This window comes from Andrographis paniculata, unplaced genomic scaffold (assembly GCF_009805555.1).
Source record: "Andrographis paniculata isolate CXL003 unplaced genomic scaffold, ASM980555v1 Contig69END, whole genome shotgun sequence".
NCBI classification, from domain to species: Eukaryota; Viridiplantae; Streptophyta; class Magnoliopsida; order Lamiales; family Acanthaceae; genus Andrographis; species Andrographis paniculata.
Window position 1 is genome coordinate 8169004 of NW_026137605.1, and position 141832 is coordinate 8310835.

General features: G+C 31.0%; 19 protein-coding genes and 1 long non-coding RNA gene across 37 annotated transcripts; 10 read left to right on the forward strand and 10 right to left on the reverse strand.

Moving 5' to 3' along the window:
* Positions 1-3359: 3359 nt before the first annotated feature.
* On the reverse strand, positions 3360-10397 carry LOC127263707 (uncharacterized). 2 transcript variants are annotated; one of them, XM_051292878.1, is made up of 14 exons: positions 10319-10397; positions 10021-10080; positions 8384-8488; positions 8202-8300; positions 7969-8053; positions 7519-7588; positions 6663-6723; positions 6277-6330; positions 5498-5654; positions 5322-5412; positions 5043-5152; positions 4629-4735; positions 3877-3987; positions 3360-3797 (listed from the first exon to the last, which is right to left on the reverse strand). In XM_051292878.1, exons 3-14 carry the CDS (start codon positions 8468-8470, stop codon positions 3678-3680), a joined length of 1152 nt encoding a protein of 383 aa, XP_051148835.1. In that variant the 5' UTR covers positions 8471-8488; positions 10021-10080; positions 10319-10397; the 3' UTR covers positions 3360-3677. The 2 variants fall into 2 exon arrangements, with proteins under 2 accessions (XP_051148835.1, XP_051148836.1); XM_051292879.1 differs by having other exon boundaries at positions 10009-10080; positions 10319-10393.
* A 25-nt stretch (positions 10398-10422) lies between these two features.
* On the reverse strand, positions 10423-15375 carry LOC127263706 (uncharacterized). Of its 3 annotated transcripts, none has more exons than XM_051292877.1 (12): positions 14965-15375; positions 14804-14881; positions 13823-14485; positions 13606-13708; positions 13226-13326; positions 12978-13152; positions 12714-12884; positions 12514-12614; positions 12342-12422; positions 11813-11969; positions 11581-11655; positions 10423-11014 (listed from the first exon to the last, which is right to left on the reverse strand). In XM_051292877.1, the coding sequence occupies exons 1-9, from the start codon at positions 15211-15213 to the stop codon at positions 12360-12362; spliced, it is 1704 nt and encodes a 567-aa protein (XP_051148834.1). In that variant the 5' UTR covers positions 15214-15375; the 3' UTR covers positions 10423-11014; positions 11581-11655; positions 11813-11969; positions 12342-12359. The 3 variants fall into 3 exon arrangements, with proteins under 3 accessions (XP_051148834.1, XP_051148833.1, XP_051148832.1); XM_051292876.1 differs by having other exon boundaries at positions 10423-10690; positions 10796-11014; positions 11813-12422; XM_051292875.1 differs by having other exon boundaries at positions 11813-12422.
* LOC127263708 (E3 ubiquitin-protein ligase MBR1-like) lies at positions 10507-11876 on the forward strand. Its single transcript, XM_051292880.1, has 5 exons — positions 10507-10917; positions 11108-11200; positions 11300-11398; positions 11483-11644; positions 11728-11876. Exons 1-5 carry the CDS (start codon positions 10507-10509, stop codon positions 11857-11859), a joined length of 897 nt encoding a protein of 298 aa, XP_051148837.1. The 3' UTR covers positions 11860-11876.
* Positions 15376-19937: 4562 nt separating the features above from the next.
* Positions 19938-22671, reverse strand: LOC127264219 (uncharacterized). Its single transcript, XM_051293678.1, has 2 exons — positions 21445-22671; positions 19938-21343 (listed from the first exon to the last, which is right to left on the reverse strand). Exons 1-2 carry the CDS (start codon positions 22608-22610, stop codon positions 20545-20547), a joined length of 1965 nt encoding a protein of 654 aa, XP_051149635.1. The 5' UTR covers positions 22611-22671; the 3' UTR covers positions 19938-20544.
* Positions 22672-25947: 3276 nt separating this feature from the next.
* Positions 25948-29555, forward strand: LOC127263890 (putative lipid phosphate phosphatase 3, chloroplastic). 3 transcript variants are annotated; one of them, XM_051293178.1, is made up of 9 exons: positions 25948-26184; positions 26414-26480; positions 27598-27822; positions 28003-28090; positions 28223-28332; positions 28547-28637; positions 28736-28924; positions 29011-29070; positions 29150-29555. In XM_051293178.1, the coding sequence occupies exons 2-9, from the start codon at positions 26472-26474 to the stop codon at positions 29284-29286; spliced, it is 909 nt and encodes a 302-aa protein (XP_051149135.1). In that variant the 5' UTR covers positions 25948-26184; positions 26414-26471; the 3' UTR covers positions 29287-29555. The 3 variants fall into 3 exon arrangements, with proteins under 3 accessions (XP_051149135.1, XP_051149133.1, XP_051149134.1); XM_051293176.1 differs by lacking the exon at positions 25948-26184 and adding an exon at positions 26211-26230; XM_051293177.1 differs by lacking the exons at positions 25948-26184; positions 26414-26480 and adding an exon at positions 26519-26788.
* On the reverse strand, positions 28514-30562 carry LOC127263892 (E3 ubiquitin-protein ligase RHA2A-like). The gene is made up of 2 exons (XM_051293179.1): positions 30082-30562; positions 28514-29272 (listed from the first exon to the last, which is right to left on the reverse strand). Coding segments are annotated over exons 1-2 (426 nt in total). The 5' UTR covers positions 30507-30562; the 3' UTR covers positions 28514-29271.
* A 2463-nt stretch (positions 30563-33025) lies between these two features.
* On the forward strand, positions 33026-34967 carry LOC127263415 (uncharacterized). The gene is made up of 3 exons (XR_007841476.1): positions 33026-33271; positions 34367-34439; positions 34524-34967. It is a non-coding gene; the product is annotated as an uncharacterized LOC127263415 (long non-coding RNA).
* Positions 34968-40802: 5835 nt separating this feature from the next.
* On the forward strand, positions 40803-45139 carry LOC127264121 (CDP-diacylglycerol--serine O-phosphatidyltransferase 1-like). Of its 5 annotated transcripts, XM_051293514.1 has the most exons (14): positions 40809-40955; positions 41314-41636; positions 42266-42441; positions 42790-42855; positions 42949-43011; positions 43125-43215; positions 43307-43361; positions 43453-43532; positions 43647-43763; positions 43842-43926; positions 44005-44096; positions 44188-44441; positions 44548-44636; positions 44719-45139. In XM_051293514.1, exons 3-14 carry the CDS (start codon positions 42278-42280, stop codon positions 44844-44846), a joined length of 1284 nt encoding a protein of 427 aa, XP_051149471.1. In that variant the 5' UTR covers positions 40809-40955; positions 41314-41636; positions 42266-42277; the 3' UTR covers positions 44847-45139. The 5 variants fall into 5 exon arrangements, with proteins under 5 accessions (XP_051149472.1, XP_051149471.1, XP_051149474.1 ...); XM_051293515.1 differs by lacking the exon at positions 41314-41636 and having other exon boundaries at positions 40803-40955; XM_051293517.1 differs by lacking the exon at positions 40809-40955 and having other exon boundaries at positions 41049-41636; positions 43310-43361.
* A 278-nt stretch (positions 45140-45417) lies between these two features.
* Positions 45418-50684, reverse strand: LOC127263789 (pentatricopeptide repeat-containing protein At1g22960, mitochondrial). Of its 3 annotated transcripts, none has more exons than XM_051293015.1 (4): positions 48203-50684; positions 47412-47566; positions 47165-47333; positions 45418-45882 (listed from the first exon to the last, which is right to left on the reverse strand). In XM_051293015.1, the coding sequence occupies exon 1, from the start codon at positions 50527-50529 to the stop codon at positions 48283-48285; it is 2247 nt and encodes a 748-aa protein (XP_051148972.1). In that variant the 5' UTR covers positions 50530-50684; the 3' UTR covers positions 45418-45882; positions 47165-47333; positions 47412-47566; positions 48203-48282. The 3 variants fall into 3 exon arrangements, with proteins under 3 accessions (XP_051148972.1, XP_051148970.1, XP_051148971.1); XM_051293013.1 differs by having other exon boundaries at positions 48197-50684; XM_051293014.1 differs by having other exon boundaries at positions 48194-50684.
* A 9712-nt stretch (positions 50685-60396) lies between these two features.
* Positions 60397-62885, forward strand: LOC127263687 (protein DETOXIFICATION 12-like). Of its 3 annotated transcripts, none has more exons than XM_051292843.1 (8): positions 60397-60624; positions 60836-61086; positions 61163-61707; positions 61795-61881; positions 61973-62029; positions 62105-62343; positions 62443-62648; positions 62772-62885. In XM_051292843.1, exons 2-8 carry the CDS (start codon positions 60856-60858, stop codon positions 62841-62843), a joined length of 1437 nt encoding a protein of 478 aa, XP_051148800.1. In that variant the 5' UTR covers positions 60397-60624; positions 60836-60855; the 3' UTR covers positions 62844-62885. The 3 variants fall into 3 exon arrangements, with proteins under 3 accessions (XP_051148800.1, XP_051148798.1, XP_051148799.1); XM_051292841.1 differs by having other exon boundaries at positions 60398-60624; positions 60749-61086; XM_051292842.1 differs by lacking the exon at positions 60397-60624 and having other exon boundaries at positions 60639-61086.
* Positions 62886-62937: 52 nt separating this feature from the next.
* LOC127263686 (protein DETOXIFICATION 12-like) lies at positions 62938-71346 on the forward strand. 4 transcript variants are annotated; one of them, XM_051292838.1, is made up of 8 exons: positions 62938-63054; positions 68446-68810; positions 69225-69769; positions 69857-69943; positions 70149-70205; positions 70299-70537; positions 70611-70816; positions 70962-71337. In XM_051292838.1, exons 2-8 carry the CDS (start codon positions 68568-68570, stop codon positions 71022-71024), a joined length of 1440 nt encoding a protein of 479 aa, XP_051148795.1. In that variant the 5' UTR covers positions 62938-63054; positions 68446-68567; the 3' UTR covers positions 71025-71337. The 4 variants fall into 4 exon arrangements, with proteins under 4 accessions (XP_051148795.1, XP_051148794.1, XP_051148797.1 ...); XM_051292837.1 differs by having other exon boundaries at positions 62960-63054; positions 68430-68810; XM_051292840.1 differs by lacking the exon at positions 62938-63054 and having other exon boundaries at positions 68687-68810; positions 69229-69769; positions 70962-71346.
* Positions 71347-76091: 4745 nt separating this feature from the next.
* On the forward strand, positions 76092-79529 carry LOC127263428 (ATP synthase subunit beta, mitochondrial-like). The gene is made up of 9 exons (XM_051292440.1): positions 76092-76612; positions 77393-77468; positions 77561-77649; positions 77754-77871; positions 77957-78060; positions 78146-78304; positions 78404-78628; positions 78715-79026; positions 79103-79529. Exons 1-9 carry the CDS (start codon positions 76154-76156, stop codon positions 79214-79216), a joined length of 1656 nt encoding a protein of 551 aa, XP_051148397.1. The 5' UTR covers positions 76092-76153; the 3' UTR covers positions 79217-79529.
* A 171-nt stretch (positions 79530-79700) lies between these two features.
* On the forward strand, positions 79701-83627 carry LOC127263431 (fruit protein pKIWI502-like). Its single transcript, XM_051292442.1, has 5 exons — positions 79701-80357; positions 82726-82825; positions 82929-83024; positions 83103-83183; positions 83452-83627. The coding sequence occupies exons 1-5, from the start codon at positions 79780-79782 to the stop codon at positions 83512-83514; spliced, it is 918 nt and encodes a 305-aa protein (XP_051148399.1). The 5' UTR covers positions 79701-79779; the 3' UTR covers positions 83515-83627.
* Positions 83628-83727: 100 nt separating this feature from the next.
* LOC127263430 (loganic acid O-methyltransferase-like) lies at positions 83728-85543 on the reverse strand. The gene is made up of 3 exons (XM_051292441.1): positions 85394-85543; positions 84537-85202; positions 83728-84187 (listed from the first exon to the last, which is right to left on the reverse strand). Exons 1-3 carry the CDS (start codon positions 85541-85543, stop codon positions 83846-83848), a joined length of 1158 nt encoding a protein of 385 aa, XP_051148398.1. The 3' UTR covers positions 83728-83845.
* A 2142-nt stretch (positions 85544-87685) lies between these two features.
* LOC127263432 (loganic acid O-methyltransferase-like) lies at positions 87686-90081 on the reverse strand. The gene is made up of 3 exons (XM_051292443.1): positions 89984-90081; positions 88686-89348; positions 87686-88027 (listed from the first exon to the last, which is right to left on the reverse strand). Exons 1-3 carry the CDS (start codon positions 90032-90034, stop codon positions 87686-87688), a joined length of 1056 nt encoding a protein of 351 aa, XP_051148400.1. The 5' UTR covers positions 90035-90081.
* Positions 90082-108900: 18819 nt separating this feature from the next.
* On the forward strand, positions 108901-112433 carry LOC127264060 (auxin efflux carrier component 7-like). Of its 2 annotated transcripts, XM_051293410.1 has the most exons (6): positions 108901-110396; positions 110478-110739; positions 110832-110917; positions 110990-111147; positions 111357-111433; positions 111538-112427. In XM_051293410.1, exons 1-6 carry the CDS (start codon positions 109133-109135, stop codon positions 111602-111604), a joined length of 1914 nt encoding a protein of 637 aa, XP_051149367.1. In that variant the 5' UTR covers positions 108901-109132; the 3' UTR covers positions 111605-112427. The 2 variants fall into 2 exon arrangements, with proteins under 2 accessions (XP_051149367.1, XP_051149365.1); XM_051293408.1 differs by having other exon boundaries at positions 108901-110739; positions 111538-112433.
* A 9784-nt stretch (positions 112434-122217) lies between these two features.
* On the forward strand, positions 122218-125597 carry LOC127263321 (protein WVD2-like 7). Its single transcript, XM_051292292.1, has 10 exons — positions 122218-122481; positions 122619-122667; positions 123017-123721; positions 123812-124021; positions 124118-124155; positions 124255-124347; positions 124420-124516; positions 124602-124673; positions 124793-124903; positions 125100-125597. The coding sequence occupies exons 2-10, from the start codon at positions 122626-122628 to the stop codon at positions 125397-125399; spliced, it is 1668 nt and encodes a 555-aa protein (XP_051148249.1). The 5' UTR covers positions 122218-122481; positions 122619-122625; the 3' UTR covers positions 125400-125597.
* Positions 125598-127981: 2384 nt separating this feature from the next.
* Positions 127982-128422, reverse strand: LOC127263996 (classical arabinogalactan protein 9-like). The gene has a single exon (XM_051293322.1). The coding sequence runs from the start codon at positions 128420-128422 to the stop codon at positions 127982-127984; it is 441 nt and encodes a 146-aa protein (XP_051149279.1).
* A 6043-nt stretch (positions 128423-134465) lies between these two features.
* Positions 134466-134915, reverse strand: LOC127263997 (formin-like protein 14). Its single transcript, XM_051293323.1, has one exon. It carries the CDS (start codon positions 134913-134915, stop codon positions 134466-134468), a length of 450 nt encoding a protein of 149 aa, XP_051149280.1.
* A 1805-nt stretch (positions 134916-136720) lies between these two features.
* LOC127263878 (uncharacterized) lies at positions 136721-139190 on the reverse strand. The gene is made up of 2 exons (XM_051293159.1): positions 138920-139190; positions 136721-137719 (listed from the first exon to the last, which is right to left on the reverse strand). Exons 1-2 carry the CDS (start codon positions 139073-139075, stop codon positions 137384-137386), a joined length of 492 nt encoding a protein of 163 aa, XP_051149116.1. The 5' UTR covers positions 139076-139190; the 3' UTR covers positions 136721-137383.
* Between the last annotated feature and the right edge of the window lie 2642 nt (positions 139191-141832).

Sequence of the window (141832 nt, forward strand, 5' to 3'; positions counted from 1 at the left end):
ATTTGATTGGTTGATACTACGGCAAGGAGTTATAAATTTATATAATACAATTTATATAATACAATTAACTATTCGCATAATATAAATTAATTATTTTTATTAAAATTAAATTTCTAAAATTTTAAATATTTTTTATTTTTTAAGTTTTAATAAAGTTACTCCTTTCGTCATATTTAAATTTTAACTTAGACACATAGTTCTAAGTACTTAGTAAATAATTAAAAAAAATATTACTAAAAATAATTATATATTAAAATTAAGATGATTAAATAATTTAATTAAAAAAATATATATATATATAAATTTTAAATTTTAAATGTGATTAAAATGTATAATATATTTTCAAAAAAAGAAATGACAAATTAAGTGGAACGGACGGAGTATGTCATAATGATTATTATTTATAAAGAAATATATATTAAGGGTGTCTTTAGTACATAGAAATGAGACTAGATAAATAGAAATGGTCTTATTTCTCTTGTTTGTTTGAGTTAGATAAATAAATTATTTTTATTTATCTATTTTCATTTCCCTTTTATATGCAGAGAAATGGAAAAAAATAACTTTGGCAGTATATTTTTTATTTTTTCTACTATTTAATTTTTATATTTTTTTAAAAAATTATATTATATAAATTTTACAAACCAAATTTAATTTATTGTGAAAGTATTTAATTTTTATGATTTTGTAAGAAATTGTACTAAAATATAATTTTAAAAAACATCATATATAATTTATAATTTTTGTAACAAAAAGTCACCAAAAATATTTTCATGAGTTTTCATTCATAAAAAAACTCTTATTTTTTTTAATCCAGTTAATCATTTATTCTTATTATGCATTTGTTTTTACATTTCTCAACTGAATTATTTTGTTTTACCAAACAAGAGAATTAATTGTCATTTTCTACTAAATTTCATTTATCTCTGATTTCATTCTCTATTAAATTCTATTTTTCTCTAATTCTATTCTCTACTCCCATTTATTTTATCTGCGATTCATTCTCTGTGGCAAACGCTAAGTATAATTTTTGGGATTGTCTCATAATAAAATTTTTTAAAAATAACTTTTGATAAGTTTTAATTTTTATGGAAAGCATATTAATTTATGATTTTCTTATTTAGAAAAAGTAAATTATTTTACAGAAAGTATATTAATTTATGAATATTTTGTTTAAGGAAAAAGTAACTTATTTATGGAAAGTATATTAATTTATGAAGTTTTTCTTAAGGAAAAAATTAATTTTCTTTTATGGAAAGTAACATTAATTTATGATTTTTTTTTGTCTAAAAACAATTAACTATTCTTTTTTTTTTATGAAAAATTATATTTTAGATTGTTTTAAAAAATTATGGAAACTACCATAGTATTTTTATATTGAAAAGATTTAATTTTTTCTCAGTTCTAACTCTTTTCGTTTGTCCTGCTCTAAAGTATTATTTTTATATTTTAATAAAAGTGATTATACAATAATATAAAAAACTCTTTATTTTTACCAAAACTACAAACATGCCATTACAAATATAATTATTTTATACATAAAGTCAAAGAAAAAAAATATCAAAACATCTTACACACTTTCACTGACCAATAAAATACTATTATTTTTTAATTTACTACGTAACCCAAAAGGATCCTTTTGGAGTGGGACAGTGTGAGTAATATTGTATGTTTCTCTCTCCCTCCTATTTCAAATTACACTTTTACTATTTTCGTACATTTCACTCAAAAGTATTTTTTTTATATTTTAGTATAAATATACACAATAGTAAAATACTTTTAATTTTTACTTAAATTATAAATATCCATTGCATACATATAATTACTTCATACATAAAGTCAAATAACAAAAACGTCAAAAGTTCTTCTACACTTTAATAACCAATAAACTATTATTATTATTAATTTCCTGCAAAACTCCAAAGATGTGCATTCAAGTGGGACGAATGGAGTATTTTATGTTATATACTCCATCCGTCTCATATTTATATATTCGTTTACTTTTAGTACAAAGTTTTAAAAATACTAGTATTATATTGAAAGGTAGTAAAAATAAAAGTAAAATAATTAAACTAATCTTATAAGTATTGTATAATATAAAGATAATGACATTTGTATAATATATTATAAATTTAAAAGGTATTTGTAATATTATATAAATAATATAATTATAAAAAAATAAATAAATACTTTATTATAAAACATACCAATTTATTTATTTTTTTTTTAAAGGATAGTTAATCGATGAAGGGTATATACTTTAACCCGTATGAATTATATATATATATATATGAAAACTATCAATAATAATTAAAAATATATATTGTTTGATAAACTATAAAATTAAACTCAATACAATTACAATTATAAAATCTATAATAAATATATAATAAAATATTATAATATATTGACAAAAAATCACTAATTTATCACTTTCCCTTTTTTTTTTCTCTCCTTTTTCTTATTTATTCTTATTCTTATTTTTATTTTTTATTTTTTATTTTATTTTATTTTTTTTTTCTCTTGCTTTCTCGTTCTCTTCTTCTACTATTGTATATATTTATATTTTTATTATCCTTTCTCAACAAATTATTTATTTTTTCATTTTAATTGATTCCATGACAAAATATTCATTTAATTTTTTTAGTAATTGTATTGTACACATAGAATTACAAATACTCTTACAATTTTCAATATATTACACAAATATTATTATTTTAATATTATATAATACTAATAAGATTATTTTAGTCATTTTTATTTTATTCCTACGTACCAATATAATACGAAACCGGTAATTTTTATCTACTTATTTTGTCCTCACAAGTCACATCATTGGCAACGGTTAGTGGACGATTGCATTTGCATGGAAACAGATTTGGAGAGTGTGAATTTTTGCCCGTTGGAGCTTCTCAAAGTTCTATAGTCCTCTTTACTAATGTGTGTATATACGACAAAAGCTAAGGTAGTACCTCCATCCGACCCAAGAATTATATTTATTATTTTTACATATTAATATTTGAATATTAATTATTATATCAAAATATAAAACAAATAAAAAAAAATAATAAAAAAATATTTCAATTAGTGTCTTATAATACTCCATTTGTCCGCTTCTAAAGGTCACATTTACTTTTTACGTCGTTGTACTTAACATTAAAAAGATCCTTATGTTTGTATAATTTTTTTTACAAATGTTCTTCTATTAGTATTATAAGATACTAATCCAAGTATTTTTACAAATTTTTGCTAATTTGTACTATGTTTTGATATAATAATTAATATTAAAAAATTAATACGAAAAAAATAAATGAAACCATTAGAGCCGGACATAAGTAATATTAAATAATGACATTTGTACAAAAAAAATTATACAAATATAAAGGTAGTTTTAATTAAATACAATGATACAAAATGTAAATGTAATCGTTTGAGACGGACGGAGAGAGTATTATATAATGTGTCGTGCCTATTATATATTATGCTGTATAATTTGCTTATTGTGCTAAAATCACAATATATATATATATATATATACTAACACTTAAATGAAAAAATAAAAACAAAAAATTCAAATCTAAGATCGACAGCTCTAAAATTCAACATGTCAAATTATGTAGTGTACCTGATTGTTCTTCAATGCAATGCAAGAATATTATTAATCAGGTCAGCTGAATTCAGACCAAGCCTTGAGTTCTCCTTATTTCAGTTGATGAAATGTCCACCCGAAACTTCTCACCTGGGATCGATATGAACATCGATTTCAGCTCCTCCGGGATGTCGAAGTCACCGAGGACCTAAACATTTCCACAACAGTTTTAAGCTTCAGTCAACTGTGAACTAAAATTCGAAAACAAGCAATAGCCAGGACATAACCTTGAAACTGCCTTCTACATTTCGCCCTCCAACGAGGAAACTGCATCCCGTGTTCTTACAGGCGGAGAGGATTTCTATCATTCTTTCGTAACTGCCGCCGTAGTACTTTGGCTGCAAAATGACACCGAGAATATAAAGCTAGTTTCAACCTTTTCATAAGCACAACCAGTGACGGAACCAGCCCTGAGTTTAGGGCGGGCAAAATGTCGATTCACCTTTCTTTTTAATTTAATATTGTCTTTTTCGATTTCTTTCAATGCAACCGAATAAACAAGAAAGAAGGAAAAAAATAGCTAAAAATTAAATTTTAGAGAAATATTTAAGAAAATTTAATAAAATTCAATAATTTCTACTAAAAAAATTAAAATCTAAAAGTATAAATCGACAAAACTACAAAAATTTTATTATTTTTTACACTATAACATATAAAAAAAAAAAAAAAAAAAAAATTGAAAAATAGAAGGGCAAAATAATAAATAAATTACATAACTTTATTATTTTTTACACTAAAAAAAATCCTATATTTTAGGGGTTGGGGATCAAGTGCCCTAACCCTAGCCCTAGCCCTAGCCCCCACGTATCTGAGAACAACAATCGTGAATATGGCAAACAACAAGTTAATTCCATTTCAACTCGTTTAGTTTTCTAGTGTATCTTGTTAGCTTCATGGATTATAAACATTGGTTTTCAATCGAGATTGGGAAATTTTGAAATGAACCATAATGCAGTTCAATAGAAAATTGGTTCCTTACATTTATAAGCCGGACTGCAGTATCTGCACCTATCACGAATGCGCTTCCTGGGAAAAGTTCGGCTTTTTTGTAAAAGTATGGCTGGTTGGAGATTATGACAGTCTTCCCTGCACATGGAAGGTGGAGAACCGAATTAAAGAAGCGTATCATGTGGTGTGTTATTGACGGCGCTACCTCATGTCTAACTTCCGAAAATCTAAATAATATGCACATGATGATCAGCCATCTTAGATATAAGTTAGCTTTCAAAAGATATTCACAGTTTTCTTTGGAAAAAGGATAGTTAGGGCCATAAAAATGTCCTGGTTTATAAGGAGATATTTCATAAAAAAAGAAAACCAGTACTCAACATCCCTTGAAATGTAACATATGTTAGTGTTAAGCTTTAAAAAAGAATTATATGGTAAATCTCACCAACTTTTTCGAACTGCTGGACACGTTGCTTTATTTGAGAAACGGACAATGGAGGTTTGTCTGCATTCACTGCAGACAACTCAAAGCATGGATATCCTTCACCAAGAATGCTGCAAAGAATAAACGTAGAGGGCTCAAATTGTGTGTAAGAGCATATAAACATCGAATTAAGAAGACTTTGGAAATTTGTATGAAAATGAGGGAAGGAGGGGAAGAGTAAGTATGGTGGAATGTTCGATTTAAGGCTGATTATAAGAACCACTACCACCCAGAGGATACCTTACGGCAACTTCCAAGAGCTTGAGGTGACCATCGTGCAAAGGATTAAAAGAGCCAGAGAGGATAACCTTCCTAGTTTCGTTCGACATATCTGCACAACATTCCCTTCACAATGAAAAAACAAAGAAATAAAAAAAATTACATGATTTTCAAGCTGAATGTAGCTTAAAACATACCACCTAGAAAGGGGTAAACCTTAAAGCATATTTGACCATTAATTAGTTGTTCCAACTCCTGATCTTCATCAAATTGTATTTCAAAATCATCAGGAATTTCTGTATCAGTTAATTCAGAAACATATGTTCCGGGAACCTTGCAAGCATATGCTATTGCCTACAAACAGATAAAGAGAATCCACATTTTACTCAAAAGTGCAGTCAATGAAAGTTCCAACATTGGAAAGAGCAACTAGAGAAATAGAATGCATAATCAAAGTTCTCAAGATTAATAAATAAGTACTTAAGCGACAAAAGATTACCCACAAATCCCCGTACTACTCTATACATTCAGAATCAAAATCATAACTAGTTGCCAGGACTATGACTTATAGCAAGACAATGGTGTCTGGTATGCTTAAAGATTCATTGGTGATCATTCTATGAGTTTGGAAAAATCATACTTTAAATAGAACAGAAGCATTATACACAACCAAAAAGAGCATGGAAATAAACCGGCACCAGCCATATGAATAGAACAGTAGCTTCCAGCAAAGTAGCCCGATACTACCATTCTTCTTAACATCGAACATAGGTAGCAAACTCTCACTTACAAACCAGTTGCTAAAATAGTACTCTAATTATTAGAATCACACCCAGAAATCAGAATTCTAAAAAGCTAACCTATCTCAAACACAAAGATAATCAGCCACATGCATTCATCTACATGTACACACTTAGCTGCAATCTTTATATTGAACATATGCGTTTGTAAACAGTGTAATAATGCAATGCAATACCTTTAATAGGAATTGGCTGGAAACTCGGTCTTCTTGTTCACGAGTTCGTAAACCCTGAAATGATGGATTCATTAGTAAAAAATTTGAATAGTAAAAAATTTGAAATGATTGTTTGGGGGTTTGGATTTTGAGTTGAGATTTGAATAGTAAAAAATTTGAATTTGAATAGTTATATGATGTGATATCAATAGGTGTTGATGTGATGTTTTGAATGTAAAATTGATTTTTAGTATAATATAAAAAATGAAAAATAGGTGTTTGATTTGATGTTTTTTTGGGGGAAAAAATGGGATAAATAGTGGATTGGAAATCCAATCCCCCAAACAAACACACCCTAAATAATTCAAAAAGAACTAACTGCCATGTGTATGGGAATTATGTCATACCTTGCTCAAAGTAACAGTAGAGGCCCAAAGCTGGGAAGATGTCCTAGTTGATACATGAAACCTACATTCAAGTTACAACATATGAATTAGTTTTTCAGTTTGAAACACATTTTCTCCTCTTGCTAAGATGTATAGGATGGCACCTGGAAAAAATTGATAATGAAGATCATAAGGAACTTAATCTAATAAACTACTGCAGTTCATGAAGCGACACCCACAAATCGAGACACATTATTTAGGTCCCACATTTTGGATGTGAAAAGAATACTCCCTCTAATAACATTAAGGTATCTCACAAATGGGATGACAGAAGTTTGTCATAATGCCAACAAGGGTGAAGCTCTATTTCTATACAATTCAGTATTTTCAAGAAACAAACATAAGCTTAAGAAAATACTGACTTCCCTCCTGGGTGTAATCTATTTCTATACAAAATAAAGATTGGTGTGCACTGTGCAGATGAACGACAAATGGACAGTATATAGCAAATCGCTTGATGAGTTTCTTGCTTGTCAACGCATACCTTGGCTTGCAGATTTACTTAATAAAGCGAGTCAAGAATGTGACAAAAAGTTTCAAGGTTCTTAACCTATCATCAATTTTGGTTTTTCTATCAGTGTCATGAAAAAAAGTGTCAAGACCATGATTTGACAACAACTGCATCAACTAAGATCCCATCACGTAGAGTTTGATCCACTGGATAATTTTGTGTCAAGCTTGTAAACAAATTTTATAAGCATTAACATCAAAATTTGGAAGCTAAGGCCATTTTGATCGCCAAAGATATCAAAAAACATTTATCAAAAGATCTAAAGAATGATCTGAAAGGAGTCAAACAATCAATTTTGTGCAATACCTATGATCCCCTCGCTTTGGTTGTGAGCTTGCCAAAGAGCCACTGAAGCCCACTCCAAGAACAGGAACGCCTGAATTCAAGCATTGATAAAAACACAAGTTCCTTAACGTATAAACATTAAACAGCAGATCAAAACCATGAGTTACAGAACAAATTTGAAACCAGAAATCCTTGAACCAACAGAAGATGAGGAACTAAAAGCAAGTACAAAAGGCTAGAACGCCAAAGAATCTGTCAAAGAACAAAAAGATCTAAGGAATAATGTTTGGTAGAAAATTAATTTCCTTCATAATTGTACACAAATCAATCGCAATTAACTTACATCATTTTTCACGAAAGTTGATTATTGATCATCGAAAAGAAACACATAGCATACAGTTCAGGATATTTAAGAAATTTAAATAAAATCACTGTCATAAACCTAGCAATCGAAGAAAAGAAAGATCAAACCTGGATGAGATAGCTTCAGAGCTCTATTGTATGCCATCAACGCCATGTCCTCTGCAGTCTGTCGACTAGAAAATTGAGCTGGAACCTTAAAAAAAAAAAAAAAAAACCAAATAAACAATAAATTCACCTATAGAACCTCCATAACTGAGTCAATTGCATCAAACAATCGGAGGAGGCCATTGCCTCATAGCAATACCAAAATTCAACCACCAATAAAAAAAAAAGCTACCTACCTTTCCCAGTAAATGAATCAAGGACATTCGCGAATACGGCACCGCGGCTTCTAAAACAGTATTTGAAGCTCCGGGCAAAGCCAGCAACCATCCAATCGCCTATAAATTTCAAATTTGATTCTTCACTCGGGACATTACCTCACCAAATATCCCCAACCTTACATGAATTTCACCATAGTTACCTGAGAAGCTCCGCCGGTGAGGTACAGCACGGCCTGAGTGGGAGTGGCGTGGATGGCCTCGACCAGAGCTCGCGCAGAAGCGTCCATTTTCGTCCGCCGGCCGGGCTGCAAATATTTTTATTTTTATAATAATTAATTATTCAAAACCCAAGAAAGCCTACTCGCGATTGAAATTTGCAATCAACATTGGTTCAGCCCAATTTATGCAGATTTGGGTAGGCCCAATGCACATAATTCTAGGTTGGGCTCATGAAGATATAGAAATAAATATTGGGCTTGGGCTTTCTATATGATATTTTATGCAGTTTTTTACAATGATAATTTTTATCCACGGCCCAGGGCCTAATTTCACAATTGCATTAGGCAGAGTGTGTTTGTTTTTTTACATTCAAAATTCTAGTTTATAGGAAATTATATTTAAGGAATGTTTTTTCTTTATATAGAAAATTATAAATATATCATATAAAATAATATTTTATGTGCTTTTATTGTTTTTTTTATTGTCCAAAAAAACATATACTTTTTTATTTATAACAAATAATTTTTTTTAATTTATACATTTCAATATTATTATTATTAAAATTATATATTATAACTAGCTACATATTCAATTTATAAAATACTCTTATTTTATATCACTATAAACATATAATATATTCATTAAAATTTATATTCAATTCAAACGGGAATAAAATTTGTAGGAGGGATGGAGTATATGTTTCTAACTAATTTTTAACGATATAATATATTGGTAGGGTGTGTTTGTTTGGAGGTTTGGATTTTGATTCGAGATTTTAATAGTAAAAATTTTGAATTATAATAGTTGTATAATGTTATACATAGATGAGATGTTTTGAATATATGTAAAAAAGGAAAGAAAAAATTATTATAATATAAAAGATAAAATAATAGGTACTATATTTGATGTTTTTTAAGGAAAAAAGTAAATAAATTATGAGTAATAAAAATTGGATGTAATTTGATAAAAGAACATATAATATACAAAAATACTTTCATAAACAAATCAGTCGCATTTGTATCATATATTTACTGTGCTCATTTATATTTTGTTTATAAATATACTTTTGGAGATCTACGAAGTTGTTTATTAATAATAATTCTTTTTTAAAAGAAAAAAACATGTCAAATGAATATTTTAAATACTTAGTTTGTTTTATTATTAAAAAATTTTCAAATTTTATTATTTAACTCTGTATTTTTTTTTTTTCAAAAAAATATATATTTTCAGTTTTAAAACCATACTTCTAATTTTTTATTTTGATACATTTCAAAATAATAACTCTGTTAAATTATTTTTATTTTTTTATTATTATTACATAAATACGCTTACAAAGATATTTTTATTTTTAATTTCTACTTTATATCTATTTTTAATGTAATATTATTACTGTTTAAACACCTTGTCCAATCCCAATAAGCCTATTCTTTTAAGACATGAAGAATATTTTTTTTTCTACATCAAACATTTTAACTTTAAAAACCTTTATGTAAAAGGAGCTTAATGGATGGATCTAATTTAGACAGCTTCACTGGGAAGGCAACAAAAAAGAGCAGTAGAAAGAGACAAGAAATGCTGGAAGGAGATCATGACAGCATAATAATACCTGAGCAATTACCTTTCTCTTTTCTCCCTCTATAGGACATGGTTGTTTGAATTTTTGCAGGCCAGCTTGCAACTGCATATCAAACACAATTCCGAGAATAAAATAAATAAATAATGTGAGAGATAATGGTGGACAAATGTGCAGAAAAGAAAAGACAACAGAGAAGAAATGTTTAAGTTCACAAAGACAAAAAAACACACATCATGGGCTGTCTCTATAACACAGATAGAGAGCAAAACAAGGACATGATAAACAGTACTAGTATATAGTCTTTGTCATTCTTGGCAGGGTCCAGGAGTAGTTGCTGTACCTGTTTAATTCAAGGGTTGGGATTCAGGGAGGACCTGGGATCCTGGGACCTGCCAAGAAAGAAACAGCAACAACAACAAACACACACACACGAACTCGTAGCAATTAATCTTGAATAAATTTCAAATCTTGGTCAATTTTGGTTCCATCTTCATTCGTGCTTGGAATTGAAAGCCCCAGAAAACCATAATGCCACAAGCTCCAAGAAAACCCCAATCCCAAACTCAACACAGATCATCAGTCTCGTTTTCACAGCCCAGATCTGAAAATTATTCCTCTGTTGGTGCTGAATCAAGAACCCAATTAAGGAAGAAGAAGAACAAGTTTGTGTTTGTGAAGATCAAAGGGTTGGGATGTAAGGGGACTTCAATTCCTGCACCATTAGCACCCAAGTCAGCACTTCAGCTCAGGCAAGAAGATCACAACCATGGAAGAGGAAAACAACCACACTGTAAAAATAATAGTAATAAAAGGAGACCAGAGAATGTTGTTGTGGATATCCCTGATGTCTGCTGCACCCCCCCTGGCATCGGCATTGCTTCTGATTTTGCACCTAGGAGTAAGAACACTGATGCTGGTCCAAGGCTCCATCATAGAAAGGTACACCATTGCTATTTTTAGGAACAGATGAACAGGTTTTTTCCTGTTCCTGTTCTTGTTCTTCTTTTTTGCAACATGAATCTGGAAATTAATGATCCTGCCAATGATTGAAATCAAGATGAATTAGTCTAAAAGCAACAGATGTATTTTTTTTTTCTTGAATACTAATAACTCAGGCTGTTTCAATTAGCATTCTCGAGAAACCAGGAGACATGGAAATGAGGAAACAGTTATTAATGGGACAAGAGCTGATCATCATCGTTCGGCTGAAGAAGCCATACAGGTCTGTCTGACTGACCAGACTATCTTCTTCACATGCTATGTTTTTAGGCAATTATTGAAGTCATTTTTCAAAATAAAAAAATTAAATGAAATTTTGCAGATGCTGATGGCCCAACAAACTCTACCGTACAATGGAATCATTGATCTTCATGATCAATACCAAAACTGGAGACTCAATGTCGATGATATGTCATATGAGGTATGTATGCATTTAAAACATCCAAAAGAAAATTTAGTGTCCTATTTGATCTAAAATTTCAACAATTAATCAATTTTCTTTCAGGAATTGTTGGAACTGAGTGATAAAATAGGGCATGTAGGCACTGGATTGCAAGAGGAAGAAATATCAAACTGCATAAGGAAATTCAAGCATAATATTACCTCTAATTCCACTTCGTGGCAGCTTATGAATGGTCAGAAGGATTGGAAGTGCAGCATTTGCCAAGTAGACCTAACCTGATTTTCTTTTGTCTTAAAATATAAATCATCTGGTAATAAAATCCACTAAAGTGTTTTAATCTAATACAGGAGAAGTGCAGAAAATATGATGAAATAGGAAGACTGGACTGTGGCCATTATCATCATGTGCAGTGCATAAAACAGTGGCTCTTACAGAAGAATCAGTGCCCTATCTGCAAATCTGCTGCCATTCCCAAATGAGGAAATTTGCAGGGAGACAACAAATTTTCATTCTTCCATTTATGTTTGCAACCTGACTGTGTGGAACTTTGTGTGCTTCATGATGAGGAATTGTTGTGTGCTTATGTTTCCTGTACCATTTCCAAACATTGATGTGTGAAATAAACTCCAGTAAACATGTCAGGAAATTCACCATAGAAGTATATAATTAGTTGTATTTGTAATCTTCTTGGAATGCAATCTTTATGAAGATGAAGAAATTATTCTAATGATAATTTGATTCAGATTCAGGTAAAAAAAATTTCTACTATAGAACTTCACAAGCAATTGCAATTCTTCATTTAAACACAAAATTAAAGGCAGGATGTTTAGAATAGCTCGCCAAAGGGATCCATGGCAGAATCAAAGAACCCCGCGGCGAACACCATATTTGTAAACTGGTTGAGGAATTAATGCCGTGAAATCGAAGATTGCTTCCTGATGATATCCCACTAAGGCCATACCCATAACCATAGCCAAGTTTACTGAGGCAAGTCATGGCGGCTTAGAAATTCGATTATGCAGGGGTACACTTGTTCAACAGCCTGCAAGGATTACTAATGCATGAGCATTCAAGATAGAGCTTCCAGGAACAGATTAATATCTATTGAGAAGAAAAATCGTAAATATGCAGACCATTCGCCCTCCCACCAAGTCGTAATGAGCATAATGCGGACCATCAGGTTCTCCAAGCACCTTATACGTGACCAAGTGCTCGGGAATGAGCTTCACAGTTTCTGGATGGACAAAAACATTTAAACAGTGTGACAAAAAGAGTGGCTGCAATGCGTTTTACATCCAGAGCCCGGTAGTCGAACAGAATTAGAAAAACAAACCATATACAGCCTCTGGTGGGCAAATCAAGTCACGGTCACCAGCAAGAGCTAGGACAGGGATATTGCTCTTATGAATATGATCCTTGTAGAAGAATTTACAACTCCTGTCGCGAAGTCCACCCTCTCGAAAGGCAGTTGTTAGCTGCAATATTAGTCTCGCGGGGATGGTACCTGAAAGTAGTTGTGAAATTCATTATTCAGGTTTGATGTAGCCATCACTAGCTGCTAATTAATCATCGATAAATAGAGTATATCTGAACTCACAAAAATTGTTTAAAACGAGCTTCTTCAACAGTTCCGGATGCATCATATCTTCTGATGATATGAGATCATTTAGCCAAGACAACACATAAGGTGGACGAGAAGAAAGAGGATAAGCTGCCGAGAGGAATGCTCCTAAAGGGACGACCGGCACATTGAGAGCTTGCGCAGGATCTGCCTGCATGAAACCAACATATTACAAAAGCCATTTTTTAATGTATAGGAGATAGATCGAAAAGAATCGTGCTTACAAGGGGCAGGAGCAGTTTGAGTGATGATTCTGAGGTTGTGTAGTCAAAAGATGAGGCCAATGTCACAATAGCAGCTAATCCAGGATCTCTGCCCTCAAAACCTTTCAGAATCAATTCATTATGAAATTTTTTTGTATCCACCAAAGCGCGATTATGAAAGCAATGTAGCATGAGTATATAGATAGATGACATGTTCTTCCCCCCAAAATATCAAAGCTCACATTAAAATACAGTAAGTTCGGTCTTCAAGTTGAGCTATGAACTCAATAATATAACAATTATATCGAAAGAAGCCATCAAAGAGGCATAACAACCAATACTTCCTAGTTCAAATAAAAAGGGCTCCTCATCTATAGATCCAAAGTATTTACAAGACTTACCAAATCGTGAAAGTCTGGCATATAGCAAGATACCTCCCATGGAGTGTCCAATTGCAAATAACCGACCATCCTTTGGTTTGCATTGGGCAAGGATATATTCCATCTATTACATAAAGGTGAAAATAATGCAGATTCTCAATGAAAATCAAGAAATTCGGTAATAACAACAATGCTAACAACATATTATGAGCATAACCAATAAGAGAGGCCACCTCACCGCAGCAGGAACATCCTCCTCCAGGTAATTATCAAAGTCCCAATCATATTTGACAATCAAATCCAACTGCTTCTGAAAATCTTCCACAGTTGTCATCAGCCTCTCTTGCAGATCAAAAATCTGCGGCGAAACAGAACGCTGAGCCTCATCAATGATATCTACTAGTTTCTGGCTCAGATCTCTAATCTGGCTTGCCACAGCAGAGTCTTGCCTTGTTTTCAGCAAACTTAAGAGCCTTTCCCTCAATTCACTATACCGTTCGATTATAAAGGAATTCTCTAGCTGTTTTGATATTTGATCCAAGAATCTGGCAAACATATCATTCGACTGGCTTTCGCTAAGAAAACCAGAAAGCCTTTCGGACAAGCGAGAAAAAACTTCAGTCAGTTCTGTAGCTAATCTTGATTTATCCCAAGTGGTTTCATCCCCATCTGATTCTTCATTGATCACAGCTGTCTCTGTTTTTCCATTGGCACCATTTTGGTTTGAATGTATAGCCCCTTCAGCCACATACTCTGCTGCAGCTTCCATTTGGTCAGATATTGCATGAGCTGACTTCTCAACATCTTCACAATCTGACCCTTTTGCGCTCAATCCAGCCCCTCGAACTTCCAGAATCCAGGTGTCGAATCCTTGGCCACACATATACCGAGCAAATGAAGACTGGAAAGAATTTTTTTTTTTAAGCAATAGTCAGCTTTACTTTCTTACTACAAATCTCCTCAATCTAGAGCAAATGCATAAATCCATTTCTACAATTTTCAACCTGACTATGTTGTTAGAGCACCATAGTAATAGAGCATTATAAGCAGCTACTGAGCTACGAAATACAATTTCATGGAGCAAAGGAATCTGATTGCTTAACTACTTACACAAAAACAATTATGGATATTTCAGTCAGGAATTAATCCACCCTTAACTATGAATGGCTGGATGAACATTTCAGAACGGTTTTCTATGTAATTTGAGGAGTAAACTTACCCCATGAGCAAGATCATATCCAATGGCGTTTGTTCCGACGCCCGACAACAGCAACAATGGAAGATTTCTTGGTGGAGCCTAATACCAATAGAAGTCCATTTCATCAAAACCTTTTCCCCCAAATTAGAACAGCTGCATCGTAATGTAAATTCGAGCAGTACCTGAGGCGAGGGATTGTAGCGCCAGAGAGCGAGTCTCCACTCCGAATTATCGATAGTTACATAGTGGAGCTCGTCGGCGGTGCATACCGGCGGTTTATCCGGAATCCTCTCGATCTGATCCTTGTTGGTCGAAAACGCCCGGAGCTTCGCGGCCCGGCGTACGGCGGCGGCCGGCGGGAAGAGGAAGCCATGGCGGATAGTCAGAGCTGCGAACTGAATCGCCGGATTGATATTGGGTTGAGTAATCATGGTCGTCAAGAGCAATTTGTACCGAATTGTTTGCTGATTTGATTCAATGCTTCGTCAGAAAACGGTTGGTCGATGATCACAAGCAGAATACGTTAATCTTCAGGAGAATTTGCAGTAGAATACAAAAATCTGCGTCAATTACATTCCACACGCAGCCTGCAATGCACGTTGCATTGCAGTAGTTTCTATCTACGGACAAGAGGCCGTTATCGGAAAATGGATAAGGTGTGAAAGAGTCATCCATTAAAGCCCAAATTCTTGCTGCGCTTCTAAAGCCCAAATTCTTGCTGCGCTTTTAAAGCCCAATGCCCAGATAATAATAATAAATTCAGTAAAAATTGTTTTAGGTGGGGGTGGGGGGACAAAATCCAAATCCCTAAACAAAGACACCCCAACAGTAGATAATTTCTTCAAAATGGCTTTGTATTGTTTAGATAGTGACTTCTGAAATTTTGGAAGTCGCCAAAAAAATAAAAAAATAAAAAATGAGAGAGGTTAATATTTGAGTTAATATTATTTTAGAAAAAGAAAAAAGTATATTTGATATTTTAAAAAAATAAATAGTATATGCAGTTATTAAAAAATTAAATTAAATATCACGTATTTTAGAAAAAAATAAAATTTCAATAAAATAAATATATGGTATTTAATTATGCACATATATTAATTTTTGTACAATAAATATCAACCATTAATGCAAAAATCTGCTTAAAATAAAAGATATCATACAAATATTACGTGTATAAATAGAGCCATAATAAATTTGGCACCAAAATAAATTAATATTGTCAATAAAAGAAGAATATAAATTAATATCTTGCGAAAAAGGGCAATGATGTAAAGATCTTGGCGAAAAAAGAAGATGCACAATCAAATCCGTCGAGATGGAAAAGAGCATCTCATGGAAAATGAAAGATTATAACAATTTTCTATTGGCCAATCAGAACACGCCACGTGGCACCATTAAAAAAGGAAGTCGAGGTCACTCCTTCGAGGTCACTCCTTCGAGGTCACTCCTTCCCTATAAATAGGCGTCATTGTCAATTCATTTGAGACACTGAAGTTACGTCAAGGATTCAAGCAAAGGGGTAAGTCTCTATACTCTATTTGTATTGTTCTCCATGTTCTTTGTGTCCTTCGAAACATTCTTCATTGAGAGTCACAGATTTGGACAAATTATCCAATATTGGTTGATGAATCCATGGAGTTAATGTTCTTCGTCGTATGCCCACGCCGGAAGAAGGATCAAAGCTTCAAAAGCCGTTGAAGAATCCATCAAAGCCAAGGAAAAGCTCCCTTAAAAACAACAAAGCCAAACCAAATATCAAAGCAGCGGATTGTCCAAAGAAGACGTCAAATTCAAAGTCGATGATCAAATCGCCCACACGGAGACCAAAGCTCCCCAAAAGGCGGCAAAGCCAAACCAAAGATCAAAGCTGCGGATCATTCAAAGAAGATATCAAATCCAAAGCCGATGACCAAATCGCCACGTGGAGACCAAAGTCCTCTAAAAGCGGCAAAGCCAAAACAAAGATCAAAACTCGGATCGTCTAAAGAAGAAAACAAATCCAAAGCTAATGATTAAATCGTCTACACAGAGACCAAAACCCTCCAAAATATGGCAAAGTCAAATCAAAGATCAAAGCCACGGATCGTCCAAAGAGGACATCAAATACAAAGCCGACGGTCGAATCGCCCGCACGGAGACCAAAGCTCTCTAAAATCCTGCATAATCAAACCGAATATCAAATCTCTTCGGATCAAAGAAGCCATAGAAAATTAAATTGGAAAACAAATCGACCTGGAATGAGAATCAAATGACTCATTTAGAGAATAAGATCCGAATAAGACCCGCTTTAAATTCAAATCAAATATAATTTATACAAGTTTTATATTTATTAAAAATAACACAATTTTTTGTTCACAATGTCAAATAAATGAAAATGCTTGAGTAAACAAAGCAATGTTTTTGACAATTATTAATGTTAAAAATAAAATTGTTTATATAAAATTTTGAGAAATTGGTATTATTGACTTAAGAAAACTCAATACAATAATAATAAAAAATTATTAAATTGAACTATAGAATAATGTTATCATATTTGTTTGATTTGGTGTAGTATTCTTATTTATTAAATTTCCTTCAAAAACCTCATGGTGGAGTTACACGTAAACTAAACAAAATGTAAATCTAATCTTCAAACGTAGAATTTGAGTTTGACAGTTATCGTTTTATACAATAAAATATTAATTAATTTCAGCACATCACATATTATTATACAGTACGCTATAATTATGAAGCAACATTACATATCATTATTATACACAACATGTGTTGTGTGTAATAAGACTATATGCTGATTGTATACCTTATAAACGGTGCTTATTTTTCCGATTCAGCACCCTTATATATCAATTAGGTCATTTGGTAACATGAGTCTTTGATTCGTGTGTACTAAGAGATATTATTCTTTTTCGTTGATGGTAAAATTGTTTTGAAAGAAAATAATGTAACATGCATACTGGTTGAAATAGAGACATATTGAATTAGGATACATTAATGTTATTGTAATGATTGATTTAAATAATAATCTTATCACTCTGAATATTTTGGAGTCGTTTGGTTATATATACCAAACGCACAGGTAAGATTTTACGAGTTTTCAATAGTTCTTTTGATGATATATGAAAAATATCTTTCTAGTACGCGATTGTCTGAATTTAATCCAATCCACCAAGAACTGACGGATCAAACAATACAACTATGGACTTTTATCAATATTAAAAAATATACATACAATGTTTAAAAAATTACAATCCAATTTTATTATCCAATTTTTTTTTTAAAATTACAACAGTTTAATTCAACCGGACAAACACAACTCATTTTATAAATTTAAAGTGCATAATACTCCATATTTTATTAATATTGTTCTTCAATATTTGTCTCCCTAATTTTCATTTTTATTCTTATTTTCTATGCATAAATTATTTTTATTAGATATATGCAAATCGAATTATATAGCCAAAATCTACATGGTGTGTTTTGACATCGATTTAGAGCCGGGATCTCATTTCCCTTTTTTTTTTTTTTTTTCTCTTCAAAAATATCAAATCGATATTATTTTAAGTTTATGCCTTATACTGTAAAATAATTATCATTTAAAATATTACATATAAAAAGTTAATAGTATCTAGTGTCAAAAACTAAATTTGTAGTTGAACATGACTATGACCGAGTCCCAAAGTGATCGAGAAGCCATAATCAAGAGAAATCAGGAGAAGGGGGGCGAAGGTGTGAAGCTACTGGAACCGTCCGGAACTCTCTAGAAGGTACTAAAACTTCTTATTAATTCATCCAATTCTCGTAGAGCTTATATGATTTTGTTTTCCTAGTGTACTTATGCGCTAGACTAGCGGTTGTACTGGTAAGGTTCCGCGTGCCCTAGATTGCTAGGTGTTGAAGAGGAACAATTCGACCCGTTACACTCATAAAGTATATAATATAAAGTTATTTTGATATCAATAGTATAAAATAGTAGTGAATTAACAATCATATATATGCTAACAATTAACTATATATATATATATTTACATAAAATTTTTATAGTTCTATACTAATTAGTCCTAATCGCTATTGCATACAACAATAGAATGTATATTGAAATCAATTACTAATATACACCCTATTGTGTGTACTTCTATCAATCAAGTGGAGTATTTATTAACCCTAATTCTCCACATCCACCAAATCAATACAAATTTAAAATACCAATCTAAAATTATACTTCCTCCGTGTAAGAGATTATGTCTACTTAGTGCAGATACAGAAATTTATGAGGAATATAATATTACTAAACAATTAAAAATATATTAGTAAAAATAATTATTTAATAGTAAAAATAGTTATATATTAAAAAAACTAATTAATTTAATTAAAATTAAAAAAAATTTAAAATAAAATCAATGTGTATAATTTTCTTTTAAAAAAAATGACAAAATAAGTCAAGACAAATAAAAATGAAAAAAATTGACAAAAGATGGAGGAAGTATAATATTAATCATTCTTTAAGAAAAATGGCAAATGTACTTAAAACACCACATTTCACAATCCTACTATTAAACAATCAAAATTCTTATAATCAAATGGTGACATTTCTGCTTTGGAGGCTATGATCTAAGTTCGATATGGGGTTAAAAACAATAAGAAAACAAATTCAATTAAATGCTAGGTAGAATCTTATCAGGTCCAGGACTCCCAAATCCTCGGCGGCGCCAAAAACCAATACACCATTGACACTGAACCACGGAGTAGAGGTCCGCCTAATGGACCTCGAAAAACCAATCACAGCCCTACACGTAAGCTATCATTTATTCCTACACCTTTTCTTCTCTTCGATATTCCTCCATCATCATTTCTATATATTTATTTCAATATTCCATCTGTCTAATTTTTATATATTCTTACTTTAAAAAAAAAAAAAAATTGATAATTTGTTAGGGAACATATCAAAATAATAAAATAGATAAATTATTAAGAGACAAAAGGAATAGTACTAATATTTTAATTCAAATTTACCTTTGTTGATCTTTGATCAACTATAAATATTTCAATTCACCAAAAAAAAAAAAAAAAGCAGATGTATACTAAAAAAATATATTGGATTTAATAAAAAAAATAGAGACCAGCAATGCATGAAGGTAAATAATGAGCAGTTAAAGTGACAAATTGGGGAAGTTGGGAATGCTGAAGAAGATGGCAGTAAACCTAAAGGTACAACTTTTTCATGGCAACATGCAAATGATTTGAAGGGGGGAATATGTACAGTCCTGCACAAAGAATCTCGAATGGAATGGGAAAGTGTGATCGATCCAGACAAGTGATCCTCAACCTTTGTCAATAAAATACATACCAAAAGGGCAGTGCACACAGAGCTTTGGTTTTAAAGATGGATTCTATTCTGAAATTCCATGGGGTATAAGTATAACTAAAGCCAATGTTTATGATAATGAATTGGTGGAAAAAGCATAACAAGAGCATATTCCAAATTCGAGGGACAAAGTGCTACCACATTCAAAATTGTATTTCATTTGATAACTAATAGGAATGGTTATGGCTCAGAAAAACTGAAGATATACACAAAATATGAAAAAAAAAAATGATATCAGGCATTGTTCATATGACCATATCACTTGATAACAGCAAACTAGAGGCACTCTTATTATACCTATTTGCAATCACAAGTCACCAATCAATAGGAATTTATATAATGATGAATTCGAAAGAGTAAAAGAACTCACCTGTGCCTGCCCGTGCAAAATTTGTCTCTGTCATGCTTGAGAATTAGAATTCTCGGAGGCACGTTGGGAAGAAGTGTCCTCTGGTATGATCATGGCAGGGGAGGTGGTAATGGCCGGATACTGAGCAGCCAGAAAGGGCCTGTAGTACATTGGCATGTGGGCGGGATCGGAAAAATCATGGCTGGAATTGGCTGCTGAGGAAGATGGGGCAACTGACTGAGGATGAGGAACTGGAGCAAAAGCAATGTATTGCATTTGATGCTGGCCTGGAGCCACCTGCAGGAATTGAGCAGCACCGGGCTGATACATTCCGCTAGCCATTTCCGGATTGGGGGCAGGAGCATTTGTTCCTTGGCTGAAAGCTGTGTGTGATGCCATGGCGGATGGAGGTGTTTGTGGGCAGCAAGGTGTGGTTTGAGGCAATTCACTATAATTAGGCTGCTGCAGTGACAAGTTGTAAGGTTGGTTGGGGTTCCCAGGCAAAATGAATACAGGGTAGGGCTGAGGGGGATTGCGCTGCTGCTGTGGTGAGTATATTGGATAATATGACAAGATTGGCATTGCACCAGCAGGTATGAAATGGTTACCAGTAGGGATGAACTGGGGATGATTTTGGTGTAACTGAGGATGATTTTGGTCGAATTGGCTGGAGGAAATGTAACCAGCTTCATGAGGTTGGGATTGTCTCTGAATGTTGTTGCAATTGTTCTGATCTCCTGAATTGGTGTCTGGCTGATTGGATGAAATTGTAGGGTTTCCTGGCTTGATTTGTTTCAGTTGTTCTTGATAAATAGCCTGTTGAGACCATGGATTTCTGCCATTTCCTTCGCTGTATAAATCAAATTATCGTCCCGGTCAGATAATTTCAAGCTGTATAAACGATTGAAAATTTTGTAGCGTAATTGATCTTCTAGAAAGCATTTTTTGTACCTTGAAACTGAATCTGGTGGAAATGTATCGAAACCTGTAGTTGGTTGCGGCAGAGTTTGGGGAATCTGCGGTGGTTGCAATTGAGATTGTACCTGCGGCTGACTGTGTTGTACCTTTAAGTGCGCGCCATGGTCGGACTTTTCATCGTCGGAAACGACTGGAGTAGTTTGCTCGTCGGCGACAACCGCCGGTAATACAAAATCAGCATTCCCAGTCGTGACGCCGGCGGCGGTTGAATCGGAAAGCTTCTCCTGCTTCTGCGGCGAGGATAAGTTCACATTATCCCCAACACCGACACTCATCTGCTGAAATTGCTCCTCAATTCCCACTCCTGCGTTCGAATTTTCTTCAGCCTGAGGCACTGTAGGCTGCGAATCGGAGGCGGACGGAGAACTGGGAGTAGAATCGAGCGACGATGTAGTCCCCAGCATCGGAGAATCAGGAATCGAACGAACATCATGGTTGCTACCATTAACAATTTCATTCCCGGTGCCCCCAATTTTTGCGCCGTCTGTTTTAGCTTCAACAACTTTCTCCTCAACCGCCGCTTTTGCCACCAAATCGTCGTCCAATCCAAGCAGGCAATTAACCGAGGAAGACTCCGAAAATCCACGATCACTCACGGTAGCAGATAAACTCGTCTTACCATTCAGAGTGTCGAAAAACCAATCCTCCGATTTAGGAGACGAAGTCTCCCGAAGAACCTGTTCAATACCTGACTGAGATTTAGGAAAAAGGAAGAGACGAACGCGGCCTCGTTTCTGCACACCTCCGGCATTATTAAGGCGATCGTATTCGTCCAACAAATTTTCGAGATCTTCATCTGTGCTCAGAGAGATTAGAGAATCCAAATCCTCGTTCGGAAGTTGGTATTTGAGGAGGAACGGCTGATTGTTGAGAAGATTTCTGGAGAGACGAGCGTGAAGGTCCGACAGACACGTCCGGCGATCAAAAACGATGATGCGCGTGTCTCCGCCGATGTACCGGAGCGTTTTGTCGTGCGGACGGGGGACTATGCGGCCGCCGTAGCTACACATAAGCCGGACTTTCGACGCTGCGAGAGGATCAGCGTTGCAGGAGTCATTCTGACGAAATCGCGGCGAATAATCGACGGAATCCGTGTTAACCGCCGGCGTGGAGGCGGTAGTTGGTGCAGAGGCGTCCATGGAAGGTGCTGAGGTGGAAAGGACGCAGAGAAAGGTGGAGAATGAGAATTGCAGAACTCCACCTTTGTATGCAGCTGTTTTTTTATTTTATTCAATTTATTAATAAATTCCTAAAATATGATTTTATTTAATTTATTTAAATGCTCGTTATTGTAAATAAGATTTTTTTTTGGTTGCATAGTAAATACAATAAAAGTGGTTTTCCTATTTCAATTTCTATATATGATTTGATTGTTTATTTATTTACTCTTACAGTAGAATGGAAAGAGGAGGCCATCTTATGATAAAAATAATATATTCCCAAATAAATATCACACTCTCCAATTAACAATTTTTATCAAAATTAGGGCTATACTTTTTGTTAGTGAAATAAATAAATATTGATATAATATTTCAAATAAAAAATTAATTCTAATACTATTCAAATAAATATTTAATTTGAAAAAAAATATTATAAATAATAAAAATATAATCAGAAATTTGCGTATAATATAGAGTTTACCGTATAAATACTTATGGATGAGTTAATATTTTTTATTTCTAAAATAATGTAAAATATTACATTAATATTTATATTTATTCATTAAACAATTAATTCAATTAAAAAAATTTGTTATTCAAAATTCAAAATGCATAGAGAAATATGGAACATATAAAAATATAATATTGAACCTACAAAACATCAATTCAATTGATATAATGTTAAATTATACTACCTCCATCCCATGTATTATGGCCCTATTACTGTAGATTCGAGAATTTAGGTAAAGTGTGATCAGTAAGTAATTAAGAAGTGTATTAGTAAAAATAATCTTATAATAAAAATAATTGTGGATTAAGATTAAGATAACTAAATAGTTTAATTAAGATTAAAAAATTTATAAAATTTAAAATTTAAAATGAGATTAAAGTGTATAATTATGAATGAACAAATGATATGGGACGGACGAAAAAAAAAATAGGGACAAATTATGTGGGACGGAAGGAGTGTATACTATGTTTGCATATATTTTCAAATTATTTTTGTAGCACTAATCTATATTTAAAAAAAAAACATCACGTTTAATATTATTTTTTATTTAAAACGTTATATTAACAAAAAAATTCTATCCAATTTATTTACAATGAATCAAATAATACTGAGTTTATTCATTTTTTATAATATTTATTTTAAATCAATCTATTTAGGAGTATCAATGTGTATTTTTGGCTCTTGTTTGTGTCGGTTGAGCCATGAAAATAACATTTAACAGTCAATCCGAACCCAAAATTTAACCTGAAATCTTAGAACCGAATACAACACGAATTCTTTCAAGTCGTGTTCAAGTTGACCTGATTTAGTTTCAGGTCACAGGAAATCCGAACAGATCCGATACGAACCCGACACGAAATATACCCGAATATATATATAAAAAAAATAAATTAACCTAAAAAATTTTTAAGTTTTATTTTAAATTTTTATATTATTTTTAATTAAAATAATATAAATATTATAAATTAAAAGAATAATAAATAATTTCAGATCAACTCGAAACACGAAATTCGAAACCTGACCTGATTTTTATATTGCGAATTATTAGGTCAACCTAAAACCCGACTCGAACACCACACGAATTTTTTTCATTTCGGGATTGGGTCGACCCAATTTTTTTCAAACCTGAACCTTCAGGTCGATTGGGTTCAATTTTTCAGGCGGATTTCATTTTGACACCCCTAGATGTATTCAACATTTCAATATTAACGGTTTTGTTCACCCAAGTTAATTTTTGGATTGGGGTTTTCTAAAGATAATAATATAAAATACTATAAAATATTTTTTTATAAAAGTCACATGAAAAATTCAAATACTTGTTAAAAAATTAAAATAATATTATCTCCATCCGCCTTATCGCATTTATCTTTTGCATTTCTATACTTAATATTAAAAATATTTTTATATTTATATAATTTTTTATACAATATTATAAGACACTAATAAAAGTATTTTTACAATTTTTTTAATTTATAATATATTTTGATATAATAATTAATATTCAAAGATAAAAAAAAATATAAATTAGACCCTTAAAATAGAACAGAAAGAATATTATTTTAAAATTTTGACACAATTTTTCCATATTGAGTTATTGTTTCAAATACAAAAGTATAAAAAATTATATAGTAAAAAATGATATAGTTACGTAAGAGTGGACTTAAATAAGTTTCAAAGCCCGACGTCTTCCAATCACCTTTGTCTTGTTAGACCTAATTTGTACGGTATTAAATTCGACCGAAATTTCACAATACGTAGCTGTCGTTCTTACTGTCAATAAAAAAAAAAATAAATAAATATATTACTGGCATTATAGAGAAATACATGTAACATGTAATGTGAAACGTGTATATATATAATCTAATTTTCTGTATTTAAATAATATCATCCGAAAGTTGTGTTACCATTTTAATTTTATATTATCTATTTAAGTTATAAAGATAAGATTATATCTTGATTCACTTAATATAAACAATATATATCAAATGCCATAAATAGTATATATTATACTATATTATAATGGCAAATAAGTCATCATAAGGTATATGAAACAATCAATGTCCGGGACCTCCAACACCAGATAAATCCACACCATTCAGAATATGGAATCCATGCCATCAACGGTCTGGATTAAGCGAAAAATTGCGCTATCAGGAGCTCCATTTAATCTTCCTCAACATATAAAAAGAAAATAAACGCCCCAAAGTAACGGAGTATTAAACGCCGTGACCAGTGGGGTCAACAATATTTATACGTTAATTTTCGGAAATTATCCATAGCTAATTATTAGAACAAAATTTTTAGTGTCCTTAATCAGAACAATTATTGCTTTTTGAGGATATAAATTTAAATTTAGTAATCCATTTTCATTTAAAACAGTTAGGTCGTAACAGGGATAAAATTAAATTAATTTTACCTAGGGTGTGTTTGTTTGAAGAATTTGTTTGGATTTCAACTATTCATTCTATTTTTTCTCCCAAAAAACATCAAATTAAAAACTTATTTTTTATTTTTATATTATATTAAAAATTAATTTTACATTCAAAACTTCACATCAACGCCTATTTATATCACATCATACAACTGTACAAATTCAAAATTTTTACTATTCAAATCCCAACTCAAAATTCAAATCCTTAGACAAACACACCTCTAATCTGTTATGCGAAAAGTGAAGAAAGCCAGCCAGCCTAGAAAACGGTCAGTATATTCAACGGTCGATATCGATCCGCGGCCACAATCAAATAAATCCTAGCCGTTAAATTCATCACATGGTAGCTTAACCGTCGGGGGTCTCTCCATTTCAAATTTGCCGTCTGCAAAACCCTCGAGCATTTTTTTTGTTTTTCAAAATTTGCATTTTGTTCGTTCGATCGCAGTAGTTTTATCATTGGTTCCTACGGATTTGCAAGGTTTGGGGTGCTGATTTACTGTTTGCCGCACTATCAATTGTGAGAATTTCGCATTACTGATTCCAGAAAGCGTCTCGTCGTGGTGCCACTTGGTGTCGGCACTTGACAGTGATTCGGGAAAATATCTCAGGTGCCAATAATTTCACCTTATCTAATTCTAGCCACTAGACGATGGAGTACTGTTCTTGCCTCTCTCTCTCTTTTTTTTTTTTTTTTTTTTTTTAATCGGAATCGTTATGCTACGGCTGTTGTGTTTATCCCTCATTTTCTCCTAATCAACCACTAATAATGTTTTGATACTAATTCCAGAGCAATTGTTTACTTATCGTCTTTATTTGCGTGGTAAATTTTCGTTTTAGAATCTGGCAGTTTGGGAGAGAGAAGGTCTACTTTTGTCCTGCTACGAATTTCAGGAACATGTTTCAGGTTTGTGTTTCTTTTTGTTTGCCTTACGTCAATATTTGCGTCGCTTTTCTACCTATCTGTCTTGGATTACTGAGGGTTAACATCTAGAACGGTTTGCAGTCAAAAAAATTATGTAGATAGATTTTTGCTCCGATTGTAACTGCCTTAAGTTTGTTCGCGAATTTTCTTCTTGCGAGAAAAACCGCACTGGACTAGTGTACATGAAGTAATTTATCCTACCAAATCCTTGTAACCCTATGGCTTGTGAAGAAAATGTTGGCTTCCTTAGCTGTGCAGCTGGTGTTAATTTTGGGTATGAAGGAGTTTGGGTGAGTGTTTCAGTGGCATTTTTTTATTTTTCATTTGCCTTAGATCTTTCGAGGGAAATTCAATGGCTATCACGATCTTAAACACTGTTGAAATAGACACTGATACACTCAAAGAAAATTTGGCAATAGCTGTAGAACCCTAATTCAAGCCCTGATCCGAATTGGGTATTATTTACCACCAGTTTGTGGAAATTTGACAGACATCCGAGACTCGTCCTTGATACCATCTTCATTTCTTATTTTGGATTTCAAATTCATCTTCTTTGCCATATTTCGTAAGCACATATTCTAATGTTCACTCTCTCAATTGGATATGTTGACAGAGATTGCATCAAATTCTTCATTCAACATATACAAGTTCTGTACTTGCTTTGCCTTAACAGTAATATTCAAAACCCTCCAAACTCTATTTTCAGCAGAATACTTAGAATACTGTAGATTCCAATGTTCCCATGGAGAGAAATTTTATCTTCACATCTGCCAATTAGAATTGGTCCTGCAATGGTGTCTTGATCCATCTACAAAGAACTACTATAACTCAGATTAAAAAAGTTAATCAATACCTGCTGGAGCACATGTAGTACAATGTGCAATCATAATGTATGATCCACTCATTCGCCGCCACCACCTTACCTAGTGAAGAGTTTAAATGTTCCTGTCGAATCTTTTCTTATCTTGGCTAACAATGTAGGAGGAATTTGTTTACCATTATACACATCAAAAGTTTCTTCACCTGGCATGCTGTATTCGATATCATTGCATTGGCATCTACAACATATAACTCATGCATTTTTTGAAATAACAAACAGGTTAGCCAAAATGAATGTGATCAGCAATACAAGTACACAATTAAGTCACATGGAAAAAAACTTGCATGGGATCACAAGCATGACTGGCTGATACTCCTACTGCTTGCGGTTATAGATATCTCTTTGAACATCATTCACCCTTACCGCCGTTTTGTTGGGAAGGGCATGATGACAGATCTTAAATATCCGATGAAAAGCAACACTGTGCCTATATGGGCAGTTCCAGTGAGTTTTCTCATTCACTAGGAGACCCCTAAATTATTATTATCTTGTTCGTAATAAAACAAAAGGAAACCGATTCTTGTTGTCAATTTCTCATGATGCACGGTTTCTATTCTCCCGGTATGTTTTTTCTTAAAGTGGTTATGTTGATGTATACTCAGCATGCGTTTTCCATATGTTTAGTTGTATGCAGTTTTGCTGCCTATTGCTATTTTTGTTCTATATTATATGAGGAGGAACGATGTCTATGATCTGCACCATAGCATACTAGGTAATATCTCCTTTTTTGATCATGTTTCTTTATCTTTTTCTGTATGCATCTTTCCTTTGTATGTGATTTTCTCATTGCCTAATAAGCAAGTAACATGTTTTGACGCACAAAATGCTCGCTGTTAAACTGCAGGATTATTGTTTGCTGTTTTGATAACTGGAGTCCTTACGGATGCAATAAAAGATGGAGTTGGCCGACCACGGCCTGACTTCTTTTGGCGTTGCTTCCCCGATGGGCGAGATGTGTGTACTTCTAACTTTTCTATGTAAAGCTATCGAATAATTTAGACTTATGCATTTGGATTTCCCTTAACGGAGATTTGCTCTTTTCTATCCGAATTTAAGATTGAACTTATCCATTTTTTAATTTTTAGTTTTTCTTTTTTCTATTCGTGTGTTGCCACTTCTATGTGCTATATACTACTTACTGAACATACATTAATTTTCCTGTAATCAGCAATACGATCGATTTGGCAATGTGATATGCCATGGCGATCCGGGTGATATAAAAGAGGGCCATAAAAGTTTTCCCAGTGGCCATACTTCATGTAAGTTAATCTTCTTGCTTCTGACTTAACCTTTCCACATTGTGATCCTACGTAAGCACGGTCATAGTCATGTAATAATTTTTCTGCATTTGTCTCAGGGTCATTTGCTGGTCTCGGCTTTCTCTCACTCTACTTGTCAGGAAAAATCAAATGCTTCGATCGTAGAGGCCACGTAGCAAAACTGTGCATTGTTTTCTTTCCCATCCTCCTAGCATGTCTTGTTGCGGTTTCTCGTGTGGATGACTACTGGCATCACTGGCAAGACGTGTTTGCTGGGGGTCTTCTAGGTGCGTCCATATTCCCTTCAAATCTGCAGAACGATAATCTATAAGTGGTTAATTTATCTCACTGACATCGGCGCGCATCTCTTCAGGTCTCGTGGTCGCAACCTTTTGCTACCTCCAGTTCTTCCCACCTCCTTACAACACAGAAGGTGATTCCAATATTAGCACCTTGTTTTTGCTTAGACACTAGATGTTTATGACAATGGTTTATTGTTCATGGCGCGGCAGGATGGCGCTGTTATGCATATAAACAGGCGCTGGAAGATGCTGCTGCTTCCGGCGCTCATCCCGGAAATGGAATGACTTCTCCTCAACAGGCTGCAGTGGATCAAAGCTTTGATGCTATGGAATCTGGAAGAAGATAAGACAGATAAGAACATGTCTGAATCTCTTACTCCTCGAATTCTCTCTCTAAACCTCTGGTCGTTTGCACTTTCTCATTTCCTGCTATGCTAATCTATGTGTTGTTTCCCTAGCTCTAGCATATGGTTAAGGTGCCTCTGTATGTAATGTACAAGAATGTGTTTGTTAGCACTGTGCTGATTATCTCCGAGTAGTTACGTTTTAATATACACTATGTGTTGTGATCAATTATAGTATGCGCTATATAATATCAATTGTCAATTCATGTTTATTTATACTGGATGTATATTCTTTGTGTTTTATGTGCTACTTGTGGTAATAAAACACACAACAAATGTTGTTGATTAAGAACAATTAAAATGTATACATGTTTGGATAATAATCTCAAAACAGTTTGGTTGAAGTTGAAGCATTGAACATGCAAGCACGACACGACGAATCATCCCATTCTTTACATAATCAAATATTATTAAATTAAATGACGATAAAATACCATACCTGTTTAATCAAATTTGAAATTAAATAAAGTTAACTGAGACTATTAATTTGAGATACTCTCAATTTTTAATTTAATATTTTTTAAAAATTAAATAGTATATAATGTGTAAACAGAGTCTATAAATTCTCAGGTTCTTATAAAAAATACATATATATTAAATGAATAAATAAATAAAAGATAATCATATGTATTATTTATTCATTCACAAAGGAGGAAAATACACAAAGAAGAAAACGGTTATGGTACGGACACCTAAAAAGTTAGTGGTCAAAAACATGGCCGCCGGAAAAACACTCACCACGCGCGGAGTTCTTCTTCCACGAAGCGCAGCGCGTGAGCGCCGCCGGTGTCCAGCGGCGCTCGGCAGAGCGGACACGTGAAGTTGAGGTAGTCCAGCCACCGGTCCAAGCAATCCTTGTGAAAGACGTGGCGGCACGCTAACCTACGCAGGCGGTTCTCTTCGCCAAGCCGGTTCAGGCACACCACGCACTCCGCATCCAAACCTCCGCCGATCTCGTCGAATTGGTCGCGGAGGACGGCGACGAGGCTGGTCTCCGTGGAGAGAGATCCGCCGGAACGGCGAAGGCGTGGGAAGATGCTCAGCCTGCGCACGATAGCGAGGAGAAGCGATTGGAGATAACTTGCACTTCTGGCGAGGAGCAGCACCGTGAAAAAGAGGATTGATTCGGATGACACGTCAGCTGGGTGGTTCTGTAACCCCATTGGTTGCTTCACACCTCAAATGCTTCCTTCCTTCACCAACAAAGTGCTAGGCTATATATATATATACACACTCTCGTATAGACACACACACACACATATATATATATATATTATAAAGACATAAATATAATATCACAAAAATAATTTATATAGTTTTGATTAAAAAAATATTACATTATGCATATAATTTCTTATTTAAAATATTATATCTCTTCTGATCCCAACTAATAATAAATCAGTAACATTGATTTATTTTTCAAGAATAAACATATAAATAAATAAATACTCCTTCAATGGGAGAATCTCTTTTACTTTTTATTTTATTATATTTAATATTAAATTTTTTTATATTTGTCTAAATTTTTATACAAATATGATTATAATAGTATTATAAGATACTAATATAATTATTTTTCTTATTTTTTTTAATTTAATATTTTTATATAATAATTAATATTTAAATATCAATATCCAAAAACTAAATAAGATCTTTAGAGCCAGATAGATAGATGTAATATTTTAAATGAAGATGGAGGGAATATGATGTAATATTTTAAATGGAGAGGGAGGGAATATAAAAATTTTATTTGCTATGTAATGCAGGTAACATCCAATCTCTACTTACATCATACTGAATAATTATTTTTTATTCAAGCTTGCTAATAATTCTAAAATATTTTGGAAATCTCAAATTTCTATTTAAATAAGTAAATATTTTTTTACGGATGATATTTAAGATGCATATCCAATTTAAAATTGAACACCATAATAAATTTCAATTAATTATAAATAATTTTATTAATTCGAATATATTCAACAAAATAAATACTACCCAGACTTTAATAATTTTATAAAAGTCTCTAATCCAATTTGCATCAACATGTACAAGTGCCAAATTATTCCACATGTACAACTGGTAAATTAAAATAAAATTCAAACGTATAAATTTATTACCAATAAGTTTAAAAACATATTGAAATGTTTTTATATACATTTTAAAAAAAAAAATTCGTCATTCAAATTTTATGTCCACTTTCTTTTTTAGGTTGTTATCGAAAAATATTTTTATTTTTTGTTAAGTAAAAAATCATTCTATTTTTGTACTGTTTTTTACCGTAAAATAAAAAATTAATAATTATTACTCACTTTTATTAAAACACATGCTCGGTCAAATGAACACACATTTATTTATTTTATAAAATGACACCTATAATGAATATAATTTTTTTCAAAATTCAACTTTGATAAAATATATATTAAATCAAAATTCAATTTACTTTAAATTAATATTTCTTAATATTTGTATTCAAACTTTGAATAAAACATTTCAATTTGCAACTAAACGTACGGTAGAAGAGTCGATCAAGTTGGCAAATGGAGGGGAACCAAAAAGCTCAACCATTTGCCTAACGCCAGCTGGCAGTTGCCAAGGCACAATTTGGTGCTATATTAATATGGTCATGTCTGGTCAGTGTCCAATTAATTTTAAATACATCAAAAATAACCCAAACTCAATAAATACAAATGCATCCCTTTTGCCTTTATCATCTAACCCAATTATTATTTATTTTGCAATGATAACAATATACTTCATAAAATTCACACCAAAAACACACCCAAATTTAGATGCATCCCATCAAGTTGATATTTTGGAAAGTAATGTGTAACATCCATCCCACATCCAAAGTGACATAAAAAAAAATAATAATAATAATTTGAAAAAGGAATATTGCGTATTTATACATAAATACGCCCTTATTTGTGGCTATTTTAGTGCACACATAATATCACTTGTTCCTAAATACTACTCCATCCATCCGTTCATTTTTAATTGTCAAAGAGTATATTTGTATGTCTTTTTAGTATGAATTGACAAATTTATTCTTAGGTAAAGATTAAAAGTAATAAATAAGTGAAGGATTATAAAGTAAAATTTGTATTTAAAAAAAAAGAAATAAACAATACTTATTGGAGATAGAGTACTATTTATTTTTTTTTATATAACTAATTGAACAAACAAACATTTCTTCATTAAATTAACTAAACGTAGCCTTAAATCATGTAGAATAAATATAATTTTAGATGTAAAGCTATTGAGTGTGTTTGTTTTGTTTTTTTAGTTTGCAGTATATTTTTTTATGTTATGTATAAGAAAGTGGAAGTGACAATATAAAAAAAATACTCTTATTTTATTTAAAAGTGTAAATTTTTGTTTTTAGATGAATAAAATAGAGTATTATATATTTTTTGTTAATATATGCATCTTGTATATATATATATATATTATTATATTGATAGTGAATAAAATTGGTTAGATGAACACACTCATTAGTTTAATTTTGCAAACAATTTTTTTTCTCTTTGTTTTATAGTTTTCAAAATTTTATTCGTACACATTATATTGGGCCAGACCAATGGGCCATTAATGGGCTTGATGCAATTCACTTGGAACTTCCGCAGCCCAAAGGGGAAGGGTAAACCTGTAATTTCAGTTCGGATCCGTTTGGCGATTGTCTTTGTCATTATTGCGCCCACCTGCAGAATCACCGAGGAAAGCTCACTCTGTTGCGGCGGCTGATTCTCTCTCCGCCAAAAGGAAGGCCATGGCGTGCCCCACTCCGGTCAAATTGAGCGCCGCCTCGTCCTCGTGGATCGCCGGCCAGCAGTCGGTCAAGGAGCAGCCTGGATCGGCGGCGCGTTTCCCCACCCGCCGAGTCCCCGTCGTCCGCGCCGGATCCTAATTCCTACACCTCATTAAAACGGCTGTAAGCTTTGCGATTTTCTGTATAATTTTTCTGTTTTTCAAATCAATTCAAGTGTGATCGATTTAGTCTGATACATCATTATTTAAATGCACTTGCAATTTCTATCGATTTCGAGATTCCTGCGGTTCCAATTTGATGAAGACATAGTATGAATCATATGGCGCAGATTGATCATAGGACTATACAATTCAGAATTTGGAGTCTTGAGTTCATACTGTGTTTTAACTTAAGAAGTAAGATGTTAACATGGAAGCTGGATCTTCTTTGGCAAGTTCAACCATTTTGTAACTTGATTTTATCAATATTTGGAAATTAACTTCTAATGTGAAATTGCAGCATAATTTTTCTGTTACTGTTTTATTTAAGCCTTAGCTTTCATGGATCAAAGCAGAAATGTGTATTTTAATGCATTCTTAGAATTTCTAGGGTTCGAAATTACCTAAACAAAGCAGCAGCTGTATAATCTCTGCATTGTGTCACACATTAGTTTGTTTGGTTGTGGTTTACCTTCGCGTTTTTATTTAAATAGTAATTTGACGTATGTTTGGGGCCAAAACCAAACAAACAATTGTTCCAAAGAATTTTTGTAGAAAGAACAATGTATGTTTAAGCTCGATGAATTTCAAGCCATGGCGCCAATCTAGTGCTAAGATTTGTTGTTATTTTGTCCTTGTTGGATTAGAAATCAGTGGGGGAATCCTAGCAATCGATGAATTGAATGTGTTGGTGGACTTCGGTTTGTAGAAAAATAAATAAATGATATGTATTCTTAATAGATTAAGCTTTTAGGTTGGTCATTTATATCATCTAATATGGTATCAGAACCTTAGTCTCAAGTGTGAGTTCACTGTGGTGTTTTTCCCCTTAGCCATGAGGGGGCGTGTTGATAGACTCGGTTTGTATTCCAAATAGCTTAACCTTTTAGGTGATCTTCAATAGGACTTGACAACACAGAAGCAAACAATCGAATGTTTGCGTGGCGAGAATATTGTGCCCGGAATCAAAGTTGATAAGGCGAGCATTTTAGTAAATTTATAGACGAGCATGTTCTTTTTTGGCATTCGGCTAATTGCGCTTGATTATTTCATCCTACAGGGTGTCAGGGGTTAGACTGGCTGGCTTCTCAATCGGCTGAGTATTATAAACAAGGCGCTCATTTTGCGAAATGGTAAGATACATATTGTGAAGTTCATCTTCGAATTAACCGCGAATTCGATCAATCCGTTCATGTCTTATATTTTAATCATTATAGGAGAACCGTTGTGAGCATTCCTTGCTGTCCATCGGCCCTGCCTGTTAAAGAAGCCGCTTGGGGTCTTGCAAGTTATGCTGCAACTTATCAGGTTTATTGTCTATCGATATGTGAAAGAAAAGAACACTCGTTAATCGATAACCAAAAAATGGTTTCTTCCGGATAATGGTCTTTTTCCGATCATTGAACCCGAGATTCTTCTAGACTGCGACCACCGGAGACCATCGCAGAGTACACGCTCACGGTGTCCAAACGAAGAGAGCCGACGGTGAAAGGCGAAGAAAAGAATAGTTTTTTTTTTTTTTTTTTTATAATATAGAAATTTGCTGACGCTACTCGTTACCGAACTTAATACCCTAAAGACTAAATCAGAAGTTGATATGCCTCTGATTTTTTTTTACTGCTATATAGGGTTCATGTATAAATATTAAATTTACTATCAAATTATATTTATATGTGCGGACAAATGACACATTCTACAGGCTGTTCCAATTCTCACCACAGGTTTATTATTATTATTATTATTATTATTATTATTTTGTTGTATGAAATCAAATCAAATCAAAGCATGTCTATGTCTATGTCTATGCATAGAGATCAAATAGATTTGAGTTGTGCAGAAGATTATCATTTAATAATAAGTGTGGATGGGAGTTGGTGATGGCAATGGCAGGCCCCCTCCGCCAGCAACAGTAATAATACGAGTAGTTTATAATAAAAAGGTAAAATTATTGAAAATAGTTTTATACTATATATTTGGATGAGACATTGATCTGGGCGTCGGAATCATGAATAATAATAATAATAATAATAATAATAATAATAATGTTGAGAGAAATGGAATCTGAGCATATGTGTTCCAGACAGGTTGGGAACCTATGCTCCTTCCTGTCCACTCCACTCCCCATCTCTTCCCAATTCCATTCATTCTTTTTATTCATTTCTTTCATTTTCATTTCTTTTTCACACACTCACATACATATGCTAGCCTCTGATTTTTTATTTTTAAAATTTAGGTTTACCAACTAATTTTTATTATTTTATAGTATAAAACTACAAAATATATAAAAATTAATTATTATTTAAATAAGGAATTAAAATTAAAATTAAAATATAAAATATAAAATTTTACTATTCTAATTTTTGTAACCACAAGTCTAATCCCTACACCACCAAACATCATTTACTGGACACAAATGTTTCTATTTTGATTTCTGAAATATTTGTTGCTACTAATGTTTTTTTTTAAATAAAAAAAATAATGTATACTTTTTTATATGGAATAAAAAAAAAAAAAGAACACAAAACAAATAGAGCTTTAGTTTATACTCTCTTCTCTTCGTTCCGACTATCATATCTATTTTACTATAAATATAAAAATTTATGAATAGTATAATTACTGAATCCGGCAAGGCTGGCCGTAGACCCATGATAGGTCATATGGCTTATTTCCACCTCTACGAGAAGGGGGAGAAAAAGGAAAATCATCCATTCATTCTACCAAAAATATAATTTCTTTCGTTATTATTATTATTATTATTATTATTATTATTATTTTGCATTTTTGTCTTTGTTTTCGTTGATAGTTTAACAATAATGTAATTCAATGTTTTGTTTGTGCCGTTTGTTCTTCAATCAATTAATATTACCTTTCTCCAAGATCATCGCATTGTACTGAAAATTCGCAACAAGTTACCCGAGAATACGTTGATCCTTCACAGCAAAAGAAAAAAAAAAAAAAAAACAATCAAGGCAAAAATGGAGGGTTTATTTGGTTTTGGTTTGAAATTGAAGGTTGAATTTGAATTTTTATTTAAACAGTATTTTGATATTATATTTTATATATATATAAAATAATACTTCATCTTTTATGTACTTAACATTTAAAATATCTTTATATTTAGTATTATAAGATACTAATACTAATAAAAGTATTTTTGTCATTTTTTTTATTTGTACTATATTTTGATATAATAATTAATATTAAAATATAAACACTCAAAAAATAAATATGACCATTAGAACCGTACCAAAGAGTATATTATTATTAAAAATCATAAAAACTGAACAAACACAATCTAATTTTCCATACCAATTGAGATTGTAACCAAACATACCCTTAATCTTGTCCTAATAGATTTAATAGTACAGCTAGGCATGTCTGTTAATAGATTTCACATTTCAATATCATACAAATTCTTAGATAAGAAATTTGGTCAAATCTACATATTCATGTGTTTGTTTTGGGTTTGAATTTTGAGCTGAGATCTAAATATAAAAAATTTTGAATTTGAATAGTTGTATAATGTGGTATAAATAGGTGTTGATGTGATATTTTGAATGTAAAATTAATTTTTAATGTAATATAAAAAATACGAAATATATATTTGATTTGATATTTTTGGAAGAAAAAAAATATATTTAAAATCCAATACCCCAAACAAACACACATATTTTATTTTATTTTATTTTTCCTTTTTGGGAAATTAGATTAGATGTGATTTGGAAAAATCTTGTCCCCATAATGGTAATTGGTGTTCTGTCCCCTTCTTTAATAAAAATGAAAGATTATTTTGAGTTTTAGTAATTAAATAAATTATGGGATTTTGTCATTATGTTCTGTTGATAGGTTCTATTCAATTTTTATTTGTGCACTGTCAAATGGTCAAATTCAGATTGTGACACTGTGGATGGTCAAATATTAGCCAATAGTTATTATTATTTTTATATAATTAAAATAACATTTAGTGTCATGTGAAGGGATAAGATAGTATAATTAATACTCCATCCGTCTCGTATAATATGAGTGTATTACTGTAAACACAAGAATTTAAATAAAATATAATTAATAAATAATTAAAAAGTATATTAGTAAAAATAATTATTATTTAATAAGAATAATTATAGATTAAGATTAAGATAAAGATAAGTAAATAATTTAATTAAAATTAAGAAAATTATCAAATTTAAAATTTAAAATGCGATTAAAATGCATAATTATATTTTCAAAAATAAAAATGACAAGTTATGTGAGACGGACGAAAATAGAAAATAGAGACAAATTATGTGACACGTGGGAGTATAATCTCTATTATCATATTTAATTATTTGTAAATCAAAACACTATGGTTATGTTGGCTTTGTTTTTATTATTCTTACACTATATTCAATAATATTAATTTATTTATATCTACTAAAATCTTTTTATGCAATAGCAATATTTATTTTTCTACAATAATATTAATTTATTTATATCTTTCATTCAAATAGTTAATTTTATATAATTTTTTTAAAAGGAAAAAAAAGTAAGCATTCCTCTTCCTTAAGTATATAATTTTAGACTAATCATAAATTTGTCCTGTCTGGCCATGACACATCGATCATTAAGAGCACTTATATATTATCTGCCTTTCAGAAAATTATTATCAAATAAATTTATTAAAAATTTGTATTTTTTATTTACACAATTAATTTATTTATTTTTCAAAATAAAAAAGATATTTAATACTTTAGATAAAAAGTAAAAATAAAATGTATTGAAATACAAATTAATAAATTAATATGTTTTGGGGTAATATCCTATGAATATAATTCTTGTGTTCAAATAGTAATATAAATTATATTACCTCCGTCCGATTCTAAAGGTTTTATTTACTTTTTGTATGTTGATATTTAAATATTAATTATTATATGAAAATGTTATACAAATTAAATGAAAATGACAAAAATAGAAGGGTCTTAGAATACTATTATGATGATATTTGTGAAAAAAAAAATTATATAAATATAATAATATTTTTAATATTAAATACAATGACGCAAAAGATAAATGAGACCTTCAAATTTGACGGATAGAGTATTGATTATCATGTAATGTCAATTTATTGGTAGTTTATGCTCACTCCGTCTACTTACAATGTTTACATATTTTTATTTTGGGACGTCAAATTATAAAGTTAACATTTTATTAAATACCCTATTTTTTTCAACAAATACCCCTATTTGACATCACATCATTATTTTTATATAAAAAAAAGTAAGGGCAAAAATATCATTACACTACTTTTAACTACTCATTATAATTAAAATACTATTATTTTTTAAACACTGTGCCAAAAGTAAATGTAAATATTGTAAATGGACGGAGGGAGTATTATATATATATATATATATATATATAGAGGCAGAATATTTTGGTGAAATGATGGATAGATTTTGTCTTATGCTGTGGGGAAATAAATCTCTAATAATGATTTGGATTATTGCTTTTAATGCATCATATCATTTCACATGGCCTTCTCTAAAATTTATTTTTAATAATATATAATGTGTATATATATATATATATCCTTGAAATTTCTTTTTTTATTTTTTTTTTTATTTTTTTTGTTTTTCCATGGCTGAGGAACAATTTTCCACTGATTCTTATCATCATCATGATAAGAATTGTGATTGGGAAATTGGGAAACTCCAAATTCAATAATTGTGCCTTCATTTGCAAATCTGTGTTCTTTTAATGATTGTTTTTTACTTTGGTTTTAATTTTTTATTTTTGATATGAACAATAATTTGAATTTAATATTTTATTAAGAATAATATATTTTTATAAAAAAATTATTAAAATTAAATAGTAAAATTTTTAAAAGTAATTATTAACAAAAACACCTTTAGATATTTGTTTAGACACCCCCTCCTATTTTCTCTTTGAAGTGTTCTTTTCTTTGTTTGTGTCTATTTATTTTCAAGTCTTTTTAATCACTATATATTGTTACCAACAGCATATGGTTATAATTTACATTTCAATTTTATAATTAGCATTGAATTGAATAATTGTGATATATATATATAAACTAAAATTTAAATTTTAATATATTTAATCATAGTTATATGCTAAAATTTATATAATGTTTTATAATACAAAAAATTATGTACTTTTTGAGAAATATAAAACAACTTTAATGTGTTCACACGAAGGTTTTTTTTAATGTAAATGTAAGTTTTGTAAGAAAAAAATATATATATATTGTTATAAAAATTTGTTGGTGAGAATTACTAGTAAAAACAGTTTTTTTTTTTAAATTAATTATATTAAAAATTACTATAAAAAGGCAAATGAGCTAGTAAGGGTGTTTTTTTAATAATTGTATTGTACTCCATCAATTATCCAACTGTGTATTATTTGATTATGCATAAATTTTAAGAAAAATAGATGAAATCTAAAAATTTTATTTTTTAGGATAAAAAAAATGATATATGTATATTTTTTTAAAAAGTGACAATAAATTAAGATGATAACAAAAAGTAAAATAAATTTCGACGACATAAATATAAAAACGAATAAAATGATAGTAGACGAGAAGTATAAAACATTAATAATTATACTCTCGAACCCAATTCAAATTTCCTTTTTATCACTTTTGTTTGTCTTATTTCAAAGTTTTTTTTTAAAAAAAATAATTATAAACTAATATCAAAATATTCTTAAATTACAAATATATATAAAGTGAAAGGACAAAAATATCAATTTTTTTTTATATATTTCAACTAACTAATAAAATACAACTCCCTCCATCCCGGTCCAAAGAAGCTATTTGAAGTTTTGTAATAGATTAAAAAATAATAGTATTTTATTAGTTATTGAAAGTGTGTAAGAAGTTTAAATATTTTTAAACTTTAATTTTATGTAAAAAATAATTATACGTGTTTGTAATTTAGGTAAAAACTAATGATATTTTGGTATTAGGTAATGATTATTTTTATTAAAATAAAAATAAATATTCGAAGGGAGATGACGAAAATGATAAAAAAAAAATAGACGAAATTTAATCTACTATAAAATTGTATATGACCCTTTGAATTAGGGGAGAGAGTATAACTTTTACAATATAGGAGTAAAAATTAATAATAATAATTAACGAATGAATGAATTAATAAAGTCTAATCCGCAAGTAGTGTTATTTTCGCCTTTAATTCAACAATACAAATGAATTAAATAAAAATTCCAAAAACCAAGCCAAGGGCAATCTCGTAACTTCAGTCCATAACATGGCAATGTTGTACCAAACAAAAGACCTGATTCGAATTCAAACCACACCAGGGAGTACAGATCCAACTAATTCTCCACTGTCAGATTGAAAAACAAACGGTCAAGATTCAAACTAACGACTCATTCCTGTGCGCGCCGACAAAATAGCGGGTGAGCGAATTGCAATTAAGACGTATTCCTTTGAAATTATCGAATATCCGAGTGTGTGTATGTGTGTGTGAGAGAGAGAGAAAGTCATTGATGACGATGAGTACAGTAGCAAGTAATTAGAGAGAGAGAGAGAGTTTGAGAGAGAGAGAGAGAGAGAGAGAGAGTTGTGAGAGTTGTTTGTTTGCAGTGATGAAGATGGCATCGCCATCATCCACCGAAGCACAGCAGCCTGGATTGTAAGTACTGTTTTCACTTCACACCAGGGCCAGGGGGGGTGGGGGTGGGGTTTCTAATTCCATTCCATCGTTCAATTCAATTCAATTTAATTCATACTCCAAACCCTTTTCCCCAAAATCCCCCTTTCCCTGTCTTGCACAAATTTCAAATCCCCCTTTCTCTCTCTAACCCCCCCAATTATATAGATACAGCAGAATGTATGTATATTTGACCGCCGTACCATTTGAATGCATCATCACCCACCGTCTTTGCCCCGTCTCCTGCCATTGACGTGTGGAACGAACTTGATTGAACCAACCACACATTATTATTTCTCTTTCTACCATTTCTAACTTTTTTTTTTTTTTTTTTCTTGAGGGAGAAGAGTCCTTTCCTTTGCTCGCTTTCAGGGGCTGCTGCAGACAGTTATTGGGTTGGGACTAGTGAGGAGTGAGAGTTGTCTTTCAGTGGGGAATCCCCATTGTTGTTGTTCTTGTTGCTGTCGCCCTTTCTCTCTCTATATTTCTTTTTTTTTTGGTCTCAAATCTCGTTAATCCTCTGATCTGACGGGCAATTAATACTTGTTTGCGGCCAATCGATCACTAATTCGAAATAACCCAACCCCCCCTTTCTTTGCCTTTTTTATATCTTCGTCGATTGTGGATGCCTGCCATATCTGATTCATATTCGAAGCTTTGCTTGTATGTGAAATTTGGTGATATATTAATTTCAATTTTTTTCCTCATGCAATTGACAACGTAACTAACAGTGTTGAGAGATTTCTTCGATTTGACAAGAAATGGCTATGGCGACAAAACAATTTCTGCTGATTATTTTTATATTTTATTATTTCCATTGCATGATATAAATCATAAATGTGTCTGTTCTTTCTTCAGAATCCTTCTGGTTTTGTTGTTGCTTTGAGCACAAATCCCCCTTTTTTTTAACCATTTCCTGTTTTTCACCTTGAAAGGTGAAAAGTTAGTTGTGTACTGTACTTTACTTCAGTTTGATTCCTCTTTTACTGTTTTAGGTCAGATAAAGACTGATTAGGATTTATAAATTTGGTATACAATTCTTGATGTCTAAATGAGGATGATAAAACAAAGCACATTGGCTGTTACTGTTTTTGCAGTTATTGATGTATTTTTGCAAAATTAGGTTGGGATTGTTTGGATTAGGATTAGTTTCAGAATTGTTCTTTTTTGGCTTTGAATTTCATGAATTTGTCTTAGCTTGCTTCATTGTTTTTTTTGGTAGAATTAGAAATGTGGATGTTTTTTTTTGATCAATCTCAATTGTTGAATCCTGTTTTTCTTCATTCTTGAAGATAAACTTGGCTATGGAGTTTAATGTTCATTGCCGAGCTCGAAGAAATGGGCACGCCGCCTACCAAAATGGGGACTTGAACTCGTCGAGATGTGACGATGAAATTGATCCATGGACTGCTTGGGCTTACCGGCCTCGCACCATTACATTATTACTTATCGGCGCTTGCTTTCTTGTGTAAGATTTTGGTTGATAAATACTCGTGGAATTGTTGGATTATGAAATTAATTCGAGATTCAAGGAATAATAATATTATATTGATAGCTGGTAAATAAGTATGAGTAAAGACCTTGTGAGTGTATTAGTGTAAAAAGTAATGATATTTTGTGTAATAATAATGAAAAAATAAGTATGAGTAGTTTTATGATGATACGAGTATTTGAGGCTATTGTTTTGGGACAGATAAAAATCATAAACAATGACTATTGTATTGGGACGGAGGGACTATATATATATATATACATACATATTTTTGTTATGGCTGAATTTTGGATTCCTAACATGATCTGGTTGAACTCGGACCAGATGGGCTAGCGGCGCGCTCGATCCTGAACGGAGTTTGCAACATGATGTTGTAACCTCAGTGACGAGGTGCGTGATTTTTTTTTTATGTTTTTAAGAATTTTCCGAGGTTGTGTTTTGGATTTCAGCTTTAATGAATTCTTACATGTGTAACTTGATCAGCAGGGGTGTTTGGGCGATGATTGCCGTGTTTCTTGCTTATTGCTTATTACAAGCCCCTTCGACGTAAACCTCTTTCTTTTTTTCAACTTTTTATCGACTTGCTAAATGTGTTTTGTAATTGCAATCAGTTGTAAAAGATCTTTGTAATGTTTAATGATGTTATCGTTGTTTTTCAGGGTACTTATTCGGCCACATCCTGCAATTTGGCGTCTCGTTCATGGAATGGCCGTTATTTATCTCGTCGCGTTAACTTTTTTGCTTTTTCAGGTTAGTTCTCGAATCAATTTACGTCAGCTTCGATGCTGTTTTTTTCTTACACGTATTTTCTGATGAACTTCTTTTAACTCTTGTTTTCAAGAAGCGTGATGATGCACGGCAATTTATGAAATTCTTGCACCCGGATCTTGGCGTCGGTATGCATTTACCTTTCCGCCGTTTCTTTTCCCGCCATTTGCATTCCTCCAATCGGACGCGCGCTAAATTGATTCTATTTATTCGTTGCAGAGCTTCCTGAAAGATCGTACGGCGCTGATTGCCGAATTTACACACCCGAAGATCCCACAAGCAGGTTTAAGAATGTTTATGTATGTTATCCATGTTTTACTCGGTTTATTAAAAAATATCAAACTCTTCACATTATTCGCCGCGGCTAGACGTTCCCTTTCATATCGAAATACGATTTTTTAATTGATCTTCAGGAAACACTTTTCGACGAGTTTGTTCTGGCTCATATTCTCGGGTGGTGGGGAAAAGCTATAATGATCCGAAATCAGCCACTTCTTTGGGTACTTTCCATCGGATTCGAATTGATGGAGGTTAGCTCGTAAACTCTGCTCGGGTTCAATTTTCGATCAATCACATTTCGTTACAATGGATGTTTTTGTTGTTTTCAGTTTACCTTTCGACATATGTTGCCAAACTTCAACGAGTGCTGGTGGGACAGCATCGTTCTTGATGTATTTATCTGTAATTGGTTTGGTAAGATTTTCGAACTTGCGCCTTTTTGGTAATTACGCTATTTGATTCTTATGTATTGTTCGTATTGTCGTTTGAAAGGTATTTGGTCGGGAATGCGCACGGTTCGTTATTTTGATGGTAAGACGTACGAGTGGGTTGGGATTAGCCGGCAGCCTAACATCATGGGCAAAGTACGTTGGCTCACGACTTGTCATCGTTAAGACAAACATTATGTGTTGTCGTGAAAAATATGATTCGGGTTTTTTCTTTTTTTTTTTCAAGGTGAAACGAACGTTGGGTCAGTTTACGCCGGCGAGGTGGGATAGAGACGAGTGGCACCCGTTTCTTGGCCCGTTACGATTTGTTCAAGTTTTGAGTCTTTGCATAGCGTTCTTGACGGTTGAGCTCAACACATTCTTTCTGAAGTTTTGTCTTTGGATCCCGCCGCGGAATCCCCTCATAATTTATAGGCTCGTTTTGTGGTGGCTCATCGCGATACCAACGATTCGCGAGTACAATTCTTACTTGCAAAACAGGTAATAAACTTGATGTTTTTAGGACTACATGAGACAATCTAATCATATGTTCTCGCCGTATTTTTACTTTCTTTGTTTATGTTTGTCTCTATGTTGTTATTTTCAGAAAATTGGTGAAAAAAGTCGGGGCATTCTGTTGGCTTTCGCTCGCTATCTGCATTGTCGAGCTTCTAATTTGCATTAAGTTCGGACATGGTGTGAATTCTATCAACTTTTTCTTCATTTTCGGATATGTATGGTTCGAACCGTGTAATGAAATTGAACAATGTCTTAACAGGGCTTTTCCCGAACTCTATGCCGAGATGGCTGGTTGTGTTTTGGACATCAGCTGCAATCGGGCTCGTGGGATTCTTGGGAGCGTGGTCGTGGCAACTACACCGATCGATGAAGAGAAAGCTACAATAGGTTAATTCGATTCTTGTTTCGCGCATCATTTGGATCTCTGCTATTTAACATGTTGTAGTGTAAATAACCGGGAATTCTTTCGTCGCTGTAAATGTCGGCCTCGTCCTCGTAGGTTAGCGATCTCACATTTGTCGGTCTAGAGCCCGCGATTCGTTCGTCGTAGCCTCCCATTTTTGCAAGAAACTCTTGCAACTCATTCCTTTTCAATAGATATACAAATTCATTGTTTCTTGAATTATAAGCATGTTTTTGGATCCCAAATTTCTTGAATTATATTACTAGTACTATTCCAATTTAAAATTTTGTTGTTATCACTCAAATCAGCATCTATAATATATAAAATTATGTTGTTCCCACTCGAATAAACACCAATAATATATACAAATATCAAATGTTCTTATTACATATATTATATTAATATAAATGATGTGTTGACAAAAATAACAAGGTATACAATTTGTTATTACATCGTAATATTCAGCACAGTGTTGAATTTAGAATTCAACTTTAAATTCAGCACTATATCTGCCGTTAAATATGTCCCAAAAGTTTGTTAAGCCACATGATTGAGTGAAGGAATAAAACCCCTTTTTCATTAATACATGTGACTGCCAAAAAGGGATCCCCACATGATATGATAAATGATATGCTAAGGGCAGAATTATTTTACAGCTAACAGAAAGAGACACATTTACATACAACATTACAGTTGGCTGGTGGAGTGTAAGAACCAAACCAAGAATAACATGAATGAATGAATGGAATACACAGGTGCACCTAAATTGAATGCTTTTCTTACCTAACATTAAAAGAATCGAACCATTTCCGAGTTAAGGAATCCCTCCAACATTTGTGCTGTACACATCAAAACATCCAGCAAGGAAATTACTACTTCTTTCTCAGAGCTCTGTGGCACTCGTATTGTTCGATCGCCGCCCTGTGCAAGTTTATTTATCGTGTGGTGGTCGAGGTAGAAGCCGATCCCCGGCTGTGGCTGCTTAAAAGGCATTGATTTTTCAGTAACCTTATTGTCGCCCTGCATTACGTAATTCACATGTCAATTTCGAGGCATATTTTGAAAGTCTGTCGTCACAAGCAAAATTGTTTTTTGTAATGGTAAAAATAAAACAATCTCCCGGTAGTAAAGATTATCTTCATAATAAGCCCCAAAAATACATACAAAATAAACAAGTAACAATGCAAAATGACTCAAAACATCATTAGTATCTCTTTACACAAGACACTTTTGGAAAAAAAAAAAAAAAAAGACCGTGTAAGATATTCTCACTAAATGTCAAATCAAATATTCAAATTTGTATAATTCCCAATTTTTTTCAGAACTTCTTTCTAAACGGATAGAATTCAGAAAAATATGAAGTAACACCTGAATGGAGAATCATTAGTGAAATAAAGTAACCTGCGATTCGATGGAATGGAATTAAGTTCTTCCTATTTTCAGTTAAAGATTTTTCGTTCCAATATGCCTAAAAGCATTAAGGCCATCTCCAACCCTCCACTCCATTTTTGTAGTTGCTACAGTAAAAATGCAGTTGATCTACAGTAATTTTACTCCAACCATTAACTTCAATTTTTACTCTAAAAAGTATATTCCCTATATATTCCTCTTTTATATTATTTTATATAACTTTTCATATTTATAAATTAACCTCAACTTTAATTTATTTTTTACATTCGATCCATACACATATAATTTATAAATTTAAAAATTAAATATATAAAAATTAATATTTATAATTAATAACTATTACAAATAAATAATTTTAAATAAATAATTAAATACTATCAAGACAAATATGATCATAATAATTAAACAAAGATAACATAATATTATTATTTCATAACAATTTATTACAAAAACATACATTACAAAATAGTTCAAATAAAATAAGACATATTTATTCAATGGAGTTACTATATTGCTCCCATATATGCTCTATTAAATCATTATATAATAAAATTATATCACTTTCAAAAAAATAAAATTATACATTGTTTTTTTAAAAAAAATAAAATTACATACAACTTTTTGAAATATAAAATTATATATCATCTACTAAAAAATTAAAATTACACAATACACTAAAAAAATACCAAAAATATAAAAAACACCACAAAAACTCCACTCCAAAAATGGAGTAACACTGTTGATTGCTGCAAAAATGGGGGGATTTGGGGGTGGGTTGGAAAATGCAGTGGGTTGGAGATGGTCTAAGCATAGGCGGAGGAAAACAAATCACAGAGTAACTGTAAACCAACAATGTTCGAATGACTAAATGTACTTTAATTCATTCACTAACCTTTGAAACTCTCCTTAGCACGGAATTCTTGGGAGGATGATATGCACAGCCAAGTAGGAAATCAACTCTGGCACAAGTTTAAGTTTCCGGCTTTGTCAACAGGGAGATACCAGATAAAATTTCAGGCACTGAAAGCAGATCCTCGAAACAAACGTGTGATATGAGTGGCCTGCAATAATAATACATAAGCCATGGACAAAACAACAGTGTAGGGTGCTGAAGCATAATGGATGCATTGAAAATGAACCTTCAAAATCTGAGGTGTGTATTTTTCTGTGAGTTTCAGAGCTATATGACCATCACCGAAAGGAATCAAAAAGCTCAACTAAGTGGTTCAAAAACAGACATCGAGGATGACAGCTTGTGATGTAATAATGCTAAACATTGCCTGCGGGAAGTCCCCTGCAATAAACCCAAAAACAAAGCTATATTGGAACAGGGAAAACAAACAAATCCAGCAACGATAAATTCAGGTCTACAATTATATCAAATCATTTCACAAAAAATAAGATTCTATGTACCTACAAGGACATAATTAGTCATAGTACTAGAAACTTTACATATACAAAGATACAAAGATATAAGTACACGACACTTTATAAAGTGGCAAATGCACATAGAACACCAGATTGTAGACAAACAGCTATAGTCCATATGCACACACAGGGAGAGACATGTTCGACATAAGAATCAAGTGGTTTGTTTCTTTAATGTTTGATTTTGGTCTTGTTCTTGCACAACTCATCCAAATTTTCCCCTAAAACCGTAAAGAAACACCTAATTTTGATTTAATATATCACAAGAAATTAATTTTCACTCAAAACATCAAATCAAACCCCTATTTATATCATATCAAATACTATTTCAATTCAAATTATTATTACTATTTCCAAACCCCCAACCAAAATTTTAAAGGAACACAAATTTTCATGTGCCCATCCGTAAGCACAATTAGAATAAGATATTATAAAAAAGCACGTAAGCAGCAAAAAAAGATGGTTTAAAACTAAGCAAAATATCGAGCATAACTACTTGTGCCTGGTAAAGCATCCATCCAGAGCCTGCTGTACTGCGGAAGAGCAGGAGTTTTCAAGATTTGCCTAGCCGAGCAGCAATGTTCAAGTAACAGCCTCATCTGCCTCTCTATCATCTAGAAGTATGCGTTCGAGTTCTTTTCCTGCAAGCGATCTGTAGTCTTTTCTCAAATGCTTGAACATCACACTATACGTGCAGGAATCAGGCTGAATTCCTCTATCCAGCATTTCTTTATACAACCTCAATACCTCCTGCCAATTACCGAGATCAGAGTGCTGATTTATCAAAATGGTGTACGTGTATTTGTTACATGATATTCCTTTCAACTCCATCTCCGAAATCAACTCGGAAGCTTCATCCATTTTCCCAAATTTGCAGAGGCCATTTAGTAGGGCATTGTACGTGATCACATTCGGGGTAGTACCTTTCTCCTGCATTTCAAAGAAATATATATACGCTAGGTCTAGCCTTCCTTGATCAGCATGTGCATGAATTAATACGGTATATGTCACAACCGTCAGCGACAAACCCCTACTCAGCATTTCCTGAACCAATTTTTGAGCTCTCCAAAGCTCGCCGATTTCCAAGTGAGCATGGATGATGCTTGTATATGTAACATGATCCGGCATAATTCCATCCTGAATCATTTTCTGCAACAGTCCATAAGCTTCACTTAAGTCGCCCAATTTCGAAATTCCAGCGACAAATACATTGTACGTTATTACATCAGGCGGGAATCCTTTTGCTAACATCTCTTCTTGCAATTTAAAGGCAGCAGATACGTCTCCTAGCCTCAGTTCACCTGCTATACATGTTGTGTATGCGACTCGGTCGGGCTCCAAACCTTTCAACAGCATCTCTTCATAAAGCAGTTTCGCCATCCATAGATTACCCACTCTGTACGAACCATTAATGAGAATCGTATAGGTGAAAACATCAGGATAAATTCCATTATCAATCATTTCATCTTTCAACATTTTAGCTCGTTCTAAATCCCCATTTTGAGAAAGCCCATCAATTATTGTGTTGTATGTAACAGCAGATGGACATATATTCCTTTTTCGTAGCTCTGATAGCAAGACAAGAGCCTCAGATATCTCCCCCAACAGACAGTACCCATATATCAGAATATTATACGAAATCAAATCCAGAGACAAATTCTTCTTCACCATGACCGATATCCACTGCCTTGCATAGCTAACTCTCCCTTGTTTACAGTAGCCGTGCATAAATGCATTATATGTAGGTACTGTTGGCGAAGCTCCCCTCATTTTCATCTCTTTTTCGAGTCCCACTGCCTCATCAAGCATCCCCTTCTGACAATACCCACTTATCAAAGAGTTATACGAATAAGCCGAAACATTCAACCCTTTACTCAGCATCTCCACAATCAACCCTTTTGCGACCTCAAACTCACCTTTCTTCGACAATCCATTTATCAGAATATTATAGGTAATGTCATTAGGCGAACAACACCTGTCCTGCATCTCCAGCAAAAGATCCAACGCCTGCTGTATGTTTGCATTCTTACAATATGCATCCAACACCGTATTGTACGTTACAATGCTCGGCTTTATCCCAAACACACCCATGAGATCATACACTTCCCTGGCTTTAACAATTAAATCTCTATCCCTAAGTATCCTAAGAATCCTATTGCAGTTCTTCACATCCGGCAGCTTACCACTCCTCACCATCTTGTCGAACAATGACAAACATCTCTCGACATCCGACTCCTTCGTGTACAACCACAATACCAAATCAAGCACTTTACATGATATCTCTTTCTCTAAATACTCATCAATCAATAAATCAACAATGCTATGCATATTAACATCAATAACCCTCTCCAACACCCAATAAGCAGATCTGAATAAACCATTTCTCACCAACACTTCAAGCACGACACAAAATACATACTTAGAATGCTTAAACCCATTCTGAACCTCAGCCCAACGAAACATCTTCAGCACCAATCTCGGCCGATTACGAATTGAATTAATTACACTCAGAAACAAATCGGAATCCAACACCAAAGCGTTAAAATAATCCGGAACAGCGCGGTGTCTATTCCTAAATACCCTAGGGTTTTCCGCAACTGTTTTTAGTATTAGATTTTTGCAAATTCCGTAGGAGGATTTAACGTCAATTCCATTATTACCACTGTTTCCCTCAGCCTTGCAACTATCGCTGTTCAATTCCGAAGAGCAGTGAAAATGGCGCGCGGAAGAAGAGAATAGGATAAAGCGTACCTTGACACTGACGTAATACAAGAAGCCGATGTTCTTCGTCGAAATCAAAGATTTTGAAGCTATGATGCAAAGGTTCATTCTGCGATGGAATCGCTCCGTCAATGGGAGAAAAAACGGAGCACATTCATACGAAGAAATCAATGAATACCGCAGTAAATGGAAGCTTGATGATGCAGAAAATGTTCGTGGTGGCGAAGGCTACCACCAGCGCCGAAACGAATGAGGGTCGTCGTGTTCGCATCTGGACATTGTTTCCTAAAAATTAAAAATAATAATAAAATAAAATAGATTTGGGCCGACATGAGAATTTATTTATTGTATATGGGCCTGGACTAAATTGGATCATATTCTGTATTTGTTGGGTCAGACTGTTAATTTAAATTTTTTAGGTATGTATGAGCAAATTTGATGTAACTATATATTGTTGGGCTCATATAAACTACAGTACTATGTATGAATGAGTCTTAAATTTTACTCTGCTTTAAAATTAGCTTATTTGGGCTCGCTACGAAAATTAAAAAATATATATATTTTATTAAAAAATAATAGGTAATTGATGGTATTTTTAAAAATTTAATTAAAAAGTCAAATAAACAGAGAGAATGTAATAAAGTTAGTGGTATTTGTTGTAAATAAATGTTGAATGAAGAATAATAATTAAATGTTGAATGAAGAATAATAATTAAATGTTGATTTGTTGACAAATTAGTAATTTGATAAATTTAGTGGACGGACTAAAAAGGAAAGTGAGAATAAATTTAGCAGACAGAGAGAGTATTTGTTTTGTTTACTTCATTAGGTAAATAGATCCCTCTAAAAGTACTTGCTTAATACATACTATCTTCAGTCGGTTTTAAGGGTCATATTTATTTTTTTTGTATATTGATATTTGAATATTAATTTTTATATCAAAACGTAGTACAAATCAAAGAAAAATGGCGAAAATACTTCTATCAGTGTCTTATAATACTAATAAAAAAATATTTGAAAAAAAAATACAAATAAAATAATATTTTTAATGTTAATACAAATATAACCCTTAGAGACGGACGGTTATATTTTAATAATATTTGGTTATGTTTTGTAGGTAAAAAATATTTTACTTTTTATATATAAATTAATTCAGTAAATATAAAGAGATATTATTTCGATTCAATATATATTTATTTACAATTTTTGTTTGACTATTTTCTAATAAAGTAATTCATATACAAATATTAAAATATTTTCAATTTTTTTTATAAATTTTTTTTTTTTTTGTACTTATAAAGATAAAATGTCAAAATTATTTTATATATTTTTATTGAATAATAAAATACTATTATTATTGGGGTTGTTGTTTTACATTATTTTAATAAAACATATATTCATTTTCTGTACAAAATTAGTTTAATGGTTAATCCTGAATTAGTTTTGATGCAATGCTTCCGTAAAATAGAATAACATCTTATTATGCTCTTGTATACTCTTCGGGTGTGTGTTGTGAACTGTAATAGTTGTATGATGCGATATAATTAAGTGTTGATGTAATGTTTCGAATGTAAAATTAATTTTTTAAATAATATAAAAAATAAAAAATAAGTATTTGATATTTGGTATTTTTGGAAAAAAAAATTAAGATGAATAGCGGATTTCGAACAAAATTCCTCAAACAAACACACCAAATTAGGGTGTGTGTGGTTGAAAGTTCAGTTTTGTTGTTAAGTAGTTGGCCGGTAATTGTAAATTCATCAGTTATAGTGTAATAATATATATTTAATTAAAAATTATAGTTTAATAAATAATACTCTAATATGATTTTTTTATTTTTTTTTTATGAGAATAAAATTACACATAAATCCCATTTTTTTATAAAATAAATAAGTAACTTAAAAAAATAAAATAAAATCTACTATCAACTTTGAACTCCAAATGCAAAACAAGCAGATACCAAAATCATCAAACTCCCTTCCAAATACAGAATTTAATGGTTTTAAGTTTGGGAAAATTGAGTTTGGGTTTGAATTGGATTTGAATTTTAGAATAGTTATGGATTTTTGTATCCTTTCTATTTATATATTTGGTTTGAATTTTGAAGGCTTTATGTGTATTGATTTGATAGTTAATAAAAATATGTATTAAATTAAATTTATAAAATCAATAATACTACAATTTGGATATTAATATATACTAATTATGAAAATTGCAGAGAATACACTATATTCCTAATTGGAAAAAAATAAAAAAATGATCATTAAAAATGATAAAATAGATAAGAAAATATTATTGTATTTTTTAGTTACAATTTTAGTTTGATAATCTATTTTAATAATAATTTAGATAGATATTTGATGAGATTTGAATAATATAAAAATTAAATAATAGTAAGAAAGTAAAAAAAAAAAAAGCAAATAAATATAAATTAAATTGTAAAAATTAAATATAAAAAATAATAATAAATAAGCACATTGCATTCTTTAAATTTTATTTCTCTTAATTTTTCAACACACGAAGGAGAAATGCAATTCTCTGTCTCGACTAAATAAGAAAAATAAAAATATTATTATTTCTCTACATCAAACATCCTCTAACATCATTCTCAAGACATGAAATTTGGAAATGATTTGTAAAACCACAAACATCTTGTTATATTGTTCAAATTTTTTGCATATTTTCGGATCAAAAAAAAAAAAAAAATTGCATATTTGTTCGATGATTAAGAACAATAAAGAACGAGATGACAAAATAATGCTCGGATCGAGCCAAACATATTTGAAATACAACAAGCAACAAGAACTTCGCGAAGAAAAAGTTTATTTACATAAATTATTTATATTAATTACATATGCTATTACTTTTTACATAAATAATTTGTTTGTTTGAGGAATTTTGCAAAAAAAAAATCCACTATTCATCCGGAATTTTTCCTCAAAAATATCAAATCAAACATCTATTTTTTTATTTTTTATATTATTCTAAAAATCAATTTTACATTCAAAACATTATATAAACACTTATTTATATTACATCGTACAATAATTCAAATTCAAAATTTTTAGCATTTAAATTAAATTATTTTTATTTATAAAAGAAAATTAGAGCATTTGGAATATATAAATATAGTTTATTTATGTGAGTGAATTAAATAGAGATAAAATAATAAGTAGATCTCACTTTTTTAAAAAAAAATTAAAATTAAAAATTAAAAGTTAAAAATATAGTAAGTATTATCTGTAATCCGATACGGAATAACAACCTAACAAAAAGTGCATGAATTATTCATGTGACTTTTTGTACACATGTTCTTACCGCATAGAATCAATTGTTTATTATTATTATTATTATTATTATTACTACGATCCGGGAATCCGCAACAATTATCCAAAAGTGTGTACTGAGTAAATTCTCTGTCGAACCTAATACTCTGCCAACGAATCAATTGTTTTTTATTGATAGATTGACACATGTATATGTTTGTTTGATTTTGGTTTTGAATTGATTTGTACACATACATATTATTTTTTATTTTAAAATTATTAATAATATCTATTACTTAAAAAATAATAAAATTATATCATAATTACTATTATTAACTAATTAAATATGATCATCTTAAATATTGTACTCCTAATAAAAAAATATCATTTAAAATGAAACAGAAAAAATATATAGTATGAACTAATAATACATAGTAATAATCGATGTAGCTCATATTACTTTAATTTAACTACTGTGTTGAGAAATAATTTTTTATATACCGATTAAGGGTATAAATACAATCGTGTCACACTATATGACATATTTTGTTATGTGATATCTTTGTTACAAAGATGTCAGGATATATAGGGTGTGTTTTTTCAGAGGGGTTTCGGGGAATTTGAGTTTTAGTTTAGTTTTTATTTGAATTTTGAGATGGGTTTGAGTTTTTTTGTTTTTTTTTTTTTATGTTTAGATTTGGTTGGTGTTTGAGGAATTTTGATGTGTATTGATTTGATGGATAATACATAAAATAATATAAATGTGTATTAAATTTAATGGATAAAATTTATATTGTATAATTTGATTATGAATTAATATTATACCAAACATATATATATTTAAATTTTTATTTATTTGTATTATACAAAATTTTATTCTTTACAAAATGACATTTATATTATATAATATTTTTTTACCCTATAATTATTATAAATATTAAATAAATATAATATTTAAAGAAAAAATGCAACTTTTGCTTCCATTTGCAGCGAATGTCTGCCTAGGGAACCGGCAGCACAATGTTTTTCCCCGAACGAGACGGGGAGAAACAGACCCATAGTCTATTTGATTGTTGATTGACAAACTAATATTGATCAATTTATGTTGAAAACAATTACAATAGTTCATAAGTAAATAAATTAAATTATTTTTAATTAATTAAAATTATTGAATAATTAAGATTAATTCACAGGATAAATTGATAAAATCAGAACATAATCCAAACTCCAATTTGAATTATAGTATCTCTTTTTGTTTTCCTTTAAATAAGACTAATTATAAATTTTGCTTAAAATAGAAAATAGAGATAAAGATGAAATTAAATAAAGAAAGAAAGGAAAAAAAGTAGTTGTAACCATTGCCAATAACTTTATCAAATATAAATTAAAACCATATAAATATATTCGATATATGATTTTTTTGGATTTGTGTATTTCGTTTGTTAGAAATTTTTGGGGAAAATAATGAGATTGTCTTATTGATCATCAAAATAAAGAGCCTATATATATATTGCAATATAAAACAGACTCGACATACTCAAACCTAAGTAATTTAATTTAATCTATGAATAAGATCAAATTTAAGATATAAATATACTCAATCTAAAATTGAATATCTAAAATATCTCAACATCCCCTCAAACTCAAGTGGTATAACAGAAACCAACTTGAGTTTGATGAGAAATTTGAATACAAACGCAAAAAGAAAACATAAATAAAATTAGCAGTTGACTCTCCACCCACCGGAGCAAACGATATGACTCCACCGAAGCAAAAAACGAGATGACTCCACCGGAGCCGAAAACGATATGACTTTCCACCGGAGTCGAAAACGAGATGACTCTCCACCGGAGTCGAAAACAAGATGACTCCACCGGAGCCGAAAACGATATGACTCCACCGGAGCCGAAAACAACATGACTCCACCGAAGCCGAACACGAGATAACTCCACCGAAGCCGAACACGAGATGACTCCACCGGAGCTAAAAACGACATGACTCCACCGGAGCAAAAAACCACATGACTCAATTGGAGCAAAAGACGACATGACTCCACCGGAGCCGAAAACGACATGACTCAACCGGGGCCGAAAACAACACGACTCCACTTGAGCCGAAAACGATATGACTCCACCGGAGCCGGAAAACGAGATGACGCTCCACCGGAGCCGATAATGAGATGACTCCACTGGAGCCGAAAAACGAGATGATGCTCCACCGGAGCCGATAATGAGATGACTCAACTGGAGCCGAAAAACGAGATGACGCTCCACCGGAGCCGAAAATCATAATCGCAAATATCGGACAGATCAGATCTCACGCAGGGAACAGACAAACAGCAAAAAGATGGCATATCATACACAGATTTCCGGCAACAGATAAGCAACGAAAGATGGCAGATCGCACGCAGGCAACAGACAAGCAACGACAAATGGCAGATCGCAGATCGCACGCAGCAACAGACAGACAACGATAGTTGGCAGATCGCACGCAGCAACAGACAGACAACGACATATGACAGATCGTTTCAGATCACACGCAGTAAACAGACAAGAAGCGAAGATTTTATATTGCACATAGGCAACAAACAAGCAGCGGACAGATGACAGATCGGAGACGAGACAAATTTACAAAAATACAACTTGCAAAGACATGATCTCAAAATCACAGGACTTCCGGGTACAATCCAGGTTGAGTGTACCCGGAGAAACACGGGTTGGTAGACTATATCTACGGCATGAGAAAAATAGGCTCTGATACCATGTTAGAAATTTTGGGGGAAAATAATGAGATTGTTTTATTGATCAATATAAAACAGATTCGATAGACTCAAATCTAAGTAATTTAATCTATGAATAAGATCAAATCTAAGATATAAATCTATTCAATCTAAAACTGAATATATAAAATATCTCAACATTCTTATTTAAGAAAATAGTTTGGTGTATTTTTGTAGAAAGTACGAGTAATAAAAAAAATGAAAAGAGCAAATTATTTATTTATTTTATGGAAATAAATTATTTAATATGATATAAATATATTTTTATCGTCTAACTCAATGTATCTATTTTATTATTTTTGTCTGTTCCTTTAAAAAAAAATTTTTTTATTAAATTAAAATAACTTATGTACAAATATCAAAATACTTGTAATTTTTTAAAAAATAGTAGTAATAGAAATATCAATATTATCTTACCCTTTTAATGATGAATAAAATATTACTATATTCGTTGGGCTCTATTTGTTTTTTGCGTGTTGATATTTGAATATTAATTATTATATCAAAACTTAGTACAAATTAAGAAAAAAAATACAAAAATACTTCAATTAGTGTTTTATAATACTAATAGAATGATATTTGTACGAAAAATTATACAAATATAAAAATACTTTTAATTATTAAATACAATAATGCAAAATATAAATATGATCCTTAGAGGCGGACTGATTGAAGCGTATTTTTTAATCTATTAAAAAAATTGTATACTTTGAATTTAATGAACATATTTTTTCTCATCTAAAATACTCCTTCCGTCTCACATACCATGTCCACGTTGCCGTTTCTGTCCGTCCCACCTTCCATGTTACTTTCTTTTTTTGGAAATGATTACACACTTTAATCTCATTTTAAACTTTTTTATTTTAATTTTAATTAAACTAATTAGTTATTTTAATCTTAATTTATAATTATTTATATTATAAGATAATAATTTTCAATAATATATTTTTAATTATCTATTAATTATACTCCTCCTAAAATAGACGCGGTATATGAGATCGACGGAATAATTATATAGAAATGAATTTCAAATTAAATTTATGACATGGTAGTTGCATATATCTTTTCACTTTATTCAGGTCTTAATTAGTAGTGGACATTCATTGTACTGATTGTGATCCATATCCAACATCTAATCATTTTTTAAGACAGGTTGTCAATCTCGAGCATGCAAATATTATTCTCTTTCCGTATCGGTCCAAATAAATCATTTTAAATAATTATAAAATAATAATATTTTATTAATTATTAAAAATATATAAATAATTTTATTTTATTTTTTTATATTATGTATATATAATTATATATAATTGTATTTTAGTATTGTTATATAATTATTTTTATTACATTAAAATAAAATAAAAAAGATACTTTTAGGTGAAATGATAAAAATAATAAAAAAATATTTTTAGTTGAAACAAAAAAAAATGTAATTTATTCCTTTCAATTTTTTTACTATTTAATTTTTCATAATTTTTAGTTAAAATACTTTTAATAATATATTATACCCAATTGTAATAATGTAGACACGTAAATGTAATGCATTAAATATTGTGCTGATATATAAAGTTCAACTTAATAATATAAGATACAACATAAATATAAATAATACATAAATTATATTAATATAATACAATTATATAAAATATATATAAATTTACACTACACGATATGTGCACTGTCAATTTGGATGATTTTATAGAGTAATTTATATGTTAAAAATTTTGTGAAAAAATAATAAGATTATGTTATTCATCGTCAAAATAAATGATCTATATATAAACAATACAAAATAGACTTGATAGACTTAAATCTAAATAATCTAATTTATAAATAAGACCAAATATAAATATGTGTTTGTTTGGGAGATTGAATTTTAAATCCACTATACATCCAATTTTTCCACAAAAACATCAAATTAAACACATATTTTTTATTTTTTATATTATACTAAAAAATCAATTTTACATTTAAAACATCACATCAACGTCTATTTATATCACAATATAATATATTCACCAATCTATGGCAAAAGTTCGATGCTAGCAAATTTTTTGGCGGATATATTCTAAGTTAGGTTTACTCGATTCTCTATCTCGGTTATTTATTCTTCAAATAAGTAACTCATCCCACAACTTCTTTAACCAGATACTATGTACGTTCCGAATAATATGTCTGTGTTATTATAGACATGATAATTTAAATAAAATATAATTAGTAAGTAATTTTAAAAATTATATCAGTTAAATAATTATTATATAGTAAAAATAATTATAAATTAAAATTAAAATGACTAAATAATTTAATTAAAATTTAAAAATTAAAAATTATATACTCCCTCCATCCGGCTCTAAGGGTTCAGTTAGCTTTTGCATTAACATTAAAAATATACTTATATTTGTATAATTTTTTCAAAAATATCATTATAACAGTATTATAAAACATTAATAGAAGTATTTTTTTTTTATTATTTTTGTTTTATTTGTAGTATATTTTCATATATTAATTAATATTTAAAAATTAACATGTGAAAAATAAATAGGACCCTTATAGCTGGATAGTATATTTTATGTGGGACCAAGAAAATACAACATATCACTCATAAAATATATACACCCACGTGGCCACATCCGCATGCACACACTCATTGTGTGTATCATCTATAATAATTATTCTCACCCAAAAATGGTAAGACCAATTATTATTATCATTTGTTTGTTTTTTATACTCGGAAATTTGTTACATCAAAAGGCGGTTATTTAATAACAAATTGTACTTTAGTATTTTATACATTTGGTCCCAAAAATTTATACTCCCTCGGTCTCATATACCATGTCCACGTTGTTGTTTCTGTCAGTCCCACATACCATATCACTTTCTTTTTTTGGAAAATGATTACACACTTTAATCTCATTTTAAATTTTTAAATTTTATTTTTTTTAATTTTAATTAAACTAATTAGTTATCTTAATCTTAATTTATAATTATTTATATTATAGGATAATTATTTTCACTAATATATTCTTAATTATCTACTAATTACACCATTCTTAGTATCTACAGTGTAGCAGATACGGTATCGGAACGGAGGGAGTATTTCATTTTGACATTTTGTACTTAATGTTTTTTTGCATCATTCAATTGTAATTTATTTATATATGCTCAAATAATTTCTTTGGTGTTGCATGCTGAAATATTTTCATTTGTGCCTTACAAACTATTTAGAAATTTTGTAAATGATTCAAAAATTGCATTATTTTATTTATTTATTTATTTTCCAACAATCTTAACCATTCCCAAACGTCAATTGAAATATCTATGGTTAGGATGAAGAATTGTGTCAAGACGCAGTCATTATTAACCAAATTTGGAAAGGTCAAAGTTAATAAAACCAATTTATATTTATTCCTTTTTTAACCAGCAAATCTTGTTCAGCTTTAAATAGTAAATTACATTTTTAACTAATATTATTAAGAATATAAAAAAATAAAAATAATAATAAACAAGATCAAACACAATCATTTATCTAATGTCCATAATCTCGGAGTCTACAGATGGTTAAGAACTTTGAATATATCATATATTTGTAATATTTATTTCTCATTCAAAACAAATTACTATATCATAAACATAATTTGGGAAAGAAATTAAAAAATATTTTTGAATATATATATTTTTATATTAGATAATGAATAATATTTTTATATTGGGATGAAAATACATTTATTTTCATTTTGTTGCCGCCATACTCTTTATACAACATACCCCATATATTTTCTTATATTTATATTATTGTGAAAACAATTTTAAAATATAATATCTGAGAAAATCATTTTCAAATAATTACTTTTATTATTTTCAAACACGTCCTTATATTCTTCAAATATTACCCATTATAGATCCGGTATATATATCTAACAAAGCATAAGACTTGCGCAACCAAGATACAATAGAAATCTTAGATAAGTTCGATCGAAGAGTAAAATATACAGAGAATCATATAATATACAGAAATGGTAGACCAGAAGAAGACAAATCGTGAGAGTTGGTGAAGACTACCCTCTCCCTGGATTGTATCGACGTATACCAAAGCCGCCATAGCCATAGCTTTCTTTATCTAATTGAACCAGGCCAGGACGCCGTCGCCTAATTGCCTAGGTAAACATCTCTCTCTCTCTCTCTCTACTTTCAAGTTTTTGTCAAATTCAATAATGGTGTCGATTCGTTTGGGAAATTAATTCTATGCCAGAAGTAATTACACGTCCCGTCGCTATCGCTGCAGGGAAACCGATCGAACAGGAATTGAAAGTTCCGTCGGCGGTTTCGGTATCGATTTGAGGAATTGAAAATTAATAATTATAATAAATAGGATTTATCGATATCGCGAGAATGGATGAGAGTTTGTTGGCGAAGGAGAAGCTTCCAGATGAGGAAGGAAGATCCGTATGGCCGGAAATAAAGAGGTTAGGGTTTCTCGCGGGGCCTTTGGTCGTCGTCACTTCTCTCCAATTCGTCCTCCAGATTATATCTCTAATGATGGTCGGCCATCTCGGCGAGCTCCAGCTCGCCGGCGCTTCCCTCGCCACCTCCCTCGCCGGCGTCACCGGCTTCAGCTTTATGGTACAAACACACACACACATATATATATATACATGAATGAACACGGGCGTGTTGTTTACAATTTGTACAACTGCAGCTAGGTTTGGCGAGTGCTTTGGAGACGCTAAGCGGGCAAGCCTACGGCGCTAAGCAATACGAGAAAGTGGGGACACAGACGCACACGGCCGTGTTGTCTCTGATAATTGTGTGCATTCCCCTCTCTGTTCTGTGGCTCTTCACCGGGAAATTGTTCGCCGTCATCGGCCAGGATCCGGCGATCTCCGCCGAGGCCGGCCGGTACATAATCTGGCTGATCCCGGCGCTGTTCGGCTACGCCGCGCTGCAGCCGCTTATACGGTACTATCAGACGCAGAGTATGATTCTGCCAATTGTGGCCAGTTCCTGCTTCTCCATAGTCTTCCATGTAATTATCTGTTGGCTTGTCGTTTATCGGACGGCGATGGGCAGCGTCGGCGGCGCCGCCTCTATGGGGCTGTCGGTGTGGCTCAATGTGGTGGCGCTTGTGGCGTATATGAAATGGTCTCCGGCCTGCGCCAAGACGCGTGCCCCAATTTCGATGAAGGTTTTAGATGGAATGGGGGAGTTCTTCAAATTTGCAGTCCCTTCTGCTGTCATGATTTGGTAATTTTCGATCTATCAGTTCGATTCTTTGTTAAATTTTGATGATTTTGAAGTTGTTGTTCTTAGATTTTTCGAATTTGTTTGTAGTTTGGAGTGGTGGTCTTATGAATTGCTGATTTTGCTGTCGGGACTTCTCCCTAATCCTCAGCTCGAAACCTCTGTTTTATCCGTTTGGTACAATGTTTTTATTTTTTTCCTAAGCTTAAACTTTTAGATGAAATGGTAATTTAACCTGAAATGGTAATTTAACCGTCGATTTGGACAGCTTGAACACGATTTCGACGCTGTATGCAATACCGTCAGGATTGGCGGCGGCGGGAAGGTAATGTATTCACGACTCATTTCATTACCTACATTAATCGTGAATCGGATAATCGGAAATCCCATGTTGTAATAGCACGAGGATTTCGAACGAGCTCGGAGCCGGAAACCCGCAAGGGGCGCGAACAGCCGTGATCGCATTAATGCTCTTCGCGGGCATGAACGCCGTCGTTGTGAGCACAAGCCTTTTCGCTACCCGAAACATCTTCGGCTACATATTCAGCAACGAAAAGGAGGTCGTGAGCTACGTCACGAAAATGGCGCCGCTCGTTTCGTTATCCGTTATAGTCGACAACACCCAAGGAACCCTATCGGGTAAATAAATCCGTTTAAACATATAAAATTATTTTATCCATCATAATCACATGTATTTTCACGCATCCCCTAATTCACGCCTTTATTATTTTTTAACAGGCGTAGCTAGGGGATGCGGGTGGCAGCACATTGGGGCGTATATCAATCTCGGGGCGTTCTACCTCTTCGGGATACCGATCGCCGTTGCTCTCAGCTTCTGGCTCGACTTACGCGGCCGGGGACTGTGGATCGGCGTCCTTGCCGGCGCGACAATTCAGTCGATATTGTTCGGAGTGATAACTTGCTGCACGAATTGGGAAAAACAGGTATTGTAAAAATGCAGTTAATTTATAAAATTTTCTGGCGCTATTCATCTGACAGTAATTTTTTTTTTTTTAAATGCAAGTGTAAATATATATTTTTTATTTTTTTTTGGTATTGTTGTGAAGGCAATTGGTGCAAGGCAGAGGCTGCTGGCTGAGGAGAGTGCGACTTTAGCCTCGGAAGAGAGGGTTGTGTGAATTGAAATTCGCTTTCACGAATGATTGGTTATTTTCTTTTTTTTTTGGGGTCAAAAAAATGTGGTATGGATTTTTGTTACGTAATGCATTTTGGCAGCTTTCTAATTATTATTGGGAGTGGGTTAAGTAAGACAGAGACCCTAACAGATTGGCATTGAATGGCACCAGCCAACAGAATTGGACTTTTGAGTACCTGTTGACCACTTTAACGGTAAGCTGTTTTTTTGGCTTCGTAATTAAATTTTTTTATTATTTTAGTTCCGTAAATAGAGTATGTCGTAAGCTAGTTTTATATTTGGAGAATTTTCGTTGTTTTAGTCCTCCGGCATCGAGACGCCCGTGTGGCTCGCCGAAAGTCACATGTCCACTAGGTCAGCGACACTTGACGGACACGTGGATTTTATTTATTTTTATATATATGTTTTTTAATTTTTTTAATTTTTTTTAAAAATTGGACTAAATAAAAAAATTTAAAAAAATAATAATTTTTTTTAAAAAAATAAAAATTAAAATTCATGTGTCCGTCAGGTCAGCGATACCTGAAGGACACGTGGCCTTCGGGGAGCCACACGGGCGTCTCCGGCGCCGGAGGACTAAAACAACAAAAAATTTTCACTTATGGGACTAGTTTGCGATTCGAGTAAAAATTTTGAATTTGAATAGTTGTTTGATGTAATATAAACAGAGGTTGATGTGATTTTTTAATGAAAAATAAATTTATAATATAATATAAAAAGAATAATTGTTTGATGTGATACTTTTGGAGAGAAAATAAGAATCAGAAGATAAAGAACACAACATAAATGTCATATTTATTTTGTGTTCATTAATTTTGAATATTAATTATTATATTAAAATATAGTAAAAAAATTATAAAAATATTTTTATTAGGGTTTTATATAGTATTAATAGAAGTATATTTATTAAAAAAAATGTACAAATATAAAGATATTTTTAACATTAAATATAATAAAATAAAAGATAAATGTGACTTTAGAGTAGAACATAGTATTAAAATTAGATAATGATTTTTGGTTTACATGATTTAAATTTGTTACAAATAATTATATTTACCTATAATTTTATTATATTTATTAAATTAATTTAAATTTAATTTTAAAACATATTATTTTTTTAGCTTCTGTATTCAATAAAATTAACATAATTTTATCGGGATTAAAAGCAGCGAGAGAATAGTAATTATTTTTTAATAGTATTTGAAGTTTTGAATTATTTTAGTAAAAAGGTTAAAATAAAAATTAAGCATTTTAAATAAAAATAAGTGGTAAACAAAATAATATATGAATTTTATTATTAATATGTTATAAATAAGTCGTACAATAAAATAATGAAAATATATATTTCTTCTGTCCAAAAAAATTGTCTTGTTTTTCCATTTTTATTTATCTCAAAACAATTGTCTCGTTTCCTTATTTAGTAATCGTGGTCCTCATTTTATAACAAAATTATTCTTATTTTTTCAAATTACCCCTAATTATTATCCTAATTTATTTTTTAAAATCTTTCAAAAAGTAAAGGTATTTTAGTCTTTTAAATTATACTTTATACCCACTTCCAATTAAATATTGCTATTCCTTAATTCTCGTGCTAACCCCAGTAAGACATTTCTTTTGGGCCGGAGAGAGTACTTTACTCCTAAAAAGATATGAAAATTATAGTATATGGAGTATTATAAATGAAAATCCATTATTTAAGGGGCGTGTGTCCGCGTATGCGTGTGTGTGTTTTTTTTTTTAATATGATTTGAAATTTTTATTTAAATTTATTATTAAAATGATATATAATGAAATATTTTGTGAAAAAAAATATATTTTTAAATTTAAATAGTAAAAAAATTGAATTTGGGGTGTAAAAAATACACCCTACTAACAACACTAAGCAAAATGAGACTATTAAATCAGACAAAAAAATACTCCTTCCGTCCCATGTATTATGGGTCTATTACTGTAGATATGAGAATTTAGGTCAAATGTGATTAGTAAGTAATTAAAAAGTGTATTAGTAAAAATAATTATCGTATAATAAAAATAATTGTGGATTAATCTGTGGATTAAGATTAAGATAACTAAATAGTTTAATTAAGATTTAAAAAAATGATAAGATTTAAAATTTAAAATGAGATTAAAGTGTATAATTATATTTCCAAAAAAGGAATGGACAAATTATGTGGGACGGACGAAAATAAAAAATAGGGACAAATTATGTGGGACGGAGGGAGTATTATTTTATTTTATAATATGAGACTAGTAGAATCTGTGCAATCTGGAATCGGAAATTCTGAAAACTTTACTTCTAATCACGCACCTTGACGGGATCATTATTTGGAGCTTGATATATAATCCTAAACTACCGGTAGACCTCACTGGTGAGCAGCCCAATTAGTGGAACAATACCTATCACGAATAATTAAACCAAATATGTTTCAACTACAATGAGTTTGATCCCTGAATGACTGTGTGATTAAGTCATTCAATAATCCGATTATTATCATCTACTATCGCCAAAGTGATACGGTATATTGAAATCGAATATCCTAACCTCATATGATACTGTCGCCTAGCACTAGCACACATAATGGCTAAACGATAGCTTTATAAAACATATCCGATAAAATTATGCAATATGTGTGTAATACGTGAAATGAGATAATTTAACGAAAAGAGCTTGTGAGAAAGATCACATATCCTTCCTATCAGAAGTTTACCTGTCATTTTTTTTTTTAGAAATTTCACCAACAGTCAAATATATATATCAAATACTATAAAATATATATCAAATATATATCTGTTTATTCAAAAACTTAATTTTCTAACTAACTTGCTGGATTTCAAATTTTTATATTTTTTAAAATACGATATTTTAATATTTATATTTTATAATATTTATATACGCCTCATTACTAAACAGAAACTCTTAAAGATATAAACAAATAAACAGGTGTTACACACTGTCATTTTTATTTTCGCTTGGATCGATATAAAATTATCAAGATATAATGCTAGTGCTACAAATAAACTATTAACTAAACAATTACGTCAATTAAAAAATCAATTTAAAAATTTCAAAAAAAATTCTAATTTAATTCATTAATATCAAATTAATTAAATTTTATTTACACTAAGAAACACTTTACCAAAATCGAAATCGAAATAAGATAATTAATATTTTCTTTTTCTTTCCTTTCTTCCTCGACCGCGCTTCTTTCCTTTTCTTGAACGTTGCTTCTGGTTCCGAATCAAGGTAAATGGATTTGTTTTGCTTGCTTATATATATAATTAAATTATTATTATTATTAACATTAACGTTATCATCATCACCTCAACCTTATCCTATTTATTATAATATTATATTAGTAAATTATTAAATTGTATGTTGTATTTATCTTTATCATATTTATTCTTTTAATTATATTCGACAAATAAAATATAAATAAAATTTATTTTAATATATATTAGTTTCTTACTCTTATTAATATTATCAAAATATTTATTTAATATAATAAAATACTCCCTCCGTCGCGTCACATTTTTTCTTTTTTTTTACGTTTCATAAAAGATAAAATGGTAATTTTATCAATCTTAAACATACTTAAAAAATATAAATCAATTTAATTAAATTTCTAACATTTTACCAACTCAAAACTCTTTTATTTCTATCTCTCTCCCCAATTAATATAATTTTTTTATCTATATTTAAAACTTCTCATTTCTTATAAAACTAATTTATGGTAATGATAAATAAATAAAAATTTATTTGTATTATATAAAATTTTATTATCTACAAAATGATATCCATATTGCATATATTTTTTCGAGATATAATCTTAAAAATTTTTAAAATACCAATAATATTATTCATATAAAAAATAATAAACTAATATCATAACTTATTATTAATAACTCACTAATCTAAGCTATCTAAAAATTCATGTCCATAATAAAAAAGTTCATCTCTAACGGGTATTATTTTATATATTTTGAAAGTGAAGTATTATAAATAATATTGCAATTTTTAATAATTAACAATAAAATAACACACTTGAAGTTCTGTATGATCAACATGTTCGTTGTAACAATCAATCTTTTTTTTTTTTTTGTTGTTATGCATATTCCTAACGTAATTAAAATAATTAATATTATGATATAAAATAACAAAACGTAACATAAAATTGCAACTTCATTATTTTTGGACTATTATCATCAATAAGCCAACAACCCCTAAAATACAACCAACTATATTTTAAATTTTATTTATTATTTTTTTAAAAAAATATAGCTAATTAAATAAAAAATGAAAATCTCCTATAATATGTCAACGATAGTAACAAGAAACACCATGGATCACATGCTATGCCTACAAAATTAATTCAGCTAATTATATTAACTATATTAATTAATAAAGTAAATCAAAATATTAAATTTATAAACATTCGACACACATCTATCACACCTGGAGCTCGCGCCAGATTATTCAGTGCCGTACATTATATATAAACTCTACAGTTCGAAGTGTGTAGATCTATCCGGTGTTTAGATCCCTGGTCCTTCTATAATTTCTAATGGTTAAGGTCAGAGTTTTTATGAATAAAACATAAAATTCAAACGAATTTCTGTCCTCATTATTGAATAAAATAGTTTATTAGAATATATCAGAATATATATATATATATATAAATATAAATTAACGGTTATTTAAATAAAAAATTAAATTAAATATATAGTATTTTTTATTTAAAATAGAAAACATTAAAATGTTATCTAACTTTTTTGTTATTTTCAACCACTTCAAAATTTCGGATTACTTTTAAAACATAAGTACGAGTATTGCATTTGTCCAAATGGATTGTTAATTTTATTTTGTCACAATTTATTAACTGTTAATTGTGACATCTCTCATTTAAATATATGTTCAAATACTTAAATATATTTTTTAGTTAAAAGAAATAATAATTAAAATTTTCATTTTTATAATAAAAAAATACTAATTTATTAAAAAATAATAACAATATTTTTTTATAATATCAAAAGAAAAAAAACATAAATTTGAATGAAAATATATAACTTTAATAACTTTGAATTTATTTTTATTTTTTATTTAAAATATTTTTATAAAAGGTAGTACTTAAAAGAATTAAATAAATAAAAAAAAGTAACGGTGTGTTTGTTTGAAGAATTTTGACAAATTTATGTTCATTCTGTTCCAAAACTATAGTCTATTGAGCATTAGTTGGTAAAAAAATAGAAATAAAAGTATATTATTAGTGTTAAAATTAGTAGTATTTGTGTAATAATAATAATAATAATGAAAAAGTATGATAAATTTTAGGGTGATATTAATATTTATAAAAATAAGATATTGTATTGGAACAAATAAAAATGATAAACAAAACTATTACATCGGAAAAAAGAAAATATTATTCTTACAAATTTTTTCTTTAAAAATAAAATCAAACCTTATTTTTTACGCATTGTTTTAATATTATATTAAAAATTAATTTTACAATTAAAAAAAAAAAAAGTGTAAAATATTTTCACGATGAAATCTACAATTAAATAATAATGACAGCCTTGATCATCATTAGCGGCGAACACGTGAACGAGGTACTGCACGCACCGTTATAAAACCTCACACCGCAGTGTACCGTCACTCGGGAATCCATTGGAGCTCCATCAGCCGGAGTAAGAGTCGGAATCGAAGTCGGAGATGGAGGAAGGTTTATTATCGTCAAAGGAGAATGGTATCGTGTCGGAGAGGGGAGCGACGTTCATGATATGGGCAGAGATGAAGAGGTTGGGGTTTTTGGCAGGTCCTATGGTGGCTGTTACTTTATCACAATTTTCGCTGCAGATTGTATCGTTGATGATGGTTGGTCATTTGGACGAGCTCCATTTTTCCAGCGCTTCCATTGCCATCTCCTTCGCCGGAGTCACTGGTTTTAGCTTGCTCGTACTCTTTTTACCCCCCCAGCTCACTTCGTTCAAATATGCTTAATTAATCTCTCTATTCGTGCTTTTTGTTGCTTGATTGATATGATGATTTGAATTCGTTCATAGCTTCCTCTGGTTGAATTTCAATTGGTGAAATCTGAAGCCTCTTGTCTTAGTAATTTACCAATATTGTGGCTATAAACTATATTGATTTTCTGTTGTTGTATAGCTTGCATATGTAATGTGTTCAATTTTGTGTTATAACTGGAAGTTAGCTTATGGAAAAATGCATACAAATCAGTGATGGAAAGTTAATTTTGAAGATAAGTATATTTACAGAGATTATACCTAATATTGTCACTAATTTTGAAGAGAAATGTCTGTGCATTGTATAACTATGTTAGGATAACAGACTGATGCCGGTGTCGAACAGGCAGGCATGGCGAGTGCTCAGGAAACGCTCAGCGGGCAAGCTTACGGCGCTCGCCATTATGACAAAGTTGGAACTCAGACTTACACTGCAATACTATGTCTTATCTTAGTCTGCTTTCCTATATCCATTGTGTGGATGTATGTGGAATCTTTGCTGAGGTTTGTTGGACAAGATCCGGAGATTTCGCACGAAGCAGGGAAATTCATAATGTGGCTTATTCCTACACTTTTTGGGTATGCATCACTGCAGCCGCTTACACGGTACTATCAGATGCAGAGTTTGATTCCTCCAATGCTGATAAGCTCCGGCATCACAATCTGTTTCCACGCGATGGTATGCTGGATGCTAGTTTTTAAATCAGGATGTGGCAGTCTTGGATCAGCAGGCGCAATGGGGATTTCGACCTGGTTGAATGTGGCCATTCTTGGCTTGTTCATGAAATTCTCTTCTACTTGTGCTAGAACCCGTGCGCCTATTTCGATGAAGATGTTTGAAGGTGTGCGAGCATTCTTTGCCTTTGCAGTCCCTTCTGCCTTAATGATTTGGTATTTTGCACTTAAACTCTCTTTATGTTAGAGATATCTGTGTTTTGAAATGAATGGTTTAATATCTTGGATTTTGATTTGTTACAGTCTTGAATGGTGGTCGTATGAACTGCTTATTTTGCTCTCGGGGCTTCTGCCGAATCCACAGCTCGAAACCTCGGTGCTGTCTGTGAGGTATCTTACTTGTAAGGAAAAAGAAATAAACTGAAAACACGACAAAATCTCATATAGTTTCTGAATCATAATAAAGTGCGTAGTTTTCAAACTACTTATGAGTTATAAACAATTTTGTCTATTTATAACTACACATTTTGTATCATTTGCAAGAATAAATGCTGAGGTTATATACTAATAGTCTAATATCCCTTTCTCCTAACAGCTTGAATGTCATTTGTACGGTATATGCGATTCCAACGGGATTGGCTTCTGCTGGAAGGTATTCTTAAATCTTAACAGCTTGATCTTGTTATGTCTTATAACATTTTATCAAATCTGAGTTGTAAGGATTGTAAATTTGTAATGCATCCAGCACGCGAATTTCTAACGAGTTAGGCGCCGGGAGGCCCGAGGGTGCGCGACTATCCGTCATTGCTCTGATGCTTTTCACAGCTGTAGATGCAATAGCCGTCAGTGGCAGCCTATTCGCCGGCAAGAATTTAGTCGGCTGCATCTTCAGCAACGAGAAGGAAGTCCAAGACTACATTGCAAACATGGCTCCTCTTCTCTGTTCATCTGTGGTAGTCGACAATATTCAAGCGACTCTCTCAGGCCAGCACAATTTTTATCCGCCTACGCCGTCTCAAAATTACATTATGTTCTAACAAGTTTGAATCCCCCACAGGCGTTGCACGAGGCTGCGGCTGGCAACACATCGGGGCGTGTATCAACCTTGTGGCGTTCTACCTTTTCGGCATTCCGGTAGCTGCCGTGCTGAGTTTCTGGTGGGATTTCAGAGGATGTGGGCTTTGGATCGGGGTGTTGGCCGGCGCTGCATTGCAGACGGCATTGTTTGGTGCGATCACAGCCTGCACCGACTGGGATAAACGGGTCTCATCTACTTCTTCGTTTTCTTCTTTATTTTCGTCATCTTTGATCCTTGTTTTGATTTCTATATAATATGTAATTAACCATCATATTTGTAATATCTTAAGCTTCTTGGTGAGATGATGAGATTGGGTTGTTTGTTGTGCAGGCAATTGAGGCAAAGGAGAGGCTGTTGGAGGAGAAGCCAGATGTAGAAGATGCCATCAATTGAATTCAGTTTCTACGTACAGTGTCTGTGTACATGCTATGCTGCCTGCCAGGTTAAGTTTGATTTTTTATTTTTATTTTTATTATTATAAGTAAATGGATGGTAAGAAACAAATAATTTAGATAAAAGTGCACCGTTTCCGAGTTATATGATTGTTTCGTGAGATTATTGGAAAATAAATAGTTGAATTTAAATAGTTGTTTGATGAGGTAGAAACAGAGATAGATTGATTTGATATTTTGAATGTAAAATAAATTTGTTGTATAATATATAAAAGAAAAATAATTGTTTGATGTCTAAACAGTAAAAAACATACGGTAACATTCACAAAAAGCACAACTTTGAGGTTTCAATTTTTTCTATTAATAGTTTATTGTGAAATATAGAATATCTGTTTTAGTCACTGGTTAGATCTATACAAGAATAAGTTCAAATTTTTTACCTCTGAGTTTTAAAGTTTTGTTTAAATTTTGTGTTAATAAAATATGAATGAAACCAGATTCAAGTTCTTTGTGTGATTTATTAACTTTTATAATTGCGGTTCGAAACCGATTCTCAATAAAATTCATCGTCTCTACAATGGATTATGTTAGACCATACGATTGAACAAGTTTATGATGATGAACGATGCGATGATTTGGAGATTCTTGCTGATAGTCCAACCGCCAACACCGTAATATTGAAAAAATATATATATGGAATAAAATAAGGGAGCTTATAGAAAAATTAAGAAATCATATGTGCGGCAATATATGAAAGATACATCTCAATCTAATGTGTCAATAAAAGTTTAATGCATTCGATGTTAAGAGATCTTTATAAAGAATTTCGGAATGGAACGACAACCATCTTCAATTGCCAGCTATCAGTATGACCATGCTAAGGTACGAGAATTTACATCATATATTATTTTAGCTCATTAAATATCCTTTTTGATAATGGAGTATGTTATTTTCAATAAGTATTTTTAAAGCATATTTTGAAAAATAATTGCATTACTTCGAAACTGAAACAACAAAAAACAAAAAAAATAATAATATTGAAATCAATATTAAAGAGTTTACCTCGTACGGCTTCTCATTCAACTTCTCGTTCAATTCTATAGATTCTTTTTCGCACTCGAGAATAATTAGTCTAACAATTTATTCGTAGAATTCGAACAAAAAAATTCAATACATTGCGATAATTAGGCACTTTGTAGATGACAATTGAATATTACAAAGAATGTTGAATTTTGTCCTATGCCACCCTCATATATATATATATAAGTGTTATTTCATTGAAAATAAAGTGTCCGGTATCCCAATTGATAATGTTTCTTACAATGATGTGTATGTGAAGTGTGAAGAGATTTAAAATGTTGTTGAGAAAAACAATCAAGAACTAAGGGAATGATATTTTATGTTTGTTGTTGTAGATTTCGTTAAGTTCCGAATGAATTTTAGTGGAGCCAATTGGAAAATATTTGTCAATTTTTAAGAATTTTTTATAAGATTACAAATATGATTTTTGAGTTTGAATATCCAATTGTTAATATTTTTTCCTCATATTAGATTAAAAGCTTTTTAACGAGAAATTCATATACTCCCTCCGTCCTAAAAGAGACGTCTTATTGGGTGTTGACACGAAAATTAAAGAATAATAGTATTTAATTAAAAGCGAGTGTAAAGTAGAATGTAAAAGACTAAAATGCTCTTACTTTTTTTTTGAAGGATTTTTAAAAGTTGATTAGAGTAATAATTAGGGGCAGTGTGGAAATGTAGAAATAATTTTGTTATAAAGTAGGGACAACAGTTACTAAATAAGAAAACAAGACAATTGTTTTGGGACGGACGAAAATGAAAAACACAAAACAACTCTTTTGGAACGGATGAAGCATTTTAAAAAATTGAATAAAATTTTAAAAAGTACAAAAACAATAATGAGTTGATATTTTTTACATTACTATCTCCCTTAAACTTGTCAATTTTTTTTCTAATTCTTGATACCATAAACCTAATTGAAAAGAAGGATACATACATTACTCGTTAAGAAGCTCTTTAATTCCATACAATTCGAACATAAAAGTATCACCAATTGGATAGAAATTATATTTGTAATCTTATGAAAAATTCCTAAAATTTAACAAACATGTTCCACTTGCTTTCGCTCAAATTTATTTGGAATATAAAAAAATCTAATATCAATATCAACATATTTTAAAAACAGATATTTAAACTACAATGTTAAAGCTAGCATTATATATGTTCTATTCCATTGTGTTTGGACAATAAAAAAAGAACTCTTTGGTGACAATGATTTTTTTTTTTTTTATTTATTTTTTATCTTGCTAAACTCAATTAGACGAGCTTCATAATTACACAAATAATTTATTCAATGTCGAACACAATCAACCACATAACCAATTTCATTAAGATCATTTTGCACCAACAAATTTCAAAATATGTGCACAACAACAACACGCTTAATTGCTTTATTAACAATAAACCATATTTTAATTTTTTCATACATATTATTGTAAGAAGCATTGTCAATTGTAATATTAGATATTTTATTTTCAATTAATGAAATTTTTACTAAGCTTATCAACAATAATGATAACGATACTTGTATACGAGGGTTACATTTTATAAAAATTCAACACACTCTTTTGTAATATCCAATTGTTATATCTGAAGTGTTAAGTCACCATCACGTGTGAAAAATATTGATTCAATTTCCACAAATCAATTGTTATATTAATTTTTGTAACCCTTAACATTGTTTTTTTTTTTTTTTTTTCTATATTCAAATGTAGTTATACAATTGTTTTCACAATATGTATATAATCTTATGATTAATTAGATTTACAAAATTTATTGGAAACAACATGTTCCATTATAAAAAAATAATATTCATGGGCCAAATTTATATGGAATGCAAGTTCTAGTACCTTAGCATGATTTTATCGATAATTGATAATTGAAGTAATCTATTTTAAAAGAAATTCAGTGGCATGAAAAGAAAAAAAGAACTTGTTCCAATAGTAAGCTCGTTTAAACGCTAACTATCCAAATGAAACTTGGTTGTTGACCCTTCTGAAATTTATGTGAAGATTCCTTTACCATAAGTGCATTGAACTCATCAAGTTGTAATATTTTTTTCATCCACAATTTATTTTTTAACTCTTTTTTTTTTTCTTTTCTTATAAACTCTTTTATTTTATTCCATATTTCATTCACTATCCTTCTATTGGCTATATGCAAGAATATTCAAATTAATATTTTTATATATTTTATCATCTTCACTAACAAGAACTTGTCCAACAATAGAATTAGCAGAATCTATTGTAGAAACATAGATAACCTTGTTTGGATTAGTTTTGAGACATAGTTGTAATTATAAAAGTGAATAAATTACACATAAAATTTGAAATTGTTTCAATCCAAATTTTATTAACACATATTTGACAGAAGTCTAAAATTCTAATTAAATATATAAAACTTATATTCGTATAGATGATCGCATATATCTAATAAGTGATTAAAACAAGTACTCTATATTTTATACTTCCTCCGTCCCATACACCCTGCAATATTTTCTTTTTGATATGTCTCAAATACCATGCAACATTTCTAATATATGAAATAATTAATTATAGTTAATCTCTAACTCACACTTTATCACCTTACATTATCCAAATAAAAAAATAAAATTCTTTCTCCATCACATCAGCTAATTTCTAAATTATTCTACTTAATACTACCTACCTAAAAACTCGTGCCAAAAATAAATGTTGCATCTTTTTTTGGAGACAGAGAGAGTAATAAACTATAAATAGAAAAAATTGAAATTTCAAAATTTCTACAAACATGGTAAAAAGAAAGACAGGAGAGAGGAAAGAAAAATGCCACACTTCATTCCCAGTACCTTCCTACAAATGACACATAGTGGTACGTATGATATTGGCGTGACAAAATTTTTGTAGGCATGATACATTACTGCATTCTTTTGTGGGTTTTACCTCTATGTTTACTATTCAAATTATTATTATTATTTTAAAAATATCAAATTAAATAATAATAATAATTATTATTAAAATTATATTATAAATTTATTTTACATTCAAAATGTCACAACTTTTATTCAAATTCAATTTTTTACTATTAAAAATTTAAACCTAAAAACTAAAACCCACAAACAATATAAAATAAAATTTATATAATAGAAATAAATAAATTTTAAAAAATATATTTATACATAATTAATAGAAATTAGTTCTATAAAGAAAAATCAATGTATATAAATATATGATAGATAGAAATAGTAGATTATAAGTAGATTCGAGACGATAAAATATTTGGAAAACAAAGTTTGGAGAGATAAAAGAGTTCTTTGTTAGTATTTTAATTTAAGATTTTTTTTATAAAAATATGAAAAATTGTACCGGTAATATAAAAAAAAAATGTATAATCATTATATATATATATTAAGAATAGTTTCAACAAAAAATTAATTTGAAAGAACAAATTCAAAAGTAGTACTCCTTCCGTCCTCAAATCAAATTTTCACTTTATTTTTTTTCAATTTTTTTGGGCGTCATATACTTTTCTTTCACTATTTTTTTTTAAAAATATAATTATATATTTTAATCATATTTTAAAATTTAAAATTTATAAATTTTTTAGTTTCAATTAAACCACTTATCTTAAGTTTAATCATAATTACTTTTATTATATAGGAACAATACTAATTATTTTTACGAATACAATTTTTTAATTACTCATATAATCTTGAACACATATTTAAATAAAAGAAATATTATCTAGTCAAACGAAAAGAAATCATATATTTTGCTTTTAAATTTAAATAACATTTTAGTATTTAATTTTTAGTTTTCAATAAAAATAATTTTTTCAATAAAGTATTAAATTAAATTATTATTTAGATTAAAATTCAAACAAAAAGTTCTTTCATATGATATATTTTTAATTAATCAAATAAAAATGATCAAAATGGGAGAAATAGTCATTGGGGTGGTGAAATTACGGTCAAGTCCCTGATGTGTAATATAACGCTGTCGCTCACAAACCCTAGCTCCATTTCACATCTCTCCCCAAAACTCGAGCCCCCAATCCATCAGATCTTCCGTCATGGCTTCGAGGAGGCTCCTAGCCTCGATTCTGAGATCCTCCGCCGCGCGCCGCCCTAGATCACCATTCACCGCCGCCCCGAAGCCGGCCGCAAGGCCCTCCCCGGCGGGTCACTTCCTCCACCGATTTGTGTCTCAGTACGCGACTTCTGCGGCGGCATCCGCTCCTTCTCCGCCCAAATCTCCGAAAGCCAGCGCGGCTGGGAAAATCACGGATGAGTTCACCGGTAAGGGATCGATCGGGAAGGTTTGCCAGGTCATCGGTGCCGTCGTCGATGTGAGGTTTGACGAAGGGTTGCCCCCAATTTTGACGGCCTTGGAGGTTTTGGATAATCAGATCAGGCTTGTTCTGGAGGTCGCGCAGCACTTGGGTGAGAGTGTGGTGAGGTGTATTGCTATGGATGGGACTGAAGGCTTAGTCAGAGGCCAGCGCGTGCTCAACACTGGCTCGCCAATTACTGTGAGTTTTGGAGATTGACCATTTTTTGTGATGATCGATGTTTGTCTTGTAGTGATTAAAATGTTTGAATTTGTTGTTTTCCGCAATGTATATCTTAATGTTTTGATGTGCTGATAATGGTTTTGGATGTTGGATGGCATAAGGCGCTGTCTTGATTGTTGGATGATTAATCCTTGGATCTGCGTGCATTTTGTTTAAACCTATTGTGCGTATTGTTGACTATAATTGTGCTATTTGATGTTTGTTTAGGGCCAAGGTATGCTGTTAATTTTTCTTGGAATTGTGTTCTAAGTCATGTGTGATCGCATTTGCATATAATAAGCTTCGGTAGTTGTTCAGAAGCAGATAATTTTTCTTGCTTGCTTTCTTTCTTTTCTTTAAATAATTAATGTGTTGTCTTTAGATGATAATTTTGCCATTGACAGCTCCAATGGATATTTACAGAATCTTTTGAGTTAGCAGGACAATTAGTGCTAGGTTGATGAGAAAAAATGCGTTGGTTTCATTACTTTTAGCATCGAGAGAGTTCTTATCATGTATTAAGTCATGGGGGATTGACATAATATGTATAAATTCCGTTTGATAGGTTATGTTGCCTATAATTGTCGATTTTTCATTATGTATCCTGTTTAAATTACAATATATTTGATTTTTAGCACATTAAGTTTTTCTTGATTCTGTGCTTGTGTTACTTTCTCCCATTTAGGGTGTTTGGATATCGAAGATGTCTTGTTATTTATTCTTCTAAAAACCCTTTATCTTCTTTAATCTCGACAATAGGTACCTGTTGGTAGAGCTACCCTAGGCCGTATCATCAATGTCATTGGAGAGCCTATAGATGAGAAAGGAGATATTAGTAAGTGAACTTGATGTATCAATATATATACACATTTCTTTGGTTACTGAAGAAGAATGCAACCTAACCGGGACCTATATATTATAATTCAGAGACGGAACACTTCTTGCCAATTCATCGTGAAGCTCCTGCCTTTGTGGAGCAGGCCACAGAACAACAAATTCTTGTCACTGGTATCAAGGTAACCTCTGCTATACCCTATTTGATTTCTCCACATTGAAATGGCCTCTTCTGTTACGCATATTTATTTCATGCTTAATTATTCGTGAAATTTACAAATTCCAGGTTGTTGACCTTCTTGCACCATATCAAAGAGGAGGGAAAATTGGGCTGTTTGGTGGTGCTGGTGTTGGGAAAACTGTGCTTATCATGGAACTTATTAACAATGTCGCTAAAGCTCATGGTTCGTTCTTGAATTTTGCTTGGTATGTCCTCGAGCAGCGCTGGTAATGCCTCATGCTGAACAATGTGCTAATTTACTTTTTCAGGTGGTTTCTCTGTGTTTGCTGGGGTGGGCGAACGTACACGTGAGGGTAATGACTTGTATAGAGAAATGATTGAGAGTGGTGTGATTAAGCTAGGTGACAAGCAGGTTGGCATCATTCTATTTTGAATATTTGTGTCGAATCTAATTTTTTTAAACTTGAGCTGAAATTTTCTCCTAATTCTTGTATAAGGCTGAGAGCAAGTGCGCTCTGGTGTACGGTCAAATGAATGAGCCACCTGGTGCTCGTGCCCGTGTTGGACTTACTGGTTTAACTGTGGCAGAACATTTCCGTGATGCTGAAGGGCAGGACGTGCTTCTCTTCATCGACAACATTTTCCGTTTTACACAAGTAATAATTACATTTAGCTGTCGTAATTTAACAAGATCCATGAAATAGTCTAGTATTTCTCATTCCTGTTAAAACCCCACTTTTACTTGTGACTTGCAGGCCAATTCTGAAGTGTCTGCTCTGCTTGGGCGTATACCATCTGCTGTCGGTTATCAACCTACTTTGGCTACCGATCTTGGTGGTCTACAAGAACGTATTACCACAACTAGAAAGGGTTCCATTACGTCTGTACAGGCCATTTACGTGCCAGCCGATGACTTGACAGATCCCGCCCCTGCCACAACCTTCGCTCACTTGGATGCCACAACTGTGTTATCTCGACAGGTACGATCACTCCCGATTTCTTTCAGGATCAATATCCCTGCCATCTCTGACTTCATTTTTTGCATTATTTGATGAATGGTGTACAGATTTCTGAGCTTGGTATCTATCCCGCCGTCGATCCTCTCGACTCCACATCCCGTATGCTCTCCCCACACATATTGGGCGAGGAGCACTACAACACCGCCCGTGGTGTCCAGAAGGTCCTCCAGAACTACAAGAATCTTCAGGATATCATCGCCATTCTGGGAATGGACGAGCTCAGCGAAGACGACAAACTAACCGTGGCACGTGCCCGTAAAATCCAGAGATTCTTGAGCCAGCCTTTCCATGTCGCAGAAGTGTTCACGGGCGCCCCTGGCAAATACGTCGAATTGAAGGAGAGCATCAACAGCTTCCAGGTAAACAAAAACTATGCGCAATCAATATTTCAATACATGTTTGTTTCGATCTTAAATTTAATTGGTTCTTCCACAGGGAGTCTTGGATGGCAAATACGATGACCTCCCAGAACAGTCGTTTTACATGGTTGGAGGGATCGATGAAGTGATCGCCAAGGCCGAGAAGATTGCGAAGGAATCTGCAGCCTAGACGACGACCGATACAGTTTCAGCAAAGGCTATTGAACAAGTGAATTTTATTCGAAAAAATAATGTGAAGTGTTGGTGGGATTGCACCAGCCCGAATGAGGTGTTATTTATCGTCGTTGGAACCAAAATTTCCGAGTTAGAAATTTGCTGTGTTTTGTGCCCATTGGAGGTTTATATTGTTGCAGAGGACCTCACATGGCTTCTTTCCCTTACCCTTCCATAGCTTCCCTGTCGTTTTTATTTTATAATAAGAACAATCAAATATGGATCATGATTCTGTATATTTTTGCTTCAATTTTTGATTATTTTCACTACTTCCCTCTTATATATCTGAATTTTTTGCCTTTTTTGTTTTGTGACGGATGAATATTATCTAAAGTTTTAATTTTTTTTAGATATTCACGGTTTATTTATTTATTTTGTGAGAGAATCCACGGGCCAATCAGAACATGACACGTCAAAGCTGAGAGCCACAACTGATACGCTTGCTTCTCTTTTTCTGTTCCGAAGGCCGCCGCTCTCTGCTCTTCTCTGCGGACGCCTCACAACGGAGCTCCTGAAAGCATGGCGACATGTGTTTATTCGCCGAGTTCGATTTCAATATTTGGTTGTCATGTGTCGCACCGTTCTTCCGTGTCTTCCATCCACTCGCCGTCGATGACCTTATCTAAACTCCAGCCGCTTCGCCGCCTCTCCGATCGCCTTCTACGACGTCGCAGGCTGATTGTCTCGGCTGCGTCCGTGCGCCAGGATACCACCGTCTGGACTCCGACTACGCTGCTGGAAGTTTCCCCTGTTGCTGAGTCGCTCTTCAGTATTACTATCGATGTGTCGGAATCGCCCGAGGTCGCCGCCTCGTACACCAAGGCTGGTCAGTATTTACAGCTCCGCTTACAGGATCCTAACGTAAAGCCTGCGTTCCTCGCCATTGCATCGCCTCCGTCAATCGCCGCCTCGAAAGGTGTGTTTGAGTTTTTGGTAAAATCCGTAGCTGGATCCACCGCTGAACTCCTCTGCGACCTTCAGAAAGGTGATGCTGTGGAGTTGACCTCGGCCATGGGCAAAGGATTCAATATCGATCAAATCTCGCCGGAGGAGGATTATCAGACAGTGCTAATTTTCGCCACTGGATCTGGAATTAGGTCAGTAAATTTTCTGAACTAGTTTATAGCATAAATTTCATATTCCACCAAAATTTTCTTTATGTTCTCATTGCAATACGGTACAATTACAAATGCATACTTATAGGATGCTCTGTTGGCATTATTCCCCAAAAGGAAAATCAAACTCAGGAGAAATGTAGAACAAGAATCAGAATATTAATATGATTAGGATAGTAAGCTTCTGCCATTGACTGTACAATTGATGCAACAAATAAAACATGCAATGAACACACATTTTTAGCAACCTGGACTATAATTTCAAAACTCTAACTTAAGCTGAGTGTTGGTAGCTGAGAGCTTCCACAGCTTCAAGAGAAATCAAGTTAAGAGTCTGATTTATAATTGATACCAAACATTCATTAGAGTAGGTATGCCTTTGTGAATTTTAATCCTAATAGATGGAACTCCCTTGACATCATACCGTGAGTAATTTCCCATTAACACAACACTTATGAATCAAGTGTATCAAAACTGCCCTTGTAAGGACAAATATGGAATGAGCATTCTGAATCCATGATCTATTCATTCCTCTATTTTCAATATGCGTAAGTCAAGACTGGTTCTCCTTCCGATTGGACAAAATTTTCCTCTACAGTGTGGCTTCTTTTTCTTGTTTTGATCTCGACTTCTTTCTCTCTCCAATAATATTGACTCCCTCTGGTTCATGACCATGTGCAATTAATCCCTCAGCTCTATCATTGTCCACCTCATTGCCAAATTTCTCTTTCTAAAGACGATTAAATGTCACATTGGCAAAAGGATCGTCTGATTACTGCATGATCTCTTTGAAATTCATATAGCACTTAGCCACTTAGTGAATTCTCGTCAAGATATGTCCATTTATCCTTCTGAGGTCATCTTCAGGCTGTTTTGAATGAGAATAGTCCTTTTTAAAACTCTCCATATTGTAAATGAAATGGTCAAACTTTGAAACAAACATTCTCAGAGGTTTTAGAGGAGGGCTCTGATGGTGCTTGTTTGGAGTTTATTACCCAAAAGTGAACTTTACTTAACAAATGCAAAACAACAATAAAAAAATAAATCTGATCAGATGAGTCTAGAACGACATAAAGGAATTCTCAGAATAAGAGATGCTAATCTCAAACTAGAAGAATATAAATTTGACGAAAGTAGTAAATTATCTAATGAACATAGATTTGAGAATATCAACTTGGGCTGCTTCATTTGAGAATGTTTTAACCTAAATAGAAATGCTTAGAAACTACATAAGGTATGAAATCTTGTCTTGAGCTGCAACTGGAGAATCAACATTGGGAAGAGGGGTAGACGTGTCACATGACAAATGTTGGAGAATATCCCCTTGAAATGTGGAGTTAGTAGGAACTTGTTATAGTTGTCTGGTGAATAGATTTGCTGTGAGCAAGTACTGATGAGCAGAACCTTTAAAGGGAATGATTGAAGTTAATACCATGAAGGACGAGATAGATTAGCTCTCCAGAGGCTGATAAAGGTAGATTCTTATCCCTTGAATTGACAGTAAGTAAATCGCCGAATTGGGCAAAGAGCGAGTTGCTGTAAGTTCTTCAAATGGCTAGTAGAAAGTTTGCTCTGAGGTACACTTGTTGATCTTCCTGGAAGCTAGAACACATATTTGTTGAATCTGACAAGCAAACTTCCTAGACCAGTTCTCTCACTGAATCAGGTACCCGCTTGCCCAGCAATGTAACTCTGTAGTGAGTGGCAGACAACAAAGTGCCTGCAACTAGAATCTAACATGCTCGGCACTAGTTAATTTGGATATCCATGAGATTGATGATGGCACAAAGAGTCTACTTCTTTTTGTGAACTAGTGGTTCACTCAAACAGTATATTTCAATCTTGTAACATATTTTTAATTGAACAGCAAGAAAAGGAATCTTTACTATTGATTAAATACTCCACAATGGAATGTATGAAAGCAACCACTGAAATGTAATGAAGTAGTCAGGAATATGTGTCTTATTATTGAGAAATTTAACTTGATAAATGGACAACATATTACATATCAAATAAATAACAAACCACAAACTTTACAACCTTATGGATCTAGGGACTCTATATTGTTAAGCATACTGCCAACCATATGCACGCACAAAACTAACTTGTATCGACTCTTGGAGACTGAACACATTTTCTGTACGAAGCTGTCTATTATTTTCATTTGCTCCTGACTCCATGTTGTATCTGATTGTTCAATTTCATTACTCATCTTGAACTTTAGCTTATTGCATGTCGATTACAACAATCTTGTCCCCATTTGACTAGATATGGTGAAACTACTTTCCATTTTGGTTTGTTTTTTCTCCATCTTTTCACCTTTTAAAAATTTTGTTCTTGTCGTGTGTAGCCCTATTCGTGCTTTGATTGAGGCTGGATTTGGTGCTAATAATAGATCTGATGTGAGGCTGTATTATGGAGCTAGAAATCTCAATCGGATGGCATATCAGGTAATTGATTACTCATTCCTTGTGAGCAAAGGATTAATAGGTTATGTTGATTCTAAATATTGCACTTCCTTTGTTTTCGGGGGCCAAAATTCTTTTGATGTAGGAAAGGTTTAAAGACTGGAAAGCTTCAGGAGTTGATATTGTGCCTGTCTTGTCCCTGCCTGATGATGATTGGAAAGGGGAGCGAGGTTATGTGCAGGTCGTCAACACATTAATCTGTAAAGTAAAGATTCCCAATGTTTATGTACATGATATTCACACTCACTTGTTTGTACAGGCTGCATTTGCTCGTGATAAAAGGTTATCTAACCCTCAGTCTACTGGGGCAGTACTTTGTGGCCAAAAACAGATGGCTGAGGTTGGTAATTCTTCTTGCAAATTATGTTCTGTATTTCAAAAATTGTTTATTGTTATTATGGTGATCTACTTTGGATAGATTGAAATTGATTTGTCTTGTTTATCATTCCTGTTTGCTGCCCAAAGCAAGCAAAATTGTTAATGTCATTTTGAATGTGTATACAGTCATCTCAGTCTATTCTAGATTTGGTAACTATGTTTTATGCTACCTATTAAACACAACCTGTCACATTTTGCCTCATATATATCTTGGTGTCTACCTCTTGCAGGAGGTCACTTCCATTCTTGTAGACGATGGAGTATTGAGTGAGAAGATCCTGAAGAATTTTTGACATTTTTTTTCTGCTATAAATTAAGTCTTATCTTACTGTAAAACATTATATATTCATTGTCAACAGCTGAGCTGCATACAATATCAGAGTGGAATATATTTTCAATGACCACATCTGGCAGTATCATCCCATTACTCACCTATTACTAGAAACATCAATTATGCTAATCATTGTCTTTTTCTTTTGTAACAGCAAAAATCTGTATATGTGTGTGTATATATATGTATATATTATGTTTTTATAAGGAAAAAAACTAACCCAGTTAATGCAGGTTATTCAAAGGCCATTTTTAGAGCCTGATTTTGTTTCAGTTGTAACAAGCCACCAACAATCATTCAGCTTTGCGCTTGAGAAGGACAAATATGATGATTGACTTCTCATTGTTAGGGTCAAGGAAAAGTGATGAAGCTGCAAGTTTCTTCGTGTATCGGTCGAATAATTCATCCATGATTTCACCTCCGAAATGATTTACCAGCAAACCCTCAAAGACAGCCCTGAGGTATGTGGCACGTGCATGGGCGCTGGTCAAGGTGAGTTTTCCTTGGTTGTTGAGTATTTCCATCCTCTCCATGCTGAAACTTGGGTTTCTCTCTATTATTGCCTGCAATTCTCGTGGAATGGTGAAATACAATGGAAAGTTGAATGAATCTATCTTCTCTTTACTGATCCTTCCCTGTGAGAAATAGGTTGTTAATCTCAGGTCACTAGCACTGTGAATAGAAGCAAACGTGAACTCCTAGATCCTTTTTAATTTATTATCATATTATTTCTTGATTCATAGAGATTAATTTCAAATTGATAGTAGTGAATCCCTTCATGGTTTATTGGTTTTATGTCTTATGTTTCCAGCTCTAGATTTGAAACTATAATATTGAATCATTGAATTTATTTGAAATCTATACCCTCATATCCTTCAATCCCAAGTATGCAGTAGTTTTTTATATTTTGAAGGAGCGATCTTTCGTGGGAAGATAGATACTATGATTTATGGTGAACATGAATTCCAGATTAAGTTATTTTACCCTTTTTGTCATGTCCACGAGGCAAGAACCTATAAGATCCATCTCTGTTGGAGTAGTGTAGGATGTGTTGGAAATCTTAAAGGAAGGGACTGCAGGCACTAGAAGAGCCATCAGCCCTCCGCTCACTAGCTCTTGCGCCCTCGCTTCTAAGAATGACTGAATGTCATTTGCATAATGATTTGCGTAGGCTTCGAAAACTTCATGCCTGGCTCCTGTGTAGTGAACTTTTCCTTCATTCCATGCAGAAGATGTATGATCTGCCACTGCTGCAGGAGCTCTGGAAAGCCAGTTAAGGGCACAAGATGAATATGCAAAATCAAGGGAGGCATTCGGCAAGAGGCGACTGTAAAAGGAACCAGGCACTCCTGCCGCGTGATAATTCCTTTCGGGTGGAAGTGAATGGAATATTGTGTTGAAATCATTCACCAGTTGATCGTTGAAGAACACTTGAAAATCTGGGACTCGGGAAGCTAATCCTTCTGTGTGGAATTTTTTCTCAACAGCTTCAGTGATCATTTGCATTGCTGGAAATGAATTATGTCCTGTGGAGCAGCCAAAATCTGCAATTCGGAAAGGCATCTTATGAGTCGAGGAATGATGTTTAACATCAAGTTTCATCGCGATTTCTTCTTCCATGATTGTTTTCGCAGCATCGACAACTCCCCTCTGCAGAAGAAACAAACAGGTTAGAAACTTCACTAACTGAAAGCTATTTTGTTCATAGTGGATACACAATAAGGGTCAAGATTTTTATGCAATTCACGCTATTTTATTCGATTTTCTGCAAAAATATTATTGATAAGTAACTTAAGTTTAATATCACAACATGTGCTGCAATATGACAAACACATACATACCTGGTAAGTTGAGTTTTGGGCATAGCTGTTAGGTCCTTCTCCACCATTCATGGCATGGAGTCCTAATTTACACTTCTCAGCTACTTCATCTCTAACATTGAATTCATACTGTTTTTTGTGTTTGCAATCAAGTGGGGTGTCCAATGTCATCCGGATGGAAGAAGTCCGTCGAAATTGACAGCAATACAACACCACGGCGGCGTTCAACTGAGCCATCAATATATATCCCTGTGATCAGGTATGTCTGTATTCTATAAAAATATTGCTGCATCCATTCTCTAGGAAGCCATATTTATACAAACTCAGTATGAAGTAAACTATTTTTAGAGTTCTTAAATACTTTATTCTGACTACAGGAGCAGAAAGAGGCATTTATTTAATTTCCTGCCATTAGTTAAATTATTATGTCAACTTGTTTGCTGCTTCACAAAATGGACATAGTTGACATCAACTTTAATAGTGATTTAGGTATGCATTAGCCTTGCATTTTCATTGCAAAATTATAACATATTTTAGAAGGCGGCTATCCTGTGACCACTTATATATGCTTGACTGCATAATTTTGCTATGTTCTTCAACGTTTTATTTAGCTTCCATTTTCATTACAAAATTAGGACATATTTTAGAAGGCATCTAACCTCTGACCACTTTATTATGTATGCTTGACTGCATAATTTTGCTATGTTCTTCGACGTTTTTATTTTTCACTATAGGGATTCATTGTTCTCAATAAAAAGACACATTTTCCATATAAAAGATCATATTCAATCACTATTTTACCTAAAAAAACAGCAAACACAGAGATCTACCAAACACAAACCAAAAACACCCAAAATCCTCAGAAAAATGCTGAATTTTTTTAGTATTCAATAGTGTGTTTGGTTGGTGCTTTTTTTGTTGTATTTATTTATTTAAATAATAGCTGTAATGTGATTTTTGTTGAGTTTGTTGGAGGGAATATTGTATTTTTTACAGGGAATCAATCATGTGAAGATTTTGAGATTTTGAATGGTAGAAATTTTAAAATTATAAGATTCTGTAGGTAAGAAATTCAAGTATTTGCAATCATCTGGAAAAGCATCTATGGATTCATCCACTAAAGTATGTGCATTTACTTATGTTTTGGGATATTTTTGGAGTTTAGGCTGTTTTTAACTAAATGCTTACTTACAATTAAAATACTACTCCCTCGATCTCATAAAAAAATACATTTTTTTTTTTTTTTTCCTAAAATGAGATATTATTTCATAATTTAGTAATTGTACTAACTACCTAACATAATTAATATTCTTACACTTTTCAATATATACACTACTTTTATATTACACAATCTAATATGATCATTTTTTGTCTTTTTTATTATAAATCAATATAATACTACTAATACTAAAAAATTTACGTGAAAAATGTAAATGCGTATTCTTTTTCTGGGACGGAGGTATATTATTTTTAAAATTTCATGTAAAAAATAAATACTACCTCCATCCCAGAAGAAGAGCAACATTTGTTTTTTATACGTTGATTTTTTAATATTAGTAGTTTACAGTGAAAAAGACAAGAACATTTGGTAATATATTAAAAGTTGTAAGAGTATTAATTAATAGGTATGTAGTACATCTACTAAATTAGAAAATAGTATCTTGTTTTGGGATGGACAAAAATGGAACATATGGGGCGGAGGGAGTGAATATATACTTTTAAATTGGACGGAGGTACTATAACATATATATTTTGATACACCACATTATATAATTATATTTAACAAAATATATGTGTTAAGTGAAATTATTTGAGTGATTTATAGAAAATTGTGTAAGTAATATAAAAATAATAAATGTATGTAATATATTAAGTTTTGTGAACATGTTTTTGGAGACTTGTGGAAAAACAAACCCCTAGTCTTAATAAGAATGCTACTTGTTATTATACAGACAAGTCCACATGTATTATATTAATATAATATAATTGCAACAAATAAAGTGGTATATTCATTCAACACATGTTCGTACTTTTGTTTTAAGGGGAAAAGAAAATTTGGATTATAATCTCCTATGATTATTACATATTTTTTAGGGTTTAAATTCATGATTTCACGATTGAGTTCACGCAAGATCACCAATTAATCTTATATAAAGTAAACAAGTGATTTTCAAAGTTAACATAGTCTTAATCTACCACTGAATCCATTTTATTCATCAAAAGAGTACAAATTTTATTGCATAGCTCAAAAGCCGGGATAAGAGAAGTAATGACGAATCGATAAGAAAACATGGATATGCTTACGTGCAACAATCATTCGGGTTTGCGCTTAAGGATGACTAATATGAGAATTGATTTATCATTGTTAGGGTCAATGAAAACCGGCGAAGATGCAAGTTTCTTCGTGTATCTGTCGAATAATTCATCTATGATTTCACCGCCGAAATGATTTATCAGCAAAACCTCCAAGATTGCCCTCATGAATCCGGCGCGAGCATTAGCGCCGGCTAAGGTGCTTTTTCCCGGGCTGTCGATTATTTCGAACCTCTCTATGCTAAACTTGGGGTTTCTCTCTAATATTGTCTGAAATTCTTGTGGAATTGTGAGATACATTGGAAAGTTGAACGAATCTATCTTCTCTTTCTTGATTTTACCCTGTAAAACATACAAATGTTGTTATATATCATAACACTAATATAGGCTCTTCTTAGATAAAAGTTTTTAGAATTTTGGATAACTTTTATAAATAGTACTTTCTCCTTCTCAAGATAATTAACTTTTTTTTTTTCCTTTCTTTTTTTTTTTTTTTTTATCAATGACACTGATATTTAATTAGTTAATAATAATGAGTTGTGATATTATATAATAATCAATAATATTAATAATTTTAAAATAAATTTAATACATATTAAAAAAAATAGAATATGCATTTAAATATTTAAAAAATTATATCTCAAAATAAAAATATATACTATATGGATATCATTTTGTATAGAGAATAAATTTTTTTATAATACAACTAAATAAAAAAATACTTTACAATTAATATAATCTAATTTTATAAAAGATGTAGAATTTTAAATATAAATATAAATATTTTTTTTTTTAGAAGAGATGAAAATAGAAGGTTTTAAGTGGATCTTACATTATTTACGATGTTATATGTTACGTAGTTAATTAAATTTATTTACATTTATTAAATATGTTTCAATTTAGTTAAATTTACGAAAAATATAAATATATCAATGGTTACAAAGACAGACAAAAAAGGAAAAATGTATCAATAGTCTATACCGTAGCAAGGATGTTTTACCTTCTTAGCCATGTCCACAAGGCAAGAACCTACAAGATCCAACTCCGTCGGGGTCGCGAACGAGTTGTCGGGAATCTCGAAAGTAGGAACCGCCGGAACAAGAAGAGCCATCAGTCCTCCGGCGACCACCTCTCGTGCCCTCGCCTCTAAAAACAACCGAATATCATTCGCAAAATGTTTCGCGTAGGCCTCAAAAACTTCTCGTCTTGCTCCCGTATAGTGAACTCTCCCTCCATTCCACGCCGGCGATGATCGATCTTCGACAGCTGCAGGAATCTTTGAAAACCAGTTAAGCGCGCACGACGAATACGCAAAATCTATCGAGGCATTCGGCAGGAGGCGATCTTGGAAAGAACCGGGCACAGCTGCCGAGTAGTAATTCCTTTCCGGGGGAAGCAAACGAAACAATGAGGCGAAATCATTCACCAATTGATCAACGAAGAACACTTGAAAATCCGGGGGCCCGGAAAGTAATCCTTTTTGTGTGTCGATTTTTTTTTCGATGGCTTGGATGATGGTTTGCATGGCCGGAAATGAGTTGAGCCCGGTGGAGCATCCGAAGTCGGCGATGCGGAAAGGCGTCTTAGATGAGCGATTTTTTAAGTCGAGTTTCGTCGCGATTTCTTCTTCCATGATCGGTTTCACAGCCTCGAAACCTCCTCTCTAAACAAACAAGTTAGCGAAGCAAAACTAATAAAAATTGGGTAAAATTACTTATAATCTTTCTGTAATTTGAAAAGTCTGCATCTATCTTTCTTGTATTTTCAACAATACCACAATCTTTTTTAGGGATTATGTATAATATTCTAGAAAGGGTAAACTATATTTTTGTTCCGTAACTGAATCTTTTTATTATTTTAGTATTCCGGTGCTGGAGATGTTTATGTAGCTCGCCGGAGGATACGTGTCTACCGGTCGATATTTGGCGAACACATGAATTTTTTTTAATTTTTAATTTTCAATTTTTTTAAAAAAAATAAAAATTTTACAAAAGAAAAACAAAATAAATCAATTATTTTTAAAAAAAAATAAAAAATTCATATGTCCATCAGGTGTTGTTGACCGGACAGACATGTGTCATTCAGCAAGTCACGATGGTGTACATAGGCATCTGCAGTGCGCCAGATACGAAAAATTTTCACTTACGCAACTAATTTGCGATATACTCTAATTATATGACTAAAATGATAAAAACATTCACTTACGAAACTTCAAAATCAATTTATTTATTTATTTTTTTAAAATTAAGAATTTCATACAAATTTTAGAGATTTGCAATATTTACTAAAATACGAAACCTGATAAGTTGAGTTATTGGCATAGCTATTAAGTCCTTGTCCGCCATTCATGGAATAATGCCCTAATTTGAGATGGCCTTTGTGGTTGCGAAGGCCCGTGGTAGTGTCGTCCGGTATTGTTGTCACCCCGCCGGTGGCGTTCAACTGAGCTGCCATGGAGAAGATCGCCGCCGTCGCCATTGATATATCTATATATCTCTCTGATCTTTTATGAAGCTACATTCATCTTGAAAATTATATATATAGAGGTTGTCTTTGGTTGATGGTGGGATCTATACTTGGATGAGATTAAATGATACTCCTAACTCCCTTGTCCAACCTAAGATATACTATTTACTACGGTCCTGCTTTGGGCTCTCATTTATTTTTTGCGAGTTTTTTTTAATATTAATTATTATATGAAAACGTAGTACAAATTAAACAAACAAAACAAGAATATTTCTATAATACTATTATTATAACATTTGTGCAAAAAATTATACAAATATAATGATATTTTTAATGTTAAGTACAATGACACAAAAGGTAAAATGAGACGTTTAGAGTCGGATTGATGGAGTATATTTTAGTACATCTCATAACAAATGATATCGTTTTATATTTGATAAGTTTATAACATATAGCATCATACATATTCATTCAAAACTCCTTATAAGGAGATTTATTTAACAAACAAATATTTTTATCTATATATAATATTTACAACTCTATTTTTTTTTAAAAAAAAATATTTTATGTTAATCATAAATACATAATTTTTTTTATTATTTAATGGTATTATATAAAAATTTTATATTTTATAAAATGATATTTATATTGTATACTTATATTTTATTGATATATTGTTTAAAATATTTAAATATATATTTTTTAAAAAATCATCTTATATAAATTTTTATTCTAAAAATATAAAAATAACAACTCATATGAAAATAATAAAAATATATCATAAATTATTATCATTTAACTTACTAAATTATATTCCTTCCGTCTCAAACAAGTTGCAACATTTATTTTGACACGGGTTTTTAGGTGGGTAGTATTAAGTAGAATAATTTAAAAATTAGGTGATGTGATGGAGAGAGAAATATATATTTTATTTTTTATTTGGTTGATGTGAGGGGATAAAATGTGGGGCAGAGATCAAGTATAATTAATTATTTCATATTTTGAAAATATTATTTGTGTTTGGACATACCAAAAAAAAATATATTGCAAGTTCGAAACGGAGGGAGTATTTTTCTTAAATACCGCACACTAATCCTGTAACAGGAGGGACAGAGTATATTAAAATATTTAGACAAAGTTTTAATGAAAGTGGATATAAATGTTTGTAAATTATTTTTTTGTATCACTAATCTAGACATTCTTGTATATATTATGCCAAATATTGTTTTTTTTTTTTTTTCCTTCAAAATATTATATCAAAAAATTATGTTTTTTTACAAACATAATTAAAATTTATCTAATTTCCTTCTTCTTTTTTTCTTTTTTTTTTTAAAAAAAGAACACAGAATTTATCTAGAACTCACCTAATCACAAACTAGCTAGACTAAGGACTTACAATATTGCAATTTGATAGCCAGCAAATTTTTATCACTATAGTTTTTTTTTTTTTTTTTATGTGAGGTATAAAAAATTATGCAAATAATATAAAAATAATAAATATGTATAAGATATTAATTATTTTGGAAAATTGCATATATATTTTTTAGAAAAGGAACACACCGTATATATATTGAGCTATATAAAAACTTTGTCAGAACCATATATTATACACCTTTTGAATATTGTTTAGTTGATTATAAAAATTATATTTAATCATATAAAATAATAGAAAATAGTCTTAACTATCTTAATTGGCATAGGTAGATTTTTGTTTTTCTGACAGTCAATCCAAAGTGTTTCGATTGATAATATTACATACAATATACTAAAAAATTAATCAAACTAACAATTTAATAATCACCAAATTTTAAAGAAATAAATAAAAGATAATCACCAAGTTTTAAAAAAATAAATAAATAATTGTGTGTGTGTGTGTGTTTTTTTTATGTATGATGTAAAAAAAGGTAAGAAATAAAAAAATTTTAAAAAATAAAACTAAGAAAGAGTTGCATATTAACAAATAAATTTTTAATTCTTTTAATGATATTGGGAACTCGCAGACTCTTCGAGTGTATTTTGACTAAATCTCCGGTTAAACCTAATAGTTTGCAAACTAAACCCGACAAATTTTAGAAGATACACCTTTAGCATTTAATTTTTATCACGTAAAAAGAAAGATAGTGTAGCCTATGAGACAAAGAAATTTTTAGAGGTTAGGAGATTAATGTCTTAAGCTATGCTTATTTGGTGGATTATTAATATATTGATGCTATACATAATCTATACCAACATAAAAACTAAATAATTCACCAAAGTAGACACCTCTTTAGAATTTAATTCTATCAAATTTGAGAAAGAATATAATCTAGTAGAGCATACATACGATCGAACTGGATAATTAAATTTTTTATTAATTTTTTTTATATGAAAATATTTGTATTAATGTCGTATATGTCATTGCGATGAACAAAAAAAAAGATTTACAAGTAATATATTTGATATAGTCAATTATGAGTTCGATTTTTTCTTTTTTCTTTTTTTTTTTTTTTTTTAGAGCGACAAATTTTATTCTCCTTAATTGGTGTAATTTGAAAGGGGAGATAAATAATTGTAAGATTTCAAATATAAATTAACTACTATACCATCAATATTTTATTTAAGATTTACTTTACTATATATAATTATTAACTCTTATTTCTATTTTATATTCGGCCCGGCCCGGCCCGATCCAGCTGTGAAATATGTTGAATTGACACAACCCGGCCCGGCCCGTTGTGAAACCCACAATCAAATCCAGAACTTACCATCAAACTACATTTTAATTTTTATTACTCCTTAATTTTTTAGTTATTATATATAAAGATATTAAAATATAAATACTAATTTTAATAAACCAGGCCGGGCCAAGCAGGGCCCGGTTAATTTGCATATTGGGTAAGGCACGGTCCAAAAAATTTTGAACTTATTTTTGGAAGTCCAAACATAATTTATTCTTGCCGAATTCGAATCGAATTTTCAAACCGTGTCTATTTTTGTTGGCTGTAACTTTATATATCTTACTTTCTCTCCAATGTCCATCTCCTCGTCGTTGTTTTAAGTTCTTATTTATTTTTTTTGAAGTCATAAAACATTGTAATGGAATTTTTAATTTCAATATCTATTATGCAATTTTGTTCTTATTTGTCCCTTTCTTTTTTCACTAATAATATAATTTTATATATTATTTTTCCCTTCATTTCCTCTAAAACACAAAAATATTGGGTTTGTTTGGCCATTCATTTTTTTCCATACGATTTTCAATATAAACTTTACTATTACACAAAAGTCAACCTTCAACATAAAATATTATTTTTTTTATATTATCGACACGATTTTTTGAAAAAATAATTCAAATCAAAACATTAAACAAACAAACCCTATTTTTTATATTCCGTACATTTGAACCAAATACACCTTAAAAGATTGAAAATTACAAGTTTGTTTAATTATAGTTTGAAATTGACTTAAAAGTAATAGATATTAACTTAAATTTTTGTTTAAATACGGAGAGAAAATAATAGTCCCTGGATCCTAAAACAATAGAGATATTTGAGATTGACACGAGAATAAATAAATAATAGTATTATATTGAGAGTTTGTGTAAAAGTATTTTTAAAAGACCAAAATATCTCTATTTTATGTAATTATTATAAAAAAATGATGATAGTTTTGTAGAAATGTGAGGGGTTTGTTACTTAAAAAAAATAAAAATGAGACTATTGTTTTGGAACAAACCAAAATGACAAAATAAAATTATTGTTTTGGAACGGAGTGAGTATATTATTAATAATTGTTCGGATTGAATAGTATTCCCTCTATAGCACATAAATTTTTTTTTTTTTTTTGTCTTACATAATTTATTATTTTTTAAAAAAATAATTATATACTTTAATCACATTGTAAATTTTATAATTTATAATTTTTTAATTTTAATTAAATTACATAGTCGTCTTAGTATTAATTTAAAATTATTTTTATTATATAATAATTATTTTTACTAATATATTTTTAAATTATTTACTAATTATATTTTTTTTCTAAATTTTCGTATGTAGGTAATACAGACATTTTAACTAAAAATTGAAGGAATAATTTTTTATTTATTTAAAATAAAAATACAAACACAACATGTCAGACCAATTAAATCTTCTCACATCATAATACTCTTAAGTGCTCTCTCTGTTCTGGAATTACAATAGTCTCGCTGGTGTTCGTCACAGGATTTAATTAAATGATATTATCTTTGTTTCTTAGTAATTTATTTATTTTTTTATTTTGGTACGTTCTATAACTAAATTTATTTATTTTTTTTAGTAATTGTACTAGCTACCTAACATTACAAATACCCTCTCAATTTACAATATATTAAACAAATATCATTATCTTTATATCATACAATACTAATAAAGGTAGTTTAGTTTTTTAACTTTTATTTCTACTGCATCTCAATATAATACTAATATTTCTAAAATTTTATGCAAAAAATAAATGGATATATAGATATGGGACGGAGGGAGTAAAAAATAATGAAAGTGCGTATAAAATAAGTAGTAAAAAACTAAAATATCTTATGAATGTATTTGTATAAAAAATAATGAAATTTGTGTAATAATGATAAAATAATAAAAATAATTTTAAAGTGATATGATTATTTTTTAAAATAAAACTATTATTTTAAACAGACAAAAATAAAAAAATAAATAAATAATATAATTATTATTTTAGTGCGAACAGAATATTAAATATCACAGCCAAGTAAAAGTGTCCATCTAAAGATAGAAAATATTGTCACATTCACTGTGAAATAATAATAAAAATAAAAAATAGTCTCATATATCTGATTTTACATAAAAGCAAAAAAAGGATATATATATATATATATATATATATATAAAAGGATAGTATATGTAGCTCAATAAATAAATAATAAATAGTGTGATAACAAGTAATTAAAATCTAGTTTAAAATTTAGAACTTTAGGACCGATTTAATGGAATAAATGATCGATGTAGATTGATTTTATACTATTTCTTCCGTTCCATAATTATATATCTATTTTCTTTTTGCACGTAGTTTTAGAAATATTAATATTATATTAAAATATAGTAGAAATAAAGTAGAAATTACTAAAATAACCTTATTAGTATAATTTGATATAAAGGTAATGACGTTTGTGTAATATATTGTAAGTTGTAATGATATTTGTACTATTAAATAGATAGTACAATTATTTAAAAAAAAAATGGATACTTTGTTATAGGACAGATTAAAATAGAAAAATAGATACTTTGTTATGGAACGGATGAAGTATTATTTTATGTGACATTATATTTGCTACTTGTTTTTATTGAATTAAATTCAAACTCAAATTAGTAATTTCTAGAACCTAATCGATTTGGCTTAGTTAACAACCTCAAGAGCATTAGTAATAAATATAATTATTATTAGACTTATATATCAAAAGATAATATATATATATATATATATATATAATAAATTGAAATTGTTAGGTATTTCTGAATTTTAATCTCATAGGCTATTTAGGTCCTACTATTAACTCTATTCTATATTACACTCATAAGATCAATGAATGATTTAATAATAGATATTTTCAAAAAGTCCAAAAAATCTAGACCAAATATATTTATATATATATATATATACATTTTTTAAAAAATAATAATAAGAACAACAAAGAATAACATGAATAACTAATTCCAGCCGTCAATTAATTAACGATGATTTGTGTTTATATATATATATATACATATTCTTTTGTATTTTCAATTGTTTTGAATTTTACCATTTGTTCCTCCAACATATTTTTTCGAACAAAATCTCAATATATATTTTATCATTTTTACAAAAATCATCAATCAATACAAAATATTATTTTTTTGTTACCAACACAATTTTCGTAAAAATATATATATATATATATTTCAACCTAAAACACTAAACAAAGAAAAAGAAATAATAAAAAAAAAAGAATATTATTGAATGTAATATTCTAAGTGAGAGGTCTTAATTAATTGAATAGAATATAAATTGAGCAAATTTTTATATAATATTTTAAATAGAAAATAAGGGTTAAAATGACGTATTTTTTATATAAATAATATGACTTTAAATTTAAAACATAATTAAGCAGAGTGTAAATATTTTTTTTTAATGAAATTTTCAATAAATTGAATAATGTGAAAAGTGTATTGGAAATGCTAAAACAGGATGTTTGGGAAGAAGCATAAATATTTGTAAAGTGGTAGGCATGTGGGCCCTCCCTGTATCCAAGCGTGGGTAGGAAGTCCAATGGGCCCACGGCCCATTAATTTCAACTCTATGGGGACCCTCTAATCCAATCATTTTATTTATTTATTTATTTATTTATTATTATTATTATTATTATTATTATTATTATTATTATTATTATTATTTTCATGTTGTAGATTTGAACAATATGTGAAATATTATTTCATGTCTCAAATCTTTTGTTATGATTTTAAATTTTGCATATCCCAAATTTTTGTAATTTTTCATTATTTATATATAATTGTTTCTCTTTTACTACTCTAAATATAATTTATAAAAACTTATCCAACAAAAAATAGAGACCAAAAATGTTCGAAAAAAAACTATCAAATTATGTATAAAGAAAATGTATATATATCAAAAGTAAATTAAAAAAAATTAATAAAAAAAAAATAATAATAATAATAATAATAATAATGGGACAGATATATTGTACTACATTGTTCAGATAATATCTTTACTATTTTATTTTTATAATTTCATTAGAATATTCTTATATATTGATAAATATACATAGTGTAAATAAGAACAAGTGATTTTTATTTTTTTAAACAGCATTTAATTTCAAATGGAATATATTTATAAAGTGTATATATTTTAATTTACATAATGACAACACTATATGGTTCTATTTCTTTAAGGTATATGATTAGTCTAACACTATTTATTTTTAAAAAAAATAAAAATAAATCAAACGTCATCAATTCAAATATTCATTTTTTATTTAATATATTAATGAAAAAATTATATTTTTATTTAAATTATTATATCATCTATGATCACATGAAATACTAATACTGTACCCATTTTAAATTTAATTCACCAATCTAAAACAAAATTCAATTAAAGTATTATAATTTTTGTTTTATTATTATTATTATTATTTTATACTCCCTCTGTCCGAGCAATAATTAGAACATTTGGGTCCGGCACGGAGATTAAGAAAAATAAATATTTTATTAAAAAAATTATAAAAATAAAAAGATAGTTAAGAGTATTTTTGGAAAATAAGTAACAATTAAAAAAAATAAGGAGGGGGAATGTAATAAAAATAATGACATTTGTTATAAATAAATATTGAATTGAGGATAATAGTTAAATATTGATTTGCTGACTTCGCCAAAATTAATAATGAGATAAATTTAGCAGAGATATATTAAAAAAAAATGAAAGTAAATTTGGCGGACGGAGAAAATAATTAATAAGAATAGTAATGATGATCATAAGCCAAGTTTGACCCACCAAACATAAAATTTTATGACAATTTTGATTCATTTGAGATATTATTCCCTAGTGGAGGATTGAGGAATAATTCACATCACCTTAATTATATCAAATATTTATTTATTTATTTATTTATAATTATCATTAAAAGAAAAAAAGAAAAAGAAACACCCTAATTATATCAAATATTTATTATTTATTTATTTATAATTATCATTAAAAGAAAAAAAAAGGAAAAAGAAAAAGAAAGTAGAATGTGTTTATTGTTGTTTGAATTAAGTTTCTCACTACCATTTTTTTTTAATTTTTTTTTGTCAGTTCTTCATATCAAAATACTTATACAAGAAAATACTTATTTATATCATATAAAATAATATTTAAATTTAAAATTATAATATTTTCAATAAAGAAGAATTGGACAATATAACACTTGTTTAAATTGATAAGGATCACTATATGCATCCCTTTCCATAGTCCAAAAAGTGGCATTATTTTAGGTAAAGACTAAGTGAAAAATAAAATGAATGAAATAAATAAAAGTAGGAGGGAAACATTATTAACTAATGGTGGGTAGGGAAACCACATTCACACACCTAAATTAAATTAAATAAAAGGTTACACTCTTTTTTCTACTTCCCATATCATAATGTTACCCAATCATCCACATGTGCTATCACCTTTTTAATTGCACTTTGGTGCATGCATGACATGACATGACATGACATGACATGACATAATAATAATAATAATAATAATAATAATAATAATAATAATACAAAATATATTTTATAAAATAAAAAAATTAAATACCCATTACAAAAAGTTAAATATTTAATTTAAAATAATATATTTTATATTTCGATACAATTCTCTCTACAACATATCAAAAATCAATTCATCTAAAAATGCTGAAGGAACAAAACAAATATTTGTAATGTATTTTTTTATTTTTTTTTACTTATATTTGTTGATGTAATTTTTCAACAAAAATAAAGTAAAATTCAAAGATATAGAAAATATCCTTAAACTTGATTAATTAGTGTCTGAGATTAGGAATCTCTAAACACTGTATGGTACAGAAAATAAACTGGAAAATAAAAGACTGAAATTTAAAGTGGTGATCCCCAAATCTGACTTTGCTTTGTTGAAGTTGATTGAAGATGCCTTTTCAGAATAAATCTGAATCCTTAAATAACCTTTGAAGAAAACGGTTTGAACCGCCGTCTGGTCGGTTACAGCAACCGCTGTCAACCGACCACCAATTTCTCCTCTATTGACACGTATTACAACTTCCTTCAACCGTTCCCACCAGTCACAGAACTCAGACCTGCCTCTTACCCGACCTGCCTGTCCACTGCCAAATTTCTTTTGCCCGACTTCGTCCTTCGCCCGACCTGCTTCTTCGCCCGACCTCACTTGGCCGACCTCCGCATCAGCCGCCCTCCGTCTTTGACACTTGGCCGACCTCCGCATCAGCCGCCCTCCGTCTTTGACCGAAGACCTCCGCGTCTGTCCGTACCTCTTCCTTGCCCGACCTTCCTCTTGACAGACCTCCGCGTCTGCCCGACCTTCCTCTTGACAGACCTCCGCGTCTGCCCGACTTCGCCTTCCATCCGATCTACGATTTACCCGACTTGGGTACACCTTTTTTTTTAGACTCCGCCCGACCTTTCTTCCTTTTCCCGACCTTTATTCTGCCCGACCTCCAGACCTTTTGGCTTTCATTCAGACCCTACCCAGAATCCTACTGCCACTTACTATTATTATTATTTTTTGTGCTTAACAATAAGCCTCCTCCTCAAGACTCCTAAACATCACTTCCAGTGATGTTTTAGGAGTTTGCAGGCCGGCATCCGAGGCTACGTCAGCCTCAGATCCGACCTCCATCCTTCGAGGCTACGTTGGACCCGACCTCCATTTATCGCGGAATGGTGCTGGCCTGGACGTTGGTCGATCTTGCACTAACATTGCTTCAGCATCTCCCCCCTGACGGAAGTCATGATTAATTTCTGTAAAAAAGGATTCTAACCTTCTTGTCGTGGATGCTAAACTGGCCAGATCTTGAAAATCGTGGGCTGTCAGGGCCTCGCGAAGTCTGGTATGCATGTTCCTGACCACCAAATTGGTCATTTCGCTTTCATTGATCATCGTAGGACATCGTCCCTTCATCAATCGCATCCTCTCTATGAATTGGTAGCCGGTCTCTTCCGGCATCTGCATGATCTCCAGAAGGTCTATCAGTGAGACTGTCGGCAGAGGATTAAAAAACCTTCCATGAAAATCTGCCTCTAAATCTTCCCAAGTTTGCAACTGTCCAGGCGGCAGACTGACATACCAAGAAAAAGCTGTTCTTGTGAGCGACAACCCAAACAATTGTAACTTGTGAAACGGATTGTTGCCTACTTCTCCCAATTGAGCCGTGAAGCGACCCACATGCTCAATGGTAGAGGCTCCGTCTTCTCCCGAAAAAGAATAGAAGTCTGGTGGCCTATAATTTCTCGGGAGAGGATGATCGTTAATGATCCTTTCTGGAAATGGCCTCTGGTAAACCGGCCTGTTCACCGTTTGCGGATTCATTCCGAAATGCACCCGCAGAACTTGAGCAATATCCTCCGGATCTACTCTGGGTGGAATATGGTCGAACACTGGAATGTGATCGTGAGTCTGACCTCCCAATCTTTCTTCTCTGGAGAAGGCTGGTTCGGCTGGGATGGGATTATGAGTCTGTCCCTCCAACCTTTCTTCTCTAGAGAAGGCTGGTTCGGTTGGAATGGGATTATGAGTCTGTCCTCCTAATCTCTCATTCGGCTGGGTATTATCAACCCTCGGTCCCAAAGGAACATTATCTGGGAAAGTTAGAGGAATCTTCCCCATATCTGTTCGGTTGAAAGTTGTGACGCTTGGAAATGCACTATCCACGAATGATGGCCCTGCGACATTTGCCTGTAGTCTGGATGGTGATACTCCTGGTGGAGTTTGAGTGGGTTGAAGACTAACCCTTGACAGTGCTTGATCTATCATGTTCTGCATCAGACTCTGTTGCTCACGCAACATGTTCGTTTGTTGCTCACGCAACATATTCTGCATAACCAAAGCGTGCTGGTTGTTCATTTGTTGAACATAAGACCACCAATCAGTTGGTGGTTGTGGGATTTCCCCGGCATTTGGCACAATAGGTGGTGGAACGGATTCTCCCACCGGTGCCGAAGATGATTGAGGTTGTGAACCTGCCATATGGACCCTTCCGATGATACGGCCGGATCTAAGACGTATGAAATTATCGCCGGAATTGGAATGAGCAATTTTGTCTTGCTCCCACTGTGGTCGCCAATTTGTTGATGTAATTTTTCAACAAAAATAAAGTAAAATTCAAAGATATAGAAAATATCCTTAAACTTGATTAATTAGTGCCTGAGATTAGGAATCTCTAAACACTGTATGGTACAGAAAATAAACTGGAAAATAAAAGACTGAAATTTAAAGTGGTGATCCCCAAATCTGACTTTACTTTGTTGAAGTTGATTGAAGATGCCTTTTCAGAATAAATCTGAATCCTTAAATAACCTTTGAAGGAAACGGTTTGAACCGCCGTCTGGTCGGTTACAGCAACCGCTGTCAACCGACCACCAATTTCTCCTCTATTGACACGTATTACAACTTCCTTCAACCGTTCCCACCAGTCACAGAACTCAGACCTGCCTCTTACCCGACCTGCCTGTCCACTGCCAAATTTCTTTTGCCCGACTTCGTCCTTCGCCCGACCTGCTTCTTCGCCCGACCTCACTTGGCCGACCTCCGCATCAGCCGCCCTCCGTCTTTGACACTTGGCCGACCTCCGCATCAGCCGCCCTCCGTCTTTGACCGAAGACCTCCGCGTCTGTCCGTACCTCTTCCTTGCCCGACCTTCCTCTTGACAGACCTCCGCGTCTGCCCGACCTTCCTCTTGACAGACCTCCGCGTCTGCCCGACTTCGCCTTCCATCCGATCTACGGTTTACCCGACTTGGGTACACCTTTTTTTTTTAGACTCCGCCCGACCTTTCTTCCTTTTCCCGACCTTTATTCTGCCCGACCTCCAGACCTTTTGGCTTTCATTCAGACCCTACCCAGAATCCTACTGCCACTTACTATTATTATTATTTTTTGTGCTTAACAATATTCATTTTAGAACTATCAAAATTATACTACCTCTGTCTCACGTACCGTGTCTGCTACACGGTAGACACGGTATTTTAGGAGGACTGTAATTAGTAGATAATTAAGAATATATTAGTAAAAATAATTATTCGATAATATAAATAATTATAAATTAAGATTAAGATAACTAATTAGTTTAATTAAAATTTATAAAATAAAATAAAATTTAAAAGTTTAAAATGAAATTGAAGTGTGTAATTATTTTTCAAAAAGGAAAATGACATGGTACGTGGGACGAAGAGAAACGACAACATGGATATAGTATGCCGGACGGAATGAGTACTTTATAAAAATCATACCAAAAATAAATATAGCAAATGTATTGAGACAAAAATAGTATTTTATTCACGCTAAAATAATGCAGCTGTTAAGTTTAGAAAATATAAAAAATATATGAAATGTTAAATATACAGTGAATATGTTCATTTAACAAAACATTTTATATGTTTTTCGATTAATATTACTAAAAATATAACATATATATATATCAAATAATATATACTAAAATTATATTAATTTATTAAAATTAATTATTCAATGCAAAATATTATATTCCTATTACAAATATCATTCTCCATATTTAATATATAAACACATTAAATTGGAAAAACTGGAGAAATCAAATTAATTGAAATGATTATGGCAGATCAAATACAATTAATATTATAATATCTGTCATTAACGGCTAATTAAAATTAATTAGTTAATTAGGGGACAATAATTCGTGCCTCCAGTTTCCAATAAAGTAAAATTTTATTTATTTTTTATTATTATACTTATTTCTTAAGACTTGAGATTAGCACTGACGTTGGATCACTACACGAGTGCCCTTTTTCATATATAGATTTTAAATAAATATAATATATTTATTTGGAGCGTTGCCAATGGCCTAGTGTGGTGATCTGGTACGATGAGTCCATGTGAACCAGCCAATCACAGAGAACTACGCCAACTGCCGCACGTGACATGGTATGGGATCACGTGCACCAACAAAACTCTGCACAGTGTTTTAGATTTTATTTTCAATTTATCACTTTGACCGGTGTTGGTGGTGGTCCTTATTGTTTTTAGTCCTACATATTATTTTTTTTTGGAAAATGATTACACATTTTAATCTTATTTTAAATTTTTTATTTTATTTTGTTTAAAATTTTAATTAAATTAATTAGTTATTTTAATTTTAATTTATAATTATTTATATTATAGAATAATTATTTTCACTAATATATTTTTAATTATCGTGGGACGGGGGAAGTATTATTATTATTATTATTACAAATATTCAAAATATATTTTTCACGGTCCTAAAATTTATTTCATTGAAGTTGGTGTGACAATTAAAAACATAAATAAATAATTTATTTAAAAGTAAAAAAAATATAAAAAATTATTTGGGTTAGTTATAAAAATTCAGTTAATAATTAAATAAAATGATATAAAATAATGAGAATGTAATAAGTGGTTTGTTTTGTAAAATTGTTTGAATAGATAATTTTTATGTGACATAAAAAATTGTGTAAATAATATAAAAATAATAAATATGTGTAAAATATTATTTTTTTTTGGAAAAATCATATTTGTATTTTTTTCCGAAAGAACATACCCTGTTTATAATTTAAAACACAAATCTGACCAATTAACTTGTACTGTTTTTAATAAAAAAAAATATTATAAAATATCAATAATATCAATAAAAAATATTATAAAATATTTTATTTTATAAAATATCACTGTTTAATAAGTATAATATTTCAAATTAATTTCATATTATAATCAAATAATTAAGAAATACTTCTTCCGTCAAAATTGAATCATTTGATTAGAAACACCGTATTTAAGGTAAAAATGTTTAATTAGTTAATAATAATTAGTTATGATATTATTTTTTATATAATTAATAATATTTATAGTTTGAAAGTAAATTTAATATATATGATTAAAAAAATCAAAATATATGTTTAAATATTTAAAAATTATATAACAATTAAAAAATATATTTAATATGGATATCATTTTGTAAAAAATAAAATTTTCTATAATACAAGTAAATAAAAAAATATTTTTTTTTATTTATAATTAATATAAATCAATTTTATAAAAGATGTGTAGTTTTAAATATAGATAAAAATGTTTATTTTTTTGAAGAGATAGATAGAAATAAAAGAGTTTTGAGTGGGTCCTACGTCATTTATGATGTTATATGTTATGTAGTTAATTAAATTGATTTATATTTGTTAAATATATTTAGATTTAATAATTTTCACCAAAATAGAAATGTGTCGATTGTTACAGGACATACAACGATAAAAATAGTGTCAATTGTGGTGTGACGGAGGGAGTATAAAAGTGTTATTACTATATTTATTTTATTTTCCTAAATATTTTATAAAAGAAAAATAATTTATTTTGATTGAAATTAATATATATTGAAACTTGTGTAAAATTAAAAGCAAGCATAATTTGTCTTTGCTAAAACATAGAAAAAAAAAAGTGAGGTAAATATATTTAAATTTAAAAGCCTGTTTTCAAATTCAAAGGGCTCAAGAAAATATTTAAGATACAAATAAATACATACAAAATATTTCCTTTATGTGTTAAGTTTTTACATAAACATAAAATATGGGAAAAATACACAATATGTATATGTAATAAAAAATAATAATAATAATAAAGAGAAATAAATTAAGGTCTGTAATTGGGAGAACATAATTGAACAAAGCATTAATTGGAATTGAAAATTTGACCTACAGACGTTGTTTGCTTCAAAATGCGATGTTGTGGTAAGAGGTAACATGCACTGTATATGAGATGCCTTTTTTTTTTTTTTTCGATTTCAATTTTTATTTAATTGAAATTTATTTATACTTAATTAACCGGACACAAAAATTTTAAAAAAAATTATGTAAGACATTACTCTTATTCCAAAAAAACACATTCCTTGGTAAGATTAGCTGTGTAAATGTGATGAATTAATGAGGGGTAAAATAAAGTAACTAGTTATTACTAATTATGAATGTTAATATTCTTATAATTTAATTTAATTACTTAGAAATTTTATTATTTTGATTACTTTTTATATCGTAACAATCTTAGCCACTATTATTTATATGATTTTACATAATAAATAAATAACAAATAAATATGAATAAGATTAAAATCGAAATTAAATGTTTTTGAATAATTTTTTAATTTAGAAAAATCTAAAAAGAAAAAAATTAAAATATTAAAAATGAATATACATAAATCCACGGTTTTTAAACCGTAATCAAAATTGTTAAATCGTAATCGAAATCGTCATTCGAAAGGTTCGGTTTCGATTTAACATTTTAATCAACAGTAACCGGGTTTGAACCGTTTTGGTGTCATTGATATAATGTAATACTATATGTAAATATACAGCAGCAAGACCCCACTTGCATTCAGCTGCAGTTATAATTTCAATGGGTATTTGACACTCCCTTATTGTGTATGATAATTCAATGACACAAATATCAAGAAACATAATAGAAGCACACAAATTATATATTGAGTATTTAGATCTTGTGAAGCGCAATGACATAGTATTGTATTACTGTGCTATCAAGGTCATTGACGTTTCGAAAGTAATAATCAAATCGGTATAAAGTAATTGGAGCACATTGTATTGCATCCATTAGACATATACACAATTTATTGTAATTAGTACACTAAGACAAATGGAAGAATGTACTAACGTATATAGACACAAACAACAAGTATGTGACAATGCTTATTTTTATATGATACTTTAAAGTCATAGGGTTTTGGAAATGTATTAGAGTCATACGAAACATTTTAGGGAGTGTACAATTGATGTATCGAAGCACATGGACGTGGTAACGTAGGTACCAACCTATCAAGGTTACTTTTGGTCATATGCTAAATCCTCACAAGTATTAATAGGTGCTATGAAGGTATACAATTAGAAAACTTTATCATGAGATTATGTTGTTCAGTTATATAAAAGGTTACAGTAGGTACACAACTAGTAGGATTTTGTATACGAAGTTAGGTTGGGGGTACGATACAACTGCTCTGAAGTATTCACCTGCTTAGCCGAATCAGACCCTATGCTTAGATGTCATTAACCGAAAGTTGTTGTGTGCGCTACAGTGTAAATTAATATGTAATAGGTCTAAAAATTTTCAATTTGTGGTAGCAGTCATGTATTCTAACAGCTAATATAATTCAACTTAGACACTTATGACCTTGTTAGACATCTACAAGTAAATATTAGACTATAATATACATATATCATACAACTTATCTAAGTTATTATTGACTTTTTTAACCATTCATAATAAATACGTGTTGTTTATATTTTCTGACAATTTGGGTTGTCGCAGAAAACTATCATGGTGAATGCACCCTTAGTTACCGTCAACAAATATATATTTTGAACAAAAAATGATTGTTTTTCCAATCATATATATATTAGAGCATATATATATTCTTTATTGAAGCATATGAGACTATTATTATAGGTAGTTAAGATATGCCTCATAGTATGTGAATCTTTTAAGTAGGTAAGTAATAATGTGATTTGAATACAAACACTCACATGTGAAGTATAAATAATGATTTTTTAAGCATTATTTATATATTATTAAGTATTTTCAAATGTAGTTTATTTCAGTTATTTTCACAGAGAGGGACTAATTCGCGTATTCAGTGGGAGCACTTCCTCTCTCAACCTTGGTGGACTAAATCTTGTTGTGTGTGCTACTGTGTGGATTACTACGTAATATGTCTAAAAAACAATCAAATTGTGAAAGTAGTGATGCATTAGTAGCAACCAACAAATTTAATCATGTCATTTCTGACTTGTTTAGCCATCTATGTTAAACATGTGTTCTTTTTATTTACTTACACTTCAAGAAGTCGTTGAAACACGATAATGATGAATTTATCCCTAGTTAGTAAAAGCAATTGAATATTTTGAAACAAACTAGACACATTTTTCAACAGGAGATAACCCGGGCTTAGATACGGGTTAGCGAAACATATTACTTCATACTGTATGTACGTAAAAATTACATTGAGATATATCTTTAGTGCACATATGCAACAATATCCTTGGAGTACCAACACCGACAGTCAATGTATGATTGGTGGTTACTTAAATATTATATTTATAGTTGTAGATATCTTTGAATGTGGTTGATATCAGTCAATCTCCCGAAGAATGAGTCAATTAAGACACTCCGTGAGAGCACTAATTCTATCAGTTGGGGTATATGCATGAGTATTAAGCCGTTATATGCATAAGTGTTTATGACGTATGTTTGAATAATTTTATTTTTTATATATTTACTTTTTAGATGTGTTATTATAAATAAAATAGTTGAATAAGAAAATTTTTTTGACTCTTTTTATTTTTATTGATTCTTTTTAATTTTTTTTAATAAAATTATTTTTATTTTTATTTTATTTTCATGTTTTAAAATAAAAATTAAAATATTAATAAATATGAAAAAGAAAATTATACAAAATTGTGTAAATATCTATCTGTATATTTAATATAAATCCCTTTGCTTTGTGAAAAATTTTCTTAACACATTTTTCTACAAAAATTAATATATTACATACTCTCATTATTTTTATATTAATTACATAATTTTTTAGAAACCTCACATAAAAAGAAAAAACTTTTCCTTTAAACCAAAAACAAAACAAACAAACAAATTCTAAGATTTATACATAGTAAGTATTTAAAATATATAGAATATTATAAATAAATTTTAAGAACAATTTTTATATATATATATATAGATAGATATTTTGCTAATATTATATCGAATCATATAATAAAGTTATATTGTGTATAATATTTTTATAATGTTTACGTAATATTTTACACTAATATAATTATAAATTTTATACAAAAGTAATATAGATTATTAATATTACAATTTCTCTTTTTATAGGTATAATTAAAACAGTAAGTAAACTAAAATTGATATAATAATATATATAATCACGGTTGTATTTAAAATCTATATATTTAACTTTCTATTGCAAATTTTCTATAAATTTGTAACTAATAATGATTGAATGAATATATATCTATATACACATATATATATATACATATCATGATTTTATTTAAATTATAGGTACATAATTGGATTATATATCAATAAATTTGTCACATTATAATTCTTACATTATATATTTTATTTTACAATTAAACTCCGATAATAAAATAATATCCGTGCAAATTTAGAAATCTCAAAGAATATTAATAAATTTAAGGGAAAATAAGAGTGATCGGTTGCACGAATGAGAAAAAATTTCAAGAAATTGTGATACATGAACGAGAATGACTGGTATAAAATTTTCTTTAGAAGTATGAGAAATATATAGTAATTTTTTTACTTTTTTTCACAATAAAATATAACTGTAATTATTATTATTTTTTTAAAAAAAATATACAAATAAAAGTACACCCAAAGTAAATTAAAATATATGACAATAAAATATAACTGTAATTATTATTTTTTTAAAAAAAAATACACAAATAAAAGTACACCCAAAGTAAATAAAAATATATCAGTGATCAGAAATTGTATATATAGAGCCAAATGTGTTATAAATATATAAAATAATATTGCAAGTATTTAAATATATTTTAGATGTACATCATATTTATGCTATACTATTTAATTTAATATAAAAGAATTAAATTTAAATCAATATATAAAAATAGAAAGGGTAGATCAACTTTTTAATAATGAAAATTGAATTTAAATCCTACGCTAGTGACATAGACCACCTTAAAAAAAGGCAAAAAAAAAAAAAAAAAACATTCCTTAGTAAGATTAGCTGTGTAAATGTAATAAATTAATGAGAGGTAAAATAAAGTAATTAGTTTTTACTAATTATGGATTTGTTAATCACACAAAATGTGACGCGGATTGCATATATTTATTTACACTTTTATTTTATTTTTTTCTTAAAAAAATGTGTCGATTTATCTATATAATATATATATATATGCATACAGATACCGCACTGCACAATTCCACACCTCTTTCTCTCTCTAAAAAGTACTCTGCACTATTTTGGGCTGCAGAGGCCATGCGGATGCCACCATTGCAGTCGATTTGAGATCAGTGCGGCCTGCAGCAGCGGCGGTGTAACTGATTTAGGGTTTCGATCGGCCGGCGGCGTATTGCACAGTTGATAATCAGGTTTTTTTGTTTTGATTTTGATTTTAATTTTGATTTCGTCGGATAGTTGGAAGAGGAGCAAAATGATCAGCTGGCACGATCTGTATGTGGTCCTTACTGCCATGGTTCCTCTCTATGTTGCGATGATTCTGGCTTACGGTTCCGTCCGGTGGTGGAAGATCTTCACGCCCGATCAGTGCTCCGGAATCAACCGATTCGTCGCGATTTTCGCGGTTCCGCTTTTGTCGTTCCATTTCATCGCGAGGAACAATATTTACACGATGAATTTTAGGTTCCTCGCGGCGGATACGTTGCAGAAGATCATCATGTTGGTGCTGTTAGGGCTGTGGAGTAATTTCACCAGAAATGGCAGTCTGGAGTGGTCAGTCACCATCTTCTCGCTCTCCACTCTGCCTAACACTCTGGTCATGGGGATTCCGTTGCTGGTTTCAATGTACGGCGAATATTCCGGCGACCTAATGGTGCAGATCGTCGTGCTCCAGTGCATCATCTGGTACACTCTGCTTCTCTTCCTGTTCGAGTACCGCGGCGCTAAAATGCTGATTATGGAGCAGTTCCCCGAAACCGCCGCCTCCATTGTGTCGTTCAAGGTCGAATCCGACGTCGTTTCGCTCGACGGCCAGGACTTTCTCGAAACAGACGCAGCGATTGGTGACGACGGTAAGCTGCACGTAACTGTCAGAAAATCCAACGCCTCTCGGAGATCCTTCTCCGGATTAACTCCCCGACCGTCGAACTTAACCGGCGCTGAGATTTACAGCTTAAGTTCTTCCAGAAATCAGACTCCGAGAGCTTCCAATTTCAACCACACGGATTTTCACTCGATGATGGGATTCCCTGGCAGGCTTTCGAATTTTGGGAACTCCGATACAGGTAGATTGTCTAATTTCAATGTCGCCGATATGTATTCAGTGCAGTCGTCGAGAGGACCGACCCCACGGCCGTCGAATTTCGAAGAGAACTCCATCGCCGGAGCTCCGGCGATGAACTCCCCGAGATTCGGTTACTATCCGCCTCCGGCGACGGCCGCCGCTTCTTACCCCGCTCCAAATCCAGAAATCGCCTCTGCTGTGCCGAAAATGGCCAAACCTCATCAACCGGCGGCAGCGTCGCAGCACGGCGGTAAAGGTAATCACGACGCTAAAGAGCTTCACATGTTCGTATGGAGCTCCAGCGCGTCGCCGGTGTCGGAAGTCGGCGGAGGGAACCTCCACGTCTTCGGCGGCACAGATTTCGGCGTTTCCGAGCAATCCCGAAAGTCCGATCAAGGCGCCAAGGAAATCAGGCTGTTGGTTACCGATCGCCCCCAAAACGGGGAGACAAAAGGTCAATATAATTTCCATTTGTTTTCTTCCGCAATTCTTTTGTCGTCGATCGAATTGTTTATCAATTTTTCCTCAAAAACAGGGGATTTTGTTCGCGAGGACTTCAGCTTCGGCGCCGATCGTCACACGAACGAGGAGCGAGGGAAAAAGGAGATTCCAACAGGACTTTCCAAAATAGGATCAAGCTCCACAGCCGAACACGATCCAAAGTTCGCCGGAAAACACATGCCGCCGGCGAGTGTAATGACGCGCCTGATCTTGATCATGGTTTGGCGTAAGCTTATCCGAAACCCCAACACTTACTCCAGCCTGATTGGCCTCATTTGGTCTCTGGTCTCGTATAGGTAAAATCCAATCAACGATTCGACAACTAAGTTAAGTGGATTTCAATAATAATAATAATCCATTAATAATTAATGCGTTTGTTTGATTTCAGGTGGAATGTGCACATGCCCAAAATCATTGACAAGTCCATCGCCATCCTCTCCGACGCTGGCCTCGGCATGGCCATGTTCAGCTTAGGTAAAAAACATAAAAATAAAAATAAAATGCAATAAAAGAATGGATTTGGTAACAAAATCGATGATTCGACAGGTCTATTCATGGCCCTCCAACCCAAGCTAATTGCTTGCGGCAAAACCGTGGCATCTTTTGCCATGGCTGTGAGGTTTATCACTGGCCCTGCTGTCATGGCTGTAGCTTCCATTGCTGTTGGTCTCCGTGGCACCCTTCTCCACGTCGCCATTGTACAGGTATCTGATTTATTTATTTATTAATTAATTTATTTATGATGTCACGTACGTAGTTAAAATAAAAAGGGGATAAGCTATTTTATTCTGAATAAGGGAAGGTTGCCAATGGCAAAGGCACATGTGTTATTTATTAATTCATTGGCTGGCTGGCTGGCATATTATTGTAACGTTTTCCCTATTCTGACACATGCGTTCTTCCTCCCCCGCAGGCTGCACTGCCACAAGGGATTGTCCCTTTCGTGTTTGCCAAAGAATACAATGTCCATCCAGCAATCCTCAGCACCATGTAAGAAAATAAATTATAGTCAATTTTCAAGAATACACCCCACCCCCACCCCCACCCCACCTTTAAAATTTTGAAATCTAATGAAATTCCATTTCCATTTCCAGGGTCATATTTGGGATGTTGATAGCATTGCCCATCACTCTCGCCTACTACATTCTCCTCGGACTCTAATCATCGTCATCATTTGTGTTTTTTGGAGTGATTGGGAAAGAAGAATGAAGGCTAATTTTAATTATTTAACCAGACACACATCACTTGTCATCAACAGTTCTCTTCTTCCCAAGAATCAGGACCCTTGAAGCAAGCAACCAAACATCTATTCCATGGTGGAAAAACAAAAAAAAAAAAGAAAAGAAAAAAAGGTGAGATATATATATATATAGATATATTAGGAGTGGGAAAAGAAAAGGCAACATCAGTCATGATCAATCAATATCACCATGATGAATCAAATTAAAAACCAAGAATCAAAAAGCATGCATGCATTCATTCATTCATGCGTGTGTGTGTATCTTTTGTATGAATTATTATTATTATTAGCACCACCACTAGAAAGAAGCACAGCAGCAGCAGCCTTATCAAATCTCTCTCGTCCACAATCATTACGCATGTTAGAAGAAAAAGCCATGTCCTCAGGCTTTACATCTTGTCTGGTCCAACTAGTGGGGTACAAACATACTACTACTTGTTTATTTCTCCACCCTCTTTTTTTGTTATTCCCTTTTTTTTTTTTTTTTTCTGAAAAATATTTATTCCAGTTTTTATGTTGAAAGCGATTGTGATAATATATGCTGGCGACCCTAGCCCTCAACTTAGATCTCTACCCTTTTTCACAGCGGAATATAAAATATAATATATGTATTGATGTATATGTAGCAATATGAAAAATATTTCCCTGATTTCAGCCACCCAACAAAAAAAAAAAAGCTTGGCAGATTTTTTACAGGAATATTGAAAATGGAGAGGCTCCCTATGTATATTATTATTATTATTATTAAATGTCGTGGTTGAAGGGAACACGCTTTCTACTTTTTGCCTAAATCTCCGCGCCTTAAATTTCACGCGATGCGTTAATTGTCGTTTCTGTCCACGTAACAGATCTCACCGCCGCTACTATTAGTGGAGGGTATTTTCGAAAATATATCCTATTTTTCAAAAAAAAAATTAAATATATTTCTTTCCGTCGGTCACATTTACATTTTGCGTCATTATAGTTAACATTAAAAATATTTTTATATTTATATAATTTTTCTTGTATAAATATTTTTCTATTAATATTGTAAAACATTAGTTGAAATATTTTTATAATTTTTTTGTAATTTTTATTATATTTTAATATAATAATTAATATTCAAATATCAATACACAAAAAATTAAATGTGACACTTTAGAGCCAAACGAAGATAATATAACCTTATTTTATCAAAATTTATTTTTTATTTGAAATATTATCGTACATGATTATACTAGAAATAATTAAAAATATATATTACAAACTCAATTTCAAATCCTCAACTAAACAAGCTGAGGAATGCGACGTTTTATGGAAACTATTTATAAGCGTTTATGTTTCTTTAGCAATATTTTCAAATTTTACTATTTCGATTCTGTATTCTTTTAAAGAAAAAAATATATATATATTTTTTTTTTCTATAAAATATCTCATCAAGCATTATTTTTATACTAAATTTAAATCAATTTTTTTTCAAACTCATCAAAAAAATCCACCTGCATGTATGATGTGTGGACGTTTTTAGGTTTGATTTAAATTAATAAAGATTCAATATGCTACAAATGAATATTTAATATGATTATTTAAATTAAAATATAATTATTGGGCTGTCCCGATCCTTCTTCTGGGCCGTACATCAGGCTGTCTGTGGCTGCTCGCCTGGAATATTTAGTCTTGTTCAATGCATTTTATTTAAAATTATATTTTGGGATAACAATAATATTTTAATTAAAATGGAAAAATATTGATTCAATAATTGTTAAAATCATGGCAAAATAACAAAAAAAATCTTTTGTGATTTGCAAAATTCACTAAAAATATTTCCGTGGTTCTAAAATTTTGTTTTACTTGTAGTTTAGATAATGTTGTAAAAACATTTTTGTAATTTTCTCTTATTTTATCTATTAGTTTGTAATAATGCTCACAGTTTAAGCACTTTTTTTGCAACATTAATTAAACTATAAGCAGATAAAACAATATTTTAGGACCAACATTCGATTAAAAAGATAAATACATATAATTTAGGACCAACAAATATTTTCAGCGAATTTCAAAATTCAATTTATTTATTTATTTTTTTTGTTTGCTATTTTGCCTAAAATCATTTCAAACTATTCTTAATCCAATCTAATATATTTTCACCATATAAATTTATTATATATACATGTTAAAATATTAGCGAAAATTTAAAATTATTATTATTATTATTAGGAACCTGCCCCATGCAGTTCCAAGAAGACGTGGAAATTGATAATACAATTTGCCAAAAAGGGGCTCTAAGGGTGTGTTTGTTTGCGGTTTAGATTTTGAGTTGAGATTTGAATAGTAAAAATTTTGAATTTGAATAGTTGTATAATGTGATATAAATAGGAGTTTGATGTGATGTTTTGAACGTAAAATTGATTTTTAATATAATATAAAAAATGAAAAATAGTTGTTTTATTTAATATTTTTGGGGAAAAAAAAAAGGATGAATAGTGGATTGAAAATCCAATCCCCCAAACAAACACACCCTAGTGTACTTTCACTTTCTTTTTTTTTTGGTAATTATATATTATTATCTTTTTTAAAATAATACTTTCCTCCGTCCCACATACCATGTCCATGTTTCCGTTTCTGTCCGTCCCACATATCATGTCACTTTTTTTTTTAAAAAAAATGATTATATACTTTAATCTTATTTTAAACCTTTTAATTTTATTTTTTTAAATTTTAATTAAACTAATTAGTTATCTTAATTTTAATTTATAATTATTTTCACTAATACATTCTTAATTATCTATTAATTACATCCCTCTTAAAATATCATGTCTACAGTGTAGCAGATACAATATGAGGGACGGAGTTATTATGTATTTAAAACTACTAGCATTTAAATATAAAATCAAAACAAAAATAATCAAACTTATAATTAAACGTTCCATTCCATGCATGGGAATAATATCCATATGCAAGGGAAAAATGAGCAATTTATTACAATCCTACAGGCTTGTGGATTTTTATCATATTTTTATTGTTTATAAAAATATCTCTTTCTAGAAATATTAAACCAATTCTTCTTCTTTTTTTTCTTTTTTTTTATATTATATTAAAATAAAAGTTATATCACTTCAAACAACTTTCAAACACACATACATTTGGGTAAAATAATACTTCATTCATCCCAATACAATAGTCTTGTTTACCATTTTTGTCCGTCCCAAAACAATAGTCTCATTTCCATAAATAACCATATCACCGTAAAACTATCCCTACTTTTTCATTATTATTACACAATTGCCACTACTTTTTACATTAATATACTCACAAGGGTAAAAAAAAAATCATTTATCCTTACTTTTTACCAACTACAATATAATATCAATATTTCTCAAATCTCGTGCCCAACACACTAAGACTATACTTTTGGGACGGAGAGAGTAATAAATATTAATTATTATTATTATTATGGTCATTATTATTATTAATTTTGTTTTTAAAATGGAGACGGAGCAATATTATCATATAATACCAGCCTATATGTCTCCATATTTTGGGGTTTATACATGTTTATTGATTTATTAAGTTAATAATTTCAATAAAATTGGTGATGCATCAGCATGTGTAAGTAAGTAGGCAAGAATATATATATATATATATATATATTTATTTATATACTATTATGCTTTGGAATGCAATTTGGACCTCAAAAAATTGCATTTGATTATTGTAATGTACAAGTCCAATGATTCCAATTTTTGAAATGACTTCTACCTAACCATATGCATAATTATTCTTCAATTCAAAACACCTTATATCATTAATTCATTTTTGTACATTTCTTGTCAATATTTCAATATGCATGTCACTTGCAGAAAATTAAAATTCATATAATATCAATAAATAAATTTTTTATACTTATGTATAATTAATATAATAATATTAAATATATATATAAAAGAAAACGAAAGGATAATTAAGATAAACATGTAACATTTGGCTGTGTTTACTTGGAAACTCTCTCTCTATTTTTTTTTTTTATGTATTAATCTTTAAAAATTAATTATTATATTAAAACGTAGTTTTAATTTAAAAAAATTAAAAAATACTTATATTAGTATCTTATAATGCTAATATAAGGAGATACTATTATTTTTTCGTCACAAACATTACATCTAGATTACAATTTAAATCAATAAAAAATGACCAACTAATGCTGGAATCCGTTATGATAAAATAAATTAACTTGGGGGTAATACTGTAATAATCACATAATGGTGTCCATAGTATAATACTCCCTCCGTTCCATTGAAAGGTTGCTATTTTTTATTTTCGTTCGTCCCAAAACAAGATTACTATTTCATAATTTAGTAATTGTACTACCTACTTAACATAATAAATACCCTTTCAACTTACAAAATATTACACAAATGCCATTATTTTTATATTACATCATACTAATAAGAGTATTTTTGTTTTTTTTACTACAATAAAATATAATACTAATATTCAAAAATTTATGTGCAAAAAATAAACGTCACCCTTCCAACGGGACAGAATGAGTAGTTGAAATTAATTACTTATTATATGTAACATCTCAAATTACAAACATAAAACATCCGTATATTCCATTCTAAATTATACTCCATCCATTGCACATATAATCTCACATTTTCTATTTTCATACGTCCCATATGTTATGTCACTTGAATTATATATTTAAAATTTTATAATTCATTATTTTTAAAATTTTTTATTAGACTAATTAATTAATTATTTTAATCTTAATCTATAATTATTTGTATTATATTATAATTAATTTTACTAATACATTCTTAATTATTTATTAATATATCCATTTTAAATTAAAATATTTTAAATATGTTTTTATTTTTTAATATTATATTATATGTGAATAAAATATTTTAGTACATATAATATAATATTAAAAATAAAAATAAAAAGTACTATAATGTAAACCGAATTAAAACAATAACCAAATACATCCTAAAAGATTTTAAATACTATTAACCTTAGGCCCAAAAAAGCCTTGAATGAAAAAGCCCTATAAGAAAGTCCTAAATTAAAGAGCTGAGGCCAAAGAAGGCCTGTCACTTTAAGACAACAATCCCATAAAACAGTTGAAGACCAAAAGCCCAAGAAAATAATTTATAAAATATAATACTCCTAATGATTATTTTAAGTATATTAATATTCTTATAAATATGTAGGTGTAAAATGTTTTTTACTTTTGATATTTATAATATTAAAAGAATAATAACAATAATAGGGAAATTTTGGTATTTACATGATATTTTTACTTATAAAATGATATTGATACATTTTACTTTGACAGATAAAAATGACAATATATATTTTTAATTTGAATGGAGCGAGTAATTTTTTGGCAATGTGGGAAATATAACTACTACTTTATTACATCCTAAATAAATTTTCAATCAAATTTAATAGTCTGTAAATTGAATTCGATAAAACAAATCATAGTAGCTGAACTATATATGACAAAAAAAAACCACTAATTAAGTAATGAAAATGAGGAGTTTTTCCACATCAAGTGGTGAGAAGATTGGAAGAATATATTCTAATTATATTCTTCTATGGATTTTATACGATATTTTTACTAAAATAAATTAAATCAAATATTTTTTTTTTTAATTATTTTTTTATATATATATTATACTACATTCATCTGGCTCTAAGGGTCTCATTTACTTTTTATGTGTTGATATTTGAATATTAATTATTATATGAAAATGTAATACAAATTAAGAGAAAACAGTAAAAATATTTTTATTAGTGTCTTATAATACTATTACAATGACATTTGTATAAAAAATTATACAAATATAATGATATTTTTAATGTTAAGTATAATAACGTAAAAAGTAAATGAGACTTTTAGAGCCATACAGTGAAAGTACTACAAATATATTTTACGTTCAAAATATTATATCATCGTCTATTCATATCACATTAAACAACTATTCGAATTCAATTGCTATTCAAAAATTCAAACCCTAAAACCCAAACTCATAAACAAACACACCCAAGATGAAAGAATTAACCACTTTTTTTTTTAAAGCTGAGATTTGTTTGGATATAAAGTGCAAATTGATAGGTGACAAGGGATTAGAAACCTAGATAACACATCACAAGGCAACCAAAAAATGTAGTAGTAATTTCTTTCATTTCTATGTTTTAGATATTTTTTGTCTTTTATTTAATTTTAAATCTCATTTTCTAATTGTAAAATTCCCAGTAATTTCCTTACGTAGAAGGTAACCTAAGGCGTTGGAGGTTTGAATCACGATCACAAGCCCAACTGTTAGAAATTTTGGGAGAAAATAATGAGATTGCATTATTGATCATTAAAATAAGGAGTCTATATATAGACAATACAAAATAGACTCGATAGACTCAAATATAAGTAATCTAATCTATGAATAAAATCAAATCTAGATATAAATCTACTAAATCTAAAACTTAATATCTAAAATATCTCAACATCCCCATTCAAACTCAAGTGGTATAACAGAAACCAACTTGAGTTTGATGGGAAATCTGAATATAAACGCAAAAAGAAAACATAAATAAAATTAGCAGTTGACTCTCCACCCACTGGAGTAAAAAACGAGATGACTCTCCACCGGAGTCGAAAACGAGATGACTCTCCACTGGAGCCAAAAACGAGATGACTCTCCACCGGAGTCGAAAACGAGATGACTCTCCACTGGAGTCGAAAACGAGATGACTCCATCGGAGCCGAAAACGATATGACTCCACCGGAGCCTAAAACAACATGACTCCACCGAAGCCGAACACGAGATGACTCCACCGGAGCTGAAAACGACATGACTCCACCGGAGCCAAAAACCACATGACTCCATCAGAGCAAAAGACGACATGACTCCACCGGAGCCGAAAACGACATGACTCTACCGGAGCCGAAAACAACACGACTCCACTTGAGCCGAAAACGAGATGATGCTCCACCGGAGCCGGAAAACGAGATGACGCTCCACCGGAGTAAAAAACGAGATGACTCCACCGGAGCCGAAAAACGAGATGACGTTCCACCGGAGCCGAAAACCATAATTGCAAACATCGGACAGATCAGATCTCATGCCGAAAAAAGACAAACAACGAAAATATGACATATTATAGATAGATTTTCGGCAACAAATAAGCAACGAAATATGGCAGATCTCACGCAGGCAACAGAAAGACAACGACAAATAGCATATCGCACGCAACAACAGACAGACAACGATAGTTGGCAAATCGCACGCAGCAACAGACAGACAACGGACGTATGACAGATCGTTTCAGATCGCACGCAGGAAACAGGCAAGCGAAGATTTTATATTGCACACAAGCAACAAACAAGCAGCGGACATATGACAGATCGGAGACGAGACGAGACAGATTTGCAAAAATACAACTTGCAAAGGCATGATCTCAAAATCACAAGACCTTCGGGTACAATCTAGGTTGAATGTACCCGAAGAAACACGGGTTGATAGGCTATATCTACGGCATGAGGAAAATAGGCTCTAATACCATGTTAGAAATTTTAGGAGAAAATAATAAGATTGTGTTATTGATCATTAAAATAAGGAGTCTATATATAGGCAATACAAAATAGACTCATAGATTCAAATTTAAATAATCTAATTTATAAATAAAATCAAATCTAGATATAAATATACTAAATCTAAAACGAATATCTAAAATATTTCAACACCAACCACCACCAGCCTATTCCGACATCCATTCTCTTTTGTTTATATATTAAATTTTAAACCTTATTTTCTAATTGTTTCGGAAACCAATTATGGTAACCCTTTCAATTGGTCAATTGGTCAAAATACAAGGTTTGTTTACTTTGTATATTTTGGATAAAGGGATCATTACGGTGCTGATTTGTAAAAATTAGTACCATACTAATTTTTTACATCAACACACGTTATATATACAAACAGTACACGTTAGTATTACACAAAACACATATTAGTATTATACACAGCACATACTATGTATAATAAATGTATGTGTTGTTATTCAATAATAATAAGTGTGTTGTATGCAAGTATATCATGTGCTAAAATCAACTGTTGGTGTTTTATGAGACTATAACATGTGTTGTTAGTTCATGTCATGTATTTGTATTATATTAATATATACAATGTGTTGTCTGACCGTGTTTTGTCTGTAGTAATATTGTGTGTTGTTGAAACTATTGCATGTGTGTTTTGTTCATATGCTATATTTGTATTATATTAACATATACAATGTGTTATTTTTAGGAATATTATGTACGGTTTAATAGCACACGATGTGTTGTTCAACACAGTGTTGAATTATGAATTCAGTACTGTTACAGCCGCATTTGGATAAATATATTTTTATGTTAAGGGTTTAGAGCACAGGCTAATATAAAAAATATTTTGTATTAAATTATATTTATTTTTTATGAATGAATAAAATATGTACTATGTTAATATATGTATATTGTTATTTTTAATAATATTTATGAAAAATTGTATTATCTTAAAATACTAAAAACAAATCCTATTAGACGGTAGTGAGATTTAAGGTTAGATTCTTTATATATATATATAAAAAAAAACAATGGCTAGTGATTTAAAATTAGTTTTTGTTACCATCAAGTCATAAGTTTAAATATTTCGACACAAATTAAGAACAAATTTCAAAAATATTGTTGAATTATCACGTTATTAATTTTTTTTTTAAATAAATAACATCCAATATTTGCCCATAAAATAAATAAATAACAGCCACTCTAACGGCCAAAATTAATTAAGAACAGCGGTGATGACTTTGACTATAGCATCAATGCTGATCCGCCCCCTACAGTTATACTTTACAAACACAAATAATTATAAAAGAAAATTTTGTTAAAGAAGAAATGGGATGTGTGTGTGTGATTTTATTTTTTTATTTTTAAAAATTTCTATACAAGTTTTTACTATTTGAATCTTACTATTTTTGTAATTGAATTTTATATTTTTTTTTGGTCCGAATACGAGTTTTAAAAATAAATATTTTTTTATGATAATTAAAAAAATAGCATAAAATTTGAATTATAAAAAATATATTTTTCGAAAATATATGTTTACTTTATGTTTTTTTTTTCTTTATATTGAATCTTCTGTGCTATAAATATGATATAATTTTTCATTTTTATCCATTTTAAAACAAAAATATTATTTCCTAATTTAGTAAGTATACTACCTATTTAACATAATTAATATTCTTACAATTTTTAATATATTATACAAATGTCATTATTTTTATAGCACACAATCTAATAAGAACATTTTTATTTTTTAACTGCAGATCAATCTAATATTAATATTAAAAAGTTTATATGAAAAAACAAATAGTGCTGGTTTTATGAGTAATTTTAAATAATTATGGATTATGTTCCATACAAATACTTCTAATTTCTTAAATATTTATCATTAAACTATTATTTTTACAATAAAAGTAAATGAAAAAATATTTTTATATAGCTTTCAACTACTTAATACAATTAAAATAATCTTATTTGAATTTAGTAAAAATATATATAGAATATTTTATATTTTATTATTAATTTTTTTAATATATATATAATATAATATATATTGTGTTAGTATGTACTACTATAATAGTAGTATTCAAAAAAAATTGTATCAATAAAAAAGTAAATAAATATATTTTTTCACAAATTATTAAATTAAATAATATTATTTAAATATAAAATTGAAAATTTCAAAGCAAATCAAAATGGAAAGATTTTGGGTGTGTTTGTTTGGGAGATTGGATTGGATTTACACTATTCTTTCAATTTTTTTTTTTTTTTTTTTTTCAGAAATATCAAATCAAACACCTATTTTTTATTTTTTATATTATACTAAAAATTAATTTTACATTCAAAACATCACATCAACACTTATTTATATCACATCGTACAACTATTCAAATTCAAAATTTTTACTATTCAAATCTCAACTCAAAATACAAATGCCCGAACAAACACACATGAAAAAACTGACATGTGCAGTTAGGGCGTCAATTCTCTAATCTAAACTATTTTTTTTTTTTGACTCATTAAAGCTGAAAAATAATTGGACAATTGGAAAATCACAATCATTTTAATAGCCTGTGTTCCTTTTTGGTTGAGAAACATTTAATTGCCATAATTAATTAATTCATTTTCTTAAAACAACCCAAATGATATAATTAAATTATTTGATTTATATTTAAAAAAATTAATTTAGTAGTATATAATTTGTAGCCCAAAAAAATTTAATAAAGCTAGCAATAATTAGAGCCTTTTCGCGGAGATAACTTCCCAAGTGCAGTGTTTAATCATCAGCGGACAGTGCATACACCGCCTGACCCATGAGAAGTGATCTGAGCCGTTGGATTTAGTCAACGACTGAGATGGGGTCCACGTGGGATTCAGAAACGGACAAAAAGAGGACAGCCGCACATGCACCGTCATGTACCTGATTACTATTCTCCACGAAGAAGTACACATGCCATTGTTGGATGTGTGTAGAGTTTCAACAACCGCTCTCGCTCTCGCTCTACTGCACTCTCTCACTCCTCCATTTTGCTTTTTCATCTTCCTTGCGAGTCGTTGCAGCAGCACACGGATCCGGAAAGGGGATTGGGATCGTTTCCTGAAGAAATTGAGGGGGGGGCCCTGTTTGTTGACGCGAGCAAGTTATTCCTGATTTTGTTAGCTTTGATTCCAAGAAAAAAACAACGCTGGAGTGCTGTCTCGGTACTGTTGGATGATCTGGTGAGTTCAGGATAACAATTTTTTTTATGATTTTCGTCGAATTTGAGGTGTGATGCTAACGTGGTAGTTTAACGAATCGCTAAATTTGCTTCGCGTCCCAATGCCGAGTGATTGAGTGAAGTTATTTGTTGTGGCAGTTGAAATATGGCGGGTGAGATTGAGGAGCCTTTCAGGCTTGATTTTGAGGTAACCGCTTCTGTTTCTTTACTCGTGATTTGATTTCCAAAATCTCGGATCTGTAGATATGTAGCATTTGTCGATTTGATTTGAATGCGTAAATATAGTTTTTGAAGTTGTTTGATAATTTATACACTTGGTTATGTTGCGGTTACGGTTATGGATCTGGATTTTTTCTGAACATTGATTTCTTCACTGATTGCATAATTTGCTGTAGAATTGAAGGATGAACTGTTGTTCTGTATGATTATAGGATTGATTCGTGCAGAGATTCATGAATTTGTAGTTGAGCTTAAATGTATAACGAATGAACTGTGTGTGTTTACTTGTCCTGTTAATTGTGATCCAAACTCAACAGGTAGATTCTGTGCATTCTGGTTCGATCTCCTTCGGAAGGTTTGAAAACGAAGCACTGTGTTGGGAGAGGAGGTCGTCGTTTTCCCACAATAGGTATCTTGAAGAGGTTGAGAAATGCTCGAAACCAGGTTCGGTGATTGAGAAGAAGGCATACTTTGAGGCTCATTTTAGGAAGAAGGGATTGTTGGGTTTGAATTCCCCTGGATGCAAGAGCACAGCAGATTTCGATCCCGGGAAAGATGATGATGTCTTGGAGAAGATGAATGGCAATGATGAGGGAATTGCTTACGCGAATGATGATGAAACACACTGTGCTAGCTTTGAAGATGCAGACGTATTCTCGACATCATTTTCTGAGCCGCTTGAACTTGGAAGCAAGTCTAGTGATTCTGATTGCACTTCCGAGCATGTGAAGTGTGTGGATGCAGTAGACGGTGTCGAAATTGGAAGTTCAGTTACTTTAAATTCGGAATCAGGGGTTAAAATGAGTGGTGATCTTGATCGTGAATCTGGAAATCGAGATGGAAGTTCAGTTACTTTAAATTCGGAATCAGGGGTTAAAATGAGTGGCGATCTTGACCGTGAATCTGGCAATCGAGATGAATTGCGTGTGCCGCAGATGGTGATCCAAAATCTCTCCATCGATCATAAAATTGGAGAGAAATCCAATCCCAGTCCAAATGACATACAAGATTCATCTCCCAAGGTTTGTTTTCTCCGATATATAATATATATATATATATATATCGTGGCTTGTGTTCTTAGATCGACTTTGGTTAACCATCAAGAACCTTAGATGCAGGAAAGGACTCCACCCTTCGCTGACAGCCCGAAGCAAAGTTTGATTCCTCAAGATCGAGTTGAACAAAGGAGAAGAAACCCAACCAGAAATGCATCTAAAGTTGCTGAAAAGAAGGTAAATCAAACAGCTGTTCCGAGGTCCAAATCGGAGAAGACTTCACCAGCTTCTAAACGATCCCCGATGAATGAAGCCTCAAAATACAAGGTTGCTCTCACTTTGCTTAATGCTGATTTAAATTTCAGGCAGTAACGAGCATTTCACGGTCCTAATTTATTGGCGTGTTTCTTGTTTTCACCTCAGCTTGGCTCGAAACCGAAGTGCCCTGAAGTGTTTAATAGGTATCAGAAAATTATGGCTTTTCACTGGTGGATTTCTAATTTCCTACTTCATATTTCAGTTGAGGCCATTTCTTGATTGTTTACATTCGTTGATTGCAGAGTTGAAAAACAATCGACGGGTAGAAGTTTCATGGGACCTCGGCCTTCTACAACCGAGAAGATATCCAGTAGAGGGCATCATGGTGGAAACAGGTTTGTAAGCATAGTAGTGTACTTCCATACACCAGATTGAATTAATCTCGTCTCATCAATTATGCTTTTTAGGTTTAACCCGGTCGCCAGTGGAAATAAGATGAGTGTGAGATTGGATAGTTCGAGGTTCAGCTTCAAAAGCGACGAACGCGCTCAGAGAAGGAAAGAGGTAAATGATCCGAATAATGTCTTCTAAAATGAATCTTGTATATTCCATGTGTACGGGCCTGAATAAAATATTTATTCGCCTATAGTTTGATATGAAGTTAGAGGAGAAGATGAATGCCAGGGAAGCAAAGATCCACCAAATCAAGACATCGACTCAGGTTATAAGTTGTCGAATTTTTCTTTAAGAAGCAATATTTGTTTGCATAGCATACATCGATGATTTATATATATATATATATATGATATGAAACTCAAGTCAAGATTTCGATTTCTGCAGGAGAAGAAAGATGCCGAAATCAAGCAATTGAGGAAAAGCCTCAACTTCAAAGCCATACCCATGCCTTCTTTTTATCGTCGTGCATCACTTGATCCACACGAACTTTACAAGGTACCCTCGACAAATCCCTAAAACATGAGCTTTCTCTTGGAACAATTTGTCATCAAATCTATGAGCTTATACAATGCTGCCTGAAGAATACGCTTTGGATCAAATTGTTTTCGCGGTCCCATTGTCCGTATGGTTCGACTGAAATTAAAGATCCAATTTTCATGGCTACTGATATAGAGATTTTCACATTCTCCAGTCAGGAACAGCAGCAGCAGCAGCAGGTGGTAATAACCAGCCAGAGAAACAAGGTTGTAAATCTTGGACTCCGAGAAGCCGGGTAGCTGGGAAGCCAACAAGTGATCAACCACAGGCCTCGGTGACTAGCTGCCATTCTACGGTGACTTCAGACAGCAGCGCGACATCTCGTGGAATGAGTAAGACGATGGAAGCGGAGAAGGTCGCCGTCGGATCCCGGAGAATCAAAGCACCGCCCCAAGATAGGCAGCACCTCCAGATGTATAAGGGAAAGACATTTAATGGGAAGCAGAGGAGCTGAGTTGAGTTGATGATCAAAGAGGAAGATCAGAGGAAAAGAAAGTTATCTATACTATACTATACTGGTAGAGAGAGAAAGAAGAGAGAGAGAGAGAGAGAGGGGTAATGAATAATAATGATAGTTGAATATGAATGAAAATAGGAGTTGATGTTATGTTTTATGAAACTATTATCAATTGAGGAGTAATTGAATTGTGTATATTGTAGTGGTATGTATTGTGATGATGAAATCCTTCCTTGCTGCATTTCAAATAAGTTTTTTATCATCCCAGAACTTTTGGCTTGTGTTTTTGTAGAGTTTGGTTTTATTTTTTCAAAAATTTAGATAAAAAATATTTTATGTAAAAAGAAATAACAAATTTTATATTTCCATTATTCAAATTTATGTCATGTCACATGTATTTACTTTACGCCTCAGATCACCTGCCATATATGGTTCACCTAGTGTGACTTTTCCGTCGAGTATTAGGTTCGGTTGAGATTTACCCAGTGCACACACAAAATCCAAAAAAAACAATTCCACAAAATTCAAAGAAACAACAATGTATTTCAATATTATTTTACTAATTGGCAAGAAATACATAACAGGGAGATTTCATCATATTATTATCTATATTTTTACAAAAAAATTAATATATAAAAACATAAATAGACATAGGTTTAGCTTGGAGTCCTCCTAAACTTCAATAAAAAAAATTTTCATTTAATTTTGTAATCGGTTAATCACGGGGCTTTGGTACCCACTAGTATGAATTTATATTCCTATTCGAAATGTTTATATTGCCAAGGACGAACGAGTTGGGTGTCCTATCTCCAACGGCAGCCCACAACCAGCAGCGGCTACTTTTTCCTACGAACGGAAAAGGCTCTCTTCTCCGGCTAACTAACGGCAAGGCGATCGACAATGGGCAGATTGATCTCCCACGAACATGAACTTCAATTGATATCGATCTTCTTACCGGTGATAGGAACGACGATATTCGACACAATTACTATGGACAGTCCATTATGATAACTGCGCCTCAAGCTTCATTCTAAACCTCGACACCTCATCTAAAGGGTGCGTTTCTTCGGTATGGTTTGAAAATATTTTACTCACCGGAGATTGCAGTTTAGCTTCAATTAGGCCGTAAATATTTATTTTATAATTAAATTAAATTAATATTTAAATCACATTATTAATATTTTTAATTTTAATTTAATTAATGCACATTTAAATCATTATATTTTTAACTATCAGATCAAATACAAGTCAAAACTTCCAAACCAAAATCAAATTTATAAACACAAATATCAACACATCTTAAAATTCTAAGGTAATCGAAACACATCTTAAATTTCTAATCTAATACAAATCAAAATCCAATTTTTTCAAACTTTTTCAAAATAAACACACCCCAATCCCTCTAACTAATATAACTCCCGCGGTTATAACAAAATTGATTGGGTGTAGGATTTGTTGTGATTGAACAAATTTAACTAGTATGATATTGTCCGCTTCCAACTGAGTCCACACAAATTTGTTTTTGAACTTATAAGGTGTAAAAAAAATATCACATATTCCAATGTAGAACTTGGGTTTAGGCTCCAAGTCTCCAACAGGGTTTGGGTTTAGAAATAAAAGATTTTGATTTAAAAGATTTGGGTCGAATCCGATGGTCCGAATTGAAAAATGAGTCAACTATGTATTATCAAGGACCGATTGAATTAGGTCAGGCTTAAAGGCTTTTTTTTTTAAAAAAAAAACATATTTATTTTAAAAAATATAGTTTACGGCGGCAATTATGGTGCTAATTTTAAAAATATAATTATGACAGCACACCGTGTGTTAAATGACGGCACACAATATATATTACTATAATAGAAATGCAATATAAACTAACAACAAATAATATAGTCTCATACAGTTCATACACAATTAATTTTAACACACCACGTATTGTTATATAGTACATTTCTAAACACAATTACTTTATATGATTAAATAGATTATATATATAATCCAATAGTTTTTAAATATAAAATTGTATATATATTAATCTTTTGATCTAATCATCACAAAATTTGAAAGAATAAAAATTAGTCAATATGCACGATTGATTATGGCTTGTTTTCAAACCCACACATCATTTTCTCCCTTCAAATTAAATATAATAAAGTGTGTGAGAATTATAGGGTCCATATATATATATATATTTGTACAAAATTTCTCAAATCTTTTAATAATAAATTTTTTTCAATAAAAATATATTCAAGAAACAGACCATAATGATTAAAAAAAGAATTAGGATTAAGATAAAGATTGAAATTAAGAAAAATCAAGAAAAAGTAGGTATGAATCAACAAATAATAATTACACTATCATCAAATGACGTAAAAGATAAAGAACAGTATTGCCATTGATGCACCATCACTATTATCATCACCATATCATACACCAAATTTGTCATTTTCTCACCTCCTAAATTATTTTCTTTTTTCATAAAAAAAAATAAAATAAAATATATATTTGCAATATTTTCAGGAAAAATAAGAAAACATAATCTCATCAAGCTAATATATATATATATATATATGATCCGATCAACGGAAAAATAAAACGAAGAACAAACTCAGAATCACGGCGGCGGCGGCCGCCGGTCCTCCGTGATCCGCCGCCGTCGGCGACGAGGACTGGTCTCCGTGCGGCGGTTTCCGGTAGTAGTACGGGAACCACGGGACTATCGGATCCGGCGGCGGCGGCGTCGAGCCCCCGCCAAAATACGGCGGTGATGGGGAGAATGGCGAAAATCCGCCGGCGGCGGGGGGAGTGGTGGAGGAAACCGGCGGCGAGAAAGGAGCCGGCGGAGTGGTGAAAGCCGGCGGCGTGGTGGCGGCGGGCGGGTTGTTCCCCGGACCGGTCGGCGGCGGGTAGCAGGGGTACGGACACTCCTGCTGCGACGTCGTTTTGATGGAGCAGTGAAGAAGAGTTGTGAGGATAACGGCGAATTTTGGGATTAGGGTTTGTGTGAGAGGTTCCGCCATTTTTGTGATGTGTAGAGTGGAGTTTGGGAGAAATTATTGATCATCAGAAATGGGAAAATTGAAAGAAGATGATGAAAAATAAAACAGCTTGTTTTAATTAATTAAATAATTATCTTTTTGGTTGTATTTTATTATTATTATTTTCTTTGGGTTGTTAGAGGTTTTGTCCTGACCTTTAAATTATAATGAAATTAAATTAAAATTAAAGTATGAATGTAGGGTAGAGATAAAGGAAAGGTTGGTTTGGTTTTGTCTGTCTCTTTCAGTTTTGAGAAAATAAATAAGTAAATAAATATAAATATATGTTATTACTTATATGTTTTTTATGTCCCTTTTTAAAAATTTCAATAATGAATGCCACTCTATTTTAATTAAGCTCAATAATAATAATAATAATAATAAATTATTGTCGTTGTTGTTAGCGGCCCATAGAGCACTTATTTTCCAACCAAAAAGTACTATTATCTCTAAATAATGATCAAATAAATGACAATAATAATAATTGAAAATAAAGTATGTGTACTAATAATTATTTTTATTATATTGTGAGTTGATTATCAAATTTCATATAAAGTCAAATATGATAATTGACATATATATATATTATATATGAAAACTTTTCAATTAGGTTGGGGAAGTGATTTATCGAACAAAATACATTCGAACACTTTAAAGGGCCAACTTCCGAAGCGTGGGCAGTTCACAGTTATAACAACTTTTTAACAACGAAAGACAATGCAAAACATGAAACAACAATGAGACTAGGTGTTTGTTGATCCGGTTCGATTATCAACAAATCTACATCCGGAGATACTAATCCAGGAGGAATTTCACTTACCAGTGTTGATTAAGGACACAACTCATTTAACTCTAATGTTTGTCATAGCTAACCCAGAAAAATACCTCCTCAGATTCGCATTGATATAACCTCGTACTAACAACAACCACACATCAAAGAAGTCCAAAGCTTGATCATTTCATCCGGTTGGAACTCCATTAATTTCGAACACCTTCGACCTCTCCAATTGATATCACTGTAGAACACACGTTCAAAATGTGGAGAGTTGAACAGAATGGATGGTGAGAACTTTTCTCAATAATCTTCTCTCTAAATATGCACACCAATTCACACACCAATTTGCTTGTCTTCTTTGGTTGTATATATCATGCAACCTTGGAAAAAACACACTTCACATTAATTTTTCTTAGCATAAAAATGGACGAAGTGTTCTACAATGATTCTGTACGAGTCTGACCATGCCCAAACTGTCATGTTTGTCTCTTGTGGACATTTAATAGATTAGACTGGATAATGTCAAACCCACAAATTGAGACTGCAGCATGGTTGCAGTGACAGTCTTGCTGCAGCATCGGACTTCTTAAAACATTTTTGTGGTTTTTTTTAATTCACAAGTTATATCAATGCTCACTTTTATTTTATTTTATTTTATTTTTTAACATCAAGTCATCAAGGGTATATATCTTCATTTTTTATTTATTTTTTTATAAGAGAAAATCATTATTGGATATAATTTATTTATACAAAGATTGTTTGTATATATAGTATTCTGTATTCTTTAACAATAAATTAGTAAATTAAATAACAATAAAAATTAAAATTAAGAAAAAGAAAAAATGAGGCCTTGAGTATGACCAATCTACCCCCAGCAAAGAAATGATAGAGAATATCGCATGTGATGTATCTTTGTCTATTTATAGACAAGATATTAATAATTATACGTAAAAGCATGACTATGCAATTTTCATGTTCATGACACGCGTACAACGAGTATGTTCTTTTAGAGTTTGATTTCTTCTTTCCTTTTTAATTTCAATATGTTTTTTTTTTAAAAAAAATAAAATAATAATAATAATAATACTAAATTCATGTCATAACAAAGGTATATATATATATTTTTTACTTAATATTAAAAATATTCTTACATGTATATAATTTACTCAATAAATATCATTATATTTGTATTATAAGAAACTAATAGAGATATTTTTGTCATTTTTTTAAAAAATTATACTATCTCTGTCCCGCAAAAAGGTTGTCATGGTCTTTTTGCGTATTAATTTTTTAATATTAATTATTAGGGTAAACTGTTTTTTTAGTCCCGAACTAGACACTCTTATCATTTTAGTCCCGAACTGGACACCCTTATCATTTTAGTCCCGTAAGTGGAGTATGTCGCAAACTAGTCCCATAAGTGAAAACTTTTTGTTGTATTAGTCCTCCAGCCCCGGAGACGCCCGCATGGCTCGTAGGAGACTACGTGTCCGCCAAGTGTCGGTGACTTGGCGAATATGTGGATTTTTAAAATTTATTTTTAAATTTATTTGTTTTTTAATTTTTTTTATTTGATCCAATTGAAAAAAATAATAAAAAATAAAAATCTAAGTGTTCGTTAGGTGTCGCTAACCTGGTGGGACACCTAGCGGACACGTGGATTCCGGCGAGCTATGCGGGCGTCTTTGGCGCCGAAGGACTAAAACAACGAAAATTTTCCATTTATGGGACTAGTTTGCGATAGGCTCCACTTATGAGACTAAAATGATAAGGGGTCCAGTTACAAGACAAAAAAATAGTTTACCCTAATTATTATATCGCAATATAAATCAAGAGAAAAAGACAAAAATACGTTTATTAGTCTCTTATAATACAAATACAATGATATTTGTTGAGTAAATTATTCAAATATAAATATATTTTTAATGTTAAATACAAACCAAATAACAACCTTCTTACGAGACGGAGAGCGTATAATAATTAATATTTAAAGATTAAATACTTTTAACTTATAACAATAATAATAAACAAACAAATAAACAACACTAAATAAATGTGTTAGCTACAAGTGTATTGATTTACCAACTAATTGCACAATTAATTACAATTACTTAAGATTCTTAAGGGCTAACTTACACCTATACAAAATTAAATGAACTATGAAAAGGGGCCCACTATAAAAAAAATGAAATAAAAATAAAAATAAAAAATAAGGGGAATAGTTTGGTGAGCTTTCTCTTTTACTTTCGCGATCGAAATGGGACACGCTTTATGTCTCTACCTTTCCCAAAAGAAAAGACGATAATGCCCTTCACGTCTATTTCACTAAAATTGCCTTTTCCGTAACGTTTCGGGTCTTTGGACTTTCCAATTAATTACATTATTGGGATTTTCCCAAATGACAGACAAAAAAACAAACTTGTTGAATTTTCAAATATAAATAATTAATTAAATTACAAAAATAAAAAATAAAAATAAAATAAAGAGTCAAAATTGGACTGGCAAATGGGTCCCATAGTTTGGTAAATTCAAAGTTGATTCATGCCTTCTGTTCTCTTCAGTTCAGGCTGACAATCTCTGACAATTGGATTCCATGGAAATATTATTATTATTATTATTATTATTATTTATTTTTTTATAACATGACAATATTATTGTTTTTAATACTCCATTGGCTCACTTGTAAAATATTCTCTTCGTCCTATAATAAAGTATCCATTTTTTCATTTTAGTCCGTCTCGTAACAAAGTATCTATTTTTTTTTTTAAGTAAATGTACTATCTACGTCCGTCTCATAACAAAGTATTCATTTCTTTTTTTAGTAATTGTACTATTTACGTAACATTACAAATACCCTTACAACTTACAATATATTACACAAATGTTATTACCTTTATATCACACATACTAATAAGGTTATTTTAGTCATTTCTACTTTATTCCTACTATATCCCAATATAATACTAATATTTCTAAAACTACGTACAAAAAACAAATGGATACTTACTTATGGGACGGAGGGAGTACATATCTTTTCCGTCCACCAAATTTATTCTCATTTTTTCTTTTTAATCTGTTCACTAAATTTATCTCATTATTAATTTTAGCAAAGCCAACAAATCAACATTTAATTATTACCCTTCATTTAACACTTATTTACAACGAGTATCACTAACTGTATTATATTATCTCTCTTCATTTACTTTATTTTTTAACTAAATTTTTAAAAATACCTTCAACTATCTATCACTTTTCAATAAAATATATTTTTTAAATTCTCATACCAAACCCAAATGAGCTAATTTTAATGGAAGGAGGGATTGTATTTCTATTTTGAATTATTAAATTATAAAGTATTTATTTTATTTAATATTTTATTTTTTTCATAAATATATTTACTTCACCATTACATTATTATTTTTTACATTAAAAAGTAAGAATATAATTATTTTTATATTATTTTTAACTACTCAAAAGTAAATATTTACAAATATATTCTTTTTGTTATTCACCTTTAGTAAAAAAAAAAAAGTATATTTTTTACTATCATAAAAAGCACAATAAAAAAAACTGATCAATTCAATTGGGTACCTTATACTCCATCCATCCAACTAATTATGTTATTTTGTTTGGACAATTAGACTAATAAATGATATTTATACAAATAGAGTAGAAAAAAAAAATTATAAAAAAAATTATTGATAAAAAAATAATGTAATAAGAAGAAAAAGTAATTCCAAATCGAATAGTATTAAAATAAAAATAATAAAATTATAAGTGAATAAAATGTAATTTAATATGAATAAAAATAAAAATAAAAATGGCATAACTATATTATATTACCCCACTTTTATGCTTCCGGGATTGGAAGGAGTATAACTTTTGTTTCACTTTTCAAATCCTTCTAGCAATATGTGGCACTTTATATATTCTTGATATATATATATATATATATATTTGTTTTTTTTTTTCTAATTTCAAAATGATCATCTCAAATATTGTTTTTTTTTTCTTTTCATTAATTTTTTTTTTATGATTCATGTATAAATTTAAATTTCTATGACAAGTATAATTTTATAAAAATAATTTATATTAATAATATATGATTTTTATTTTATATGATATTTAAATTTATTTTTAATTAAATATATTTATTATATTTGAAACTTTCATTTCAAATTATATATTAAAAATCATTTGAAATTCAAAATAAATTGAGTTATTTCAAAAGTTTATGCTCTGTTTTTTCAACACTATATTTTTAATTGCGATTTTCTAAAAATAATAATTGAAAATATAAAATATTTTATACAAAAGTCAAAAAAATCAAAATACTCGTTATAGAAAGTCAAAATATCATTACTAAAAGTTAAATATTCAACTCAAAATAACAAGAGTATATTTTATATTTTTTACACAATTTTTCGTATAACACACCAAAAAGTATTTCATCCTAAAGAACTGCGTGAACAGAGCCTTATTCTTTGTCATTTTTCTTTTCAAAATTTTGTTGTTGATTTTTTTTTGTTTAAATAATAGTGTGAATTGAATGTTCTATGAAAGTAATGTATATATATATATATATATATATACATATAGGAAATTATTTTAATTGAGTAATAAAATTAAAAAAATTAATGGTTAACCAAACACACGTTTGTTTTTTGTGTTTTAAGATATTATGAGAATAATCTCAAATTTGAATTAAAAATTATTATTGTCAAAATATAATACTTTAGATAAAATAATAATAATAGAATAGTGTTGAATATGACACTTTAAATAAAAATAAAAATTTTAATGTAATAATATTAACAAAAGATATGCATATGGTCAATGTTTTTTTAAAATAAATAAATAAATAAAAACTGCGTAGTGTAAAATTAAAATTTAAAAAAAATATATATAAACAAACACAATCCATGAATCCACAAATATCCATCAGCAAGTTAGAGAGTCATATGTGACGAAGTACTAGGAGAGGATTTATTTAATTTTCCTCAATACAATTTTCATATCAAATGCATATAATAAAATAAATTATTACGTGTTTAAATATAAATATAGAAAATATATCATATAAATTTTATTATACAATTTATTTTTGTAGTAGCAAAAATCATACACAGAACTTCCATGTAAAATCACAGCTAATACAAAAATAAAATATATAATAAAATCTATATAAATAATTCATACATTTAAATTTAGATACACGTAATAAAAATATAATCTACCACATATAATTCATCACCCGAAAATTGTCAGCCCAAGAGCAAGGAGCAACCCGACTGGGGAAACCCGACCCGAGCCCGAACCCGGGTAGTCAATCGGGTAAAGATTACCGGGCGGCGCATTTATGTATATGTAAGGAGGGCTTGGCGGGTACTGTCGGCCACAACAAGGCGGCGGAGGAGCGCAAATTGGAGGCGGCGGTGGCGGCGGAGGGCAAATGGTGATCGGCGGCGGCGGAGGCGGCGGCGCGCCGCCGCACGCGACGGTGCAGGGAGGGCAGTTTTCTCCGCAGTGGTTGTGGGATTGATCATTATTATTAATGTCGGTAGTGTTTTGATCGAGCAATAATTTTCTTGGAAATTCTTGAATTTGGGGATGGGACAAAGTGGGAAGAACAAGAACAAGAATGGGAATTGTAAGAAAAGTTGTAGTGATGATAAAGTGTGAAAGCTTGAGGGAATCCATGGGAGGATTGTATGTATTTTTTATCAACGAGGGTTTGTTATGTAATGTGTGTGAGAATGAGATACTTATTGTATTTATTTATTGTCATCTCATATTCCATTTATTTTGGAGTGTAGTAATAGAAAGGTAGGCCGGATTCGAGCTCAAGTATAAACTGACAACATATGAATATATAGTGGTAGTGTAGCGACGGTGAATGTTGACATATATAAACGAAGTATATGAACTGACAACGTATAGTAATAATCCATATAGAATATGTCACAATTGATGTCAGGGTAAAATACATGTAAACAGTAAACAATATGCAATATATGAATTAACAAAAAATTATAATACTTCACACAATACATGTTGTATATATTAATTCAAATTGCGTACCGTCAATCTATAACATAACTGTTGACTAGAGTTAATCAACACCGTAACCATCTTATATATCTTCAAGAAAAAAAGTATGGGTATTGTATTGACGGGAGCAAATCATCAATTAATACATGTAAAATACACAGACAATACATACATGTTTTTATATAACGTAATGCGTATTCATATTAAACAAAAACATATGCTGTCAATTTTTTTTTGCAAGTGTGTTGTATAAATATATTTGTTGTGTTGAAATCAAGTATTGTATAAGACTATATGATATGATGTCAGTTCATCTATTGTAATTATTATGTTAACATATATATTGTATTATCGGCTGTATACCATTTAAAAAAAAAAAGGTTCTTTTATCCCATACATTGATGGTTCAAGAATTGTACGTACGTATGTATACTTGCATGAAATGATCAAACTCATTTAGAAGGCATGGACTAATAAGATAAATTAAAATGGAGAATTATTTTCAAAGTTATTATTCTTTTTTTTTTTCCCAATTTTTATTTAAAATATAAAAATATTAGCAACACAATATCAAAATGAAATTAAAATATAAATAAATGCACGTGGATACTTCCTTTGTTCATTTAACATCTATATATTTATTTTTGTTACCTAAGTATATGAATAATTTTGTGTTATTTGGGCTATTGGTAGTATATTGATCAAAATGTCACTTGAGAGTACAACAATAATTTATAAAATAAAATAAAAATATATTGATAAATTTAAATAAAATATAAGAATACTTTATCATTTTATGAGTATTATATTTATTAAAAAAAACAAATATATTAACAATAGACATTCAAAATAATTAAATAAATTCATAAATTATGAAATACTATAAAGCAGTACTGTCAAATTAAATGTCTCCATCAATGTTACTCGACTGGAAAATTTCATCAACGCAGGGAATTACTGAATATTTGCAGATTTATATTTCAACATCTTTTTATTTCATTTTATATTTTTTTCTGGTGATTAGAAAATTTGAGTTTAAACTTCCACAAAATCATAAATGATTTAGCAAAAAGTGGAAAAAGAATGAAACTTAAACTAATGTGTTGCAAACTGTCTTATTAACCAAACCAACTGTTGATAATTAGTGGGCTTCGTTCATTATAAATGAGATTAAAATAAAAAAGTAGAAATTAAAACTACTATGTATGTAAATGAATTAATGCTAAAATTATGAGAACTCAATTGATGATTGAACATATGCTTACAACTATTTGCATCATAACAAGACTGATTTTAACAAAACATCTCTACCCAACTAATCATATTCAAATTCAAACAACTATCCAAACCCAAACACAAAATCAAATCTCAAGTAAATAAACCTGTTTACCTTAGGCATAATTAATAATACGGAAATGGAAAAAACGAAACTCTATCTTCAGTCTGAAAAACACAAAACTCTCACCAAAGGCAGGAAACGACGTGAGTACTCTCCACAAAGTAAAAAACAACGGCACTCTAAACAAAGTTAGAAACGACAAGACTCTTAATGCAGTTAGAGACATATCTCTAGAGAAATATGACACACAGATTGTAGATAGATGCGCAAACATGATTCAAATTTAAATGCAGACGAAAACCAAGACTCTAAACTGGAGACCTCCGGGTATATTTCAGGTTAAATGTACTAGTGCGGATTGGTATATTGTATCTATTTCAGAAGAAAAATAGGCTATGATACAAAATATTTTAAGAAAACTGGAAAATGACATATTTTGATCATCAAAATAATGGCCTACATAAAACAAAAAGATTCGATAGACTCAAATCTAAATAATTACGAATAATACCCAATCTAAATCTAAAACTACTAAATCTAAAATTGAACATCTAAAATATCTCAACACAACAACAACAACAACAACAACAACAATAACAACAACAATAATAACAATAATAATAATAATAACTCTACCAAACACAAATTGTATGCCCAGGCCACACAAATAGGCTGATTCAGTTATTTCCTCAATCAAGGTAAGAGAGGTGACTAAGTTTTTATCAAGTTGGGCAATCATGGACTAACCTGGATTGTTGAGCAGTGCCCCCTCCTTCCATCATGGAACAGCACTGGTTTCCACGGTCTTACCGTTGATGGTGCTCGGCAGCTTCTCTTGGCCACCATTGCTCTTCTTCTTCTTCTCTTCCCCATTGTTCACCTTTGGCTTTGTGTCTTTGGCTTCATCTTTTGGGTTCGATGAACTGGTCAGTTCATTAAATTTCTCTATGATCTTCTCGAGTATGGAGGCATTTTTGGTTTGGACTTCAGCAGCAAATGCAGGGGAGACGAGGGACATAAGGCCAAGGGAAGTAGCAGTTAGATGGAAGAGTTCTCGTCTAGTGGCGCTAGTGTTTAAGTTTTCCAGCAACAATGGCTTCTCTTTTCCTTTCACCTGAAATCAATCCAATAAAAGTTTATATGGCAAAGTAAATCCAACCCTGTTATAATGCACAGTTAATGAATACGCTCCGGCATTCACAAAAGTTTCTCTCTACAAACTAGAAGAATCATTGCTATGTCTGTAATATGAAACACATTTCTACAGATAAGAGGAGACAAGTTTTGAGTCAGCATGCAAGGGTTAGAGCAGCTTTGGTGGATAAATCACAAAGAACGATCTTTTGAATGCAATAAAACTTCAAGATCGATGATGGGAAATGCTTAAAAAGGCAACTAGGAAAATCAAATGCAAAAGTCATTGTATTAATTTATAATTCAAGTAGTGGCTATATATCTTCGAAAGTTGTTTGGTTAGAAAATACAGAGACCAAAAGAACAGCAAGAACAAAGCTCCTGTGAAATAGGATCTATTATTAATTTGATGAATTTACTTACATTATATGTGTTAATTTACTTGAATAACAGATGAAGCCTAAAGAACCCTGGAATCAGGTGATCAAAGATCGATCAATGGTTAGCATCCTTGTCTACTTTTACTAAGAATTTTAAGGCCTCTATGAATGATATATTATTGCACATTCTGCAGCAAGATTTTCAATGTACACCAAAACAGAAAAGTACTTGGGAAATCTTCAATTATAGTTAACAATCTGAAGGAGCAGCATATTACTCATGTTTGTCAACAACTTTCAGGTAAACTTAATTCTACATGATTCCAACATCTCTCACAGAATAATCATACGTTTAGCACGAATTTAGAGCCTACATTTACTTCATGTATTCTCTGACTATTGTTGAATGCAGATGCTCTCTAATGTAGCAGAACAAATGTGGATGGTGCTTAGTACAGTTAAATGCTAATCTTTATTATAACCAACACTCCTCATTGCACCTCTGCGCGCATCAATTTTAACGCCTCTGAGAATAAACCAGTCTCCTATAATTGTCGGTAATTAGTTTACGAAGTGAACAATAAATGCGAAAGGAACTGTTCAACAAAAGATTAACGACCACTAAACACTCTGCAAATTCCACTATTTACACACATGCTCGAGCATTCGTCTTAGTTCAGTTTGACTGATTTTGACAGATGTGTGCATGTGAAAGCGACCTAATCGCATCAAATAGCATCTGAAGAATTGTTGGAGCAGCTCTACAAACATGGAAATAGTAACTGAAAACCAAAACTTACTGGAATAGAATCTGGAGCGGCGAAGTGAGTCTGCGGAGGAGGAAGAACTCGTCTCTGCATCATTGAGAGTCTCGACACTTTAAAAGGCGCCTTATTCGCTCCAGTCGATGGAAAGATCTGGAAGGTAGCCACTGGCTTCGCCGTCGATAACGACATTTTTCCGGCGAGTTATATCAAGGGCTCCGACCGGCGGTAGGTAAAAAAGTGACCTAGAAAGAATTCCGAACCTACTACTACGAGGGCTTTTGATGGAATCAATTGTGACTGTTACTTTAGCATACCCTCTTCAATACAAATCCGTACTTTTAAATTATTACCTTTTCACATGTACCATTATTTATTTATTTATTTATTTTCTAAAGGTGGAATGTAATATTGATATTGATTGGGTGGGTCACGGTTGTTAAAAATATTGATATTATATTAACATTGGATAAAAGATATTTTTGTCGTAAAAATAATAATAATTGTATAATAATAAAAGTTAAATGCTAAATGATATTTTTTTAATAATATATAATATATTTTAATAAAAGAATATTTTATAATCAATGTCAAAAACAAATTTAGAAGGATGTTTGAAATTTTGAAAATGCTAGAAGAATAATTAGAGTTACATTAAATTTTGCATTATTATATTTGATATTGAAAATATTTTTATAATTATATTAGTATTATATTAGAGTTTTTTAACCATTCTTCGTTATTTTCTCTTTTCTCAGCATTATAATAGTGAAAAAATACATTTTGAATATATGTATACAAAATCCTAATTTCATAATAATATTGAAATATTGTAGGATGAACGAGATAGGTTCAACCATATTAGGAAACGTTAGTCACATGTTTTAATAATAATAATAATAATAATAATAAATATTAATATCAAATAAAAATGGATCTCTAACTTCAATTTCTTTTTTTGTTCGTTTGGATTTTGAAGTGAGATTTGAATATTAAAAATTTTAAATTTGAATAATTGTTACGATGTTATATAAATAGGTGTTGGTGTGATGTTTTAAATGAAAAATTAATTTTGAGTATAATATATAAAAAAATAGATGTTTAATTTAATATTTTTAAGGTGAAAAAAAATGATAAATAGTTTACACACCCTGTGTAAACATAATGTACATTATATGTATGTGATGATCGTACCGAAATTCGACCTGAATACACATTGTTGGACCCAAAGTCCGAATTGGATCCGGCTATATCTTGATCCGATAGATCTGAACATGACCCTAATTATACCCGACAAAATCGGCAGATTCATGATAATTTTTTACAATTTTAATTTAACATTTTGACTCGGATTGGACATATATTAACATTTATATATTTTACTTAAAAATATTATAAAATAATAATAATAAATAAATAAATAATAAAAATATTTTTGATATAATTTATATTATTAGAATTTATTATATATATATAATTGATATATTATTAAAATATTTATTATGTTTGAGTTTGGGTCGCGTCTGAAATCAGGTAGGGTTTACCCTTAGATTCAATATCCGAATCGGACTGGTAAAAGCAAACAATACCTGACCTCATATCTGACCCAATATCTCAAATAATTGGACTAAATCCTAAATAATTAGATCAAATATCGGGTCTACCCGGAGTCATTGTCATTCTAACTAACACCTCAGTCCTTCCACATCCCCTCTAATACACTATGTATATAGTGTATATATACAACTTTATAGGCGGGGGCGTGGAGGGGCGTTATAAAAAGAGGTGCCGGTGTTCTTATTCCTTTGTGTGATGGACATGAAGAAAGGGGCTAACGATTTTATCCTCGATTTTATAGACATATTATATATCATATATATATATATATATTACTTTGTGTGATGGACATGAAGAAAGGGGCTAACGATTTTATCCTCGATAGTAACTGTTCTCTCTGTTTCTTAACAATTTATCTATTTTTTTATTTTGATTTGTCATATAATTAAGTATTCATTTCATTTTTTAGTAATTGTATAATCTACCTAACGTTACAAATATCTTTCAAATTTACAATATATTACACAAATGTCATTACATTTATATTATACAATATTAATATGATTAATTTAGTCTTTTTATCTTTATTTCTACTTTATCCCAATATAATACTAATATTTCTATAACTTCGTGCAGAAAACAAATGGATATATAGATATGAAACGGAAGAAGTACTTTTTTTTATATATCTTTATTAATTTTCAAATTCAGATAATATGGCTTCGTTTGTTTATATCCAATTTCTATTCTTAATAATTTTTTCAATAAATATATGTTATTATTTTTCAATAAAAAGTTTTATAATAATAAAATTAAATATTTTAATAATTTTTAATAGCTGATAACAATAATTATTCTTTTATTGTGTTTACTCCCATAGGCGGAATCAGATCGGGATGAGAGGGTGCGAAACGTTATCCAATAATTTTATCAATTGAGTTATAATATTTCGAAAATTTTGTAAAATATCAATATACAGTGACTGTATATTGCCCGATGAATTTTGTATTATATAAAATTGATAAATAGTCAAAATATTTATTAAAAAAATAGGTCTTAAAAATATTTATCTCCTATGTATTTAGTTGAGAATTTTTTGAAAGTTTTTCTTTTTTTAATTATTATTTTTTATTTTTTTGTTCATATTTATTTTTATAGCATCAAACAATTATTATGATATAAATTTTTTTATTGTTCAAAATTTTAATTTAAATTTTTACATAAATATTCTATCAAATTTTTAACAATTTTTTAATTTATTTATTATTTTTTATATTATATGTTATAAAATAAAAATTAAAAATTAAAAATTAAAAAATGGTGGAGTGGTGGAGGGGGGCTGGAGCCCCTTGCTCCACGTACATCCGCCCCTGTATACTCCCCACACACCCG

Coding starts and splice junctions, on each gene's coding strand:
- LOC127263892 (XM_051293179.1), bottom strand. CDS start 30,506: ATGGGGTTACAGAACCACCCAGCTGACGTGTCATCCGAATCAATCCTC.
- LOC127264121 (XM_051293515.1), top strand. CDS start 42,278: ATGGAGTTTAATGTTCATTGCCGAGCTCGAAGAAATGGGCACGCCGCC. Junction 42,856..42,948: donor GTTGTAACCTCAGTGACGAG/GTGCGTGATTTT, acceptor TAACTTGATCAG/CAGGGGTGTTTGGGCGATGA. Junction 44,442..44,547: donor AATTCTTACTTGCAAAACAG/GTAATAAACTTG, acceptor TGTTATTTTCAG/AAAATTGGTGAAAAAAGTCG.
- LOC127263686 (XM_051292838.1), top strand. CDS start 68,568: ATGGAGGAAGGTTTATTATCGTCAAAGGAGAATGGTATCGTGTCGGAG. Junction 70,538..70,610: donor TATTCAAGCGACTCTCTCAG/GCCAGCACAATT, acceptor AATCCCCCACAG/GCGTTGCACGAGGCTGCGGC. Junction 70,817..70,961: donor GCACCGACTGGGATAAACGG/GTCTCATCTACT, acceptor TTTGTTGTGCAG/GCAATTGAGGCAAAGGAGAG.
- LOC127263428 (XM_051292440.1), top strand. CDS start 76,154: ATGGCTTCGAGGAGGCTCCTAGCCTCGATTCTGAGATCCTCCGCCGCG. Junction 77,872..77,956: donor CAATGTCGCTAAAGCTCATG/GTTCGTTCTTGA, acceptor TTACTTTTTCAG/GTGGTTTCTCTGTGTTTGCT. Junction 78,305..78,403: donor ACATTTTCCGTTTTACACAA/GTAATAATTACA, acceptor TGTGACTTGCAG/GCCAATTCTGAAGTGTCTGC.
- LOC127263431 (XM_051292442.1), top strand. CDS start 79,780: ATGGCGACATGTGTTTATTCGCCGAGTTCGATTTCAATATTTGGTTGT. Junction 80,358..82,725: donor GCCACTGGATCTGGAATTAG/GTCAGTAAATTT, acceptor TGTCGTGTGTAG/CCCTATTCGTGCTTTGATTG. Junction 82,826..82,928: donor TCAATCGGATGGCATATCAG/GTAATTGATTAC, acceptor CTTTTGATGTAG/GAAAGGTTTAAAGACTGGAA.
- LOC127263687 (XM_051292843.1), top strand. CDS start 60,856: ATGGATGAGAGTTTGTTGGCGAAGGAGAAGCTTCCAGATGAGGAAGGA. Junction 61,087..61,162: donor TCACCGGCTTCAGCTTTATG/GTACAAACACAC, acceptor GTACAACTGCAG/CTAGGTTTGGCGAGTGCTTT. Junction 62,030..62,104: donor GGATTGGCGGCGGCGGGAAG/GTAATGTATTCA, acceptor ATGTTGTAATAG/CACGAGGATTTCGAACGAGC.
- LOC127264219 (XM_051293678.1), bottom strand. CDS start 22,610: ATGGACGCCTCTGCACCAACTACCGCCTCCACGCCGGCGGTTAACACG. Junction 21,344..21,444: donor CCACCAGATTCAGTTTCAAG/GTACAAAAAATG, acceptor TGATTTATACAG/CGAAGGAAATGGCAGAAATC.
- LOC127263878 (XM_051293159.1), bottom strand. CDS start 139,075: ATGTCGTTATCGACGGCGAAGCCAGTGGCTACCTTCCAGATCTTTCCA. Junction 137,720..138,919: donor CCGCTCCAGATTCTATTCCA/GTAAGTTTTGGT, acceptor GATTGATTTCAG/GTGAAAGGAAAAGAGAAGCC.
- LOC127263706 (XM_051292877.1), bottom strand. CDS start 15,213: ATGATTACTCAACCCAATATCAATCCGGCGATTCAGTTCGCAGCTCTG. Junction 13,153..13,225: donor TCAAACTGCTCCTGCCCCTT/GTAAGCACGATT, acceptor GGTTTCATGCAG/GCAGATCCTGCGCAAGCTCT. Junction 12,423..12,513: donor ACTTGGTGGGAGGGCGAATG/GTCTGCATATTT, acceptor TAATCCTTGCAG/GCTGTTGAACAAGTGTACCC.
- LOC127263707 (XM_051292878.1), bottom strand. CDS start 8,470: ATGGACGCTTCTGCGCGAGCTCTGGTCGAGGCCATCCACGCCACTCCC. Junction 5,655..6,276: donor CCAGCCAATTCCTATTAAAG/GTATTGCATTGC, acceptor ATCTGTTTGTAG/GCAATAGCATATGCTTGCAA. Junction 5,413..5,497: donor GGTTTACCCCTTTCTAGGTG/GTATGTTTTAAG, acceptor AATGTTGTGCAG/ATATGTCGAACGAAACTAGG.
- LOC127263890 (XM_051293176.1), top strand. Junction 27,823..28,002: donor TGCCTATATGGGCAGTTCCA/GTGAGTTTTCTC, acceptor CCATATGTTTAG/TTGTATGCAGTTTTGCTGCC. Junction 28,333..28,546: donor GCTTCCCCGATGGGCGAGAT/GTGTGTACTTCT, acceptor TCCTGTAATCAG/CAATACGATCGATTTGGCAA.
- LOC127263996 (XM_051293322.1), bottom strand. CDS start 128,422: ATGGCGGAACCTCTCACACAAACCCTAATCCCAAAATTCGCCGTTATC.
- LOC127263321 (XM_051292292.1), top strand. CDS start 122,626: ATGGCGGGTGAGATTGAGGAGCCTTTCAGGCTTGATTTTGAG. Junction 122,668..123,016: donor CTTTCAGGCTTGATTTTGAG/GTAACCGCTTCT, acceptor CAAACTCAACAG/GTAGATTCTGTGCATTCTGG. Junction 124,904..125,099: donor ATCCACACGAACTTTACAAG/GTACCCTCGACA, acceptor CACATTCTCCAG/TCAGGAACAGCAGCAGCAGC.
- LOC127263997 (XM_051293323.1), bottom strand. CDS start 134,915: ATGGATTCCCTCAAGCTTTCACACTTTATCATCACTACAACTTTTCTT.
- LOC127263708 (XM_051292880.1), top strand. CDS start 10,507: ATGCCACAAGCTCCAAGAAAACCCCAATCCCAAACTCAACACAGATCA. Junction 11,201..11,299: donor CGGCTGAAGAAGCCATACAG/GTCTGTCTGACT, acceptor GAAATTTTGCAG/ATGCTGATGGCCCAACAAAC. Junction 11,399..11,482: donor TCGATGATATGTCATATGAG/GTATGTATGCAT, acceptor ATTTTCTTTCAG/GAATTGTTGGAACTGAGTGA.
- LOC127263430 (XM_051292441.1), bottom strand. CDS start 85,543: ATGACATTGGACACCCCACTTGATTGCAAACACAAAAAACAGTATGAA. Junction 85,203..85,393: donor CCCAAAACTCAACTTACCAG/GTATGTATGTGT, acceptor TTTCTTCTGCAG/AGGGGAGTTGTCGATGCTGC. Junction 84,188..84,536: donor TCGTGGACATGACAAAAAGG/GTAAAATAACTT, acceptor TATTTCTCACAG/GGAAGGATCAGTAAAGAGAA.
- LOC127263789 (XM_051293015.1), bottom strand. CDS start 50,529: ATGAACCTTTGCATCATAGCTTCAAAATCTTTGATTTCGACGAAGAAC.
- LOC127264060 (XM_051293408.1), top strand. CDS start 109,133: ATGATCAGCTGGCACGATCTGTATGTGGTCCTTACTGCCATGGTTCCT. Junction 110,918..110,989: donor CATGGCCATGTTCAGCTTAG/GTAAAAAACATA, acceptor ATGATTCGACAG/GTCTATTCATGGCCCTCCAA. Junction 111,434..111,537: donor CCAGCAATCCTCAGCACCAT/GTAAGAAAATAA, acceptor TTCCATTTCCAG/GGTCATATTTGGGATGTTGA.
- LOC127263432 (XM_051292443.1), bottom strand. CDS start 90,034: ATGAATGGCGGACAAGGACTTAATAGCTATGCCAATAACTCAACTTAT. Junction 89,349..89,983: donor CCAATAACTCAACTTATCAG/GTTTCGTATTTT, acceptor TTGTTTGTTTAG/AGAGGAGGTTTCGAGGCTGT. Junction 88,028..88,685: donor TTGTGGACATGGCTAAGAAG/GTAAAACATCCT, acceptor TATGTTTTACAG/GGTAAAATCAAGAAAGAGAA.